This window comes from Dasypus novemcinctus, chromosome 23 (genome assembly GCF_030445035.2).
Source record: "Dasypus novemcinctus isolate mDasNov1 chromosome 23, mDasNov1.1.hap2, whole genome shotgun sequence".
Lineage (NCBI taxonomy): Eukaryota > Metazoa > Chordata > Mammalia > Cingulata > Dasypodidae > Dasypus > Dasypus novemcinctus.
In genome coordinates this window covers 6,616,462-6,746,212 of record NC_080695.1, presented here as the reverse complement: position 1 = coordinate 6,746,212, position 129,751 = coordinate 6,616,462, and the positions used below count along the sequence as shown (strand labels likewise).

Sequence of the window (129,751 nt, the reverse complement as noted above, 5' to 3'; positions counted from 1 at the left end):
GCAGATTGAGGTGACTTCTGACATAGTTTTTCTTGTTATGAAGCTACTTTTTGTTATTAAAATCAATTCAGTTTCTGTTTAATAATGACTTACTGGAATTAAGCATTCAAACATTTTGGTTTAAACATTCCTTCGACAATCTTCTTGTAACTATCCATAACCACACAGACAATAGTTGCTTCATCTCAAGACAAATTCACCTTCATAAAACACATTCCCTTACGTAATGCAGCCTTCTGCAATACCCCCTACAACTTGCCAAATGCATTCAGGTTTTATCCTACATGCTTCCACCCTGATTTTATGAAAACCAGCTATCTTATCTTAGGAAAAAACACATTCTTTTAAACAAACTTATCAAATTTACATCAGCACTCCTATAAACCTTTTATGCCTTTTTAAAAAAATTTATTTGTCTTTATTTTTTTTAATGTTACATTCAAAAATATGAGGTCCCCATATACCCCCTCACCCCCCTCCTCTCATAACAACAACCTCCTCCGTCATCATAGGACATTCATTGCACTTGGTAAATACATCTCTGAGCACTGCTGCACCACATGGTCGATGGTCCACATTATAGTTTACACTCTCCCCCAGACCACCCAGTGGGCCATGGCAGGACATACAGTGTCCAGGAACTGTCCCTGCAGTACCACCTGGGACAACTCCAAGTCCTGAAAATGCCCCCACATCATATCTCTTCTTCCTTCTCCCTACCCTCAGCAGCTACCATGGCCACTTTCTCCATTTCAATGCTACATTTACTTCTATTACTAATCACATTAGTTCCAGAATAGCATATCAGTAGGTCCACTCTAATCCATATTCTACTCCTCCATCCTGTGGACCCTGGGATGGTTATGTCTGCTCCACCTCTGCATCGAGAGGGTGCTTAGATTCCACTTAGATGATGGATGGAATTCTCCTGTTCACAGTTGTAGGCACTCTTGGCTCCCTGGTGTGGTGGTTTACCTTCTTTACCTCCCTGTTAGCTGGCTGGGGTAAGTTCAATAAACCAGAGGATAGGAGTTGCAAGTCTGTTGAAGCTCAGGGCCTGGCTATCACTTAGACAGTCAGAGATTCAGGTCCCCTGGGTATACACTAAACCCCAGTGCCAACCACAGGTCCAGTAAAAGTGACAGGAGAGGCTTGTGAACAAAGACCACATCTGAGTCCAACTCCATCACATTCAAGAACACAAACTCCAAAGTAGGGCCAACTGACATGGCACTGAACTCCATCTGCCATGACCATAGAACCTGTGGGTCTCTGTAGCCCTCAGAAGAACCAATACCTGGGCTTGTATCTACTTTAGCTATCTCTGGGACTCTACTGAGGTGTATGTAAGGGCAACCCCTCTGATGACCTCCCAGGTCTTTTTTGGAGACTCATAGCCATATAAACTCATTTGTCCTTTCCATTTCCCCCTGTTATTCAAGGTCAAAAAGCATTTTCAACTCCTGATATTACATGTAGGCTGATGTTCTGCTGGTCTGAGTTGACCCTTTTATTCAAGGTCAATCTCCAGCCACATCATCAGCTGGTGGTTGGTAGTAATCCCTCGGTGCCAGGGAGGCTCATGCCCTGGAGTCATGTCCCATGCTGGGGGGAAGGCAATGCATTTACATGCTGAGTTTGGCTTCGAGACTGGCCACATTTGAGCAACTTGGAGGCTCCCAGGAGGTAACTCTTAGGCACCCTGCAGCTCTAGGCCTTGTTCTTATTTCAGATGCACAGGCTTACAAGCATAGTCATTAGTATCAAGGGCTCATTGTTGGACCATCCTTCCTTATTGGTCTTAGCCATTGCACTCAGGGAATTGTTGCTGTTCCATTAGGGAATGCAACAGAGCTTCCCCAGTGATATCGACCAGACTCAGACTCTGAATAAAGTTCCAATTGAGAGCTTTATTAGCCGCGCGGCAACTGCCTCTCCTATGCAAAGGGGAGAGCAGCCCCGAGTCGCGAGGGGAGTTTGCTTATATAGGCTTTTAGGTTCAGGGCAGGGGGCAATAGCTCAGCAAGCAAGCATGTACAGAAGCAGATGTTTGCGGTTAATCAAGCGCTGGGAATTCTATCAGGAGATAAGTGGTTGGGGAGTTTTTGTTATTTATAAGGGTCTGAGTCAGGTTGGTCTAGGGGCTGAGGACACTTTCTACAGGAGGCCTTGAGATAAGGTTTTACAGTTGAGCAAGCTCCTTACAGAAGCGAGATATCTGCGGTTAGGGGGCTGTGGAATTTTCCTCTCGGGTGGGGGTGGTCACAGGCTCCTGCTTCTCCGCACCCCAGCCGTCATTCCCAACTGTAACCACTATGAAAACATCCAAACATTTTTATGCACCCGCACACATGCCCTGGAGAACTCCCCCCAACCATGCGCCCCCCCATCAATAACACCCCACACCAGTATTCCTCCCCTGCCACCACTGAACCCCTCGGTGGTCCAAAACCTCCCTGATAATGAAGCCCAATATGCTGCCAGGTTCCATTAATAGTAAAATGGAATATAGTGATGGGTTTAAAGGTTAGATATAGAATACATAGTAATTAGAAAAATAAATTGGGTATAAACAAATTAAAAAATTAAAAAGCTTTGTTTTTGATGTTTTGCCTTCCATCACTGCAATAAGTGTTGCCTTGTATGTATATTGGCAAGGCAACTTCTTCCATCTCTTCCTCAGTATCTACGTCCTTTCTTTTTCTTTTCCTAATTATTAAGGTTGTCTTCACAAAAGTTTTAGACAACAGTAATTCATATACACAATATACCGTACTCCCACATATCAACATCAGACACTTTGTCCCTTCCCCAGCAATAACTTTTTAACATGTTCATACTATATTTACTGCAACTGAGGTACAGATATTGAGACAATATCTTTCAAACAAGGTTACACTTGGATTTACATTGTGGTTTATATTTTAGTCTATACGATTTTCTAAATTTTTAGTTATCTTATGTTTTACATTATGATTTACATTTTAGCCTATAGGCCCCTATACATTTTTGGTATAATTTAACATGTCCTATATCCATCCTTGCATGATCTTGTGGAACACTTCCCTTGCCCCACAGTTTCACTGATTCCATCTATTCAATACCTCTTTCCCCCTCCCCTCAGGGCCCACAGTGACAATCACTCGTCATTGCTTGAAGGGCCATGTTCAGAGATACTTGCAACAATGTTGAGGGCTTGACATGCTCAACTGCTGTAATGCATTGGGAGCCACGATTTCTCTCGAGAGATACAATTCCCTCTATTTGATGGCATCAGCCCTCCCCAGGATGTGGGTATACCTTCACTCTCATTGTATGGGTCTCCACCCAATGATATAACCCACTATGGCAAAATGAGCACTCACACACTCCCTAGAAGCCTGTCCTGCATCAGATTCTCCCCTTTAAGCATCTTAAACAGGTAACCTTCCTTATTACATTTTTGAAAAAGATTTCTCAATATTATACTCTCAACCACATACCTAACAATCTCCTATGTTTTTCCACTCTCCCCCCAATTTCTTGGGCCATATTACCCATCTTCCCATCCCTATATGCCTTTTTATATCTACTTAAGTCTCATATCCCTCATTCTGTTCTGTGAAAAAATAATAAACTATTCTTCTTAATTTAGGCATTTCAAAATTTCCATACTTTATTTAATATAAGTTCCTTTTTTTTTATTTTTCAGTCATTTGAATAGAGCTCTTTTAAGAATTTTCATTGTCAATTTAATATTACCACCCAGAAGTATTAAAATATACACTGAACAAACAGAGAAACACAAAAAGAATTATGAAAACAAAGTTGGCACAGAGCCAATCTTCATGTGCCCCATAGTTTGGCCAGAATCCATCAGGCAATCATTTCCTTTCCCTTGGTCCTATGATTATTGGTCCAATATTCCAACATCCTCCCTAATGGACTATCTGGAGGCATGTCCCGGGGAACCCAACAGGTACCCCCTTTCCTCTTTTCCTGGTCGCCCGCCCCTATTCCCCACTCTGCGTCTTGTCTGGGTTTCTTTCTCTCAAACCTTTTGGCTTCGCCCGTCCCTGGCCCTTTCCCTTGCGGGAGAAGGAAACACGAATGGAGACCCCGCACTCGCCGCGTGCAGTATGTGCACGTCTCTCGCTCACACAACCGACCCCAGACTCATCAGAGCTTCCCACCACCAGGCAGTGCTTAGTCCCCTTTCCTTACCTTGGCCGTGCACAGGGTTTCCTGGTCACTGAGAGGCACGCTTCCCTTCCCCTTTTCTGTGCACGATCAGCAGGTCCAAGCGTCTGGTCTCGGGTCCTTCCAGCTGTCAAAGGCAGGCCCCAGCGGCGGAGGCCAAGACCGCTCAATCGGCGGGGCGCGCCTGCCCCTCGTCCGCCCTGGGGGTCCCCCTCGGGAGCTTTGGGTCCGGGACGAGCCCTCAAGATTGTTAGAAAGAAAGTTGCACCTATAAGGAAACAAAAGCTCACCTGATTGTGGAGGAGAAAAGAATTTTATTAACCATCTTGCAAGAACGGGCGCTCGACCTGGATGAAATGGCAGGCACGCCAAACAAGAAAAGTGATATTTATACCCCAAACCTAACATGCAGGTCCCTCCCCTGCTCCCCACTGATTGGATACTTCAGAGGTCACAGCCTATCTGAGAGCTCTAACTAACTTTTCTGGTTTCCCTCGGATTCCCTGCTCCCACCTTCCCTACCTCCCCTCCCCGCGCTGGGCGGGCTCAGGGCTGCTTTCACTCCTCCACCCGCCCGAGCATTCGCCATTGGCTCTCCCTGCTCTGGCCCCGCCCCCAGCACTCCCCATTGGCTCTCTCTGCTCTAGCCCCACCTCCATCACTCACCATTGGCTCTCCCTGCTCTGGCCCCGCCCCCAGCACTCACCATTGACTCTACCTGCTCTAGCCCCACCTCCAGCACTCACCATTGGCTCTCTCTGCTCTAGCCCCACCTCCATCACTCACCATTGGCTCTCCCTGCTCTGGCTCCGCCCCCCAGCACTCGCCATTGACTCTCCCCACTCTAGCCCCGCCCCCAGCACTCACCATTGGCTCTCCCCACTCTAGCCCCACCTCCATCACTCACCATTGGCTCTCCCTGCTCTGGCCCCGCCCCCAGCACGCACCATTGGCTCTCCCTGCTCTAGCCCCGCCCCCAGCAGTCAACAATGGCCCCCCTCATTTCCGCGCCGCTTTTCAAATTCTTGGCGCCAAAGCCGCTGGATCCGCTCCCCCCTCCTCTACAGCAGGCCGGCTGCGGCTGCCCTTGTGAAAATTAAGCTTGACCCTGTCCCACAAGCGGAAGTTCCTGATAGCGCAGGCGCGGGCGGCCGGAAGAACCCGCTGGGAGGACACCTGCCCTCCGGGCTGCCCGGGAAGAGGGGCGCGCTGGCCCGGGGCGCAGGGGCTGCGGCCCACACGGCGGGACCGGCTCACGCTCGCCTGTGGTGCGGCGCGGGCTGGAGACGACGCCGCGCCTCCCGATGGCGACGGGGACGAGGGCTGAGCGCGGAACTGCGCGCTGTCCGGCCTCTCTCTGCCCATCCCGCCGTCCCCCCACGCGCCCTCGCCCTGCGTGTCCAGGCCCCGTGGCCTCGGTGGTCGGGCCCAGGGACGGCTCCGTCCCTCGCTGGCCCCGAGGAGGCCAGCACGGCCGCCCAGCACCCTGCCGCTCCCGGCGCCCGAGCCCCGCCGCCAGCGCCCGGCGCGCCCGCGTCTTCACCGCTGAGAATCTAGCAGGCCCGGCCCGCTCCCCCGCGGAGGCGCCCCCTGCTGCTGCGCACACGCGGGGGCCGCTCCGTCGGCGTGGCTGCCTCTCGTTGCAACTCTCTCTCTGTCTGCCTCTCGTTGGCCGGCCGGGGCTGCCTGCGTGTCCTAAGCGCAGCGCCTCGTCGGCCTCGAACGCTGCGAACAGCTCCCGCTGCCGCCTGCGCGTCAGGGTGCTGGGGCGCCCTCCACTGAGCAGACACGTTTTGTTTGGACGGAATCAGATCCTCCCCTATTTTGCCATATGGTTTGTGCTTTTAAACAAGTGCTTCCTCACTGCAGAAACAGAGTCCCCCTTATTATCTTCTTTTGATGTCATAGTGTTCTTTTTTATTTATCTGGAATCTAGTCTTATTTCTTTAAAACTTCATCAAGAAAATAGGACACAATATCAGTAGTAGTTAATTCTGGATAGTGAAAGGTAGATGCATATTCATGGTACTTTTCTGTGGCTTAAAATATCTAAAATTTGGGAGACTTCCAGGAAGATGGCAGACTAGAAAGATTCAGGACTCTCTTCTCCGGAAAAGTAGCTGGAGGACAGGCTGAAAGAGCCTGGAAAAGGGTTTTCCAGGGCTTAGGACCCCAGGCGAAGGCTGGACACGGCCGGGGCAGGGAGGGACAAGGCGGGATCCTGAGCCAGAACTGAGCTGAGACCCGCGGCTGCTGGGCCCTCCCCCACCAGGGCCATTTAGAGCCCTCAGGCCTCTGGGCAGCGGCTGCAGACAGCGGGCCCAGGGACCCTCCAGGAAAGGGGAGCGAGGCCCCGCCGAGGCGGGCTCAGCTCCTGGCGCTCAGATCTGGCCGGCTTGTCCGGGGGCCCCTCTGGGCCGGGGCCGCACGGCGTCTGCCTTGGAGCTGCGAGGGCTAGAGCTGTGCGACTCCATCTCCTCCCCTCCCCACAGGGACCGACTGTGCAGGACTCAGGGGAGGGGCAGGGAGGGGCTGCCGGGAGCTGGAGCGCTGCCTCGGGGAGGGTCTGCACCGCAGGCCCCTCGCCTGCAGGCAGGAAGCCCCAGCACGTGGTCCCGCGGGGGCAGCAAACACTGTAACCAGCACCAGCGGCGCTGCCGGAGGCCGCCACCTGCTGGCGGACCCAGGAAGTGAATGCGGGAAAACGTAAAAATAAGTAGGAGGCTTTTTATGTCCTTTATAGCCTCCCCCTCCAAAGGCCTAGGAAGTGACTCTACAACCAATTACCGGGTCCAATGCCCGGTTTTGAGCAACTGGCAGGACAGTCCTAACAATCTAGGACAAGCAAAAAATCAAAGAGCAGAGTTAACACACAATCTCCTGCCACTAAATCCCTACAAAAGAGAAAGAAATTGAGCATCAGAGTAAACCACATCCTGATTAGATGCCTAGACATTAGCAAAAAAAGTACAAGCCATACTGTTGGAAACTGAGGCACAGTGGCCTCTCAAGGAGAGACGTGCTGTCTCCATGGCTACCCTTGCACTCTAAGGAATGTGGTAATTAAGAGTTCCTGGCAAACAGGAGGAAGCTGTGAAAGGCTGAAAGAAAAGATGAGCAGATAACATTTGTGTAGTAAATAGAACACATAAACCTTAAGATTTTTTTAATTCCTTAGACTATGAGTAATGTTGATGGTTAACTGCATGCTGCTTCTACCCACGTGGACTGGGGTATGTATAGAGCCCCTTGTGAACAATAAAGTTGTCTGAGGAGTCATTACTCGCAGACCCCCTGATCCCAGCTCTCTCATTCTTTCTCTTTGTTTCCTTCTCCCTTTTCTCTTTCTTTCATTCCCGATACTCTTCGGATCCAAATCTCCAACATCTGGTGCCCAATGTGGGGCCCGAAGAAGGTAGTGAGTCTTCCAAATCAGTATCAGGAACCGTGGAAAAGACCTTGTCGAGGGTCATGTGACGTCCAAAGCAGAGTGACTTGAGTCTTGTTTTAAGTAAGTAACATTTTCCGCCAAGTCATCAGGGTAATGGGTAATCAAACTGGACTTGTGGAAGAATATTCTCAAGTGTTAAAAACCTTATCGAAAGCTAGTGGGGTGCCTGTAAAAAGTTGTGAGTTAAAAGAACTGTTTGCTTTAATACAAAAGCATTGTGGTTGGTTTCAGCCTCGGGGACGTAATGTCTTAAATTTAAAACAGTGGAAATGTGTAACAAAGGCTTTATGAAGAGCATAGCAGAAAGGGGAATCCATTCCTTTATCAGCGAGGACTTTGTGCCAGCAAATTGCTGCTTCCTTAGATCCTTCACAATCAGATGAAGATGAGGAAGAAGAAATTATTCTATTTTCAAAACCCATAGACAAAAAGAAAATGGAGGGCCATTTGAAAGAACTAAATTCTGAACCAAAAGATGGCGGAGAATCTCCTGGCTTTATGCCTAATCCCAGTACTAATCCTTTTATAGATAAAAAGACAACTGTCTGCTCTAATGGAATAATCCAATCTCCATAGATCTCATCCAGGTGCTTATCCTAGCTTATATCCAGTCCAACCTTCTGTGCCTGATGAGCTGCGGCTTATGGCTGCCCCGACCTCAGCCCCTGGAATTTTTTCAGATACGGCAGACACTATACCCTGTGTTAAAAAGACAGTTGTTTCCAACCCCACTCCTCAAACACCCTTGATGCGCTGTTTATTGCAAGGATCTCAACAAGGGGATCTGGAGGCCGTGCAATTTTTATCAGCTTTTCCAGTTATATCACAACCAACTCCATCAGATGCTAATAATCCTCAGGGAGGTGCTGAGTTCCATCATGAACCAATACCTTTTAAGCTATTGAAAGATTTAAAACAGGCTTGCATGCAGTATGGGGATAATTTTCCATATACGTTCGGCTTAGTTCAGGGCATGGCTGAGGCAGATAGACCGATTCCTTGGGACTGGGAAATGTTAGCCCGCACTGTTCTTAGCCCTGCTGAATTTCTGCAATTTAAAACTTGGTGGACCGATGAGGCTAATATGACTGCACGGCGAACTGCTAGTCAAGACCCTCCGGTGCCTATATCGGCAGAACATCTATTGGGAAGAGGAGCTTGGGCAAGAGTGGGCAGACAAATCCAGTGTGATGATGTAGCAATAGTTCAAGTTAGAATGTCCTGCTTAGCAGCTTGGAGAAAAATTTCAGCCCCTGGGAAACCTGTACAATCCTTTGCTAAAGTTATACAAGGAGTAAATGAGCCATATGTAGAGTTTGTAGCTAGGTTATCAGATAATATTTAAAAAACTATAGAAATTCCGGATGCTAGAGACTTGATTTTATTAACTCTTGCATTCAATCAAGCAAATAGTGAATGCAAAAAACTATTAGACCCGCTAAGGCAGCGGGAGGGTCAATACAAGACTATATAAAGGCTTGCCAGGACATGGGTTCCACCACCAACCAGATGGCAATATTAGCTGCGACAATAAGGGGTAATCAAAGACCCCAGACTAAAAGAGGAAGTTGTTTTAAATGTGGGAAATCTGGTCATTTTCAAAGGGATTGCAGAGCAAATTTTGCTCAGCCACAAAATAATGGGGGAGGAAAAACCCCCTCTAAACTGTGCCCTCTATGTCAAGTGGGCCTTCATTGGGCTAATGAATGTAAATTAGATAAATGGTGCTCCATTTCACCATGGGGAAACTGCTTTGTAGGCCTAGCTCAAGGCCCTCAGACAAACAATATGAGCCTACAGGAAAGATACCCCGTCAGCAATGGCCAGCAGCAGGCACCCCAGTTTCTGAATTAAGGGCAGCTACTCGAGGGAGCGCTGCTGTTGGTTTACCTTCTACAGAAACTAAACTTATTACTCCTGCTATGGTATGCAAACTATATTTAAGAAGGGAAGGAAATATATAATTTTATCCTTCCTTTTGATCATAGACCATTATGTATTGGAAAAGGTCCCCCTTGCATGCAAACAAAAAATTGGACTATGGTTACCATGAAAAATAATGGTACAAAATTATTAATAACTTTGTTTCCTTCATATAATTCTTTGGTAACTAAAAAGCAAAATTATAATTGTCCACCCCAAAAACTTGAAAAGAAAAAGGGATGGCAGGAATGCCATATAGAAAGAAGATATGTTGTTTTTAATGATTCCTATGGAATAGTGTGGGAAAGTGCTCCTATGGAGACCCAAAAAAATATAATGGCCAATTTATATGGTATGGACTTAACAACAAGGGTCAATGAGTTAGTAATATGCAATATCCTTTTTCAGAACCTCTATTCTTGGGTGAACAAGTGGTATATACTAACAATTTTACTATTTGGAAATGTAAAGGAAAATGGTTACCAACCCCTTGAATTAATGACACCTATGGTCTTAATATACATAAAAACTTGTGGAAAGTATTTCTTGGAATTGCCCCTGCTTATGAATGGATTGGTAATTACAGTCAAACAGGTCAATAGCTACAATTATATCAAATTTATCAATTGAAAGCATGTGTCAGGGATCCTTTCATATTCATTACTGGAAAAGTAACCATAAAAGATAAGGCCTTGTTTTATAAGAATGGTGCCTTGTACACATGTCTGTCAGAACGTGTGTTGCAGGATGGAGACACCATCACAATAGCCAAAAAATGACGAGGTATATGGATTCCTGTCCAAATGAACCAAATATGGCAGGTCATGACCTGAAAGTCAGCTATTGCTCCATATGGCACAAGAAATCATGAAATGGACAAAAAGATTTGTTGGACTCCTAATAATTAGTATAATGGGACTAATTGGAATCATCACAGCTGCTGCAACCACTGCTGTCGCTTTGCATGAGGCTGTTCAGACTCAACAATAAGTGCATGATTGGCATAAAATGCTAGTGATTTGTGGCATAGCCAAGAGCACACTGATGAACAGTTAAATAATTGGGTTAATGATTTAGAATTGGCTGTTTCGCATATTGGAGATCAATTGTATAATTTAAATTTGTTAAGGGGGTTGAAATGTGATTGGAATGAAAGCAACTTTTGTATTACTCCTCCTGCCTATAATTCATCTGATATAGAATGGGGAAAAATTAATAATCATTTGCTAGGCCATCAAAGTAATATCTCTCTGGAAATAATGGAATTACAAAGAAAAATATTAGAAATGTCTCAAAATCAAATTCATGTAGCCAATTATAAGGATATTTTCTCTGATATGATTTCACATATTACAAAAATTTAACCCAGTTAATTGGTGGAAATGACAGCATTTCCTATCAGCTTTAGGAATAGGGCTAATCATATTTGTTCTGTTGCTCATGATTCTTGTCTGTGCCGGACAGTGCTTTCAAAGAAAATTGCAAAGCTAAACAGTCATGGGACATGCAAACAATCTGGTGCTAGCAAAAGCACTTCCATAATTTCCCCAAGTCGAAGAGCTCAGCCAGTAGTCAATGACGGGTAAGACTCTCAGAGGAGGGCAACCTAAGACAGGCATAGTCACCTCGACAAAAACAAAAAGGGGGAGATGTTGGAAACTGAGGCACAGTGGCCTCTCAAGGAGAGATGTGCTGTTTCCATGGCTACCCTTGCAATCTAAGGAATGTGGTAATTAAGAGTTCTGGGCAAACAGAAGGAAGCTGTGAAAGGCTGAAAGAAAAGATGAGCAGATAACATTTGTGTAGTAAATAGAACACTTAAACTTTGTACCTTGAGATAAGATTTTTTTAACTCCTTAGACTATGAGTAATGTTGATGGTGAACTGCACATTGCTGCTTCTACCCCCGTGGACTGGGGTATGTATAGAGCCCCTTGTGAACAATAAAGTTGTCTGAGGAGTCATTATTCGCAGACCCCCTGATCCCAGCTCTCTCATTCTTTCTCTTTGTTTCCTTCTCCCTTTTGTCTTTCTTTTATTCCCGATACTCTTTGGGTCCAAATCTCCAACACCATACTAAGAAAATAGAAGACATGGCCCCAAAAAGGGAATATTATTGTTGGAGAAAAACAGTGCTCACTGGGACATGGAGACTGACATGACCACAGGCAGAGAATTTATTGGGATGCTCTCCCAGTGGAGAGGGTCTGAAGAACAGACCTCAGCCCCCCCCCCCACCATGGTGGGGGTCGGAAGAGAGACTTCAGCCCACTCCTGGAATGGGGGGTTTGAATTTATGCAGAACTTTCCTGGGTGGGGAATGACAGTTGGTGGGAGGGGGTGAGGGTCTGAGTGAGGTGCAGGGACCACCTAGAGGTGAAACTTTCCCTGACAGTGACTGGAAGATAGGGGGTTAGGGAGTTATGGTTTCTTGGAATGCTGCAGGAGCAGAGGTTTCTTTGCTCTGTAGGGATTAAAGGGTTTCTTTATCTCCCTCTGATAAGCAGGTAGGGAGGGTCTCCATTCCCTTTACTCCATCTCTACGTGGTTTCTTTATTTAACTTGCAGGGAGGTGCCTGCCCTTGGACACATAGGCTTATGGGGGATGGGGCTAGCTCTCCCCAGTGCACACCAGGGGGAACTGAGCTACAGCGTGTTAATAACTGCAAACCTCTAACATTCCTACCTTTTGTTTATGTATATATATATATTGGGCGACCTGGGCATTGGGGTATACGGTACTGGGCAGGATGGGAGGGTGAGGGGATTTGGGGCGTTGGCTCCATTCTGGCTACTTCCTGATGTCAAGGGGTGGAGAAAAGAAGTTCCCTTCCATCCTGTGCAGTGGGCTGTGGCTTCAGGTCCCGCAGGCAGGGGTTGATTTTTTCACGCAGCAGAAAGATGCCGTTTACATCTTCCTGGGTTGCTGGTTGTGTGATTCAGTATGTGAATCGGACAAGAAGGTGATCTTGGGTGACATCTTGGATGGCTGTCTGGATAAACTGAGTCATTGAATGGAAGATGCGTGGACCTGCTGATAGAAGGAGAACAACAGTTATAATTGTGGTAAGAATAGGAATTTTTAGGAAATTTAGGGTGAGCTGTGAGGTTATCATTTCCAGGAGTCTGAGGAGAAGGAATAATAAGATTATACAGTCAGCATTAAACAATGGTATTAATGATTGACAGTGAAATTATATGGGTGGAGGGCTTGGCTCAGTGGTTAGGGCGTCCGTCTACCACATGGGAGGTCCACGGTTCAAACCCCGGGCCTCCTTGACCCATGTGGAGCTGGCCCACATGCAGTGCTGATGTGCACAAGGAGTGCTGTGCCACGCAGGGGTGTCCCCTGCATAGGGGAGCCCCACGCACAAGGAGTGCGCCCCATAAGGAGAGCCGCCCACTGTGAAAGAAAGTGCAGCCTGCCCAGGAATGGTGCTGCACACACGGAGAGCTGACACAACAAGATGACGCAACAAAAAGAAACACAGATTCCTGTGCCATTGACAACAACAGAAGCAGACAAAGAAGACGCAACAAATAGACACAGAGAACAGACAACTGGGGTTGGGGGGGAAGAGGAGAGAAATAAATAAAAAAAAATCTTTTAAAAAAATTATATGATTTGATGGGTTTATATACATAGAGTTTTTGCTGGAGTAAGAGACTTTAGATTATTAACTTGTGGTTTCATAACAGTATTTCAGAGTGTGTATTTATGGATTTAAGATTTCCAACCAGCAGAGCTGCATAGCCAGTTACCATGATTAAAATGACCACATTTTTTCCCCAGTTTATATAGTTTGAAGGATAGGCAACAATAAAGTATTTTTACTTCCCTTTTTGGGCCTGGAGCCGCTGGCACTTTAATTTGTAATTTAGACTTAGTCCATTCCTGTAAGGATTCAGTTACAAGGTTCCATGAGTTCCGTTGCCCTGTCTGCAGCACTGAAAGCACACCTTGACCCTTCTGAGAGAGGGAGGGGACGGATGTCATCCACTGGCCATCGTGCTGCTGGAGTCTGTGCTCGGCCAGCATGTTTCACCCAGTGGGGTGGCGGTCACAGTCACTGGGTGAGCACGACGGGCACTCGTGGATGTTCCTGAGCTGCTGGCGAGGGACAGGCAGTTGGAACTGCTGCCCTAGGCACTGCCAGGTCTGCATCCACGGTATTTGCTTTTTGGTGGAGCCACTCTGCAGGTGTTTGGCACGGCTCTGGGTCTCCAGGAGAGCATTGGCCTTAAGTCCCAAGAGGTGTTAGAGGAGGGGCAGGGACACGGTGGACAGTTTCCTGTCCTGCCGGCAGGTTCCAGGTGCTCTTCCACAGATTTCTCTCCTCCGCAGAGGGCAGCTCACAGCAGTTCATTGTTCTAGTCTTGCACTTTGTTTTCTTCTCGCAATTGTGACTAAAACTCAAGTGGTGTTTGGAAGTTGCCTCTGCCCCAAGTCCCACCCACCGTTAGTACTGGTCCTGGCGGCCTCCGATGCACAGGGCAGGGTAAGCCGCCCCGACTGCTGGAGCCTGGGTTCTTGTTTTAAAGGCAGCCTGTGGCGGGGGGCTCTCATTTCCATGCACAACTTTTTCTGATTAACACATATAACGGTTTTAATATCTGAACGAAATGAGGGATGAAAGGCTTTCAGTATCCCAATAATCTGAGAAAACATTATACTTCAGTTACAACAGAGGGTACAGTGTTTTGTTTTACTCAACTGAACACCATTTAAGAAAGTGATAGACAGTCGGGACTTTGTAGCCTGACCCAGTTGTTTACCTAGTTCAGGCTCTTGCAATCAACCAGTTGTTTTATTTTAGGACAAAATTATTATCTTTTTTCTTAACAATAAAACACATTTTATACACCCTACTTATATAAATTACTAAATGATTTCGGAAACTGTTTCGAAGCAAATTTTTTAGAACATTTAATTGTCATGATTACATTAATTAGCAGGTATTTTATTTTAGCAGTGCAGAAGAAACTACTTTTCTCATTATTTTATGAAAACTTAAGATTTCCAATGGAATTAAAATTATTTTTGCCTTATTACCACTGTTATATGCAGACTGAGGTGGCTTTTAATCATCAATTCAGTTTCTGTTTAATAATGATTTTTGTTATTAGCTATTTGAATATTTCAGTTTAAGCAATGCTTTTACAAACTTTTTATAACTATTCATAACCGCATATAGTTACTACATTTCAAGACAAACTCTGCTTTCTCAAAACACATTCTCTTACTCAATGCTACCACAATACCTTCTACAACTTGCCATAAGCATTCAAGTTTTGTTTTACATACTTCCATTCTGATTTTACAAAAACCAGCCATTTTATCTTAGGACAAAACACACTTTCTTGAACAAACTTATCGAATTTCAATCAGCACTCCTACAAACTTTTCACTTCTTTGAGTATTTTACATTTTATTCCATGAAAAAAATTAAACTTCATTTTAATTTAGACAAGAATCATCTTTTAGGAAGAGATTTGTAGCAATTTTATCAGTTAAGACTTATAATTTTCATCCCTCATATCTATTTATTAATATAAGCACTTGTTTAATTTTTGGCCATTTGAATAGAGTTCTTTTAGGAATTATATTACCATCCAGAGGTATGAAAAAATATACTGCCAGTGAGCAAACAGACAAACACAAAAAGTTACGGCACGTAGACAGAAACATAAAGTCCACTAATCTGACTCATAATTCTTACTCCTTTTGTATGGCTATTTTACTGCCTTTAAGATTTTTTTGAATCAGTGCTGCTTGTAATATGCAACTTTGTTTTTGGAAACACTTTTACTAGTAATCAGCAACAGTTAGGACAAGCACAGTTAAACTTTAACAGTTTAGAGAGAGAGATTTAGCACATATATTTGGATTACTGCCTTTTAGGAATATACTTAGACTTAGGCATCAGCTGAAAGCTTACTTGTGAGAGGTGAGCAATCATAGGTTAAGAAGGTCATTGGGGCAGCTGGGGATTGGTGAGGTGAGAGGGGTCAGAGGAATGGGTCTGAGAAGGTGTTGGATTTGGGGGAGATCAGATTGAAGGGCATGTGCCTTCTGCCCCAGCCACTTCCTGGAGAGGGAGGCAGGAGCTGGGGCAGGAGCTGGAGAGGGGGGAGCTGGGCTGGAGAGTGGATGGTGGGTGGGGAGAGGGAGCAGGCTCACAGGGAGATGGGGGGACACTGGGGAGGATGGCGTAAGTTGCGGTGCTGATGAGGCATCGGCAGTGGAGGAGGGACGTGATCAGAGAGATCTGCGTGGGAAGAAGGGCTTTTTGTGCACGGAGGGCAAGGAGGGGCGGGGAGCAGGGGCGAGCTCCTCTCCAGTGCCTGTATGGGGAGGGGAGGGAGCTGGGCAGAAGGTGGTGAGGAGTAGAGGGGGAGAAGGGGGGCCAGAGGACGAGGGGGGGGGGTGGACGTGATGTCCGAGGAGTACATGGAGGAGGTGCAGGGGGGTATGATCAGCTGGACCAAAGTCTAGGTTTTTGGGGGATATAGGGGGCAGAAAAGAGGAAGAAGAAAGCTTTTAAAGAGTTTTTTGGTGTAAAAGAAGAACAGGAGTGACAGGCAGGGGCGGGTGCAAAGACGGGAGAAAGGCCTGCGTGTGAGGAATCTCGCGTGTCTGCCGCTGGTCTGGATAAAGTTCTTTAAGTCTTGGAGAACTTAGGAATTAAAAGTGTGTTGGTTTTCACTGTCTAATTGGTATTGTGGACACACAGAGTTTAAATAGAAAATGAATTTTAGGTCTAATGTTTCCTTCCGAGCACAGGGTTTTAAGATTGTGGAGGAGACAGCCCAGAGGCACAGTTTTGGGGGGCCGAAATTGAATCCCCCATTTCAGGTGGCTGGGATGAGACTAAGGATCTCTGGGATGTGGGAGATTCTGAGTGAGAGACCGGCGTCCCCAAACCTGTCAGATATCTCCAAGGAAATGGGAAACCGCACTTGGAGCCAGACGTCTCCGGAGCGAAGGGGCTTCTTTCCACAAGGACTGACCTGGCGCTAGGTTTTCCTAGTGGATTGTCCTGGACAATGGAAAAGGAGAGAGAGAGACAGCAGGATCCTCCGGTGTCCTCACCAGCCGAGATTCCACGCCCGGTGTTGGGTGGGCGCTCAGGCCTGGCAGAGCGGAGGCTCCTCACTAGTCAGTCTCAACACAACCCCAGTCCCGGGTTTCAGCACCAAATGTTGGAGAAAATCGGCGCTCACTGGGACATGGAGACCGGTATTCTCACAGCAGAGAAAGAATTTATTGAGAAGCTCTCCCAGTGAAGGGGGCCTGAAGGACAGACTTAACCTCCCCACACCACCATGGTGGGGGTCTGAAGAGAGACTTCAGCCCACTCCTGGACGGGGGGGATCTGAATTTATACAGAACTTTCCTAGGCAGAGAAATGATAGTTGGTGGGAGGGGTTGAGGGTCTGAGTGAGGTGTAGGGGCCACTGGGAAGCCCTAGAGGAGATTTTCCTTGACAGTGACTGGAAGATAGCGGGTTAGGGAGTTACGGTTTCTTGGATGTTTCTTTGGATTAAAGGGTTTCTTTATCTCCCTCTGATATGCAGGTATGGAAGGTTTCCATCTTCTGGTTTTTTTTTTTTTTTTTAAGGTGAGGGGTTTAAAGTTCCCATTCTTTTTTTTTTTTAAAGATTTATTTATTTATTTAATTCCCCCTCTCCCCTGGTTGTCTGTTCTCTGTGTCTATTTGCTGCGTCTTGTTTCTTTGTCCGCTTCTGTTGTCAGTGGCACGGGAAGTGTGGGCGGCGCCATTCCTGGGCAGGCTGCACTTTCTTTTGCGCTGGGTGGCTCTCCTTACAGGCACGCTCCTTGCGTGTGGGGCTCCCCTACACAGGGGCTACCCCTGCGTGGCAGGGCACTCCTTGTGCGCATCAGCACTGCACATGGGCCAGCTGCACACGGGTCAAGGAGGCCCAGGGTTTGAACCGCGGACCTCCCGTGTGGTAGACGGACGCCCTAACCACTGGGCCAAGTCCATTTCCCTCCATCTCCTGTTACTCCCACCTCTATGTGGTTTCTTTGTTTAACCTGTGGGGAAGTGCCATGCCCTTAGACACATAGGCTTGTGGGGGAGGGGGTTAGCCTTTCCCCACAGCATATCAGGGGAAACTGAGCTACAGCTTGTTAATTATTGCGAAACTCTAACAATTATCAAAGCCCTGGAAAAGATAGAATTTGAGATTTTGAGAATTCTGAGAATTCTCAAATTCAGAGAGAACTAATCAGCAGGATGTGCACAAATTTCCAAAATCAAATTAATGAGTTGAAAGACAATATGGTTAAAGAGATAAATGACAGCAAGGAGACATTGAGGGAAGCGGATGCGGCTCAAGCAATTGGGCTCCCATCCACCCTAGAGGAGGAGGTCCAGGGTTCAACATCCAGGACCTCCCGCTGAAGGCGAGCTGGCCTGTGTGGTGAGCTGGCCCACACGGAGTGCCAGCCTGCGCAGGGCGTGGCCCCATGCAGAAGTGCCGCCCTACGCAGGAGTGTTGGCCAGTGCGGAGAGCTGACACAGCAAGATGATGCAACAAAAAGAGACAGAGGAGAGACAATAAGAGAGGCAACAGACCAGGGAACCAATGTGGCACAGGAGAATGATCACTTCTCTCCCACTCTGGAAGGTCCCAGGATCAGTTCCCAGAGATGCCTAATAAGAATACAAGCAGACACAGAAGGACACACAGTAAATGGATACAGAACAGACAATGGAGAGAGGGGGGAGAAATAAATAAATAAATATTTTTAAAAAATTGAGCAAGCACAGAGAAGAATTGGAAATCCTGAACAGAAAATGGACAGAGCTCATGGGAATGAAAGACACAATAAGTGAGATAAAAAACACATTAGAGGGAAACGGACTTGGCCTAGTGGTTAGGGCATCCATCTACCACACGGGAGGTCCGCGGTTCAAACCCTGGGCCTCCATGACCCTTGTGGATCTGGCCAATACGCAGTGCTGACGCGCACAAGGGGTGCCGTGCCACGCAGGGGTGTCCCCCGTGTAGGGGAGCCCCACGCGCAAGGAGTGCGCCCCGTAAGGAGAGCCGCCCAGCGCGAAAGAAAGTGCAGCCTGCCCAGGAATGGCGCCGCACACACGGAGAGCTGAGAGAACAAGATCACGCAACAAAAAGAACCACAGATTCTCCTGCTGCTGACAACAACAGAAGCAGACAAAGAAACAAGAACAGCAAATAGACACAGAGAACAGACAACCGGGGTGGGCGGTGGATGGAGGAGAGAGAAATAAATAAATAAATAAATCTTTAAAAAAAACAATAACACATTAGAGGCATACAACAGCAGACTCAAAATTACAGAAGAATCAAGAAGACAGAACAGCTAAAAGTGAAGAGAGAAAAGAAAAATTTGAGCAGGGGCTCAGAGAGTTGAGTGAGAACATGAAATGAGAAGAAGAGAATGGAAAGCGGGCAGAAAAAGTGTTTGAGAAACAACAGCTCAAAATATCACAACTATCACAAAAGAAATAAACTTACATGTCCAAAAAGCACACTGTACCCCAATCAGAACAAATCCAAATATATCTATTCCAAGATACACACTTCTCAGAATGTCACTGATAAAAGAAAATTCTCAGAGCAACAAGGCAGAAGCAAACCATCAAGGACAAGGGATGTCCAGTTAAGACTTAGGGCAAGTTTCTCTTCAGAAACCATGGAGGTGAGAAGACAAACAAATAGGATACTGAAAAATAAAAACTGCCAGCCGAGAATTCCTTATCCAGCAAAATTGTCCTTCAAACATGAATTTGAGTATAAAATATTCACAAACAGAAACTAAGAGTTTGCAAAGAAGAATGCACCTTTGCAGGAAATATTAAAGGAAGCCTTAGAACTTGAAGAAAAAGACAGGAGAGAGCGGCTTGGAGGAGAGTATAGAAGAAAGAATAGGAGAAGAGATGGCCAAAAGAGTAAAAAGACAGACAAAAAATTTGATATGACATGTGAAAATCAAAGAATAAAATGGTGGTAGTAAATAGTGCATTTACAATAATATAGTGAAGGGATTAAACTCCCCAGTCAAAAGATACAGGTTGACAGAATGGAAAACAAACAAACAAACATGAGCCATCCATATGCTGCTTACAAAAAACTCACCTTATGGAAACGGACTTTGGCCCAGTGGTTAGGGCGTCCGTCTACCATATGGGAGGTCCGCGGTTCAAACCCCGGGCCTCCTTGACCCGTGTGGAGCTGGCCATGCGCAGTGCTGATGCGCGCAAGGAGTGCCGTGCCACGCAGGGGTGTCCCCCGCGTAGGGGAGCCCCACGCGCAAGGAGTGCGCCCCTGAGGAAAGCCGCCCAGCATGAAAAGAAAGAGCAGCCTGCCCAGGAATGGCGCCGCACACACTTCCCGAGCCGCTGACGACAACAGAAGCGGACAAAGAAACAAGACGCAGCAAATAGACACCAAGAACAGACAACCAAGGGAGGGGGGAATTAAATAAATAAATAAATCTTTAAAAAAAAAAAAAAAAACTCACCTTAGACCCAGGGACACAAACCGTCTGGAAGTGAAAGACTGTAAAAAGATACTCCATGCAAATAGTAACCAAAAAAGAGCAGGCATAGCTATATTAATATCAGAAAAAAACAGACTTTAAATGCAAAAAAGTGATAGAGATACAGAAAGCCATAATATATAATAAAAGGGAATATCCACCAGGAAGAAAAAACAGTCATAAACATCTGTGCACCTAACCAGGGTGCCCCAAAATACATGAGACAAACTCTGGGAAAACTGAAGGGAGAAATAGACAGCTCTACAATAATCTTTGGAGACTTCAACACCCCACTCACATCATTAGATAGAACAACTAGACAGAAGATCAACAAGGAAACAGAGAATTTGAACAATATGATAAATGAGTTAGACCTAACAGACATATACAGAACGCTGCATCCAAACTCAGTGGGACCAATCCCAAAGCAAGCAGAAGGAAAGAAATAATAAAGATTAGGGCAGATACAAATGAAATAGAGAACAACAACAACAAAAATAGAGCAAATCAACAAAACCAAAAGCTGTTCTTCGAGAAGCTCAATAAAATTGAGAAACCCCTAGGTAGACTCACAAATTTAAAAAGAGAGAAGATGCAAATAATTACAATCAGAAATGAAAGGGGGAAGTTACAACTGACCCCACAGAAATAAAAAGAATCATAAGAGGATATTATGAGAAACTGTATGCCAACAAACTAGACAACCTAGAAGAAATGGACAAATTCCTCAAAATACACAAACAACCCACACTGACCCTATGAGGAACCCAAGAACTTAACAAACCAACACAGTTAAAGAGCTTGAATCATCAAAACTCTCCTAGCAAAGAAAAGTCCAGGACCAGACGGCTTCACAAGTGAATTCTACCAAGCATTTCAAAAATAATTAAAACCAATCCTGATTAAACTCTTCCAAAAAATTGAGGAGGGAAAATTAAACAACACATTTTATGAAGCCAACATCAGACTAACACCAAAGCCAGGTAAAGATACTACAAGAAAAGAAAATTACAGACCAATCTTTCTAATGAACATAAATGCAAAAATTCTCAACAAAAACTACTTGCAAATTGAATGCAACAGCATATCAAAAGACTTTTATATCATGACCAAGTGGGATTTATTTGTGGTATGCAAAGCTGGCTCAACATAAGAAAATCAATATAATACACCACACATTAAGAAACTAAAAGAAAAAAAAACACATAATCATCTCAATTGATGGAGAAAAGGCACTGGGCAAATTCCAGCATCCTTTTTGGATAAAAATACTTCAAAAGAGAGGAATAGAAGGAAAATTCCTCAATATAATAAAAGACATATATGAAAAACCCATAGCCAATGACATACTCAATGGGGAAAGGCTGAAAGCTTTCCCTCTAAGATCAGGAACAAGAGAAGGATGCCCACTGTCACCATTGTTATTCAATATTGTACTAGAAGTTCTAGCTAGGGCAATTAGACAAGAAAAAGAAATCAAAGGCATCCAAATAGGAAGAGAGGAAGTAAAACTCTCACTGTTTGCAGGTGACATGATCCTGTACTTAGAAAATCCTCAAGTGTCCATGACAAAGCTACTTGAGCTAATAAACGAGTTCAGCAAAGAGGCAGGATACAAGATGACCACGCAGAAATCAGTAACGTTTTTGTACACTTGTACTGAACAATCTTAGGAGGAAATCAGGGGAGAAATTCCATTTTCAATAGCAACAAAAAGACTCAAATACCTAGGAAGTAATTTAACAAAAGAAGTAGAGGACCTATATGCAGAAAACAACGCTAAAAGAAATTTCAAAAGACCTAAACAAATGGAAAGAGGTTCCGTGTTGATGGACTGGAGGACTAAATAACATGATGATGTCAGTCTTACCCAAACTGATTTATAGTTACAATGCAATACCAATCAAAATCCCAACAGCTTACTTTACAGAATTAGGAAAGGCAATTACCAAATTCATTTGGAAGGGAAAGTCCACCTTAATAGTCAAAAGCATTCTAAAAAAGAAGAGCAACATGGGAGGAATTTCATTACCTGACCTTGAAACATATTACAAAGCTACAATGGTCAAAACAGCATGGTACTGGCCTAAAGATAGACACATTGATCAGTGGAATAGAATTGAGAACCCAGAAATAAACCCTTGCCTCTATAGTCAACTGGTTTTTGAAAACTTACAAAGTTAATGTTAACAGTCAAAATGGTCTCTTCAAAATGGTGCTGGGAGAACCAGATCTCTATAACCAAAAGAATGAAAGAGGACCCCTATCTCACTTCCTATGCAAGAATTAACTCAAAATGGATCAAAGGCCTAAATATAAAAGCCAGGACCATGAAACCACTAGAAGAAATATAGGAAAACATCAAGACCTTCCTTGGAGTAGGTGGTGGTTTCTTAGACCTTACACCCAAAGCAACAAAAGAAAAAATAAATAAATGGGACCGCCTCAAAATTAAAACACTTTTGCACCTCACAGGACTTTGTGGTGAAAAAAAAGGGTGAAAATGCAGCCAACTCAATAGGAGAAAACACTTGGAAATCACATTTCTGATAAGGGTTTAATTTCCAGGGTATATAAAGAGATGTCACAACTCAACAATAAAAAGGTAAACAACCCAATTTAAAGATGGGCAAAAGACTTGAGTAGACATTTGTCCAAAAAAGATACAAATGGGGAAAAAAAAAGAGGAAATCCTCAACATCATTAATGATCAGGGAAATGCAAATCAAAAGTACAATGAGATGTCAATTTCACACCTATCAGAATGGCCACTATTAACAGACAGAGAACTACAAGTGCTGGAGAGGCTGTGGAGAGATAGGAACGCTTCTTCACTGCTGGTGGGAATGCAGAATGTGCAGCCACTGGGGAGGACTGTCTGGCAGCCCCTAAAGAAGCTGAACGTAGACTTGCCTCATGGCCCTGCAATACCCCTACTGGGTGTACACCCAGGAGAACTAGGAGCAGCGACACTAACAGACACCTGCACCGACACTCACGGCAGCATTATTCGTGACTGCCAAAAGCTGGAAACAACCCAGGTGCCCATCACTCGATGACTGCATAAGCAGACTGTGGTCTATTCATACAAAGGAATATCATGCAGATCAAAGAAGAAATGAAGTCGTAAAGCACATGACAACGTGGATGAAACGGAGGACATTATGTTGAGCGAAGCAAGCCAGACACAAAAGGGCAAATACTGTATGATTGCGTTACTATGAACCAAATACACTGTGTAACAGATTGTATGATTTAAAAAATTATATAAATCCAGAACATTTAACTGAGAAGCGTATGTTTATTCAACTGTCTTTTTATCTTTTAATTATTATTTATATTTTCAATTAGTAAATGTACAAAGTTTAAAAAAAGATATTTGAGAATACTGAAATATATGAATACATCTCATTCTGAAAAAATAAATAAAATAAAAAACAATCAAGTATTATAATTTATTGACCTGTTCCCACCTCTTTAACATTACGATAATACTACGATAACAGAGAAATGGACTTGGCCCAGTGGTTAGGGCGTCCGTCTACCACATGGGAGGTCCGCGATTCAAACCCCGGGCCTCCTTGACCCGTGTGGAGCTGGCCCACGCGCAGTGCTGATGCACACAAGGAGTGCCGTGCCACGCAGGGGTGTCCCCCCCTTAGGGGAGCCCCACGCGCAAGGAGTGCGCCCTGTGAGGAGAGCCGCCTAGCGTGAAAGAAAGTGCAGCCTGCCCAGGAATGGCGCCGCCCACACTTCCCATGCCACTTACAACAGAAGCGGGCAAAGAAACAAGACGCAGCGAATAGACACAGAGAACAGACAACCGGGGGAGGGAGGTGGGGGAATTAAATAAAAAAAAAAAAAGAATTAGTTAAAAAAAAATACCATGATAACAGACACACACTTAACATTTCTTACTTACGTTTTTTTGAATATCTCTGCTTAGTCCTGACAGACCCTAAATGGAGTTGCTGGGCTGGAGGCACATGCATTTAAAAAAAGGCAGGGTAGAATAAAAAAAGAAAAAGAGGAAACAAGGGTACCGCACAGCTCCATTTTCTGTTAAATGTGGGTTTTGCCTTTCTTTCCTGAAACGGTCCTCCAGGAAGAGGAGAGTGAGCACCCAGCCACGCTCCGCGCTCTGCTGGTGCAGGCCTGCACCCAGCCCGGCCCAGGACGCTAGGCCCACGTCCTGCGCTGCGGTGGCAGGTGCAGGCTCGCCCTGCGCTCGGTGCCTTCACACGGGCAGGTCGGCCCGCCAAGCACTTCCCAACAATGGTGCTGCCGAGGCAGAGCGCTCCCGTTTTCCCTTTGCTCAGAGCTAGCATTTCCAACCATTATTGTTCTACAGATCCAAGACTGAGCAACAGACAAGAAGGGCTACGCTGAACCCCGGCTGGATCCACCTTGTGGCTCTTTTTTTTAAAAAGATTTATTTTTTATTTACTTTTTCCCCTTTCCCCCCAGTTGTCTGCTCTCTGTGTCCATTCACTGTGTGTTCTTCTGTGTCCACTTGCATTCTTGTCAGCGGCACCAGAAATGTGTGTCTTTTTTTGTTGCATCATCTTGCTGCATCAGCCTTCTGTGTGCAGCGCCACTGCGGGGCAGGCTGAGGGCACACTCCTTGCGCGAGGGGCTCCACTAGGCGGGGGACACCCCTGCGTGGCAGGGCACTCCTTGAGCGCATCAGCACTGCATGTGGGCCAGCTCCACATGGGCCAGGAGGCCCTGGGTTTGAACCCTGGACTTCCCATGTGATAGGCAGACGCTCTATCTGATGAGTCAAATCTGCTTCCCGACCCTGTGGCTCTTAAGGGGAGTCAACCCTCTGGCATGGACGGTCCTAGAGCACGTGTGTCCCAGATCTCCAGAGCGAGGGAACTCAGTCTTCTGAGTGTGTCCCCCCAAAGTGGCTTTCACAAGTGGTTTAACGCAAAATGACCGGAACCTGAGGCCTAAAGCAGCTCATCTCGTAAGCAAAGTCCCCTCGAACCGCATTTCACAACGTGAAAACCCAGCACCAGGAAAGTGGTCACGGAAGAGACTGAACGGAAAGGACTGAGTGCGGGCAGCCCGTGCCCAGATGGGAGGTCCCCCCAAGCTGCTTCACTGCAGAGACTCACTTCCAGGCACAGTACCGCTCCAGCAACCTGCTCCTCCTTCCCCGGGAAGGCGCATGCACCTGTGCCCCGAGGAGTCGAGCAGCACACCGGCCGGCAGGGAACGCACTGCTCGGGCCCCTCCTGCCGCGCTGAGCCGCCACTGGGCAGGCAGAGGGACCAGGGCAGCGCGCCATTATCTGGAGCACTGTGGTCGTGGGCGGGGAGGGGAACGGGGAAGGCCTCTCCCTTTTTGGTGAGGGTCCTCGGTAACTGTTTGCTGATGCATGGTTGATTGTTAAAGGCGATCCTTGCCTCAGTGGATTTTTAACAAGCAGCTTTACTGCATGACACCTGTACATCCTAGAATTCACCCATTTCGAGCCTACAAGCTCACACGGCTCAGTCGGCCCATACATCTGCATTTGCCACCACCACGATTTCACCACCCAAACAAGTCCCCTTGGGCCTGTTTGTGGCTGGTCCCCATTCCGACATCTGGCCCCTGACCATCCCTGCTGTCCCGACAGTTTTCTCTTTCTAGAAACTTCCTCCAAATGGGTTCCTTTCCCGCAGCACGATGCCCCGAGATGTCTCCTCGCTGCAGGGTGGCTGGCACTCGCTCCTCCCCCTGCCGACGCTCTCCGCGGGGACGGGCCACGCCGTTCACCCACTTGTAGGCCGACAGGCGTGGGCGTCTGCACTTGGGCCAATGACTGTCCACAGGTAAACCTTGTAGGGACACAGGATCCACGGGGTGTGCATCCAGGCCTGGAGGAGCCAGCCACATGGAAGATGTTTACCATTTTAAGAGGCTGCCAGACTTTTCCCAAGTGGCTGTGCCATTCTGCTTTCTACCAGCGATGGGCGAGGGTTCTAGTTTCTCCACATGCACATTCCTTCCAGATTTACTTTTTGATTTATGAAACAGAACACCAGGTCAGTGTGTTTCTTGCCTATTTATCACATAGTTTAAAGAAGTTAAATGCAGTCTGGCAGCAATGGTAAACAACCAGAAGGTGCCCTGAGGTCCACAGCAATTATTAACTTAAGTCCAGAGTCCAAAACCAGCACGTCAGGCCCCAGGAAGCTCAGCAACGACCTAGGAGTCCTTCCTCTGAACCTAACTGCAGGACTGAAGCGAGCAAAATGCACCGAGAAAGACAACTGAAAGGGCAAAGCTGGCCAAGAGCAGAAAGAAAGCAACATCAGCAATTCAGCCTTACGAAACTGCAACTATAAGGCTGATCTGACCTCAAGCGAAAAGATGAGATGCAAGCATTTGTAGACATAATCGAAACAAAATTAAATATGACGGCAAGAGAGAATTGTTGAAAACCGAAGGCGCAGGTGAGGAAGAATTCTAACCTATCCAATGTTACATGGAGGGGGCACCATTCGTACAGGGTGGGTGAGGGAGGCTGTAGGAGCAGCTGGTGCCAACGTTCACCAAGTTAGGAGGGGGGAGCCCCGTCCAGTATGGGGGTTCAGGAGCACTGGCTGCTGAGGGACAGCTCAGGCCCCAGCGCCAGCCCAGCTCCAAAGCCCACACAGTGGGTGCAGTGGGGCTCCCGGAGAGCTGAAGTCTTCCAGGGATGTCAGTTTCTCAGCAATCGAAAGGAACAAGAGAATTCTAATTCACATTTTCAACTTTCTGTGGGAGTCCTAGATTGGACATTAAGAAACCACAAATTATTTTCTCCACTACTGATAACTTTCTCTCTTCTCCTTATTTAAAAAAGAAAGTTAAAATAAAAACCGGGCAGACAAGGGAGCGGTTGTAGCTCAGTGGCTGAGCGCCCGCTTACACATACAAGGTACGGGGTTCAAGCCCCGGGACCTCCTAAACAAACAAACAAAACAACCCAGCAGACGGGTCAGGCCAATGCACCCCGTGCCGAGAAGGAACTGTGTTTTTTTGTGTTTTTTTGGTCTTTATTTTTTTTAATGTTACATTAAAAAAAATGAGGTCCCCATATATCCCCCCACTGCCGTCACCCCACTCCTCCCACATCAACAACCTCTCTCATCATCGTGGCACTTTCATTGCATTTGGTGAATACACTTTGGAGCACTGCTGCACCACATGGATAGTGGTTTACGTTGTAGTTTACACTGTCCCCCAGTCCACCCAGTGGGCCATGGCAGGACATACAATGTCCAGCATCTGTCCCTGCAGTACCATCCAGGACAATTCCAAGTCCTGAAAATGCCCCCACTTCACATCTCTTCTTCCCTCTCCCTGCCCTCAGCAGCTACCGTGGCCACTTTCTCCACATCAATGCTACAATTTCTTCCATCACTAATCACAATAGTTCCAGAGTAGAATAGCAGCAAGTCCACTCTAATCCACACTCTCTTCCTCCATCCTGTGGACCCTGGGATGGTGATGTCCACTCCCCCTCTATATCAAGAGGGGGCTTAGGTTCCACATGGATGATAGATGCAGTTCTCCTGCTTGAGCATCCTGCTGCCTGTTTAGGGTCACACGATTTACCTGTATTTTCCACCTCATTTTTATCATTACCAAGCAGTTGCCTTCTCATCCTAGAGCAATCTCCCCGAAGCTGAGTTGCGACTTTGAGACAGGCCCGTGACTGCGTGTCTGGAGCAGCTTCGTCAGCTGTAATCGAGAGCGTGTGCTTGGTTTGGGGGCTCATGGTGAGCGCAGGGTCTTCAGGAAAGCTTGGGGGACAGGCAGCGAGCAGCCTCAGGCACCGCAGGGAGGGCCGAGCCGCTGCTTCCAAGAGGCCTGGTCTTGAAAGGAGGCTGAGCGCCTTCCCGCCCGGGACTCTGCTTGGTGGAGCACAGCTCTCCAAAGATCCAAAAGCTGGTGCTTTGAGAAGACCAACAAACTTGAGAAACCCCCAGCTAGACCAACAATGAAAAAAAGTGAGAAGATGCAAATAATTACAATCAGAAACGAAAGGGGGCGGGGAGTTACAACTGACCCCACAGAGAAAACGAATCATAAGAAGATATTATGAGTATGGACCACATAGTAAGCACAAATGTTACCTTGTTTGAAAACTATAGTTTCGGAATCTGTACATCAGTTTCAGGAAATATGATATGAATAAGTTAAAAGATTATTGCTGTGGAAGGGAAAAGGTTTTATGGTGGATCTGGGGAAATACTGTATATTGTATATATGAATTTTGGTGATCTAAGACTCTTCTGAAGCTGACATTATGTTGGGATTCACTTTACGGGAAGTTTTGGATCACAGAGTGGTTCAACAATGGCAGCGGAGCAATACTGATATGGGATGTTATTGACAGGATATATATGGTTGACAGGGAGTTATACAGGGCATATGCCCAGGGAATATGGTAATGTCTATATATACTCATAGTGGAAACAATTAAAAACAACAGCTGGGGGGGTACTGGGCTCCTGGCCGGGGGGTCACTGTTGTGGGCCCTGGGAGAGCAGCGGCAATCCTCCAGGTGCAACGGCAAGAACCAGGAAGGAAGGAGGGCCCAACAGTGGACTCTTGATACTAATGGCTACACTTTTGAGCCTATGCACCTGCAATAAGAACAAGGCCTAGAGTAGCATTGTGCCTGGGGGTTTCCTCCTGACAGCCTTCATGTTACTCAAATGTGACCACTCTCACAGCCAAACTCAGCGTGTAGATGTGATGCATTCCCCCCAGCGTGGGACACGACACCCGGGGATGAGCCTCCCTGGCACCGAGGGATCACTACCACATACCAGCTGAAGAAGCAACTAGAAAATGACCTTGAATTAAAGATTCAATGCGGAACAGCAGAATATACCTATCTACATATAATAACATGACTTCGGGAAGCGGTTTGACCTAATGTAAGGGGGAAATGGAAAGGAGAAATGAGATTATAAGGCTGTGAGTCTCTAAAAAAGAGTCTGGAGGTTGTCAGAAGGAATACCCCTATGTACAACTGAACAGAGTCTAAGAGACAGATAAGGTAGATACAACCCCAGGTATTGGTTCTTTTGAGGGATAAAGAGACCCACGGGTTCTATGGTCATGGCAGAAGGGGTTCACTGCCATGACAGATGGCCCTTCTTTGGAGCTGGTGTTTCTGCGTGATGAAATTGGACTCAGAGGGGATCTCTTTTCACAAGACTTGCATGCTACTTTATTGGAATTGTAGTTGGTGCTGGGTTTAAGATATATGTAGGGGATTTGAATCTCTGGACTGATAATATGACACCCAGGCCCAGAGCCTCAACAGACTTCAGCTCCTACACTTTGACTTATTGGACTTACTCCACTCAGCTAACATGGAGTTGAAGAAGGTCAACCACCACAACATGGAGCCTAGAGTGTCTACAACTAGAAGCGGGAAGAGTGCATCCAGTACCCATGTGGAATCTAAGCCCTCACTTGACATAGGTGTGCAATGGACACAACCAATCCAATGTCCACAGAGAAAATGTGGAATGGGTGTGGGAACGGTAGCCATGGGGGCTGCTGGGTGTGGGGAACGGGAGGAAGAGATGAGATGTGGAGGCGTTTTCGGGACGTGGAGTTGTCCTGGATAGTGCTTCACGGACAATTATGGGACACTGTAGATCCCCCCAGGGCCCACTGGATGGAACGTGAGAGAGTCTGGGCTATGATGTGGACCATTGACTATGGGGTGCAGTGATGCTCAGAGATGAACTTACCAGGTGCAATGGATGTATCACGATGATGGGAGAGAGTGTTGCTGTGGGGGGAGTGGGGGGCGGGGGCGGTGGGGTTGAATGGGACCTCATATATATTTTTTAATGTAATTAAAAAAATAATAATAATAATAATAAATAAATATTAAAAAATTTTAAAAAAAAGAAGATATTATGAGAAACTATATGCTAACAGACTAGACAACCTGGATGAAATGGACAGATCCCTACACTGACACTACAAGAAATACAAGAGCTTAACAAACCAACACAGTTAAAGGGCTAGAAACATCATCTGAAATCCCCCAGTGCTGTGAACCAGCTCAGCACAGGTGTGCTCGAAGGGAAGGTGCTGCAGAACTTACAGGAACAAGCGACAGAGAGAAGAAACAAAGAGGGACCGAGGACGGAACCCGGGGCTCACAGCTTCGGGAACTGCGAGCCTCCACCCTAGTTTCTGCATCATATTTATTGGGAATACTTAGCAATTGTTTGCTCTCTGAACTGCAACATCATCTACAATAACAGGGAACAACTGCAACGTCTACAATAGAACAGGTCTAACATTTACAATAAGGAACAGGTCGTACAAAGTTGAAATACAATCTAAACTCTCTTTCCCACATTTCCCCCTTTTTGTTTTTGCACATAGGGGTGACACAAAAACTACACATATTCCAACAAGAGTTCTACTAGATAAAATGCTTTTCTAATACTTTACAACATCTAGCTCACAGCCAGCATCCAATACCAGAATCTTAATTAAAAATAACAAGTGAAAAGTGTAGACCCGTAAGGCACTGGTTCACTGATTAACAAAGCTTCCTGCATGGTATTTTCACTTTTAGGTTTGAACAATACTCATTAAATTTTTTCTCAATACATTCGGTCCCAGGATTGTTCAAAGTTAAAACATGAGATTTACATATATATTCAACAAGTACATTTATATATCACTTACATTTCATCAAATCACTTAAATACTCAATATGTTACATTATTAAAGTTCTGATTAGTATTCAAGCATTTTATACATAATCCATAACTACCGTAGATGATTACAACAAACAATAAGACTTCCAACTAGCAGATATTTAATGAATAGACTTTCATTTCTCCTGGGCTTAAATTCCCAGCTGGCAAGGCTATGTAGGCCAGTACTCGATATTAGTGCTGGCCACATCCAATTCACTAAGTCATTACAAACTCCATTAACATGGGAAAACATTGTATTTATCAATTACAGCGGAGAATATAGTTTTGTCTTACCCAAACATTTAAGAATTTGTTTGAGCAACAGGGACCTTGCAGCCTGTCCCAATTGTTTGCCTTTCCAGGTCCTTAAAATGCCATTGTCTCTGATGATTTTTAGTGGGGTCACTGCCTCAGGTTTCTTCTATGCAGATCCATTTCCATCAGGCCAGGGCAGAAAGCCTTGAAAAACTACAAAAGTCCATTGCTGACCTTTTCACAAAGTTTTTGTACTTTTCATATTCACTCAGGCTTGTTTTACCTTCACAAAACACGTTATCTCACTGAAGGCTACCAAAGTACTTTTACAACTTGCTACATACTAGTTCTGTCCCACATATGTCCATTTCTGATTTTATAAAACTAACCGTTTTATTTTAAGACAAAATACACCTTATTAAATTTCAGTTAGCATTCCCACCAACTTTTTACCTTTTTCAATATTCGCTTAACGTTTACATCTTTCATTTTACCCTATGAAGAAAAATAAACTATTCATCTCAATTTAAGCAAGAACTATTTTTTACGAAGAAACTTATAGTAATGCTATTAATGAAGACTTACAACTATAGAGATCTCATTAACATTTTAAACTTAGGTAATAAAATAAGTGCTTATTTAATTTTTTGGCCATTTGAATAGAGCTCTTTCAGAAACATTTATTTATCAAATTGTATCACCATCTGGAGGTATCAAAATGTCTTTTTTCTTTTTTCCTTCCTTTTTTTCTTTCTTCTTTTTCTATCTCTTTTTTTTCCTTCCTTTCTCTCTGTCTTCCTTTCTCCTTTTTCTTTCTTTCTTCTTCCTTTCTTCCTTTTCTTCCTTTTTCTTTCTTTTTTCCTTCCTTTTCCTCTTTCTAGCTCTTTCTTTTTTCCTTCCTTTTTCTCTTTCTCTTTCTTTTTGAACACACACACTGAAACAATTACAACACACACACTAACAATGAATTAACAAACACAAAAGCAGTTCCAAATCTATTAATCTAGAATTTCTTCATTGCTTCCTTTTATAATTCAGAATTTCTTTTCCAGTTTTCCTCCTCTCAATTTCTCAATCTCTTTCTGTCCCCACTCCTTACTTGCTTTATGATGCCATGCTTGAACAAGGTCTGTAGTTTAGATACTTTGATGTAAAGCCATTCTAGTCTTCGGAATGAGACCCAGCCATGCAGTTTCTAGCGTCTGTCTCTCCATCCGCATGATCGGAGGTTCTGGGTACCCCAGGAACTTCGTTGTCTCTTGGTGTTCACGGCATGGCTTTATCCGAGGAGCTGGTATCCACACAGGATGTTCTCCAACTCCTGAGGAAATACAGTTAAGCCCTTGAGGACTCTGAAAGCTTTCCAAACCACCTGGGGCTCTGCACCGTTACACCAACTTCAGTTTCACTCGAGGCGATCCTACTTCCCTTCAAGCCCCACGTTGGGGGCCAGTTGCTGAGAACCAGCTCAGCTTTAGGTGTGCTCGAAGGGAAGGTGCTGCAGAACTACAGAAATAAGCAACAGAGAGAAACTCGAGAGAGGAACCGAGGAGGGAACCCGGGGCTCACAGCTTCGGGAACTGCGAGCCTCGCCCCAGTTTCCCCATCATGTTTGTTAGGAACTACCTGGCAGCTGTTTGCGCTCTGAACTGCAACATCATCTACAATTCTAGGGAACAACTGCAACGTCTACAATAGAACAGGTTTAACATATACAATAAGGAACAGGTCATACAAAGTTCAAATATAATCTAAACTCTTTTTCCCACATCCCAGCAAAGAAATGTCCAGGACGAGATAGTTTCACAGGTGAATTCTACTAAGCATTTCAAAAATAATTAACAACAATCCTTTTAAACTCTTCAAAAAAACTGAAGAGGAGGGAAAATTACACAACACATTTTATGAAGCCAACATCAGATTAATACCAATGCCAGATAAAGACATTACAAGAAAAGAAAATTACAGACCAATCTCTTTAATGAACATAGATGCAAAAATTCTCAACAAAATACTTGCAAATCAAATCCAACAGTATATCAAAAGACTTATACATCATGATCAAGTGGGATTTATTCTTAGTCTGCTGGCTTGTTCAACATGAAATAAATCAATGTAATATACCACATTAACACATTGAAGGAAGGAAAAATATCACACACTCATCTCAATCGATGCAGAAAAGGCATTCAACAAAATTCAGCATCCTTTTTTTTTTTTTTGATAAAAACACTTCAAAAGAGAGGAATAGAAGGAAAATTCCTCAATATAATAAAAGACATATATGAAAAACCCACAGCCAATGTCATATTCAATGGGGAAAGGGTGAAAGCTTTCTAAGATTGGGAACAAGAGAAGGATGCCCACTGTCACCATTGTTATTCAATATTGTACTACAAGTTCTAGCTAGGGCAATTAGACAAGAAAAAAAGTTAAAGGCATCCATATAGGAAGAGAGGAAGTAAAACTCTCACTGTTTGTGGATGGCATGATCCTGTTCTTAGAAAATCCTGAACTATTCATGACAAAGCTACTTGAGCTAATAAATGAGTTAAGCGGAGTGGCAGGATACAAGATCAACATGCAAAAATCAGTAATGTTTTTGTACATTAGACCTGAACAATCTGAGGAGGAAACTGGGGAAAATTCCATTTTCAATAAGAACCAAAAGACTCAAACACCTAGGAATTAATTTAACCAAAGAAGTACAGGACCTATATGCAGAAAACTACAAAACAATGACAAAAGGAATTTTAAAAGACCTAAACAAATGGAAAGACGTTCCGTGTTCATGGATTGGAATAATAAATATCGTGAAGATGTCAATCTTACCCAAACTGATTTATAGATGCAATGCAATACCAATCAAAATTCCAACAGCTTACTTTACAGAATTAGGAAAGGCAATTACCAAATTCATTTGGAAGGGAAAGTCCACCTGAATAGCCAATAGCATTCTAGAAAAGAAAAGCAACATGGGAGGAATTTCATTACCTGATCTTGAAACATATTACAAAGCTACAATGTTCAAAACAGCATGGTACTGGCATAAAGACAGACACATTGATCATTGGAATAGAATTGAGAATCCAGAAATAAACTCTCACCTCTACAGTCAACTGATTTTTGACAAACCTACCAAGTTAATGTTAACAGTCAAAATGGTCTCTTCAACACATGGTGCTGGGAGAACTGGATCTCTATAAGCAAAGAAATGAAAGAGGACCCCTATCTCACTCCCTATACAAGAATTAACTCAAAATGGATCAAAGACCTAAATATAGAAACCAGTACCATAAAGCTGCTAGAAGAAAATGTAGGGAAACATCTTCAAGACCTTGTAGTAGGTGGTGGTTTTTTGGGCTTTACACCCAAAGTACACGCAACAAAAGAAAAATGGATAAAGGGGACCTCCTCAAAATTAACACCTTTGCACCTCCCAGGACTTTGTCAAGAGGGTGAAAAGGCAGCCGGCTCAATGGGAGAAAATATTTGGAAGTCATATTTCCAATAAGAGTTTAATGTCCAGGATATATAAAGCAATGTTATAACTCAACAATAAAAAGACAAATGACCCAATTAAAAAATGGGCAAAAGACTTGATTAGACATTTGCCCAAAAAACAAATACAAATGGAAAAAAAACATGAAGAAATACTCAATATCACCAATAATTAGGGAAATGCAAATCAAAACTACAATGAGATATCATTTCACACCTATCAGAATGGCCACTATTAAAAAGACAGAGAACTAACTACAAGTGCTGCAGAGCCGTGGAGAGACAGGAACACTTACACATCACTGGTGGGAATGCAGAATGGTGCAGCCACTGGGGAGGACTGTCTGGAGTCCCTAAAGAAGCTGAATGTAGACTTGCCACGTGGCCCTGCAATACCACTGCTGGGTATACACCCAGAAGAACTGAGAGCAGTGACACCAACAGACACCTGCACACCGATATTCATAGCAGCATTATTCATGACTGCCAAAAGTTAGAAACAACCCAGGTGTCCATCAACTAATGAATGGATAAACTGCGGTATATTCACACGATGAAGAATTATGCAGATATAAGAAGAAATGAAGTCATAAAGCACAGACAACACGGATGCACATGGAGGACATTATGTTGAGCAAAGCAAGCCAGATACAAAAAGACAAATACTTGCATTACTATGAACCAGATATATTGTGTAACATACTGTATGATTCAAAAATTTTTGTATGTATCCAGTACACTTGTTTTTATCCAACTGTTTTCTTTATAGTTTTTAATTGCTTACATTTCCAAATATTAAATGTACAAAATAAAGTTAAAAAAAAAACCCTCGGGGGGGGGAGAGGGGGGGGTGGGGGGGGTGGGGTTGAATGGGACCTCACATATATATTTTTAATGTAATATTATTACAAAGTCAATAAAAAAAAAAAAAAACCCTCCCCCAAAGTACTTCAAATTTGAGTTCACTGTATGAATTAGAGATAAAATAAGATATGTATAATCCCCTTTCTTGTAAGTAACCATTAGCAACATTTTTCTGGGCCTTTGATACGCGTGTGTAATCAAGCATGGAGTCCCGTGGCGCCTTCTCCTTCACTTACCGTCTTTTCACTTTCTGAGCACAGGTCGGGCCCCGTCTCTGCTTCCTGGACCCTGGACACTGTTTCGGCTGCCAGCAGGAGTGCAGGTGTTTATTTTTTGGGTAGTGCCGTCTCCAGTCCTAGAATTTAGGGTGCCACGTTCTTGGTCAGGTTCATGTTTGCGCTCACCCCACACTGACCAGCTGTCGGGTCAGAAGAATTCTTTTCTTTTTCATTGAGAAAATAAATCCACAGGAATCCTGCTTTCTGGAACAGTGAATGAGATTGACTGATGATGCCTGGAAAGTTCTTTCCTGAGTTGCCCATTGGCTCCCTCCCTTTGGGGCTCCACTCGACTGACCCCGTGGTGGTGCTGCCTGCTAGGCCACCTCATTTACGTTTGCAGTCCACGCCCGCTCTGGCCACATGCGTGACCTGCTGCTCTCTTCTCCCACTAGTGGACTGCGCAGTGCCGGGCACACAGCAGGCCCCAGCAAAGAGACGTTGCTGCGATGCGATCCCGATAAAGAGGAGAATGTGGATCAAGCACCCGAGAGGTTTCCCAGCAAGCAGCAGGCTGGAGTCCGCTGGAAGCTCAGGGTTGCGGGTGCGTGGCCCTGTGGAGCGTGTGGGGCTCCTGAATGCGGGGGCCTGCGGAGAGAGGGAGAGGGAAGGGAACTTTCCAGGGCCCAGCCAAGGAGGAGCCAGCGGGCTGTGGTGGGAAAGGCCGAGTGCGGTGGACCGGGTCCCGTGGGCGCAGGGGAGCTGGCCGAGGTGCTGCACTGAAGGGCCTGGAGTAGCTGAGGAGAGTGGCTGGACGTGGCTCAAACCGGCTCACTGGTACAGACCTGTTGAAGCCAGTTCAGACGACCTGATCTCGGTAGGAACCGGGCGAACCCACGAAGTAGGTAAGCGCTAGTTAGGTGGGATGAAATTCCTGTGGGAAGGAACTCCAGGCACCTACCCCGCCCCTCAGTCTGCACCCAGGGCTGCCATCCCCCAACCCCACCCTCCTTCCCCAGGGCTGTTTACACCCCCACCCCCCCATCCCACCCCCAGGCAGAAGAGACCGGGGAGCTGTGGGCTGGGGTGGGGACAGCTTGTCGGGCTCCCAGCTTGTGTTTTGCGCCTTGCTTGCTGCTTCCTCTTTTGCCTCAGATCTTTTAAACCTCATTTCTCTGGTTTGGTTTTGCTTTGGTTTGGGGTTTTGTCAGGCACATTTTCATCCTCCCCCTTTCCTTTCCCCTTGGCTAGAGATCAAAATGGGGAGCCCTCAGAGGTTTCTGGTAACCTCTGTGGGCCCTGGGCGGCGGTGGCTTCTCCAGAATTGCTAGCTGGGGTGGGAACAGGTGGGGTCTTGCGTCATTGAGGACTTAGCAGTGAGAGAGCCGGTGGGCGTCTGCAGGGCACCCCACCATCCAGGGTGGAAGGCTGGGGCTTCCGCTCTGCCCCACGGCTGCCTGCTCACCCCTGCTGGGGCCTTATTGGCAGGGAGCCCCAGGGAGCCCCCAGCCCCATTGGAGACTCGTTTCTCCTCTTGGCAGATGGCACGTGCTTCGGCCCCTCCGGTTGGTGGCTGCTGGTGAGCTTTCTGTTGTGTGGCTGTTCTTGGCCATGTTATAATTTCTAGGGTAAGAAGCTGATTCTGTGACCTGAAGACAGCGCCCAGTCTTTACCACGAAGTCTCCACTAACACTTGAAGTGCTGTCCAGCAGAAATAGAGCATGAGCCACATTAAAAAGTCAAAAACTGATGGAATTCATTTAACAGTAAACTTTAACTAGTATATTCAAATATTATTTAACATGTAGTCAATTCTTTTTTTTGTACTAAGGACTTCCGATTTGGGTAGGTTTCTTACACTTGCCCCAATCTCAGTTTGAACCAGCTGCATTTCAAAGACTCCTACCCCGTTGGGCCCTGCCGGCCAGAACCTCTCAAGTCCCAGCAACCGCTGAAAAAGCAGCAGCCTTCCCTCCTCCCTTCCTTGCCACTTCTGTTAGACACCTAACCCTTCTTACGAGAAGCAGCTGTAAAATGGACACCAAGGCTGACACAGGCCTGGCCCTGCGAGAGCTTACAAGCTCAGGGAACCCAAAAGGATGGATGTAAGCCCCTGTAGATGCCTGGGGGCTAACACTGAGTCAACACCTTGCCAGAACTATTAATAAGTACACTCCTCAGCCAAATGACACGTGCAGCCTTTCTCTTTTTCCCAAGGGTTGAGGCCCTTGTGCTGAGGAGGCCGCGTGGCGTGCGGGAGGAGCAGGAGCTCGTGTGGAGGCGGCTGGACGCGGTGCTGTCAGCTCCCGCTCCCGGGCGGGACCTTCCACCGCCTGAGGCCCGCGTCCTCTCGAGAGAGGCGAACGAGGGCCTCCTCACCCACGCCCCAGAGAGTCGTAAAACCCAGAGGAGACGGGCAGGGGCAGGGCTGGGGCCGGGGAGCCGCCTCGGGCGCGTCCCGCTGTTCCCCGGGGTGCAGGCCTGCCGGGCCCTCCCGCGGCGGAGTCGAGGCCCGGCGCGCGGGCGAGGCCCGGCCGCAGGCTCCCGGGGCAGCGGGTGGATCGCCGACCTGGGGGCGCAGGGCAGACCCAGGGGGCTTGGGGGTGTCCTGAGGGCAGGGGGCGCCCGGGGGGCCGCGGGGGAGGAGCCGTGCAGGAGCCTCGTGAGCCCGGGGGGCAGCGCGCGGGGCCCCGCGAGCACGAGGCGCGGGCGGCCCGGCCGGCGCGCCCCTCACGAGGCCCGGGACCCCTCAGGCCCCCGGCTCCGCCCTCCGCCCTCCGCCCTCCGCCCTCCGCCCTCCGCCCTCCGCCCTCCGCCCTCCGCCCTCCGCCCTCCGCCGGCTCCGAGCGCGCGATTGGCCGAGCCACAGGTAGGACACGTCGCCATTGGCCAAGAGGCTTAAGGTGTCGCTCTCCGGAGTGGTCGGAAGCCACGTTGGTCCCGCCCCCGGCCTCCGACCCGGCGCGCGATTGGCTGGCGCCGGCACGGTCATCTCTGCGGGCCGGGCCTGGAGGCGCCGGGAGGCCTCGGGTGGCGGCGGCGGCGGCGCGAGAGCAGGTGAGCCTCGGCCCCGGCCGGCCTCGGGCTGCGGCGTTCGGCCAGGCGGGCCCTTCGCGGCGGGCGGCGGGCGGCGGGCCGCGGGCCAGGGGAAGCGAGGGGGAGGCGGCGGCGGGCGGGGCTCCGGGGCTTCCAACGGCCGCCGCCCCCGGCCCGCAGCCCGCGCGCTCCAGGGCGGCCCGGGCCGGGTCCCCCGACCCGGTGGTACGACGGGTCCCGCGCCCCTGCGGGTGGCGTGTAGTGCCCTGTGCAGGGGTGCGTTTGGCTCCTGCAGACCCTCAGCATGCTCTCCCCTTCCCCGCCCCTGCCTGGAGGAGGCCGGGCGGACCCTCCTCGGACCCCTGGGGGCCCTGGCCGCCGCAGAGGTTCCCCGCGTTCCCTCGCTCTGCGCGGCTGCCTTCAAAATTTTATCTGCCCTGAATCGCTTTCACGTACTCGGGTACGCTGGAGTATCTCCTTCCTAATCGCAAACCCCCAGTTGGGTTCGCGGTGACTTTACCTGTTTGCGCTTAGTTCTGGAGCGTGCAAATGGGCGTGCCGGTGCAAAGGAAGGCAGTGCGCGCACACCCTTCAGGGGCCCCATCCGTATTTTATAGCGCTCACTCGGTAAGGTGGGGGGGTGGTGTGCCGTGCACGTTGCAGGTTCCATTCACGGCCTTTTTTTGGTGTTCAGGGCACCAGAAGAAGCATTTCCCTGACCTGGTCCTGGCTACTTTCATCCTTTTTCGGGTGGCGGAGTGGTTCCCGGAGAGCTCCCGTGGAGGGGTCCTGGGGCAGGTGTGCGTTCAGCGGTGCTGATACTGCAGGGTCTCGCTGGTTCAGGCCTGATTCACAGGATCAGGATGACCGCCGAGTCGAGCTTTGCTTTCCTGATGCTCAGCTACGCAGGGTGGGGTCTGCAGCCTGCCTCAGGGGTGGCCCTTGGCTTAAAATGGGGGGGGGGGGGGGGGGGGTTGGCCTGACCCTACACATTCTTAGCCTAGAGAACGGAAGAATACCGCTTTTGACTCCACCTATTCCAGCGCATGTAGGCAGCTTAGTTTGTGCAGCCTCTCAGCTGGCTTTACTCTTTCCCTAAACGCAACTCGTTGATAGAGATGCTCCTTGAAGTTGTGTGCTGGGGTCGGGGAAACTAATCTTAGTGAAGCTCAGATACTGTTCTGCTTCATCCTTAATCTGCCTCAGAAGTGTGGGGTCTTAGCTTCTGTGCTACGCATATAAAGTTATAAACAGTGTCTGGCACATAATAAATATTCAACAGATAATAGCCTTGCTATTATTTTATTTCAGTTCCTCCAGGCATATGGAAAGTGAGATTTGGGATATTTGCATACCTGAAAACATCTTTTTATTCTCTCCTCACAATTAGTGATTTGCCTGACTAGAAAATTCAGTTCAGAAACTGTCCATAATTTTGAAAGCATTGCTGTTGTCTTCTCAACTCTCAGGATTGTTCTTGAAGTGCTCTGCTGCTCTGACCTCATCCTCTGTATAACTTCTAGTTTTACTCACTGAGCCTTCAGTGTTGAGAAACATCATGTACTTGGGTCTGTTTTCATCCATTTTGTTGGATACTTGATATTCATGATTTTTGGTTGTGATTTTCTGAAATTATTTCTTTGACAACTTCCTCAGTTTTTTTCTGCATGTTTTGGAAACACTATTATTTGGAAGCTGGAATTCTTGAACCAGTTTTCTGATTCTCTTTCTTTCCCCCATTTTCCATCTTTGTCTTTTTGCTCCACTTTCTAGGAGAGTTCCTCAATCTTTTCTTTCAACTCACCCATTTAGTATTTGACTTTGGTGTCATATTTTAAATTTTTCAGAGCTCCATTTTCTGCTTTTTAAAATTTTAGAAATAGCAGCATATTCTTATTTCCTAAACGCAGTGTCTTCTCACTCTCCTGCCTTGTTTGGCCTCAGTCTCTCCCCAGATGTTGGGTGTCCGGTGGCTGCACACCAGACTCCGTTGGCAATTCAGTGCACATTCCGTGGTCTCATCACCAGAGGGCGATCGGACTGGTTGGATTTCCTTGAGGAACACCCAGTGTTGTCTTTTGTCAGGCCTTTTTATGAGGCTTTTAGAGTCCCAGAGAAAAGCTTTCCAATCTCCTGTCTTATCCTAGGAGGTGAGAAGACTGAGTTGTGGCCTTCGAGAATTAGTAAGGAAGCGCCCGGTCCTCCCTGAGGACTGCGTGGAGCTTCGCTGTGCCTTTACTCTCTCCTCTGCTGCAGCCTTCAGCCTAGGTCTGGGAGGGCAAGGGACTGGTCCAGGTGGCTGAGTGCTTCCTTTTTGTGTGTGTGGTAAAATACGTAAAAGTTACCATCTGAAAGTGTACAAATGGGGTGGCGTTTCACACTTTCACAGTGTTGTGCCACCATCGTCACTATCTAGTTTCAGACCTTTATCATCATCCCCAGCACACTCCCCATTCTCCTCCGTCCCTAGCCCATGGTGACCCCCGATTTGTTTTCTTTCTCTGTGGGTTTGACTGCCCTGGATATTTTCATAGCCTTTTGTGTCTGACGGCTTTGACTTGGCGTAATGCTTTCAAGGTTCCTCCCATGTTGTAGGATGTACCTGAACTTCATTCCTTTTTATAGCTGAAAAAGGATTCCATTATATGGATGGACCACATTTGTTTATCCATTGGTATGTGGATGGACTTTGGATCGATTCCATTTGGCAGTTGTGAATAGTGCTGCCATGAACATTGATGTACAAGTTTTTGTTGGAACACCTGTTTTCAACTCCCTGGGCAATATACCTAGGAATGGAATTGTGGGTCATGAGATAGTTGTGCATTTAACTTATGAAGGAACTGCTAGAGAGCTTCCCACCGCAGCTGAACCATTTTACCTTCCCACCAGCAGTGCACAGGGCTCTGATTTCTCCATGTCTTCTCCAACGCTTGCTCTTTTCCTGTTTCTTATTATGGCCATCCTCCTGGGTGTGAAGTGGTGTTTTCCTGTAGCTTTAATTTGTTTCCATCATGACTAGTGATCTTGAGCATCTTTTTGTGTACGTGTTGGCCATTTGTAAATCTTTGGAAAAATGTCTGTTTCAAGTCCTTTGCCCTTTTTTAAGTTGGATCGCTTGTCTTTTTGTTGTTGAGTTGTAGATGTTCTTTATGTATCCTGGATACCAGGTCCTTATCTGATAGATGATTTGCTGTCTTCCTCCATTCTGTGGGTTGTTTCTTCATGCTCTTGCTCTCTTGATAGTGTCCTTTGCACAAATATCAGAGCCGGGCATTGAACCTGGGACCTCTTATATGGGAAACCGGTGCTCAACCACTGAGCCATATCGGCTTCCCTGAGTTGGTTTTTGTTTGTTTGCTTGCTTATTGTTGGTTTTTGTTTTTAGGAGGCACCAGAAACTGAACCCAGGTCCTCCCATGTGGGAGGTGGGAGCTCAACCATTTGAGCCACATCTGCTCCCTGAAAAAACACTTTTAATTTAATTGGATTAATTGTAATTATTTCAGTTTATATTGTCTTTTGTTGCTTGTGCTTTTGGTGTCTTATCTAAGAAACCATTGCCAAATCCAAGGTCATGAAGTTTTCCCTTATGTTTTCTTTTTGTCAAGAGTTTTGCAGTTTTAGCTCTTAAATTGAATTCTTTGATCCACTTGAATTAATTTTTGTATGTGGTATGAGGTACGGGTCCAACTTCATTCTTTTGCATGTGGCTATCCAGTTGTCCCAGCACCGTTAGTTGAAAAAAAGCTCTTCTTCCTCCATCAAGGATCTTGGCATCCTTTTTAAAAATCGGTTGGCCGAAATATTTGGGTTTATTTCTGGACTTCAGTTCTGTTTCCTATTTCATTGACCTCTACCTCCATGTCTGTCCTTATGCTAGTACCACTTTGTGTTTTTTTTTCTTTTTATATCAATTTTATTGAAATGTATTTATAAACCATACAACCCATCTAAAATGTACCACCATTAGCATGAGTTTTGAAGGTGGGAAGTGTGAATCGTCCAGGGTTTTTCTTTTTCAAGATGGCTTTGGCTATTCAGGGTCTCTTGCAATTCCATATTAATCTTAGGTGCAGCTTCTCTGTATCTGCAAAAAGGTCTTTGGGATTTTGATAGGGAATGCATTGAATCTCTAAATTTCTTTGGGTAGTACTGACATCTTAACAATATAAGTCTTCATTCCATGAGCACGGGATGTCTTTCCATTTATTTAGGTCTTCTTTAATTTCTTTCAGCAATGTTTCATAGTTTTCCTTGAACAAGTGTTTCACCTCTTTGGTTAAATTCGTTCCTAAGTAGTTATTCTTTTTTTTTTTTAAAGGGAAAACAATATGTTTATTAAGAGGCATGAAAATGCTAAAACTCATTTATAAATAAATGTAGTATAGCTTACCCAGAGGACAAAATAGCTAAAAGTTCATGAATAAATAGGATTTTATATTTGAAATTATTTGACATTTGGTCTCCACAGAGCCTTTTACAACTATAGGAAAAGCTGTTACCAATAATTATATGGGGGAGACATTTTTCAAGAAGTTTCTTTAAAAATGAACCATGCATTAACAATACAAACATGAGCACATTCTCTCACGGACCACAACAAATGTACAATACCAGTACCTAGTGCCAGCGGTAGGGGGTTGTATCAGTCAGCCAGAGGGGTGCCGATGCAAAGTACCAGAACTCTGTTGGCTTTTATAAAGGGTATTTATTTGGGGTAGACGCTTAACAGTCACAAGGCCCAAAGAGTACAGCTGAGGGTACCGTAATAGGTACTTTCTCACCCAAAGTCTCTTGCCACCTATTGAAGGAAGATGGCGGACATGATGAGTGGCTCAGCCTCCCTCTCCCTCATAAGGCTCCGTGGGTCCAGCTTCTTCCCATCTCAGCTGTAGTCTGGCACGGGGCTCATCCTTCTTCCTGGGGCTTGTTTCTTTCTGGGCTCAGCTGCTCTGGTCTCTTCATAAGGTCAGCTGTAAACTGTTGGGCAAATGGCTCAACTCTTCCCCCCGGGCTCCAGTGTCAAACCAAGTTCTCTCCTCTGCTGTATTGTTTTCTCTGTGCGTGTCCACCCACCAAGGGGCAGGGACTCAACATCCTACTGAAGTGGTCGAATCAAAGCCCTAATCTTAACATAGTTTAATCAAAGACATCTCAGCTGAATCTAATAGTCAAAGGGAGTCATGCCAGAGAAACAGACCAAGTTTACAGACATAATCGAATACCTTTTTTGGAATTCATAAATAATGTTAAACTGCCACAGGGGTGTATGGAAAAAATATACCAAGCTTAAGCCGTGGACACAGTCAATGGTTATTAATAGTCTGATGGTATTCTTTCATAATCTGTAACAAATTTCCATAACAATGTAAGGTTTTGGTGGAGGGGTGATGTATGGGAATTCTGCACATTATGCATGATTATTTTGTAAACTCAGAACTTCTCCAATAAAAAATTAAGGAAGAGGATTTAATTCAGTGGTTGAGTACCTGCTTCCCATGTTTTGAGGGCCTGGTACCTCATAGAAATAATAAAAAATAAAAATGAGGAAGTGGACGTGACTCAGCTGATAGAGCGTCCGCCTCCATATGGAGGGTCCAGGGTTCGATCCCCAGGCCCTCCTGACCCGTATGGTGAGCTGGCCCACACGCAGGGCTGCCGTGCACAAGGAGTGCCATGCCACGCAGGGGTGCCCCCGCGTGGGGGTGCCCTACGTGCAAGGAGTGCGCCCCACAAGGAGAGCCACCCCATGTGAAAAAAGCGTAGCCCGCGCAGGAGTGGTGCTGCACACACGGAGAGCTGACGGAGCGAGATGATGTAACAAGAAGAGATGCAGTTTCCCGGTGCCACTGAGGGTGCAAGCGGGCACAGAAGAACACACAGCGAGTTGATACACAGAGCAGACAACGGGGAGTGGGGGGTGGGGGAGGACGGGGAGAGAAATAAATCTTTAAAAAAACAAAAAAGAACCACTGCAAATAAATTCAGATTGCAAGGGATAAGGTGAGACCTGGGGTTTATCTTCAGAAAAGTAGAAAAGAAAAATCCCAAACATTCATTCATTAACAAATGAAACATTTATTCATTAACAAATGAAAAAGCAAACTACATTTTGATCAATGAAAAACAATACAAATGGTTATTGTAAAACATTTTTTTCAGGTGATTTAAGGTTTATTAAATGTGAAAGCTTATTTAAGTGACTGAATCCTCAAAGGCATGTTCATGTCAATTCTAACTTAATTCTTCTAATAAAGGAAAAGTATACTATAAATAATCCCAAAATTATTACTGCATTCACAATCATCATTCACTTTTAGCCTGATATTCTTTTTTTAAACTTTTTATTTTTTTAATTATCTTTTTTTAAAGTTAATCACAAAACGTTACATTAAAAAGCATAAGAGGTTCCCATATACCTCACTCCCCCATAAAACATTCTTAACCAGTGAATGCAGTAATTACATGTATAAATGTTCTTTCATTCATATTTCCTGTTAAAAATAACGTTAGAACTCGACCTGTTTGGATACTGCTGCTTTTGATGTAACAACAATGACCCCAAAAACCATGTCAACAGGAGGCAAGTGACACTTAAAATACTGTATTCTTTTTTGTCTGTAAATGATTTTTCAGAGTCTGTATTTTTTATCTGCAAGAACCCAAGGAGTATCTCATGATGGCTGTTCAAGTTCTTTCTATAAAATAACTTTCGATATTACAGAAACATTCTAATCACAGGTTTAGCTTAGAAGGTAATTGGGTAGATTCAGTTTTCTCTGGAGAGGAAGGTTAATTCCTTAACAGGATAAGCTTGCTCTTCCGGAGACTCTGAGCAGTCTTGGCGTTCACCAAAGAACTACCCAGTACGTGGAAGAGACTTAACCCGTGTTTCCACGATAGCAGTGCAGGCCTAGGGGCCGTCGCTGTGGGTGCGGCTTCCTTCAAAAAGCTCTCTCATTCTGCCTGGAGTCTCAGGCTTGAATAAAAATTACTTTATCTGTTTTACTTTGGACTTCAGTTTTATCCTTTCTAGATGGAATCCTTCATTAGGTCCTGAATTCCTAAGGGGAAGAGCTATATAATGCATTTTTTATATAAATGCCATGAAAAACATCAAAATATGGCACAGGAAATTATAAAAATAGGATTAAAAAACATTCTTTTTGATGCTCTTGCAAATGGAATCTTAATTTCCTTTTTTGAGTTGTTGCTAGTGCATAGAAATGTAACAGATTTCTGTGGATTGATCTTGTGCCCTGCAGCTCTGCTGAATTCGTTCATTAGCTCTAGTGGATTTTCTGGTGGATTCTTTAGGGTTGTCTGGTATAAGATCATGTCATCTCTGAAGAGAGATCATTTCGCTTTTCCTGGAAGTAAACTTTCTCTTGCTAGAACTTCCGTTAGTGTTGAATAGCAGAAGTAAAGACATCCCGATCTTGTTCCTGATGTCAAGAGGAAAAGCTCTTAGTCTTTCACCATTGAATGCGATGTTAGTTGCGGCTTTTTCATATTTGCCTTTTATCATGCTAAGGTGTTTCCTTCTCTTCCTAGTTGGTGTAGTGTTTTTATCGTGAAAGGATGTTGGGTTTGGCAGCTGCTTTTTCTGCATCTCTTGAGATGAGTGTGTGGTTTGGCAAACTGCTTCTTAAACAGACTTTGAGCACAGATCCCCCTGCATTTAGCTCCATCCTCCACCCTCATTTCCACAGGGAGAAAAGTTCCATGAAGTTCCTGATGAACACTGGATTATTTCTCCACATTCCCCATCATGAACTCATGATTCAGCTTTTTCTGGTCTGCTAATTCCGTTTTCATTCATCCATTTACTTGGTAGCTTCCAAAATTTTCTTGCTATTGTCTTTTCTTCCATTCTCTTTCTTCTCATGGATATATGCCTTTTAAAAAATCTGCCCCCCCCCCTTTTAAGGAGGTGCTTGGGATTGAACCTAGGACCTCATACCTGAGAAGCATTCAACCACTGAGCTACATTTGCTCCCCAGTGAAAGCTGGTTTTTTCTTTTGTTTGTTTTGTTTTGTTTTAAAGAGGTACTGGAGATCAAACCCGGGGCTCGTACATGAGAGGCAGGTGCTCAACCACTGAGCTACATCTGCTTTCTGTCTTTTAAAGTGGAAGCTAACATTGATGCTGAACGCACCTTTTTTAACTGGAAATTCTGCAGTGACCTCTTTTAAAAGAATGATGGTCCTTAATGGTATGTGTTTCAGCTCAGAAGCATGAATTTATGATGATCAAATGATTAGCCAGTTCTATAGTGTTTCCAGAACTTGAAAATAAAGTCAGTTTGGGTTCACTTACAATAAATGCCAGGCAGCGTTTTTTCGGTAGTAGTAGAAGTGGTGCTGGGGTGAACCGTCCTTCAGGGCTGTGACTGCTGCCCTGACCTAAGTATGTCAGTGTGAGTGAGGCAGGAGACCACGGAAGTGCAGTGCACAGCATGAGCCCAGCTGACCGTTCAGGATGGGCAGAAGAGAACCCAGGGAGCAGGGTTTCCCACGTGTGGGCTCAGCAGGGTGGCGCCACGCCGGCCCTGCTGTCACTTGGCACCTGCGGCTCCTCGGGTCGGCGTGCTCATGGCTCCCGCAGGAGGGGCAGTATTGCCTGACGGGCTGACGAACGCTCATCTTCTTCCCCTTGCACCCTAAATTTGGAACTCCTTCCTCTCTGGACTGCTTTCCCTGCAAGTAGAAGAGACCCGACCTGCGTTTGAAATAGTTGACGTTCCTTGGGTCAAAACAAACTAGCAGCTGGTTGGGTGAACGATAAGGAACCTGCTGCTCTGCTTTTCATGGTGACTTAGATCCGGCTTTATAATTGACTCCTGCGTTAAGTCGTCCTGTATCTTCCTTAGTTGCAGTTCTAATTATGTCTGTAATTAAGCATGCTTGTTAAATTGAGACCTTGCGGTTCATTTTGTGGAATAGGGCAGAGTGAGTGTGTCATGGATTGGGAATCTTAGTTTAGGAGATGAGGGCTACCTGAATTTGTGAGAATAAAACAACAGGTAGCCTCCATCAGTAGTGCAAAAGCTGTCCGGACCCCACGGGGAGCGAGAGGCCCTCCCCAGGGCTCTGCCTGCTTTGAAAACAAAGCAGTGCTTTGTCTGTTTGCTTTGTTTTGTTCTTAGTCATTCTGTTGAAACTTATTTTTAATCAGTATTTTTGGAGGATGTGAGCTACATCTAGAATATGAAAAACAGTTCAATTGATTGATTTCTCTACTTGCTGTTTATGCTATAAACCTTTTTTTCAAACTTGTAAGTAGTCACCTTTAGCCTGCTACTTCCCATTTAGGAGGACAAAGCATTATAAGGGGAGTGTAAATAAATTGTATGTATTAACTTTACAAATAAATGTAATTGCTGATCTTAATTATTCCCAGTTAGGAAATGAAACAGCACTGACAACTGTTCTGATTAGGTGAGAAATAATAAGAAGTGCTTTGAATACATTTTGAGAAAGAATAGAGACACCCAAAGACATGTGACCTTATTGCTTTTGTAAATTCTTGTTTCATTTTGGGCATGATTTTTCCAAGTGTGCAGGGATTGGTGAGGGAATCCAAGAGTATTTTTAGCTTCACGCCCAAACAAGCAAGGTGCAGAGAAATTAGTCCTCCCTCTTTTATAGGAGTATGCACAATGTTCCTTTGTTCTCCAGGTGGGTTTTAGTTCCTAAGAAGCATAACGCATAGCTCCTGCCCTCAGTTCAGGGTCTCATTGGAGAGAATGACTCATTTGCAAGTAATAATTACAACCTGTGTTCGGTGAGGACTACCCGGGGCCCTCACATTGGCGCCTGACTCAGCAGGGGAGGCAGGAGGGTCCCAGTGCCCTTCTCAGAGCTGTACCTCAGAGTTTGGGGTCGAGTAGACCAAGGGGTGAGGATGGGGGTGGGCTCGCTTTTGGTTGAGGCAGTTTAGTAGAAAAGTTGGTTTTTGCATCATCTGAATCACCACAAATACAGCCTCTGCAGAAGTTGCAGTGGTTGACCAGCAAACACTGACCTTCCAGGGTGGGGTTGTTGGAGCGGTGCACGAGGAGCGGCGGCCGCCTTCTGCTCGCCGTCTGGTTTCTCTCTGCACTTGGTAGCACGTCCTAAGAAAAGATTGGGACCTGATTTTTTTAAAGGACCATTGGAGTTTTCTTTGGTTTGTGCCGTTGGCTTGAAGTGCTGTCAAAACCCCATCTGCCCTGTAATTTTTGAGATTTTTCCAGTTATGTTTTCTAGATTATTACTAGATTAGTATAGATGTTTTAAATGGTAAAGACAAGTTATATGTACTGGTAAGATTAAAATCCAGGTTTTGACCAAAGCATTCAAAAATAAAAACTGTACTTTAATTTTCCTCTTTCCCATGTAATGTAAATATTACATTAGGTAATATAAGCCCTTGGTGGAATCTAAGGAAAAACCTGGTGTAACTTAAGGAGAATCTTAACACTTATTTTAAAGAAACCCTGGGAAGTTTTCTCTCTAAGGTGTGCACATTTGTGAGTTTGAAACCAAAGTTTGACCCCAAACCTCTGCCTCTGCCCAGGAGCACTGGTTTGTTTGCTTCTTTGGCACCAACAGAAACCAGATCGAAAGGGAAATCACTGTCTTTCTGACAGCCTGGGGGTGACAGTGCTTTCTTATTTTTTTATAATTGGTTTTTTAAGAGGTACTGGGGATTGATCCCGGGACCTCATACCTGGGAAGCAGTGCCCGCCCCTTGAGCTGCAGCACTCCCAGCAGTGCTTGCTTTCTCCACCTGGAGGTGACGCTCCCAGCGCACCACACTTAAGGGGTGCTCTGCGGTGGGGAAGGGTCTTCCTGTGACGTCCCGGGCAGCGCTCACGAGGGAGGCTGTGCTCCCCGAGGGAGGCTGTGCTCCCGGAGCGGCAGGCTGTGCTCCCCGAGCGGCAGGCTCCTCCTGGGCCTCCCCTTGAGCTCCGCCTCAAGTCAGTGGAGTGGACCTGCCCCCCCCCCCCCCCCCCCGCGGGCAGCTGCGGGCCTTGCTCCAGCTCCTGCGCTGAGCTGGTGTGAAGTCACCCAAGGCACTCCGGCTGCCGGGAGGGACAGGAAAAGCAGGACATTTGTCTGCAAAGCGTTGAAAATTATAGCTTCTTTCCAGCTGTTTTGGTGTCTTTGGAATGTCTCAGTCTGTTTTTTACTGAGCACTTGCATCCTCTCTGGAGTATGGATGCAGATCTATCTTGGCTGGGCACTGTGCCTCCAGGGGGCAGGACGCTGGCAGGAGCCGTGTTCCCTGATGTGCCTTGGTCAGCGGAGACACCAGTGGGGGCGAGAGCAGCGTTCCAGAAAGGCCGAGGACTAGCGTGCGCGTCCCTGAGTGCCGTAGAACCAGTGTCCTCGTGGTGTCAGAGCCGCATGTGCCTCGTGGGCCTCCGGGCTGCTGGGCTGGGCCCACGCTGCACTTGAGCCGCTGGCCCGAGTCTCAGCAGCCTTGTGTCTTTATTTGGGGCAGGGGTGAGGAAATCTTCTAACCTCAGGGATTGCTAACCCAGAAGAAATACAAAAAATAAAACATAGGCTGTACAGCTTTATCCTTCAGAATACTTACATCTGACATTTGCGTATTTTGTCACCTGCCAGGCACTGCTTTCCAAGCACCATTTCATATGATCCACTTGAAAACTTTATTGTGCTTTATTTCACCCTATGATTTTATTTAACACATTTTATAGAGGGAACATGTTGAAATGTTCTAAATCCAGGCCATGGTCTATTAAAGGAGAAAGAGGAAGGAGGAAAGGAGGGAAGAAGGGGCACGGACAGGGTGGCATGGTGGCGGGGGACCAAGCAAAACGTCTCAGCCAGAAGGTGCAAGCTGCTCGGTGGCCCCAAGGGCTGGGGGCGTTCGCCAAGCCGCCTTGCGGAGGCTTCTTGTGAGAGGCTGTCTCGGCCTCGAGGCTCTGCGGGTGTGAGCACAGCCCTCAGGGGGCTCCGGGGAGTGGCCAGAGCAGCACGGCCTGAGGACCCGGGCTGAGGAGGCTGGCAGGGCCAGGTGGGCCAGGCACCCTGACTCCTCACTTAGAAGTTTTAGGAAACAGAAAAGATGGTAGATCTTAGGCTTCGAAGCATTTCAAGGGAGAACATAACCTTAAAAGTTTACATGCTGTAAAGACAAAATTGTAACAACAGTAGGAAAAATGAAAGGCATGCAGTCGACGGTCACCTCTCACGTCTGCGTAGGAGTCCCCTGGCCCGCCGCCTCCTCCCCGGGAGCCTGCCTGGCCTTCCTGTCCTGGCCGGTGTCGGGCCATGGCCCCTCACGGCCCCTGCGTCTCGTCCAGCAAGCGTTGTGCCAGCTGGGTTTTGGCGTTGTCCCTGTAGGATCTGTTTTAAGTGTGGTACCGCTGTCGCTCCCCTTGTGCCTGGGGCTGGCGGGCAGGACCTGCTTGTGATTGGTTGACTTTCTTCTCAGAGCCAGGGGTTCTGTTTTTCACACAGTTACGGCACAGGGCCGACAGTGTGGCTTGAGGAAGTGGGCACAGCTTTGTCGTGTCTCCTTGATGGGAGAGCAGTTGGAGCCGCATGCCCATACAGCGCTGGTCCAGTGCCCTGCTGGAGCCCGAGAACTCCTTTGGTGGTAGAAATATGAGGACATGTTTCTGAAATAAAAGGAACACAAAGCCGGTTCTTGCCTATGTCCTCATTACCAGACTCTGGTAGCAGAGCCAAGCAGCCTTTAAGTTCCTAAGCCTCTGCTGATGCTAATGGTTGAACAGTAGGTTGAGATTATTTACCAGAGACTTAACAGCTTTAATTTAGGGTTTTATGGTGGCAAATAATGTGGCGATAGTCTGATATTAAGGTGCAGAATGACTTTGGAAATGAAGTTAGGAAGTTTGGTTTTTTCAGTGAGTAAGTAACAGGGGACCCCAAAATTAGTCAGATATGGCTAGGAAAGCGCAAGAAGGGGATTCTTACCGTCCTTCCAGCGTTTTATGGCTGCTTGGTAAGTGATCGCTCAACCACCAGTGCAGCTGGAGCCCGGGCGGCCCCCACGGAGGCCCACAGGGCAGAGCGGCCCTTCTCCGCTGCCCTCCGCTTGGCTCTGCTCACATCTGGGTCACGGTGTTGGTTGCCGTGGACAGCAGGGAAATCGAGGCAATTTAACAGTCATTAAACCACATGCAGATCGCATAGACAAAGTTACTTTTGTTTGCAAAAGGAAGTGTAAATCTACGTTAACTCAGAACGCAGACAGGCTGGAGTTACACCTGCTGGACGTGCGCTCCAGGTAGGCTGGGGAGTTAGGTGTTCTTGAAACGATGGAAAAGTATTGGAATGTTTTTTTTTTTAATGTAAGAGTTCTGTGTGGTTTGTTGAAATTAGTAGGTATGGTAAGTTTTCATATATAAACAATAGTCTATTTCTGTAGGTAGTTTATTTTTAAAAGAATATTTGGATTCTTTCTGTTAAAAAATATGGTGTGAATTGAAGTACTCTAGGTTTAGTTTATATAGCTCATTTATACATAAGTATTTTGCCCCGATGTCCTTTATTTTTAGTTTTATATCCCTTAGATTTTTCAACAACTGCTTATGATTCATGTCACTACTATGAGGACTTTTTTTTTAAAATTTGGGGTGTGTGTGTGAATATTTTTAGCCAGGGGAGAGTTTGAGTCAGTCCAAAGAAATCTCGATGTCAGCCTGAAAAACAATATATACAACATTTTTTAATTAAAAAGAAAACAGTGTTTTCTTTTGGGAAAAAGGAAGAGTTGTCGGCGTTTTAAGCTTGTCTATCCTGATTCTTTAAGCTTGTTTTCTGATTCTGAGATGCTCGTGCGCACTGTACTACCTGGCCAAGTCTTACAATGCTTGCTGACCTCAGGCTCAGGAGTCATACCATTTTGGTTAATAACAACAAAAACTTACCTCAGAAAAATGAGAACACATTACCATCTAAAGGAATTTTAGAATGAATTTTGAATAGAGTTCTGAGTTACTTTCAGTGTGTGTTTCTGAAAGTGCCCAGTTTGAACAGTTCTGAGTTGTGACATCCGTGCTGGGGTTGCTCCTGCTGCTTCTGCTTTGGAGTGTTACTTTAGAGGAGAAGTGCTGGTGGATTTCTACCTGAGCGAGCTGCACTCCTTACCCGTCCGCAGAGCGCCTGGCCCTGGCTTGGCTGCCAAGCTTTGACCCGTGGCGTCTCGGTCTTCGCACGTCCCTGACACAGGCTGACGAGAGCAGAGGGGCATCTCTGTGTTTGCTAAATTCCTTTTTTCTCCACCTTCTGCAGTATGCTCTGAGGTCGCGGACATGGACTTTTCTCGGCTCCACCTGTACACCCCACCCCAGTGTGTGCCAGAGAACACTGGCTACACGTACGCACTCAGGTGAGTGTGCATGGGCGTGCGCGTTTGTGATCGACACACCCGCCACTTTAAGGCCACCGAACCCAGTGGAACTCGAGAGCACTTGTAACCGGGCTTGGCTTTTAAAAGCGAAGGAATCTGTAGACCTGGGTTGTTCCGTGACTGCTAACTGCCGCCCACAGCTGGCAATGGCGGGTTCTTCCTGAGCAGGGCGCCCAGCCCTGTGCCCCGAGCCCTGTTCGCTGGGGCTCCCCCGATGAGTCATCCTGGACCTGCTGCTTCAGGCCCCACCCGCAGCGGCTGTGATTTCAGCCGCAGCCTGTGCTCACGGCTGGAGTTTCCATTGATAGTAATGGGCTGGTGTTGTAAAGTTAACAGAAATAACCTGGAATATGATTTGCCTTTTGAGAGGAGGAATTTTGAGGATGCCCAGGATTTAACTTTTGTCAGGTGCTGAGTTCTTTGTTTTTATTCATATTCTGAAATACTGAAGCTTGCAGCTTGAAGTTTGAGTTTGAAAATTTGCTGATTTACACTTTACATTTGTCATTTATCAAATGGACTGGATGACTGAAGTGAAACAGAAGTCTCATAAAATTACGGGTTAATGCCAAAAGAAAATATGCTGTTAGATTAGCTGTGATTTGATCAGTGGTTAGGAAGATGTTGTGCTCCTTGGCCGGTTGTGTGAGGCACACACGGGAAGTGCCCCTGTAATTTTTCCCTAATGGGTTATCTTCTACAGGGTAAAAATGTAATCGAAACCTTAAGTAAATTGAAAGCTGTTTTAAGAAAAACACTTTTTGACATTGTTTGTCAAATCTAACATTACTGTTTTTATTCATGTCTAGATAATGTCACACTTTGCGCAGTGGCGCACTCTTTGTTGAGTGCTGTTAATGTTTTAGTATGAAATGAGTGGGACAACTCGAGTAAAACTGTTCCTTCATCTGTATTGAGCCTAAGAACAGTTATTCTTGGTAATTTATTTTTAGCTTGTATAACCTATTTTGAAAATAATTTTAACAGGATGCCTATGTCTAGATCTCTACATTGGGAAAGCAACACTGCTAATTACAGTAAAATCACACCCTTCCAGAGTTAGCTGTGTGGGTAGATGTGAACTGTGAGGCAGGGCGCGGGCGGGGCCGGGGTCGGCAAGGTTTTCTGAGCTGTGTTGGGAGTTTCCAAGTCTGAAGGTACGGGCAGAAGTGACCCGAGAAGGGTTAAGCAAGGGGCGAGGTAACCGGGTTTGTACAAAGTTCTGCAGTGTGGAGGCCAGCTGGGACCCTGTTTGGGGGACTGCTGAACGTACGAAGTGCGAGTAGCCTGGGGAATGTGGGGAGGAGGTGACAGCGGTAGGAATGGGGTTCAGGAGGCAGTGGAGGGGCCCTGCTCATGGTCGGGTGGGGGGAGCTTCAGGAGACGGGGTGGCACGCACGTCTTGGCTTGGGCAGCAGGAGGACGCAGAAGGCAAAGAGGGTTGAGAGAGGGTGCTTCAGAAGAGGAGACCGCGTGGAGAAGCGAGGTGTGGGCTGAGGTTAGAAATCTGTCACCCACTTGTGCCTGCTGGGGCATAGGGAGAAGAGAGCCCAGAATTAGGAATGGCAGAGCTGACGAAGAGAACGGAAAGGCCCAGAGACGGGAAACTATGAGGGTCCTTGCTCAGGAGGGCGCCCCTAGAGGAAGTCTGGCCTGGATGGGTGGCAGGTATCTGGGCTCTGGGGCAGCTTCAGCCCGGGGCATCCCCTGGGGGTTGCAGCTCGGCTCTGCGCCCTCCGGCAGCAGGCGTGGGGGCAGCTTGCAGGAGGGCCTGGCGTGGCCCTCTTCTCCTGTCCTCGCTCTGCTCCTCACCGCCTCAGCTGGTCTTTGAAAGTTCTCTTTGCCTCCCGGCTCTGTAGAAGCCTGGTTCTCCCCTGGGGTCTTTGCTTCCCCTGCACCCTCTCCCCAGAGCCCTCGGGGTGCCCTTGCATCTCACCGAGCCCCCACCTCCTCCTCGTGGCTGCTGTCCCTCCTGGGCCATGCCTTGTGTCCGCAGCCCTGCAGCCCCTGGCCGGCTCCTGTCAGGACCACTCCTATCCTCACACTTACCATTTCAGTAAACACACAAGCACTTTCCAGCACCCTGCTCATTCTATTTGCTCAATTCTAAAAAACTTTCTGTTATGGAAGATGTCAGATAAAGTGAGAATTTAGAGAATAGTTGTAAGCCCCTGTTACCCTATTATCTGGCTTCAGATTCCAACACGGGCTTCTGGGACTCTCCCCTCCCCACTGGGTTGTTTTGAAGCAGAAATCTCAAATATTGTGTCATTTCTTCAGTAAGTATCTGTCTGTCTCTGAAAGATGTTTTAAATACAGCTAACCGAAATACCAGTAGCACCTTGTATTAGGGTTCTCTAGAGAAACAGAATCAATAGGAGATACAAAGTAAATACTGTAAGATTTTCTAAAATTCCCTCATGTGATCGTGGGGATGCACAAGTCCAGATTCTGCAGGGAGGCTCCCATGAAGGTCCTTGATGAGTTCCCAGGAGATGCTGGCTGTCCTAAACTGAGCTGGAAAATTCTCTCTGAATGCTGAAATCCCTTCCCCTTTTATGGCATTCGACTGATGGCATAAAACATCACTCATTGCTTGATGGCACTCTCCTTGGTTGATTATAGATGTAATCAGCCATCTCTGCAGTCAACTCACTGGTGATTAAAGTCCACAGAATGTCGTTGTATTGCATTTAGCCCAGTGCTTCCTTGACCAGACAACTGGGCACCATTAGCTGGCCAAGTTGACATGTTAGCCTAACCATCCCATACCTTAAAAAAAAACAAAACTAAAGTGATTCCTTAATAAATCAGATATTTAGCCAATGTTCCTATTTCCCAGATGCTCAATATTTTTTTTTCCAGTGGATTTTTAAAAAGATTTATTTATTTATTTATCCCCCTACCTCCACCCCACCCCCGCAGCGTGTCTGTTCTCTGTGTCCATTTTACTGTGTGTTCTTTGTCCACTCCTATTTTGTCAGCGGCTTGGGAATCTGTGTCTCTCTTTTTTTTTTTTAAAAAAAGATTTATTTCTCAATCCGCCCCTCCCTCATTGTCTATTCTCTTTGTCTATTTGCTGTGTCTTCTTTGTTTCTGTTGTTGTCAGCGGCACGGGAATCTGTGTTTCTTTTTGCTGTGTCATCTTGTTGTGTCATTTCTCTGCGTGTGCGGCGCCATTCCTGGGCAGGCTGCACTTTTTTCCAATCTGGGCGGCTCTCCTTACGGGGCACACTCCTTGCGCGTGGGGCTCCCCTACGCGGGGACACCCCTGCATGGCGCGGCACTCCCTGTGCGCATCAGCACTGTGCGTGGGCCAGCTCCACACGGGTCAGGAGGCCCGGGGTTTGAACCGTGGACCTCCCGTGTGGTAGGCGGACGCCCTAACCACTGGGCCAAGTCCGCTTCCCCTCCAGTGGGTTTTTAAAAATCAACCCAGGCAGGGCCCACACATTACATTTGGGGGACTTGTCTCAGGTCTCAGTCTGAATGTCCTGTAAGTTGGTAGTTAGATGTGGAAGTTTGTCCAGTGTCAGTTTTCTTGGGCTTTATGTTTATTTGTATGACTATGTCATAGACAGTACTTCCAGTTATATAATAGCAGGCGGTTTTCCTCCTTTTGGAGTTTTAGGGTCAGCGCTACAGTTTGATGCATTCTGACGTCCTGTCAGCTTTTCACCCCGCAGATGTGGCAGGCAGTGGTGGCCGCTGCCTGGTCTCTCTTAATCGGGGGGAGCTCTTCCGAGAGGCCCTTCAACAGACGCCCTCAGCTGCATGCTCAAACTCTAGAGGCGGAGTGGGCTGGGCTAGAAAGCATCTGGTTGGGAGGTGAATTTTGCCAAAAGAAATGTGGGGAAAATGGCTGTTGGGTGAGCACACTATGCCGTCTGCCATAGAGGCCAAGAGGAGAGAGAGTTTAGGGAAAAAGGGAGGAAATCTGCCGAATCCAGTGTTGCTGGAAGGTCAAGACCAGGCCGGACATGTCCACTGGACTGAGCCCCACAGAGGTCCACGGCCCCCTAGCAAGGCAGCTGGAGTCCGTGGTGGGAGCAGGAGTCGGGGTGCCATGGAGCAGGAGTCGGGGTGCGGTGGGCTGAGGGCCAGGCTTTTGGTGACGATGTGGAGGCAGTGAGTGCAGCAGCTTTTCCAGCAAGTCTGGCTGATAAGGCCAGGGAAAGGGGCCTGACTGGGAGGGGCCATTTTCTTTTGTTCCCGGGGGGAGCGGGAGGGTGTGGAGAGAGAGGTGGGAGGTATGAAAGAGAAGCAGCCGCTGACAGCGGAGGCTTCAGGAGAGTGGGGCGCAGTGCAGGACACACTCCGGCTTCAGGCTTGCTCTTCCCTGGGCAGGAATGAAGGTGATGGAGGCGTGGATGTGGGCGAGACTGTAGGCCAGTGTTGGGGAGTTGAGGCAGTTCTCTGAAGGTTTTGAATTTTTCCTGGAGGAAAGCAGCAGAGCCGTGCAGCCTAGAGAGCAGGAGGTGGAGGAGGAGAGGGTGGGGTTGGCAGAGGGGGCGAGAACTGTGAAGTGCCTCCCGAGGGCCAGGGGAAAGGTGGGCACCACCCAGGTCGCCAGGCGTGGCGAGGACGGGGGGTGGGATACCAGTTCCCTGGCTTCCTGGAGGGTCAGGTGGGCTGCGTATGGCCCAGCCGCTGGGCCTGAGGCTGGTGGTCCGGGCGGTTGAATCTCGGACAGGAAAGGCGTGAAACTGCTGGCCTGGAATCCGTGAGGCGGAAGAGCCACCCGCGAGAGGCCTGGAGTGAGGGCGGCGGCATCGGAGTCCCAGTGCGGTTTGAGCCGTTTGAGCCGAGTGTTCCCGGCACGGCCGCTGGGACTCGGGGGCTGAGGGGGCTGTTCGGAGCCTGGGGGCTGCCGGCCCTCAGCACGGCCGAAGCGCCTGGCCTCTGGCCCCTTCCTGCGGGCTCTGGCTGCTTTGCCACGTCCCCCCAGGACCTTTGAGCTGCGCAGCGATGAGCGCCCACCTCAGCCCTGTCTGGGTGGTGGTCCCGCTGCGTGTTGCACCTGCAGACCACTGCCTGCTGTCCTGTCTGGCACCTCCTTGTACCCTGCCCGGGGGAGGACTTGGCCCTTGATGTCCCTGCTGGGATGCTGGGTGTTGGTTGGATCCGGGTTAGATATGTGCTGATTTCTTCCCGCCTTAGGCATGGAGGGGGCACTTGGGCTGCAGTGCACGGAAGCCATGCCCCGTCGGAGTTGGCAGAGCCCTCTGCAGTCAGCCTGTCCGTCGGAGCAGGGGCTGGCACCAGACAGGAGACTGGCCTGAGTCCTGTGGTCAGTTCCTGGTGGAACTAGGACGAGAAATTGAGGACGTTGAGCCCAGCTGGCCCTGTCAGTCCCTTCACCCTCCCCCTTTGCTGCTCGCCCTCCTCCCCACCACATCACCACGACATGAAAGCGCCCTCCACCCCTTCCAGCCCCAGAGTTAGCCACTGTTGTTAGTTGTTGTCCGGGAAGAGAACCTTCCAGATCTTTTCTAAGCTTTTACATATGTAGGTGTAATAAGAATATGTGGTTTTGCTTTGCAGTTTGTTTTAACCTAAGTAGGATGAGACTAGAATATTTTTCCCTTTTGATAGTCTACCTTGGAGGTCTGTCTGTGAAGGTGTACATAGATCATTATGTTTTAAGTTATGTGATGCATTAGAAGCATATCACAGTTATTTTTAACTTCTTAATGGTTTGACTGACCATCGTCTGTTGTCTTAGATCTGATAAGTTTGTGAAGAATATGATGCTGAGGATATCTTTGCTATGTGAAAAACAAGGTGCAGTGGTCTGAAGCCCGTCCAGTTTTCTGAGCTGCCCTGGTCACTGCTGGTCTGAATCCTGAGCCCAGGCCTCTCCCCACCGCGGGCCGTGCCTCCACAGTGTCTGCTATCCCTCGGGGTGCACGGTGCCCCTGCACCAGGCCCTCGGCTCTGTTTCCAGCCACCACCTCAGCTTCCCACCTGCTGCCCCACCCCCAGGTGCCCCAGCATGCCAGCTGCTCTGCTTGTGCCCTGCCTGCGCGCCTGCCTCGTGCACCACCTCTTGTCAACCCAGGGGCATGCTCAGCTGTTGCTCTCTCTCCAGCCCCTTGACACCTGCCTCCCCATAAGGCAGAACCAGTAATCCCCTCCTCTCTTTTGGGGCTTGGCACTTACTTTTCTTGAAATACTCACATTACACTGGTTTTTCTCTTTCCTCCTAGATTATGAGTTCATTTCCATCTGTGCATGTGGATTCTTCACTGGTGGGCACCATGTAATTGATGTCCAGATCGGAAGCTCTTGAGTGGGGAGGGTTGCTGTGCTGCTAGAATTCTGCTGAGGCAGCCGAGCCTGCCTGGTGATGAGGAGATGCCTCTGGTTTGGAAATCGTGCTAGCAAGACCAAAGGAGTTGAGATAATTACACAGAACTTTATTGGAAGTGTCTTTTCTTTGTCACAAATTCCAAGTGCTTGTTTTCTACTTCATGGAGAATTAAGACACAAAATAGCCTGGATAGTTGAGTCGCTGTGGTTTTTCCTTTTTTTCCGTACACTGATTCAGATCCTGGGGCATTGGTTGCCTTTCACAGGCTCTGCCCTAGTCGTTGCCTTTTCAGGGCTGGTGACCACTAGGAAATTGTGTCCTGGTTTACTTAGTGCTGGTGGGGTTCCCTGTGGGTGGGTCCTCAGGAATTTAGCCTGTCCTAAAGCGCTTCTTACTTGGGTAAACTCTAGGTTTAATTCCCAGGTATCTGGAAATTTATTATTTTGCAAATACATATGAAGTGCAGATGGCTAGAGCAGACTGAGCGCGCCTCGGTTCTCACTGCTCTGTGCACCGCTTGCTTCTGCTGCTTGTGAACTCGGCGTGCGGCTCCCAGGAGTGAGGCGAGCTGCCTCTGCCCATGGTTGTTTGGGGTGTTTGAGAAGCGGCACGGGGAACATTCTCTTTGATGAGCTCTTTTTCCTTCTAGTTCAAGCTATTCTTCAGATGCTCTGGATTTTGAGACTGAGCACAGATTGGATCCCGTGTTTGATTCTCCAAGAATGTCTCGCCGTAGCTTGCGCCTGGTGTCCACGACATACACCGCTGAGGGTGGCCAGGCCGCAGACTCTCGCTCCAGTGCCCACAGCGCGGCTGCCTCCCAGGACCAGGCATCCAGGTGCACACTGCTTTGCTTGTTTTCCTGTAACCCGTGTGAGGACGTGTGTGCTTGTACCTGCAGTCACAGCTTTGGGCATTGGCCCTGGTGTGCGCGGAGCGTTCAGCACTGGCGCTCTGCACAGTGTGGGTGTCAGGTTCTCTTTCTTGTGCTCTCAAACTAGAGAGAGAGACAGCTGACAGCTCACCGCACACAGCTCTGTGCCCAGCTCCAGCGTTCACAGCTAGACGCACTGGGAAATGACCTTCAGCTGTCCTGCCAAGTGTTGGCGCCAGGGGAAGTCTCTGCAAAGCCACCACATGGGACTGCAGATGAAGTCTGCGTTGTCGGCAGTTTTCGTCTGTTTATTAGAATGTGCATGTCAGTGGGACACACAGTCTCGATGTTTCCATGTATGTGTGATTGTCATGTTTATTTGATCTCTGAACCCTTTGTGTACTTTATTTTTTTATTTTTTTAAAGATTTATTTATTTATTTAATTTCCCCCCTCCCCTGGTTGTCTGTTCTTGGTGTCTATTTGCTGCGTCTTGTTTCTTTGTCCGCTTCTGTTGTCGTCAGCGGCACGGGAAGTGTGGGCGGTGCCATTCCTGGGCAGGCTGCTCTTTCTTTTCACGCTGGGTGGCTCTCCTCACGGGCGCACTCCTTGCGCGTGGGGCTCCCCCACGCGGGGGACACCCTTGCGTGGCACGGCACTCCTTGCGCGCATGAGCGCTGCGCATGGCCAGCTCCACACGGATCAAGGAGGCCCGGGGTTTGAACCGCGGACCTCCCATATGGTAGACGGACGCCCTAACCACTGGGCCAAAGTCTGTTTCCCCCTTTGTGTACTTTATTACCACTTCTGTCCCCAAAAAGGAACAAAAATGTGGAAGGATCTTGGTGCTATTTAAAGAATAAAAGTAGCAACTTTACTTTAGGTTGCTCCCTTAAGAATGCATTTCTTTCCCTCAAGAATGGGAGTGGGCAGCTAGTAAGGATGGTTTGTCTTGGTGACTGAGGGCTTCCTGTTGATTCAGACACAGAGAACTCCTCAGAACCGCCCGCTGTAACATGGGACGAGAGAAGCCCTGCTTTCCCGTCACCTAGTGCTGTTCTGGCCAAATGGAAGTCTTGCTCACACGGTCACTTCCTCCACATTGTTTTGTGTGGTTGCCGCCTGCCTGTCTAGCCCACAGCTGATGCCCTCGCAGGGGTGAGCGTCCTGTTGTGTTTGCCTCTGTGTCTCCAGTGAGACGTCGATTTATAACGTGTGGCACTGTGATGCAGGCGTCAGTCACGGCCTGCACGTGCCGGGCTCAGTGCAGTCCATCCTCACGGACTGGGAGGGAGTATGGGAAGTGTGTATGCTGCTCTTTTTAACAGTACTTTACTTTTAGGTCAGTTCTTAACCACTTTTGGGTCATGGGGCCCAAAATATTCAGAAATAGTCTTTGGATTGTACAATTTTAGGGAGAGTTTATAGTCCCCAATCCTTTTTTAGATTTTTAGATGTTTCACTACAGCAGAGGAGACATGAGAAAATGCTCTGCTTTAAAAATGTTCTTTATCTTGTTAGTAAAATCTAATTCTGTATTTACTAGAAAAATTTTATAAATTTGCTTCTTACTCTTTTCATTTTAGAGCAGCAAAACAGCGCAGAAGTGCAAGCAAACCGGCTTTTAATATAAACCACGTGTCTAGGAAAGTGGCATCTTCAGGTGTCAGCCAGAATAGCAGCCGCAGTCTTCAGGATGCAGCGTCTCTGCGCCCGCCCGTGCTGGATGAGTCTCTGATTCGTGAGCAGACCAAAGTAGACCATTTCTGGGGTGAGTTCATGTGAGAAGAGAACAGCAGCTTCAGAGTACCTGTACTGAGATTAAGGACCTCCAGGTGGGAGGTGGCTCAGCTGATTCTGGGAAGGACCAAGCAGCCCTTCTGCCTTTTATGGCTGGGCGAGTGCCAGGGTGGGTGCCAGGGCGGCTTGCGGCCCTTCTCCATGCCTGCGAGCAGGAGAGCAGGGAAGTGGCTCCAGTTGGTTATGCTAATGGGCAGTTCATTACCTGGGCGTCTGGGTGAACATTTAGTAATCAGGTAGGAATGTGGTCATCCTTCTTCTAGCTGCATTACTTTCATAGGACGTATTTCAACGAAAGTCCGTGTAAAAATTCACCAGTACAATTTCAAGTTCTGGAAAGCTTTAAGCACCAGGGCAGGCAGACCAGCTGTTTTCATTTTGAGTCATGAGAAGCATGCTGGAGGTGTGGGTGCCGGAAATGATGTGGTCTGAGAGTCGCCAGGTTGAGGGCAGCAGCAGCGTGCTGTGTCCTCACTGCTGAAGATGCGTGCTGTCGCAGCGCTGCGCAAAGGAGGCGTGGAGGCAGCTGCTGGCACGGGCCCAGTCGTGCTCTCCTCGGCCCTTCTGAGGCAGATTATTTAGATTAGTTCTGGCACTTTGAGAAGCTTTGGCATTTGTGTTTGTTCTATCTTGCTCAACTAGTGAAAGTAATTACCAAACAACAGGTGAAGTGTTTGCTGCTAATTAGGAGGGTGCCTCCTTGTATAGGAGTAATGAGAAAATGGACTTTCATCTATTTCATTTTCCTTCTTTCACCTGCCTCTCTAGGTAAAAGAGTGTACGTGTGTGTATAGGTATATGTAGATGCTTTCCTCAAAGACATGCTTTCACTTTGAATCCAAAAGTGTTGGCCTGGGCTGGAGAAATTTCCATTACTTCTAGGCATTTTAGGAAATAAATCTTGACCAATGCCATAATGCTGATTTACTAACAGTTGTAACTGTTACGTTTTTCTGACGGTTTGCTCTGTTTTGATAAGTTGAACTCAACAACACAAATGTGTGTGTTTTTTTTTTAGGTCTTGATGATGATAGTGATCTTAAAGGTAATTATTTTAGTCCTTTTTCTTCCCCCAACTCTTCAGAATGTCAGTCTTAGTGGCTGTCTGCAGACTGATTAACCAGTTCTTCTACTCTTTGGAAACATTAGGTGGTGGCCAGGCTGTCATGCAGGGGAATGGAGAGCGTGCCTCGGGCGCAGCAGAGATGGCCACGCGCAACGGCTACACGTGCGACGCCTGCAGCCTGCTCTCTGAGCGCAGGAGGGTCTTCCAGGCACACTTGCCCACCCACGGATTGTCCTCAAGGGTTTATTCTGGGGACAGGGCTGAGAAACGTAAGTTGCACTCTTTTAAAAGTTAGAAAAGATTTACTATCCAAATGCTTCCTTTTCTTTTTATAAACTTGGTTTACGGGTCTTCGTGTCAGCACCATTTCTATCAGGCACTCGAACTCAGAATTAACCTTTAAATGATTAAGGACACTAAAAGCTGTCTTTGTTCTGACTTGCTCCTGTAAACTTTGACTTTGGGCGAGCAAAAGAAAACCTTCAGTTCAGTGGCTCTCGCAGTGCTGCAAGCTGTGCAGCCGCCTTCAGATGGGCCCCTGTCTCACAGCAGCACGGGTGCTCTGGGGCTTGACAGGGCGGTGGCCTGCCTGCCGTCCAGTGTGAGAGGCCCGAGCACGTCTTCTGTGCCGGTGAGGGGAGAGGAGGACCCTGAGGGCAGGTCTTGGACGGGGCACGCGTATCCTGGTTTTGCTTGTGGTGATGGCAGCCGTTTGCTGAGAGCCCGTGAGGAGACGTCCCTGCCTCGCTCCCAGGGAGGCCCGATTCAGCTTGCACGAGGTGCTCGGGAGGCCTGTGGGTGTTAGAAGCTCGGTGCTGCCTGAACCTTCCCAGGCGGGCTTGGGGGCTTCTTTGCAGGCCCCTACGCCCTGCTCTGAGGACCAGCAGGCTCTGGGCCTGGACAGTGGTGGGTTGAGCACTGCAGGGCACTGGTGCCCTTTCCAGGCTCCGCTTCGTGGCTACCAAGCTGTCCCTGACTACCTGGCTTCCCCTCAGCAAGGTCTGGTAGCCAGCAAGGAGGGCTGTGGCCCTGGGATGTGGCCTGTGCGTGGCGCAGGTTGCACCCTTCTCATGCTGTCGGCCTTGTCCAAGCCGTGGTCTACTCGGGACACAGGACGATGTGGCCTAGGCCGGCCTCCTGCCACATCTGCCTCGTGTGCCTAGTGTGCGGCGAGTGGTCTTCAAATGACTGGATTTGCTGTGGTGATGGGCAGAGCAGGACTAAGAACTGTTTCCCTTTTAGTGTCTTATCCTTGGAGCTTAAAGCTTCTGAATTTGCTGCTGTGTTATTGACATTCTTAACTATTAAGTTAAAAAGTAGAAAAGCAAAACAGAGGAGAGAGAGTTGGTAGAAAAAAATGTTACGTGAAGGTCCTTTATTGTTTTCTGGATTGCGTCTTGCACCTTCGTGGGTATCGATGCCGCGTCGCTGAGCCCTGCCCTGTGCTGATGCTCCCGCTCAGCCACCCAGCGGCCCTGAGCGCCTGCTTTTGTCCCCGGTTTGCAGAAGAGCACTCCGAGGCTTAGCTTGTTTATGACGCTTGCCGGGAAGTGGGGGACTTGGAAGGAAGCCCCGGGGGTCGGGCCCTGGCCTCCGCTGAGGTTGGCCCTCCGGGGACTGTCCGGCTGTCGCGGCTTCGCTGGAAGCTCTAGCTGGGTTGACGTGCCTTTTTCTTAGTGTGAGAGCAACAGTAACTTGGCCTAATAACGGTGCTCCCAAATGAGCGAGTGTCCGTAGAAGTCCTCGCACTCCTTCCTGGTACCTACCTGGTGAAGGCACGTTGCTCGCTTGCTGCTCTCAGCTTGGCAATGTGGGTGGGTGCCCTGACTCCCTCACACGCGCCTGTGCTCACTCGCCTCTGAGGAGAAACCTGTCACGTCTTTATTTGCTCTGGCATTTGATTCTTATGACCTCCCTTACTATTTCAGACTAAAACAGTGATTTGAAGAACCAACACTAATTTATTATTTGGAACAAAAATATTATTTTTCTAATAAAAGAGTAAAATACGTTTGTTAAAGAACATTTGAAAATTACAGAGATGCACCAGGAAGGACATTACAGTCACCAAGACAAGCACGCGCGGTGCCTGGGTCTGCCCTTGCCTGGCTGTGCGGCCGGTGGCAGGCCCTGCCACCCGAGCTGTGGTGCGGCCGCGCCTGACTGACTCCCTCACCCCCGACACTCCTTTCCTTCCTGGATCCTCCTCGTGGTAAACGTCTTTCAACGGTCCAGGGAATAAAGCCTGTGTCTGCTCTCTGCCCGCCTTCCAGTGTCCCTTCTAGAGGCCCCTGCTGGCAGCGGGTGCCGGGCGCCCTGCGTTCCTCCTGGAGCTGAGTCACACTCGGGAGGTGAGCCCAGCCGTCGCAGTGTGCAGCGCCGGGCAGCCGCCGCCGAAGTCTTCTGCCTCCCCGCACCCGTGGGAGTGTGCAGTTCTGCTTTCATCTTTACTTAAACGTTGTTAACATTTATGTGGCTTCTGGTATTATATTTGTGGTTGTTTCACTTTATTTAATTGGTTTTTTGAAGAACCTCCAGGCTTTTCGCATTGGCATGCTGTTAAGAACTTTTTTTCGGTGTCTTTCCTTGCATATATGATTTCATGTCCACATCTTTCTCTGGGATGATAAACTAGGAGTAAAAGTAATGTGCTGGGGAGCAAGTGTGGCTCAGCCACCTGGCTGAGCACCTGCTTCCCACATGGGAGGTTCTGGGTTTTGGTGCCTCCTAACCACAAAAAAAACGAGTAAATGATACAACCAGGTCAGGGAGCCGATGTGGCTCAGCAGTTGAGCACTGGCTTCCTACTACGAGGTTCCAGGTCCAATCCCCAGCCCCGGGACCACAGAAAAATTTATTTTTCCCTAGCAACTGTGACTTGTATAATATTACCCTACACATTTAGGTTAACAGGAAAACTATCTTGTATCTTCTGAAGCTGCGGGCACTGTTTAAAAGCCCAGGGCTGCCTGTGCAGTTGCCCGCTAAAGGGACATTTAGATTGTTCCCGTTTCCCCCTGCCACGAGCGCGGTAGCAGAGGCTGGGTCTGTCTCCAGGCTGGGCGGGCAGGGTGCTGGGCGAAGTTCACGGAAGGAGTGGCTCTTGGTGGTCCTAGGTGTTGTAGCTGTTAGAGTGAATTACCTCTGATCTGATGTCTTGGAGAAGATTGCCCTGAGCGGTCCTTGGTGCTGCGGCCTCCGTGGAGCTGTTCTAACCATCAGCATTTCCGCAGGGACGGGCTCTCCTGCCTGCTGGTCATCCTTCTGGCAGGGCCGAGGCATCGTCCCTCTGCCCTTTTCCATGTTGCTTCAAGTTTGTCTGATATTAATAATTCGGCTATCTGAATTTTCAGGGGAAATAATGTTGGCTTTGTGGGAAGAAATAACATGTATCCACGGTTCTCCAATAGGCGGTGCATCTTTCTACGTGAATAGGATTTTGTGGCTGGCCAAGTGCACGTCGTCATCGTTTTCATCATTCTTAGTTCAACTTGTCCAAGTGGTTTTAATGAAGCTCAGTTATGAATCAGAAAATAAATTGAAAAGTTATGAATCAAAAGATTGTGAATCAAAGAGCTATAAGTCAAAAAGCTATGAATCAAAAGGTATTTAAATATTTTTTTCCCTCCTTTTCCACCCAACAACGCTTTCAGGGCGGAGAAAGCATTGGTATTTCTCGCGTGGCGCGCGCTTCCTCTTGCCCTCTTTCAGCTGGCTGTCCTGGCTGGCGGTGGCTTTGGATCTTTTTATTAAGGGAGCTTATGACGGTTTTAACGTGTTCTGTATGTGGTTCAGTTTTCTGAAAGTTGGTCAATGTTTAAACATTTTTAAGTCATTTTTTAAAACTAAAGGTTAATATATACTCAACTTTTGATGCTTATTTTTAAAGCAAAAACAGTTTACTTGAATGGTATTTAGAATCATAGTTCAAAAGTTTCTAAAAGGCCGGTCTGTGTACTGTGTAGGCCAGGTGGGCTTTAAAACGGTGTTGCAGCGCCAAAGGCCTGTGGCCGGGAGGGGCGTGCTGGCCTGTGCTCCTGCAGTGCACTTCTGGTGTCCAGAAGCAGGCGAGCGCAGCATGGGCGCACTTCTCAGCCTCTTTTGCGTGCATTGCAGCTCATTCCATGCACTGTGGGAGAAGGAATCTGGGAGAGACCCTCGGAGAGGACGGCCACCTCCTTGTGAGCGGGGAGCCGCGTTGTGAGTATGGCTTTTGCTCTGCCGGTGAATTATAGCTTAGTGGCTAACCTGCTTGAGTACCATGGGCCTCAGTAATCAAGATGTGCTGCAGAGACCCTACAGAAGAGCAGCTAATAGCAACCAGATGGCATTGGCTTTGTATTTTGCATGATTGTATCATTTTTTTCCATACTGCTCTTATTGTGCATAGTTCAAATTGACAAGGTTTTCCTGTTTGTCAAATTAACTGCTTGTTACCACAACCAACAGGTGATGACGGTAAAGGGAAGAAACTGCTTGAATCACATACAGCCACCCACTTGCAGTCTTCAAGGTCAAAAAGGGTTGCAAGGACCATTTGGCACATCTTTTCTTATGCAGGTTGCACTTTTTTTGTTTTGTTTTTTATCGTATTATTTCACAAATGCTTATTCCTCCTTGTTTTAGTTTTTATTTGGAATTCAAGCTTCTAAAGTCCTGCTCATTAGAAACTGACAGGAACAATATTAACACTTGTTTAAAATACTCTTAAAAGCATCTTTGTAAATTTATGTAGTACAAATTAAATGTATGAAAAGCAGCTTTACGACATGACATGAAAAGTTAGAAAGACAGGAGCCAGTATGGCTCAGTGGTTGAGTGTTGGCTTCCCACGTACGAGGCTACAGGTTCAGTCTCCAGCCTTGAACCTAAGGCAGACATGGCGCCGAGGCCGCACCGTCCCCTGGGGCACCGCGTGCAGCCGAGGCCGTGCACCGTCCTCTGGGGTGCTGCTCCTGAGCACTGCCGTGTGCGCGGCCTGGAGCATTGTCGCGTTAGTGGTTACTGTCTGTGTCCTGAGAGTTCAGAAGATAGGGCTTTATATTTTAAAAAGTAGATGTTTTCTAGTTTATACCTGCAAATTTCTTGGTAAAGGGGGTGTCTTTTTTTATAGACATCTTCCTTGGTTTAAGCTGAGCTTCAAAAATAAAAGTATCCCTTGGAAGCAGAGCCGATGTAGCTCAGTGGCTGAGTGCCTGCCTCCCATGTACAGGTCCTGGGTTCAATCTCAGGTACCACCTAAAAAAAATAAAGTAAGTGTCCCTTAACTGTTTGAATATAAAACAATTGATTTAAAAATCTTCTTGAACTGTATTTCTCCATTAGCCATATTGGAACTTTTTTCATAGTTTTAAGGCCAACACACAAATGTTGAATTAATATGAGTATATAGCTTTCAGCAGTTACTCTTCAAAAATGAAACAAAATTGACTTCATAGGCAGTTTTCTACCTTAAATAATGTGTGATGCTTGATATAAATTGTTTATTGTGTCTTACTCTGCCATCAAGTGGTATACCATTTATCATTTCAAAATAATTTACGTTTTGGTCTTTCTGTGAAAATTATCTCAGGGTGTTAACTGCTGGTACTACGGGACTTTAATTTACTTTAAAATGTTGCATCATCTTTCCAGTATAAATTCTGCTAGTACCAACTGCCAATATTTGTAGGGTAGCTTCCAACCAGCCCTTCCTCTTCTTGTATTTTACAAAGGGATATCTGCATTTTATGTTTTACGTACTGCAAGCAGATGTGAATGAAAACTATCATGCTGATATCAGTGAGCATCTTTCTTGTAATAGTTTTTTTTTCCTCTTCCTTGAGGAAAAGAGACTGACTGACTAACATGAGTGAACTTTGGTAAATTTGATAGCAGTAGGAGTTTCTTGTGCTGTGAGTGGGGAGGACCTGTTTTCTGAGTGTGCCCCTCTTGTACACATCCTGTCTACTACAGGTTGCTTTTTGATGCAGACACTGCCAAGGACTGGCGCTGCAGGACGGCGTGTGTCCGCATCGGTGTTGTCGTGGCTCTCCTGGGCCGTGGCTGCTCCAGGTGGTTATTGGCTCCCCGTGTCGGCGCTCTCCGGGGCTCTGGGCAGTCACATTCTGACGCACAGCTCACTAACCAAGCCAGCATTCCACTCTAGGTCCACACGCGCTGGGCCTTTGTGACCTGTCTCAGATGTTCCTTGTTACCCAGAGATGCTAACATGCTCTGTCTGTGGTTGCATGGGCAGGCTTTGTTTCTCTCGTGTAGTCCTTGGCTTTGCGTAAGTCTAGCTGCTTGATTTTAATGTAATTGAGAATGCATGGATTTGGCATTTCCTCTTTTATATCTTGTTCTACATGTTTTTCACTTTTTCTTTTGCTTTGCGGCTTGTGTTCCTGAGGTGAGGACTAATTAACATCTGTAGAGAGCATTCCCCTAACTTCATCTTAATACACTTTTAAAACGTCTTAGTGAATTTCCTTGTCCTTCTGTCTTGGCCTTCCCAGAAATGGCCCATTTTAGAAGTTCAGCTTTCCCAAGAGCATTTCCTTAGAATGTTTGGTACTTTCTCTTCTAGGGAAGGCAGTCTCTGCAGTGTTTTGGTGGCTGGGGACTGGATGGTACCAGCTGGCTGCTTTGATTTCCTGGCTGAATGTGTTCCTTCTTACAAGGTAAAGACCAATGTGTCATGTCTTCTTTGTGCAGTGAGGAATTGTGTGCTGGTTGTAGGATGCCACTCAATTTACTGGTTTACGATGTAGTTATAGTTTCGTGCTGTTTTGTAGTTTGATAGTAATCTTATATTTGAATACCCCTTTGTATGTTACAAAGTGCTGTCATATTCTTAACTAGTTTTCATTCTTAAAGACAGAAATGTGCAGAGTAAGCGACCTGTTTCAGGTTACACAGCGGGAAAGGGGTGTGGTTAGGCCTCCAAGGTCATTTCCAAGGCACCAGGCTACCTCTGTGGGGCAGAGATGACCAGGAGGGGCTGTTCAGCTGCCTCCGGGGGCTCTTTGGTAGCACACGGCGCGCACTTAGGGGCGGCCGGCGCCCCGCGCCTATAGGAAGGTACTCCTGTAGGTAGGGACAGGGCTGACTGCAGCTCTCATGTTGCGGATGCCCTTTTTGAAATGGGAGGGGGGCATACAGAACAGTGAACCCTCCCTTTTACTTTCCCCAAGTTAAATGTTTTCATTTTTATTCCTAGGTGCCTTCGAAATATTTGCAAGTTTTTATTCTTGCTCATTGCGCTATTACTTTTACTAGGTAAGTAAAAATATCCTGAATTGCTTTATGTGATACATGTATCCATGAAAATAATTGGAGCCTTCAGGTACATTTTCTGAGAAAAAGCGTGGGCATGCCTGTAGAGTCGTCCTTTCTCTTCCGTAGGTGCAGGCCTGTCGTGGTGGGGCCAGGGCGGCTCCCTCTCCTTCTTGCCGGTGTTAAACTGGACAGACACGTTCAGGACACAGAGGGCGGCGGGCCTCAGGGACGCCCCCCGGCCTGGCACTTCCCACCTGGACCAGCCTCTGGAGGTAACCAGGAAAAACTCTCTTATAGGCGCTGCCGAGGTTTTGTCTTCCTAGTAAATTTACATACTACTGGTGGATAGTTTAGTGGGGGTCCCTGGTCTGAAAAATATTTTAAATACTTTAAATCAGCAAGTCTTATAGCCCCTTAAAGATTCCATAGTGATTCAAATAATGCATATTTAAGGTAATCTCATTCAGTTATTTTTCACTTTTCAAAAAAGCTATGATAGTATTCATTACTTTGGAAAATATAGAAAGTGCAACAAATTGAATAAAAAGCACCAGTCAGGGTGGTGACTAACAGGGAACAGTGCATGTTTTCCTTTCGGGAGTTTGTGTCACTGTCGTTGAGGTCTTACTGTGCTTGAGCCTATCTGACTGCTGGTTTAACTCCCCCTGGCCCCGCCCTGGGGCTTCTCACCATCTCAGGGTGACGGTGAGGCTCCCCCCTGGCGTCGAATGAGTGAGGTGGAAAGGCAGGTGGCCTCTTTGTCTGGAAGGTGTCACAGCCACGATGAGAAGTTCAGAGACCTGGCAGCCTCCCTCCAGCGCCTGCAAGCACGAGTCGACCAAATGGACGGCGAGAGCAAGGGGGTGCAGTCATTGGTGGACCGTGCGGTGGGGCAGCGTCTCCAGGAGATGGATGCCAGCGGGCTGCTGGGCGCCAAGGTGACCTCAGGTGTCCTCAGGGCCCAGCGGGAGCGCGCGACCGTGTGGAGGGCAGGCTCTCGGGTCTCCCTTGCTGGGAGCAGGGTGGGCGGGGGGGGCATGGCAGGTGGGATTCGGGGACTGGGGTGCCTGGTGGGCACCGGGAGGGGTCTGAGGTATGCTGCGGCAGTAGGGAAGGGGTGGCAGCTGGGAATGGAGAGGGCTGTGGAACGCTCACAAGATCACGGTATCTGCTTACACCCTGTTCTCTGAGTTGGGTCTGGCCTGTATTTTAATTTTTGTAAATGCTCTGAACATAATTCAACAAGAGCTCTGTCTGCCCTTTTATGGCACTGTCAGCATTGATTTGACAAGTTCAAATACGTGGTCTGAAACTACCTCAAGGTTCCCTGTGGAGCTGCATGCCCATACATAAATGTCTCATTTATTTGGTATTTTTGAAGAAAAAATTGTTAGCTTTTTCCCTCAAAACTGATGTTTGTTTCTTAAGTTCTACAGTGATTTAACTTAACTATTTTAGATTGAAACCTTCAAGTATGCCACGAGTCCTTGTCTCCCTGGTGTGGGTCTCCCTGGAGTTCTCACACGTGCGCAGAGCCAGCTCTTGCTAGCTGAGGGCCATAGGCCGTGACCTTGACCCTTCTGTCCCCATCACCAGCATCTCAGCGGCTTCCCTGGGGGTTGGGTTCTTCCCTCCAGACCTCTGCCCCTGGAGCGGGAGGGCACCTTGGAGACTCCAGGCTGGTGAGCCTTTGAAGGGGCCCCGTTGCACCTCCCGGGACCTTCCTAGCCCTGGGCCTGGAACCATCCCCTCCTCCAGCCCGCCGCACTGGTTCTCCCGGTGGTCCTGGTTCTGGTTCTCCCCGCCCTGCCCTTTGGCCCCAGGTGGAACGTCACCTGCCCCTGCAGCGTTGCCTTGCTCCAGTTCTGTGTCCCACCATCTTATACTTCCTAATTCCTCTAAAATCAGAACAGCATTCACCACTCTTGACAGTTATTGTTTAATTCCCGACCCACTCACCCCTGTTAGGTACCAAAATCAGTATTTACCGAATGGAAGAAAAAGTGACATTATGCACATCAGCTGTTGCTCCGATGTCCTGTGCTGCCGGCACCTGGGGCTTCTGAGGGACAGAGAGGCCCTGCCTTCCCTGCCGGCCCTGCCTTGGAGCGGGTGCCTGCTCGAAGGACCCTGAGGGCTCGGTGGGCTCCTCTGGCAGTGCATGTCCCTTCTTGTCAGGTGTCCTGCTTCTTGGGCCCTGAGAAGTGGGGTCCTTGTGCTGGTGCAGACCGCGTCTGAAGCAAGAGTTAATAGGCTTCAGGGGGCACTCCTCAGGGGCGTGGCGCGCCTGGTGCCTGGAGCCGTGCAGCTTGGGCCGGCGAGGGCTTTTGTGCACTGTTAGGTTCTCAGCCTTGGGAAGCACTTCATCAGCTGGGGAACAGTGGCATAACTTTTGCTTTCTGGCATGTAAAGTAATGAGTGATATGTTTTCTTTCTGTGACAGTTGCTTGGTTTCTCAGCCATGAAGTAGAGATGGTTTCGTAAGAACCAGTTCATATGGTTTGTTACGATCATTCTCTTTCTATTGGCTTTTTAACAGCTTTGTGAATGGAAAGGGGAAATAAAAGGATAAATCTGACTTTCCTGTTTCTTTGCCCATGTGGCAAAACAGTGGGAGAGCTGAAACAAGTCCTTTTCAAAAATCCTGAGCTAACTATAACTAGTTCAGGTTATTTGCCCTCCCTTGTAAAGAAAACTGTTGTTTTAAAAATAACACAAATCAATTTATCTAGTGTGCTATAAACTAAATTCTCAGCAGCCTGGGCACATTTAAAAATTAGATTCCAGATAGATGGATTGATTGATATAAGAAATGTGGCAAAATGTTAAAATTGGTGGATCTAGGTATCTGGGAGAGGCTGTGTTAGAGGTCCCCATGTGGCTTTTGTTTATTCTTAACAGCTGTCATGAATGTTTGAAATTCTTTCAAAATAATAAGTTTAAGAAGAAAATGTGGATTTCAGTACAGAGGCAGCCCGTTCTTCTCACACAGCCTTCCAACGTTTACCTGTGCACAGGTACACTCATGATGGTAACCTGAAAGCATAACAGGATCCCCAGAGCCCGTTGGAGGCAGCCATGTGCTTGTGTCCAGTGTCCTCATTACCTGGCATCTGGCCAGCGCATCTTCCCCTGTGCCACTGTCACGTGGTGATTTAAATGTAAATTAAAATGAGATCCATCTGCAAGCTCCAGTCAAACGCTCAGACATGAGTGTGGGCTGCGCGGGTCCCCTGGGCTGCGCGGGTCCCCTGGGCTGCGCGGGTCCCCTGGGCTGAGCGGGTCCCGTGGGCTGAGCGGGTCCCCTGGGCTGAGCGGGTCCCCTGGGCTGAGCGGGTCCCCTGGGCTGAGCGGGTCCCGTGGGCCGAGCGGGTCCCCTGGGCCGAGCGGGTCCCGTGGGCCGAGCGGGTCCCCTGGGCCGAGCGGGTCCCGTGGGCCGAGCGGGTCCCCTGGGCCGAGCGGGTCCCCTGGGCCGCGCGGGTCCCCTGGGCCGCGCGGGTCCCCTGGGCCGCGCGGGTCCCCTGGGCCGAGCGGGTCCCCTGGGCCGCGCGGGTCCCCTGGGCCGCGCGGGTCCCCTGGGCCGAGCGGGTCCCCTGGGCCGAGCGGGTCCCCTGGGCCGAGCGGGTCCCCTGGGCCGCGCGGGTCCCGTGGGCCGAGCGGGTCCCCTGGGCCGAGCGGGTCCCCTGGGCCGCGCGGGTCCCCTGGGCCGCGCGGGTCCCCTGGGCCGCGCGGGTCCCCTGGGCCGCGCGGGTCCCCTGGGCCGCGCGGGTCCCGTGGGCCGCGCGGGTCCCGTGGGCCGCGCGGGTCCCGTGGGCCGCGCGGGTCCCCTGGGCCGAGCGGGTCCCCTGGGCCGAGCGGGTCCCCTGGGCTGAGCGGGTCCCCTGGGCTGAGCGGGTCCCCTGGGCTGAGCGGGTCCCGTGGGCCGCGCGGGTCCCCTGGGCCGCGCGGGTCCCCTGGGCTGCGCGGGTCCCGTGGGCTGCGCGGGTCCCGTGGGCCGAGCGGGTCCCCTGGGCCGCGCGGGTCCCCTGGGCCGCGCGGGTCCCGTGGGCCGCGCGGGTCCCCTGGGCTGAGCGGGTCCCCTGGGCTGAGCGGGTCCCGTGGGCTGCGCAGGTCCCCTGGGCTGAGCGGGTCCCCTGGGCTGCGCGGGTCCCGTGGGCTGAGCGGGTCCCCTGGGCTGCGCAGGTCCCCTGGGCTGAGCGGCTCCCCTGGGCTGCGCAGGTCCCGTGGGCTGAGCAGGTCCCCTGGGCTGTGTGCCCATGGACGTGCCCTCTTTTGGTAGAAGGCGCCCACAGCTGTGTCTGTGCTGTCTTCCCCTCGCTCACGCTCCAGCGCCTCTTTGCTCTTGGCCCTCATCCCTGGCTCAGTTTGTCTTCTCCGTAATCTTTTTTCCCCACGTGTTCTTTTAGAAACCATTTTATTGTGTTTTAAAATGGGATGGGGTATGAGTTATGTCAGACTGTTTTGTTCCTGACTGGACCTGAGCTGCTGGTGCACAGCGCCTGCCTTGGCCATTGTGTTTTCTGCTTGTTGTTGCCCTTGGACTGTGTAATTGGCGGTGACTTTTCTTTACCTGCCTAAGGAATGTTTCTGATAATCTTTCTGTGCTTTTATCTTTTAAGAACTCCTGCAGAAATTGATTGGGGGAAAAAACACTTTGTCCTTTCCTTATGTGATGCTTTCATTGAGTACTTCTCTCATCTCATCCAACCAGAAAAGTAACTTGTCTAGTCAATTACTTATAAATTACTTTAATCCCTTGATGAAAATTCTGTTCTGAATGATATTATCAAGTTTGCTGGGTAAATAGTCCAATTGATTTATTCCTAATTTATATGTCGTATATAGGTCATATATGTCAAATGACTGTGAAATAACTGAGGGGAAAGTAAATGTACAGTATAGCTTTACCCGTGGTTATTTTATGTTAAATCATTATGTACAGGGGGTGCTTAATGAGTATTTGTTGAATAAGTAGCAGTGTGCTTTTTCCAAAAGTAGGGAGGACTTTCAGGTAATTACAGTTCTCCGTTAATGATCTGTGTGACTAGAAAAGCTGTGTGTGACTTGCCTCAGGTTTAAAGTCTCAGGTGTTGAAGGTGAGTTGACGGCAACGGCGACCTGGCCAGCAGCCTCCAGCTTCCCATGTTCTGTGCAGAACTACTTGTTCTAACTTGCAAGGGTTTTGTTTGTTTGTTGCCTAACTTTTATACCATTTGTTCATTTGCTTTTCTTTTTAAGACTGACTTTATGATGTCCCATCAAGAACATGAATCACGAATCTCGAAATTGGAAGATATTCTTGGAAAACTGACAGAAAAATCTGAGGTACTCTTTCTTGACCTTATATTTGCAGGCCCCCACAAGGAGGTTTTTTTTTTTTTTTTTTCCAATATTTATTTCTCCCTACCCCCTCATTGTTCACAGTTGCGGTGTCTGTCAGTCTTCCTTGTTTTGTTAGGAGGCACCAGGAACCTGGGACCTCTGACGTGTGAGGGAGCTAATTGCTTGAGCCACCTCCATTCCCTGCTTTGTTGTATCTCTCATTATGTTTTTCCTCCTGTGTCTCTTGTCGCATCAGCTTGCCATGCCTGCCCATTGCCCCAGTTCACTGTCTTCTTTAGGAGGAACCAGGAACCTCTGCTTCCTGCTTCTGTCGTGTCTCTCATTATGTTTTTCTTCTTGTGCCTCTTGTTGCATTATCTTATTGTGTCAGCTTGCTGCACCTGCCCATTGTGCCAGCTCGCTGTCTTCTTTTTTTTTTTTTTAAGATTTTATTTTTATTTATTTAATTCCCCTCCCCTCCCCCGGTTGTCTGTCTTCTGTGTCTTTTTGCTGCGTCTTGTTTCTTTGTCCGCTTCTGTTGTCTTCAGCGGCACGGGAAGTGTGGGCGGCGCCATTCCTCGGCAGGCTGCTCTCTCCTTCGCGCTGGGCGGCTCTCCTTACAGGTGCACTCCTTGCGCGTGGGGCTCCCCTACGCAGGGGACACCCCTGTGTAGCACGGCACTCCTTGCGCGCATCAGCACTGCGCATGGGCCAGCTCCACACAGGTCAAGGAGGCCCGGGGCTTGAACCGCAGGCCTCCCATGTGGTAGATGGACGCCCTAACCACTGGGCCAAAGTCCGTTTCCCTCGCTGTCTTCTTTAGGAGGCACCAGGAGTGGAACCATGGACCTCCCATGTGGTAGGCGGGAGCTCAATCGCTTGAGCCACATCCGCTTCCCTGTTGTCTTTTAAATAAAGGGAAAACCAATTTTAGGTAGTGCTTTAGGATTTTTCACCTTCTTCCTAGAGTGGGTTTTTTTAGGGTGTTGGGCATTGTCTGTTTTGAAGTATCCCATTTTCCTTGTCTGTCACTTTATGGCCGAGCTCCTTCCCGGCCACTGGGCGTGTGTGGCCCAGCTGCAGCAGGTTGGTGCCCCCGTGGACAGTCGCTGTACCAGAAGGGTTCGGGAACGTGGTGACGGCCTGACATTGCCCCCAGCAGGCGGTCTTTGTGGGAGGGGCAGGGAAAGGGCAGCAGGAATCGCAGGGAGGCCAGCTTAGGGGTCGGCGTTCAAGCGGGGGCCCGGAGCAGGGCCTGGGCGATGACCTGTGGTGTGCTGCTCAGGCAGGCACGGGGGGAGGCCGACCGGGGTGGCGGGGGGCTGCGAGGGCTGCCCTGCTGGGCAGTGGTCTCTGGCCACCAGCCCAGGACCCTGGCAGCCGGCCCAGGCTTAACCCAGGAGAGGAGCCCAGGGAAACGGGGCTTAGTAGAGACCTCTGACGCCCAGGGACACACGCCCGGAGGTGGACCAACCAGGTTCCAGAGGGCGTGGCTCTTAGGGAAATAAAGGTGGGCTCTTCTGCAGGCAGCGCTGGCTGCTGGATTGGAGGTTGGTGAAGCCAGTGGCGGCGGCCGGGCTGGGAGGCTTTTTCCCCCACCTGTGGGCCCCGAGCCGTGAGGCGTGGGCGGCGTGGGTTGAGGCTCCTTGGCTCTCCAGCGCTTTGCAGAGCCTGGCGTCTTGGAGAGTTGTGCCTGGTGGGACTGGGGTTAGATGTGCCCCCAGTGCTGTGTCCTTGGCAGTGTCAGAATCAGGCCCCTCAGCTCTGGAGCGTGAACTGAAGGGGTGCTCGGAGCACTCGGCAGGAGGTTAGCAGAGGCGAATGCGGGACTCCGTCTCCTCCCACGGTCGCAGCGTTCCCCTTGGGACCCTGCAGAGCTGGCAGGCGTGCTCCCAGCAGAGGCCACCCTTCCCCGTGCAGTGTTGTCACCCTGCAGTCTTCACTCAGACTATTCAGAAGTCGGGCCTTTAGGTGTAGTTTGGTCATTTCCTTTTTTAACCTTCCACCTCTAAAGGCATTCCCCAGAGCAGAGGCGCTGTCGGGTTTCTTGGCCTGTGTGCCGGCTGCAGGAGCCTGTTCACTTTGAAAATTCGTCAGCTTTATTCTGGTTTCTGTACTCCCTGAGTATGTGTTATGTCTTTTAAAAGTTTAGTGGACAAGAATAAAAATGTTCCACACTAATGCAAAGTGTCAACAATGGAAAGAGCACACGGGAACACTGTAATTTTCACATGATTTTTCTGTAAACCTACAACTTCTCTAATTAAAAAAAGAACATTCCCCACCTGCCAGCCAACAGGCAGCTCTGGACTTCGAATTAAGAAAAAAATAATCCTGGATAATCAAGTGTGTGGTTTTATGAAATGTTACTTTATAATTTGTTTAAGTAGATTGTTTCTTATGCTTTTTAGGTCATCCAGAAGGAATTCGAACAGACTAAGTTAAGAACAACAAGGTAGGGTAATTTCAAACTTGCTTAGCTTTTCGTATTCACCTGGAGTTGCAGTAGTAATTAGAGAGGGGTCTCGAGGGAGCTGGGGTTTGCAGGTGGGCCCTCCCCGGGTGTTCTCTCTAGGACACCCCTGTTGGCTGCCCTAGAAAGGAGGTGGCAGGGGGGCTCCTCCCCAACCAGGGGCGCCCCCCGGGAGCCTGGGCCTCAGCTGGCTCAGCTGGCGTCCGCAGGGGCCTGAGTTAGTGCGTAGGGCATGGGCAGGAGCGCTGTTCTGAGCGGCCCGCTCATCCTCGCGCTCTGCGCCAAGCTCGCCTGGGGCTGGCTGTGCCTCTGCCGTGCCGTCCTGGCGGGGCCTTCCCACCCGGCCTGAGCTTCTTGCACAGGGGCCTCCTGGAGCTGCACGTCTTGCACGCCGTGGTTTCCTCCACACACCCCCGCATTCACCTTTAGCTCAGCTTGGGAGGGCTGTGCCCCAGCTTACTAGAGGATAATCTGTCTTCCTGTCTTTCATTCCTGTGCATTTTAATAGACTGTCTATCATGACTTGAGATGCTGTAAAGACCGAGGTGTTAGGGCACATTTTACTTTCCTTTCACAGCCTTCACTTCCATGAAAGTAGTGGTATGCTAATAGGTAGATCCTAAAATGTTTATCCTAGGGTGTATTGTTTTGAGATTAGAATTATCAGTATATTAACAACCATACCTACCTATGAACCAATACAGATAAAGTATGATGATGTTTTATAATATAGTATAACTCAAATAAAGACAGAATTATAACAGCAAACCCTGAAGCCATACATTTACCTTTGCAGTTGTGCCTTACATGATCATGAAAAATTGAGATTCAGCTTTATAATGATTGCTCATAAATATTGTCTGACCTCTGAAGTCTTGTGTTATTAAGGAGATAGATACCGTTTTTAAATATTATGTAGTTTTCAGAGAGGTCTTTGACCTGCCATTGAAAGATAACGCTTTTAATAGCATTTTGGAAGAATCCTTGTGTGGGTGTACATTTGTGTGTGTGTGTGTGTATAAATTGATGTGGCAGATTTTGATTTGAAACTGGCATTACACTTAAAGATTAATGTGGTAGAAGTCAGTGTCTTTACAATGTTGACGCATCCGGGTATGCAGCTGGTCTCTCCCAGGTATCTCTAGGGAGTGGGCTCAGCTCCGCCTTGGGGGCTCGTGGTCAGGCTGGCTTCTTCCCTCCGCTGCCCCTCCCGCTTGGTTTTCCAGTGGAGTCGTGGACGACCAGCACCTCCTCGCCGTAGTCAAGCATCTTCAGCTAGAGCTGGACCATCTGAAGTCAGAACTGTCAAGTTGGCAAAATTTGAAGACCAACTGTGAGAAGGTAGATACGATACATGAAAAAGTAAGTTTTCTCATTTTAAAATTTTGTTTTATAGTAGAAAATTAAAGGGAACTTGAGATGATGACTTATTTCAGGTTAATTTTTACTTAACCATTTTAAAAATTATATTTGAATTTATTTCAAAATAACAAATTCAACTCTTCTCGAATTCTCCCCACTCCAGTAACATAACAAACTAACCCTTAGCTGTGCACCTTTCCAGATTTCTTTATGGAGATACAAACATGTACTGACATGCATTTAGAGGTGAGGGGAGGTTGATGGGGTATGTTTTTCCACCAGAGTGGGGTTATATTGTCCTCTATAGCTTTCTTTTTCTCATGTCATGATGTATTGTTGCCATTCCATCAGGTCCATAGATCCTTACCTAAAAGAGGAAGTTACAGACCTTTGCTGCATAAATTTTGTTTTTTTTAAAAAGACATTTGAATGGCAAAAGTCGCTGTAAGCCAGACAATAGATGTGGAAAATTTGCAAATTTTGTTAACGCACAAAGAGCTCCAAAAATCGATAGGAGGAAAAGCAAGAGAAATGGGGTAGAGCGTGTGAGCAGGCGTCTCTGGCTTGGTGGGAGCGGGCAGCCCAGAGCGCAGCGCAGCCGCCACCCAGGCCCGAGGTGGCGGGATTGAGTGCATCAGAGCAGGCTGCGGCCGCTGCGGCCTTTCTGGAAGAAAATCCCATGCTCTTAATCAATCGAAAATACACATATTCTTTGAAGCTAGCAGTCACATTCTTGGGAATAAAAGTATCAGTACAGAGGCTACGAGAAAAAGATGTTTAATGCTGTAAAGGTAGTATTGGGTTGGGGGTGGAGCGGGGCGCTGGAAATAGCCAGGATACCTAAATAGCAGGATGTCCGTACATCGAATAGTGTGTGCTGTGTAAAAGAAGTTCACTCTATGTGTTTTTACAGAATGCCATACCTTTTTTTGTGCTACTGCTCCTTTTTTTACTCCCCAAGACCCAAATTGCATCTGTGCTATGTTCTTCTATTCCTAATGTCTTCACGGTATTCCAACATTTTTTATTTAATCAAACTTTAATATGAAGAAAAGAAAGCATGCTACATTACATTACAGACTTTGAGATGCTGTGTATACTCCTGAGGTGTGTCAGGAGTTAAAATGATGTAATGAAAATGGTAAATTCATGCTCTGTTCATTAACGATTTTACTAGGTTGATGCCCAAGTCAGAGAAACTGTCAGACTCCTGTTTTCTGACGATCATCAGCAAGGCAGCTCTCTTGAATGGCTGCTGCAGAAGTTTTCTTCTCAATTCGTCAGCAAGGATGACTTGCACGTTTTGTTACGAGAGTTAGAACTGCAGATACTGAAGAACATCTCCCACCACATCTCTGTGACAAAACAGATGCCTACTTCTGAGGCAGTGGTGTCTGCCGTGAGCGGGGCAGGGGTCTCTGGAATATCGGAGGCGGTGAGTGGGCAATGTGGTTGCCCCAGCGACCTCACGACAAAGCCCGTGTGCTTGGACTTCTTATTCTAACATTGGTCTCGGGTTGTGGGTGGGCTTGAGTAAGGAGATACAAAAACCCCTGCTGGTGTCTGGCAGTGGCAAGGCGGTTGCCCTGTAAGCTCTCGCTGCCATCGTTGTTGGACTGCTTCTCGGCAGTTCCTTAAACCATGGGGTCTGCTTGTCCCAAAGACCCCTGACTGAAATTACATAGTTTCCCAGTGGTACAGTGTCCCATTACAGGCCTTCACATTTGCAGGCTGCAGTGGGTTTCCTGGCTCAGAGGTTTATTGTGACTATGCCTGAGTCCTGGTGAAAGGCCCTGGCACCCCGCCCTCCCCGTGTGGTGGCCGAGCAGTTGGGGTACATGGCTGCGTTTGGAGTGGGTGATACATCACCACCATGCCTGCCTGTCCCCCAGTTACAGTCACCTGAAGATGTGTTCTTAAATGGCTGGTCTACATTCATGTCATTAAAACACAAATCTCTTCTCTCCTGTTCTGGCTTCGGTCTCCATTTGGATGCTGGTCACTGTCCAGCAAGCACTTGTTCTTGTAAACAATGCTTTGAAGCTGTATTCCCAGGACAGGATTGGGATGGTGGACTTTGCTCTGGAGTCTGGCGGTAAGTAAATAGATATTTGAATTGCTAAAATGAAATGGTTACCTGTTCACAGAGTTGTAAGTGTCTGCCCCAGTCCAACAGTAAGGAATTTATTATAACTTTTTAAAAGTATTATTCTAGACAGGTTCTCCAGTGTTTTTTACTTCTCCTGCGTTGCTTTTTGGGTACAGTTAGATTTTCCCTTAGAAGAGCATATGATATATTCTTCCCACCTCTGAGATGACCCCCTCTTCCCACGTCTGTTTGCAGTGTTTTTGCTTCTTGTCTGCTCGTGGTTTTTCTTGTTGTTTGTTTTTTCTTTAGGAGGCACCGGGAACTGAACCCGGGATCTCCCCTGTGGAAGGCTCAACTGCTTGAGCCACATCCTCTCCCCGATTTTGGAGTGTTCTTAAGCTAACACGAGCTCATCGTGGGTATAAGTCCACATGATTGTGAACTTATGCAAAACCCCAATTTGGGGAATTTCAGCAGCTGTTTGGTTCTTGTAGCTGTATCAGGGTTTACAACCATAACAATACCGGTTGATTATTTATTTATGATCTTGTGTGTTGTGCAGTTTCTTTGTTTTAATATAGAAATCCAAAAGAAAATTCGACACTAGCGCAGCATTTCTCAAACTGTGTGACATGGAGCACTAGTCTTTGCTGAGAGGTGAACACGTGTTTGCTGTTCGATGTGTTTAGTTTAAGTACCTGCTGGGATGTGGTAGGGATATGTCAGTGACCCAGGCACGTTCCTGCCTCCCAGGTAAACAGAAAAGCAGGTGTGTGCCACTTAGAGCCGTCCTCAGCATTGAGGAGAGACGGAGTGAAATGGGGCAGGGGCTGTTCTGGTTCCTCAGTGAAGTAAAGGGGATCTGACCGGTGAGGGCGAGCGCTGCTCCTGTAGGTGCACGGTCCCCGCCCAGGCCTCCTCAGGTCAGAGGTGCAGTTAGGAGGGACACTCAGCCTGCACGCGCGTCACGTAGCCCTCGGATCGGCCAGGGCAAGCCCCGCGTGGGGAAGGACGTGGACAAGCGCGCTGGCGAGATAAATGGGGCTCCACGTGACCTCAGGGGAGGCTTTGCCACCGTGTCTGCTGCAGGAAGTCTTGGTTTGAGAATTTCTGGATTTAAGGATTGACGGTGAGGGTGTGGACCAGCACCCCCTCTTGAGAGGGGGAGGCCTGTGCCGCCCTGCCAGAGGGAGGACGCAGAGCCCTCGGTCTGCGCAGCACCCTGAAAGCCCCGTCTCTGTCCCTGTCAGGACCAGAGCGGCTGGGCCCGAGCCCAGGATCAAGCTTTGTGGGGACTCTGACCTTGTGGAACGTGAGGACTCTGCTTACGTCACAGCTCCCGGAGTCCTCTAAACGTGACGAGTCAGCAAGCCACTAACTGTTTTCAGTGTGTGACTGTTTTAGACTGTTAAGTGATTTTAGTTACATGTTTTTGAAGTTCAGTGATTTCTGAAGAAATCATTTCCAATTCAGAAGCATTTCAGAGGCAAATGACATTTTAAGCATATAGTTTGGGCTGGTCATTATCATCTTTTCTTAGAATAATAAATTCTTACAGATTTATATTTCATTGACTTACAATTCTTATTATCTTGATGAGGCTGAACTGAAGATTCTGTTACTAAGCAAAGCGTTTACTGGCTCTGTACGTTTAAAAAAAGTGAGCTACTGTATTTAAGGTGATGATCTTTTTTTAGAATGTTAGTAGGATATTTATGAACGATAATTCACTGGTTCCGAAATTCAGGTGTTTTGATCAGCTGTGTCAAAATTATCTTGTTGTCTTGTTTAAAAATAGAAATAACCTCCCTGTCAGTCTCCTTCCCCCATTATTTAATGAGGGCCCTGGAATCTGCATTTTTACAGGTGTGCTAAGTGCCAGGTTTGGAACCATTGCTCTTAGACTACAAATTTTCCAGAAGGTATTTTTATTTCTAATATGCGTTTGTTTTTGCTGCTTCCCACGCCAACTGTGTTTTTGGCCTGCTTTGGCACCATCATCCTATTTGCCATCTCCTATTGAGCAAACTGGACTTTTTTTTTTTTTTTTTTGCAAACTGAACTTTAAAAGAAACTTTTAATTATTATTGAGATGTAATTCATATGACAAACTTTACCACTGATGTATGTAGCTCAGTGGTCTTGTCACGAGCACCTCCAAGTAAGACCAGGACTGGCCTGCCTATCTTGATTTAATGGGCCTCTACACTCAGCTGCAGGCAACACTGATCCACATGGAATTCTTTATTTGAAGCAGATCCACCCAGAGCAGCTGACATGGTTGGAGGAAAGGGCCATTAGTGTGCTTTATTTTTGGTGGCCATGGGGAGGCAGCATTTGAAGAATTTTTCATTTCAGTTGGTACAAATATTGCTTATTACCCTAAAGCAATTGCAAATTATTAACACTGAATTTTAAAAAGAAAAATTGATAATAGGTCTGATCTTAAAATGGAGGCTCTTCATACAAGTTAAAAACTTGAGAACTTCTAAAACACTTCAAATAAATCTGAGATATAGATAATTATTGCATTCAAGATGGTAAATCAGATACTGAAACAAATTTAAACTTTGCTTTAAGGTGGTAGTATCTTGAGTACTCGCTGTTCTGAAACTTACGAAACCAAAACGGCGCTGATCAGCCTGTTTGGAATCCCACTGTGGTACTTCTCACAGTCTCCTCGCGTCGTGATCCAGGTGCGTGGATTGTCTGTAACTTAAGCCTGCACTTGTTTTGCATGTGCTTCCTGCTTCTGCCACAGCGTTCTGGGGCCCTTGTCTCAATCGGGTCATGTATTAGGGCATCGGTATGATATCTGCACAGCAGAGTGTGCAGGTCGTGAGTGTGCAGCTCACGGCATCTCGTAGAGGGAGCCCAGCTTGGGAGCTGGCGCCGAGAGCCAGCACTTACGCGTCACCTTCAAGTCACCGGTGGTCCCAGCCTTACAGACTCCAGACAGGAGAAGAGGACGCTGGCATCTCCTTGACTCCGGACTGCCGAGGATTTACAGGAAAGGACAGTCACAGACCAGCGTCCCTCAGGGCACAGAATACTTCAACAAAACCGGTGATGCTCAGTCCCAAGTGCAGCTCCCTCCAGGAATATAAATTGTCACATTAGCAGAATAAAGGGGGGAAAGCCATGTGATTGTTTCAGGGGTGCAAAAAAGCATTTTACAGATTGATTGGACAAGTCCCATTCATGATAAAAACTCTCAGCAAATTAGAAATGAGGAGAACTTAGTCTGATAAAGACCGTCTGTGGACTTCTTATCAAAAGACCCCGTTAAGGTGATGCTCACAGTAAATAAACTCAGCAGAGGACTGGACCCTGGAACATACAAAGAAGTCCTGCAAGCCATTAAGAATGGGATTTGAGCGGGCACTTCACAGAAGGTGGCTGTCCAGCCAGCCAGAAAGTATGTGGGATGGTACCCACCCTCTATAGCTATGAGAAGCACAAATGAAAACCCCAACATCACGACGCTAAACACCGGCAAGGGTGCGGCTCAGCTGGAATCCCAGCAGCACCTTGGAGAGTGGGACTGGTGCCAGCACCTGCAGGTCCCACCCGAGCGACGCACCCCAGCCTGTGCCCAGCCCTGGGCTGCTGGGCCGACTCCCACATCTTCACAGAGTCCTTGGGATAGCCCCAAATGGAAGGAATGGAAACGTCTCTCCTGGTCAGGGAGCCTGACGCGGCAGTGTGTCCTGCTGCAGGGCCGTTGTCGAGGGACGGCGGGAGGCTCTGGCTCTTGCAGTGTTCGTGCCGTGAACTGCAAGGGGCTCTCTCTGATGGGCTGTGGCCAGCAGGGCCCTCCAGACACCTCGCACCCTGCCTGCCTGCCCCAAAGCCTGAGCCGTTTCTCCAGGGAGCCCTGCTTGCCTTCAAGGCTGGGGGTGGTCCTTGAAACTACACCTTGTCTTGGCAGAGTTCATTGCTAAGTAGCTCTTCAGTAGACACGGAGAGCCAGTGTGAATGTTTAGAAAGAGAAAAACAAGTGATGAGTTCATAGTCATGCAAGTGAAAGGTCACAGAATTTCTGCTTCTTTAAAATTTATTCTTGTGTTGTCTTTGTTCTTACATGTTGAATGTCTTAATTCTTAAGGTCAATAATATGTAACTTATTTGCTCTATGTGTATATAAGATGTAGCTTAGGCTAATAATACTAATACTAATTAATTACTAATTAATGCTAATCAATAAAACTTCTGAATGAAATTTAAGATTTATATTCCTTTTCATTTTTAGAATTTTTCCTGTTAGGGATATATATTCAAATTACATACTCAAAATGCTGCATTTAAAGTCACTTAATGGAATTCTCTGTGATTATGCCACCAACTTGATATATAGCAAGAGTCACTGGTTTCCATTTTCTGTTTTTAGGGATTAGTTTTTTCCTTAAAAATTCTGTTTTTAATTATATAAAATATTTACATGGTTCTAAAGTCCAGATAAAGCAAGGCACATTCAGAGCCTCCTTGTCAGCCCGCGTGTGTATTTGGTTTACTCTTTGTACAGTTATGGATTGACTGCTGCTCAGCTCCACACACCACCCCTCCCCCCACCTACTCTGTAAAATGCACCTGGCCCTGTAAATATTTTCCTTGCTAACTAGCCTGATGCTAAGCTTTGCCAGTGAAGGGTGCTCAGAAGACACTGCAGGTCTTGCACGTGGCCCCAGTGCACTCACAGTACAGGGCCCGGGGCCTGCAGCCTTCCTTGACCCCCGTTTGAGCTTGCTGACCCTTGGGGTGGGGGCCATTACGGCAGGAAGGTCTAAGTGGAAGCCCCTGGAACTCCCACTCCCTTCCAAGACAGTGAACAGAAGCAGTGCTGTCTCCTGCGGGAACGGCAGAGTTCAGTGCCGCCTTTAAGGGCTTGAGAGAAGCAGGCACATCCCTGCTTGGCTCTCACCAGTTCCGCTTGTGTAGAAGCCAGGAGGATTCTGGGAGAATGGCGATTGCCATCTGTGCACCTCATGGGGGTGGCCCCAGCGGTGGCGGTTAGTATGCAGCCAGCTCGCAAGGACACCAGGAGCAGGATGCGTCTACCTCGCAGCGTTGCTGTGGTCTGCGTCCCCCCTCCTGCCCTCCGCTGTAGCATAGCTCATGGAGGGCTCGACGTTCTGAACGTTGTACAGACCACCGTGCTGGTCCAGCGTCGTCACCATCATGCACCAACAGCGTCGTCACCATCATGCACCAACCTGGCGACCAGGAGAGCTAGCCTGTCAGGTTCCTCGGCCACCCGAGCGGGAGTGTGGGAAGCAGGCCCCCTTCTGTCAGGAGCAGCACTGTTTTTGGACTTCAGAAGTTTAATATAAAGAACTATAAACCGTAATGGGGTCGGAGAAAGACACAGTTTGCTCCTAGGAAGTAAAGGGCATTTTTAAAGAATACAGGAAGAGCAGCGGATGAAGCAGCTGCCAGCCCTGGAGCCGAGGGGCAGCCGCCAAGAGGAGCCTCTCCCCCGCCAGGGCGAGGTCCAGCCCTTTTGTTGCCACCGCTGCCGTGGCTCACTGACTCAGCTTCCTGAGGTGCCCGCTGGGTCCCCCCATGGGGAGCTGATCCACAGAAGGGCTCTGCTGCAGAAAGACACGCGAGGGAGCGCCCCGGGGGCCGCGGGCTGCTGGCAGGAGGAGTGGGGGCGGCAGCAGCCTTGCAAGTACGCCTGAGTAGAGGAGGAGTATCGAAAGGGCCCCGGTCCATTTTCACAGAGCAGGCAGAAAGGATGAGTTGGGAACAAAGAGGCAGTAAGTTGGTAACTGGCATAAAGGATAACCAGAGAGACCAGCTTGTTTCAGTTTTTTCTTTATAAAAACATGTACGGGAAGCAGCTGTGGCTCAATCGTCTGGGCTCCCATCTACCATATGGGAGGCCCTGGGTTCGCATTCCAGGGCCTCCTCGTGAAGGCAGGCTGGCGCGCGCCCGCAGAGAGCTGATGGCCCGCTCCCTGGTGCATCCCTGGTGCAGAAAGATGACGCAACAAAGGGAAACAAGCAGACACAGAAGAACGTGCAGCAAATGGACACAGAGCAGACAGCAAGCTAGCAACAAGGGGGGGGGATAAATAAATCTTTTGAAAAAACTGAAACAAAACGTGTATACTTTTATTATAACACTATGCTCTCCACCCGTTTCACTAAAGGTAGCACACCTGCACCTGCTTTCCTCACGTTAGCGTTCCGGCCACGGCTGCATGGCAGGAGGCTGCACATCCAGCTCCTGCCCCTGCTGGATGCTGGTCTTCTTGGAATAAGCACCGTATGTGCGTGATTTCACATTCCTGCCAGGGCTTCTTTGATAGACCCGGGACTGCTAGGTCAAGGGTTAATGTGTCGGCAGTTAGGCCGTATATTGTCAAATTCTGCCTCCCTGGTGCTCGGCCATTTTGACCAGCATTTTACGAGAGTTTGTTTCTCTGAAGCATCCACAAGATTTTACCAAACTTGTGAATTGTCAGTCTAATTAATGAGAAGTGGTGATTTACTGTTTTTTTTTTTTCATTCTTTAACTCTTTATAGTTTTCTCATGCTTTTAAAATTTATTTCATTTTTCCCCCCTTTTTTAAATGAAGCTTTGTATTATGTTATATTGAAAATAGAGTGGGGAAACGGACTTTGGCCCAGTGGTTAGGGCGTCCATCTACCACATGGGAGGCCCGCGGTTCAAACCCCGGGCCTCCTTGACCCGTGTGGAGCTGGCCCATGCGCGGTGCTGATGCGCGCAAGGAGTGCCGTGCCACGCAGGGGTGTCCCCCCCGTAGGGGAGCCCCACGCGCAAGGAGTGCACCCATAAGGAGAGCCGCCCAGCGCGAAGGAGGGAGCACCCTGCCCAGGAATGGTACCGCCCACACTTCCCGTGCCGCTGACGACAACAGAAGCGGACAAAGAAACAAGAAACAAGACGCAGCAAAAAGACACAGAAAACAGACAACTGGGGGAGGGGAGGGGAATTAAATAAATAAAAATAAATCTTTAAAAAAAAAAAAAGAAAATAGAGTGGATTCCCATATGCCCCACCCCCTCCCCCTCCCCCACTTTCCCCCATTAGCAACATCTTTCATTAGTGCAATACATTTGTTAAAATTGATGAACACATATTGAAGCATTGTACTAACCATGGTCTGCAGTTTACATTATGGTTCAGTTTGCACCACACTATTTTGTAGTTTTCCCTATTATTAGCATTTTGCGTTAATGTAGTAACTTTGGTACAATACATGAAACAATAGCATTATAATTATGCTATTAATTTTAGTGCACTGTTTACATTGTGTTGTACAGTGTTATGGGTTTGTGTGTGTGGGCGGGTAACATGTATGCAACCTAAATTTTCCCTTTTTTATAATTTTGAATGTATATTTCAGTGGTGTTAATGACATATGCAAAGTTGTGCCTTCATCCCCATCATCTTTTGCCAAACCTTTTCCATCACCCCTAACAGGAAGCCTATAGCAGTAAAACATGAACTCCCCGTCCCCTCCCCGACCTGGCTCCTGGTAACGTGTATTCTAGTTTCCGACTTCATGAGTTTGCTTATTCTGCTTATTTCATGTAAGTGAGGTGATAAGGTTTGGTCCCTTTGTCTGGCTTATTTCAGTCAACATGATAGTTTCAAAGTTCTCCATGTTGTAGCAATTTCATTCCTTTCACAGCTGAATAGTACTCCATTGCATGTATACACCACATTTTTGTTTATTCATTCATCGGTTAATGGATGCTTGGGTTGCTTCTGTCTTTTGGCAGCTGTGAATAACGCTGCCATGAACATCAGTGTGCAAATACCTGTCCAAGTTCCTACTTTTCATTTCTTTTGGGTATATTTCTAGAAGTGGGATTGCCAGGTCATGTGGTCACCTTACACTTAACTTTCTGAAGAATAACTGAACTGTTTTCCACAGTGGCCATTTCACATTCCCACCAACAATGTATATATGTTCTAGTTTCTCCTCATCTCTCCAACACTTGCTATTTTTCATTTTTAAAATAGTAGCCATCCTAGTGGATGTGAGATGGTCTCTCATTGTAGTCCAACTCTTAAGTTTTAATATGTTACTTTTTCCCTAGCCTGACATATATCCAGGTAACTGCTGGGCATTTAAAGGCTCCCAGGGGTACCTGGTGGTGAGGCTGTCGATGACCATCTATCCACGCAGCTTCACGGTGGAGCACATACCAAAGACACTCTCCCCAACGGGCAACATCACCAGCGCACCCAAGGATTTTGCGGTCTTCGTGAGTATCTTTGCTTAAGTTGCGGTATTAAAACACAGTTCTTTTTCTTCTTATCCCTTTCTGGGAATTTCACAAAGATTTGAGAATATTTACTGGGTATTTTTTTTTCAGGTTTATACTTGTCCTCTAGCACCTGATAAGGAGATGAACGGTGTAGGCAAGCATCCCAACACTTGACCCAGAGAGTTAATGCATCAGTCTACTGATCCACACCCAGTTCATATGAGAGTTTATTGCTCTTGTTTATTCAGCATAAAGGATGTTCTGACAACTGTTGTCAAAGCAGCTGAATGATGAAAAAATAAATTTTGTTTTCAGATTTGTAGAACTGACAAAAAAGAATAAAGAAATTGGGGGGAAAAACAACCACACCCATAATCCCAGCACCCAGAGAAAGCCAGAATTAATCTTGTGTATATTTTTTATTTCTCTTAAAAATAAAGTTGAGACACTACTGTTCATATAATTTTGTTTCCCACTTTTAAAAAACAAATTTTTACCATAAGCCTCTTTCCAAAGCATTTAAACATTTTATGCCCATCTTTAATTGCCTTACCAATTCTCCTGAGGTTGAAAGTTTAAATTTCCCGTTTTTCAGTATGAGTGTAACATCTTTTTGTCATCAGTTATTTCCTTAAGATTAGATATTTGATGTGGAATTACTGGTACAGAGGGTGTAAGCATTTTTAAGGCCATTGCAATATTCACTGTGCCATATAACTAGCATTTCCACTAGCAGCATGGGAAAAGTGCTGTTTATCTCATGATGCCCTTTCTAAGAACTGAGCTCTTTCTCAATCTTGCTGATTTGATAGGTGAAAATTAGTATCGTAATTTAATCTGCATTTTTATGCATTTCACATGCATAGTTCCTTTTTTGTCGATTCTATTCTTGTCCATGTAATTTTTGTAATTCTTAGTTTCCATATGCCTGTTTGAGCTCTTCAGTATGTAAATATTAATCATGTGTTACTCTGTTACAGATCTATTTCCTATTGTCGCTCTTGACTTTATATTTAGTCACCTCTACTCGACCTGGGATGCATTCCAAGGCACTTTTCATACTTAGAAAGTCCTTTCTCATCATGAAACAGATAGTCACATATTCACCTATATTTCCTACTAGTTTTTTAATACTTTCATTTTGTGTGTGTGTTTAGTTCTTCCACTCAGGAGGTCCGAGTGGGTATGACGTGGGATTAAGGCTCAGCTCCTTCGTTCAGCTTCCCCAGTGCCCAGCAGGTGGAGCTGGCAAGGCAACCACGGATGGCATGCTGCTCAGGGCGCCTCTCTGCTGTTAGCTGGACGTCCTGCAGCCTCAGTTTCCGTCATCTATATGAGAGTAGCAATAGCTACTGTTGTGAGGGCAGTGGTGAGGGTCAAATGAAGTCATCACTTCACTCCAGAGAAGGACGTGTGCACTGTCAGGTGACCATCCTGACGTGTAATGCACAGTTACACGCTGGCACAGGATAGTCACTCCAGAGGAGTGGAAGCAATCCCATCTCGCTCAATGTTATTTTTCCATTATTTCATGAGTTTCTGGTCTTGGTTTCAGGGATTAGAGAATGAATATCAAGAAGAAGGGCTGCTCCTGGGACAGTTCACGTATGACCAGGATGGGGAGTCGCTCCAGATGTTCCACGCACTGGTGAGCCCGAGCCCCCAGCCCTCCGTGTCAGGGCCTGCCTGCACCAGAGCAGGAGGAGCAACCTTTGAAAATAATTGATCTGAGCTTTTCGCCTTTTTGTCCTGATAAGCCTCTTTTAGTATATATTTTTACTACATGTAAATGTGTTGTGTATTGCAACTCTAAATCTGTGACCAATAATGTCTTCATAGAAGTTACCTGAACTTTGTGTCCTGTGATAGATGACTTAGCTTATATTGAAAATGTTCACTCTATCGTGGCTGCTTATCAAACAGCATAGTTGGTGAACTGACTGGGCTTGGGTTATTACCATGAAATAAATTATTCCTTTTTCCCCTTTGATTTCAGAAAAGACCTGAAAAAGCTTTCCAAATAGTGGAACTTCGGATTTCTTCTAACTGGGGACATCCTGAATACACATGCCTGTATCGGTTCAGAGTTCACGGGGAACCCATCAAGTAGAGATGCTGCTCGCCGCTGCTGTACATTTCTGTAAATACCAGGATGGCCGAGACACTGGATCCTTCGTGGACAGGGGCAAGGTGATGGGACAGGATGAAGTTTCCCCTTGAATAAATGTTTTTAGACTGCAGCAGGCAGATACCAAGATTTACATGGCAAATGGTCTTGGCCCAGTGTGCCCTTGAGGCAACTTTATATTTTAATCTATGTTGGGGGAAAAATGCATGTTTGATTCTTTGGTTCACGAAGATCCACTGGCAGCAGCTGATCCCTGGGGAATTTCATTTGAATGTATGGTTATCTAAGACACTTTGTTTGGGGGATTTGTTTTTGAACCTAAAGCTCTTTATATTTGTATTTTCTTGACGTTTTCAGGAACAAAAAGCAAATGAAGTTAAAAGGTTTGAAGTGTTTTTGAAGCTTTGATATTTAGCCTTTTCACTGAACCTTTTAAAGGACTTTTGGGGGCAGATATTTTCATCTGTTAAATCCAATAAACATTTCTTTCAGGGAAAAACAGTGTCACCAAATTTCAGAGTTCTAAACTCCTTTCCTTCAGGGTGGGATTTTTCCTTTATTTCAGCACCAGTAGTTATTTACATCATCAGGTGGGGAAATAAGTAAAATTTGTTTTTTCTGCTTAGTTTGCCCTTCTGCAAAAGATTTTCAAAGTAAGGACTTTGAAAGGTGTGCTAACATCTGTTCAAGAAAAGGGGGTTTTTCGTTTTCTCTGGGTTGAGGGGTGTCAGGTTCTAAAGGCGGTGGTCTAACCCGACACACGGTGTTAACAGCTTCTGGGGGCTCCACCGTGCCAGTCCCACGGTGGTTGCTGAGTTGTTACTTCAGAGTATGGACGGGAGCTAAGAAACCTAATCTTCTGGATTTTCTCCAGGTTTTATTTTGAATTTTGCTACAAAGAAAACACTAACTCTGCTCTGAATCTTTCAGAGGCTCTGTGTTTTTATTCTACTGGTAGTTATCAAAAGGTTATGTCCAGTGTGGCAGAGTCATGAAACCATCCCATTTCAGGATTATCATTTTTCTCAAAGCAGCATTTTTTTCTGGCTCTAATTGGGATTTGCCTTTTATGATGACTGCTGGCTACTCACTTGATTCTTCTGACTCATTTTGGCTATGATGACTATTTAATATTTAGACTGTTTTACTAAGCAGACTTTATAAATGTGGTATCTGTGAGGCACTTAAGTGTTAACAGATATTTTACCTTAAAAATTATTTAAGTTTTATTGGGTTGAGACCGTTTTTTGGAGTACCGTAAAATTTTTTTTTTCCAGAAAAAGATAAAATGATGGTGCTGACAGGTTTTCTGAAGAGTTTTATGTATATTGCACAATAGTCCTCAAATATAAAAAAAAAACTCCATGAAAGAGCCCTTTTTTTTTCACTCTCCTCAGAATTGGAACTAATGCCTATGCAGTTGAGCTGGATAAAGTATGTACAGATATTTCATATATTACTGGTTAAATATATAAATCAAAATTTCCTATATAAAACTAAATTTGGGAGTTGGGGTGGAAATATTTTGAATATTTATTTTTAAAGATGCAAGATAGGACTTTGTGCAATGTATTTTTGTAAATGCTTTTCGAAATATTTGTCTTTGGTAGTGTTTTCTTTTGCTGCCACCAAATTGATAAGATGCTATTGAGATGTTTAAATAAAGAGTTTTAATTTTTAAAAGTGCATGTGATATTTCAAATGAATAATAAACTATTTCCTTTCTCAATTTGTTTTGTTTCTGCCCACAGGGATGGGGGAAGAGGGATGACTAAATCTCATTATAACTACTTTTGTATAAATAACTAAATTGCATAAATTTTGCTACACAGTAAATATTTTTTGGTATGTATTGAGCATTGCAACTATTCAACTCTGATGTAGCACAAAAGCAGCCATAGACAATGCCTAAACCATTGGGTGTAGCTGTGTTCCAATAAAACCTTATTTACAAAAATAGGCAGCTGGCCAGATTTGGCCTCTTGGGCTGTGGTTTGCCAAATCCTGGCATATACTGTAATTATACAGGATTTCTGAGCATCTACCATAGATCAAGCACCTTAGATTCTCAAAAGAGTAAGAAAGCCTGCGTTCAGAGCCTGTTCTGCAGGGGAGCTCTTAGGTTAAAGCATGTGGAAGCACTGTTTTTGTAGGATACTAGCAATTTCATGTGGTACAATCTAATAAACATGAAATAACCATAGAAGGAGAGATACTAACTTTGAGAACCTACCCACACACTGAGGATACCCTCTCTGCCTGCGGCTGTTAGGTAAAGCTGAGGTAAAGCACAGAGGGGGTTGGTAGGGGTTGGCAGACTTTCTCTGTAGGAAAGATATTTTTGATTCTGTGGGACATAGATTTCTGTTGCAACCACTCAGGAAATTTTCACACGTCACAGAATAATCTTTTGGTCTAATTTGAACCGTTTAATAATGTAAAACTCAGTTTTTCTCATGGTCCAGGAAGCAGGCCAGCTCTGGCCCTCAGGCTGCTGACTGCATTGTGCCTCTGTCTGATACAGGACTTAGTCCTCTTAACGATTTTTTGAGACAGTTACCAGCCCCATCTGACTGAGGAACTCAGCTTAGAAAAGGGAAGTAACTTGTTCTAGGTCACACACCTTGTCCCGTAGCTGAGGGGTGAACCTATACTCATTTTGGAGTAAGATAGTCTGGGTTTAAATAGTGTAAGGAATTTGCTTCGTCTCAAACTGGGTTTAAATAGTGTAAAGAATTTGCCTTGTCTCAAAGCATGTTTCCTGACTGGTTTTACTTTCTTCTTACTCCAATACTCCCCCTTTGGGCCTAATCTCCCTGCCCCGAGTCCAGCCCACCCTCCTTGAGGAAGTCTCAGTGTGGGAGTGGTGTGGGGAACATGGAAGAGTCCTTAGGCTCAGACAGGTGGGAAAACAAGCCCTAGTTTTATTAGAGTCGTATAAAGGCAATGGTGCATTCTTGAGGGAACGCACCTGTAAACTGGGAGACTCCACCTCAGGAGGTGAGTGTAGGATAAATCTAATGACAATGTGTGCTCAAAGGAGCCACACAACTATTCTCTGCTGCTCTTGTCGCAATCTCAAAATCATAATCCTCTGGGAATGAAGTAACTGGACAACATCATTCTCCACACAGAGACTTTTGAGAATGGAGAGTCCCTCTCCCCAGACCCCCAAATTACAATGGGCATACCACTGGAGACTTGACACTTTCCTTCCGCCCCACGTGGTCCTGTTGCCAGATGTCTTGGCCATGCAGACAACTCTAGTGGATGATGGAACAGTTCCTGACCTTGCCAAGAAATACACTTAACTGTCACTAAAAAAACAACACATGTTCGGTAACATGACTTGTTAAAGAGAGTGGATTTGGAACAAGAGTAGATTTAGAACAGCTATGATTTGATTCCCTCAGGATCAGCCAGGCAAAGTTGAGACAAACTACAAAATAAGCTAGTGCTGTTTGCATGACAGATCTTCTGTAATCCCAAGGCAGATGTAGAACCATTCACACAAAGAAAGGTTTTATAAATCACCTCTAGCTATTCCCAGTCAGAAATTAACAGAAACTGAAGGAAGGAAAAACAAAACGTGGATGGCTCTGAAAAGAGCCTTTAGGGTTGGGTGGAAAGACGCTTACTCAGCACGTCCACTTGGAGCTGGTGTCCTTGGTGACGGCCTTGGTGCCCGCGGACACGCGTGCTTGGCCAGCTGCCCGGATCGCCCTGGATGTGATGGTCCAGCGCTTGTGACTCGCCAGGCGCTCGAAGCCGAAGGCGCTCGTGATGCCCCGGCCTGGGCCTCGCCGCGTGGCGCACCTGCTGCGGCAGGCACCCAGCAGCTCTCCTGCGGCTGCGCTTTCTTGGCGCGCTGCTTCGGGGCGGGGGGCTGATTTGGCTGGCTCAGGCGTCCAAGCAGGAAAGAGCACCACTTTGAGACAGAAAAACAGAATGTCCGGACTGCGTTCTGTAAGAGCCACCAACTGTGCGCGGTCCTGCCTCCACTCAAAGTTCAAAACAAGTCCTAAGAGTCCACGGAGCCTTCAAACCAATTTGTTTTAAAACTACCGCTAAAGCTGAATCCCATTTCTGTTGCCTAATCGGCTCTGTAAACGCTTTATTAATACTCTGATTTCAGTTTCCCCGCACTGTTGGAGCCGAGCACCGGCCGAAGCTCGGAAGGGACTACGGTTCACAGCACGGGTAACATGAGCAATAGCTGTAATGGAAACACGGCGGAGTTTTTGTTGCCAAGTCAGGCTCTTCTCGGCCGCTCCAAACCCGGCCCTGCCCGTTGGGGCGCGCGCGGCCGCGCCAGGCGCCGAGGCAGCGTCACCTCCGGGAGCAGCCTCCGCCCGCCCTCCCAGGGCAGGGCCCGCGCCTGGGCCGCTGCGGCGCGCCGGCCGGGAGGCCAGGGGAGGCCGGCCCCGGCACTGCCCGCGGCCCCGCGGCTGCCTCTCAGCGCGGGCCGGGACCGCGAGCCTCGGGCTCCCCTCCCGCGGCCCCGCCACGTGCCGCGGCGATTGTGGCGTGAGCGCCCCGCCCCGCGCCGGCGCGGCCGAGGCCGCGGGGCCCACCGCCTCCCAGGGTCACGTGGGCCGGCCCGGGTCACGTGGGCCGCCGTGTCCCGCGGTCACGTGGGCCGCCCTGCGAGCCACCGTAGCGCCGGCCCCGCGGGACGGAAGCCGGGAAGCGCCGCCGAGCGCCCGCGACAGCTCCGCGCTAGCTCGAGCCGGGCCATGGCGGCGGCGGCGGCGATGGCCGAGCAGGAGAACGCCCGGAACGGCGCCCGGAACCGGGGCGGCGTCCAGCGGGTGGAGGGCAAGCTGCGCGCCAGCGTCGAGAAGGGCGACTACTACGAAGCCCACCAGATGTACCGGACCCTCTTCTTCAGGTAGCCGGGCCGCCGCCTGCCTTTCCGCCTCGTCGGCCGGGCCTGCGGCCCGCCCCCGCGCGCCTCCCATTGGCCGCGCCCCGCTCGTCCCGCGCTCCCATTGGCCCGCTCTGCTGCCGGTCCCGGGGTCGAGGCGGAGAGAGTGGCCCGTGGGGCCACCGGCCGAGGGGCTCCGGGTCCGGGGCTCGGTGGGGTCTCCGGCCGATCCGAAGGGCTCCTGGCCGGGGTCGGGCTCCAGCCGGCCGAGGGGCTCCGGGGCTCGGTGGGTCTCCGGCCGATCCGACGGGCTCTGGGCTGGGGTCGGTCTCCAGCCGACCAAGGGCCTCCGGGTCGGGGTCTGCCTCCCCCCCCCCCCCCCGCCTGACCCAGCCCTCCCGTCCGAAGCCCCCCGAATCTCCCGGATCCCCCAGAACGCGGGCATTCCTGGGCAGGGCCTGCGTCTACACCGCGGCCCCGTTGGGTTCAAAATCTTCACGCCTAGTCGCAGTTTTCCTTCGATCTAGTTGTGAAGATTTAGAATGGTTTTCCTTTTTGTGGTCTTGTCCCCGCGCACTTCTATTTTACGGTATTTCGGTGCTAAACCAGCTGCGATTTAAAACCGACTTTCGTCATCCCTGCGCTGCCGGCACAGTGGCCCCTGGCTGCTTGCGGCTTCTGACCCGCAGCGCAGCGAGGCCCGGTGAGCTGAGCTGTGAACCACGCGCCGAATTCCAAGACAATACGAAAAAACAATGTAAAATACGTCGTTAGTAATTTTTAAAATATCCGGTTACATGTTGAAATACTGTTTTGGATATATTGGATCAAATAATTTTTTAAATGTTTCTACAACATTTAGAAGTACTGTGTGGCTTTTATTATATTTCTTTGATAATGCCTGGTGTTACATTTTGCTGTGATACAGCTACTGCTATAATTTTAAAAATGTTTTTAGAAGTGTAAGACATTCCTGTAAAGCAGGGGTTCTTAACCTGTTTTGTTCCACAGACCCCTTTGCCAGTCAGGTAAAACCACAGACCCCTTGCTAAGTTTGCACTGTACTGTGTGTTACTTAAGAAATGCATCACACCTGCCCCAACTGACCCCCACGAGAATAATGTCTCTCTGAATTTCAGTTCAAGCTCATGGGCCCCTGGTTAAGAACCCTGCTGTAAATGACTGTCTTACGTTCATTTATTGTATGCATTGTCTACATCCGTTGTCTGTTCTGTTGTCCTTTAGGTTTCAAACCATAAGACCATTCCTGGAAATGTTTTAAAGATATTTTTAGAGGATTTACTCTTTCCCATGGAGCACCTTTTATTTCTGAAAGGTACAGAATAGTGAATGTTTTGGTGTAATATATTTAAGGGCAGTAGAGTCTGGTCTTGACACAGTTCTACCAAGTTTCAAAATTTTTCTTTAAATGGTAAGTTGAGTCAATATTTTGAGAACTCTGGATCTGCTTTCTGCTTCAGTTGTAGCTTACTAATTTAATTCAGTCTTTTCTGCCCCTGGGCATTTGCCCAGACTGTCATAGGCAGGGGGTGGCTTGATCCACATAGTGGTGAAAGGGGACATAGCCTAATTGAAGTTTCTGAAATGACCAGTCCCCAAACCAGCCAGGTAATGGATACTCTACCCTTTCTTCAAGGTTTTGAACCAGTCCTATATTCACTGCTGCCTTTGGGATTTCGTTGTGAGGTTAGTGTTCAGGTATCCAGTCCTTGCACCTGAGACCTGGATGCAGTGTTGGGAAGGTGCTCACAGGAGGCCGTGAGTGGGCTGGAATCCATCCGGGCCCCACCACCCCAGCGTTGGGTGGCTTTCTGCAGAAGGCATGGCTTTGGAGTCAGATGGACCTGGAGTCAAGCTCCACCACTTTCCTGTAACCTGTTTAACCTCTCGGAGCCCTGGCTTCCTCGCTGGTAATTTGGAACACTTGTACCTCGGCAGGAGTCGTGATGTGGCCCTTTTGGGGATGCAGTTGACTAAGCTGTGGCTGCCACTCACTGGATAAATTGGAGCCATCCCTGTCCTTCTAAGATAGAATTCCCTGTTCCCAGATCCATGATTCCCACCCCAAGATTAGAACACTTTTGGAGAAGTGAATTTCACCATTATTATATATTTTAAGTGTGTTTCTGTATATATATATATATATATATATATATATATATACACACACACACACTTGCATTCAAGTATTTAAATAAAATGTATAATTTGATGAGTTTTCACGTGTTTACCCATGAAATCATTACCACAGTCTAGATATTGAATATATCCATCACCCCCTCCCAAAGTTTCCTACGCCTCTTTTTTATTTTAAAGATTTATTTTTATGTGTTTCTCTCCCTTTCCCCCCTCAGTTGTCTGCTCTGTGTCCATTTGCTTTGCGTTCTTCTGTGACTGCTTGTATCCTTATCAGCAGCACCGGGAATCTGTGTTTCTTTTTGTTGCATCATCTTGTGTCAGCTCTCAGTGTGTGCGGTGCCATTCGTGGGCAGGCTGCACTTTCTTCTGCGCTGGCCGGCTCTCCTTATGGGGCGCACTCCTTGTTCGTCAGGTTCCCCTACGTGGGGGACACCCCTGTGTGGCAGGGCACTCCTTGTGTGCGCCAGCCAACTCCACACGGGTTAAGGAGGCCCGGGGTTTGAACCGCAGACCTCCCATGTGGTAGATGGACACCCTATCCATTGGGCCAAGTCTGCTTCCCTCCTATGCCTCTTGATAATCCTTTTCTCCCCTACCCCATCCTGCTCCAGGCAACCACTGATCTCTTTTCTGTCACTACAGATTTGCGTTTTCTAGAACTTTATATAAATGGAATCATACACTAGGTACTCTTTCATCTGACATCTTGAATTCACTCAATATAATTATTCTGACGTTCATCCATGTACGTACCTATAGTACATTTTTATTGCTAAGTGGTATTCTACTGCGTGGACATGCAAATTTGTTCATTTACTTGCTGGTCACTTAAAACGTAGTCTCCAGTGATTTCTAGTGGAGGAGAGAGAAGGGGTTGCTTGTCAGGTGTATTTGTTCTGCACGAGGTTGGGAAGGGATTACCTCTTCACCTGGTCAAGTTGGAGACCTGAGCATTTGTCTCAGAGATGGCACAGCAGCCCCAGGACTTCTCTCCACCAGAACAAGAGGAGCCTGTGTCCCAGCTGTGGGGTGCCAGTCCCACCCAAGTCCGTGAGTCTCCATGGCTTTGCTGACCACTTCAGAAGCAGCTGGAGAGCTCCAGGGGCCCCAGGACACCCCCTCCTCGCCTTGGGGGGCCACGGTGTTTGCCGGTTTGCAGATGGGTTTTTACAAACTTGGTCTGGGCCCAGGAGGCCTGTTCCCCAGGGCCCGTGGGGGCTTGCTCACGAGCAGCCCGGCCAGCCTGTCTCCCCACAGCGCTGGGAGCACAGAGCTGGGCCGTAGAGGGAGACTCTTTCAACTGAACGAGGGCCTGCCAGCCCGTTTATTCTTTCTGTAACTTACTGTTGCTTATTTTGACCTACAACCTTATTTTTCCTCTTAATAAATGTAAAGAAATTTTATGAAAGAAAAACTTAAAATAATGTGTACTCTGCCCACCACAACCCAGTGCCTTGGAGGAACTTTTTCCTTAAAGGAACTTTTGCAATCCAGGCAGGTGCCATGGCAGTTCAGGCCTTGCCCTCTGAGGAAATCTTTCTGGAACAAGATGTTCTGAATCCTCTTTAGCCTTGGAACATGAGGGTTAAAGGCAGGCATGGGCTGGGACCGTGCGTTTAGCCTGACAGCCCACGTGCAGGTTTTAGGTCCCGTCGGGTTGTGCTCTTGGCTTTAGGCACAGTCTCTGATGTATTTTCAGTATTTCCCCTTCGTTCCCGGTTCCCGCACAGGTGAGTACACAGTGAACAGCTTAGCCCAGGGTCGCCTGCGGTGGAGGCTCGCCGCTCTGGACGCGCCTTGGCAGTTCTTTCTCTGTTTGACGTCCACTCCCCTTTTAATCACTGGCATCGATATTTCCATTTCTGTGTTCTACTTTTTTTATTTGAACACTTATGAAAGAAGTTGTTGATGTGGGGGGAGTGGGGGTGTGGGGAGGGGGGTATATGGCAACCTCTTACATTTTTTAATGTAACATTTTTTTTGTGTGATTTATGTATTTTTAAAAAAAGGTAATAAATTTTAAAAAAGCTTATGCACATGACAAAAAAAAGATAAAGTAAAATAAGAGCAAAAGAAGGTAGAATAGTTGCACAGACACTTTGTGGATAAAGACACTGCTGCTGTCATCACAAGCTGCTGGCAGCCCCCTCTTAGAATGCCCTTCGTCTGTGGACGCACGAGACCTGATTTCCATGTATAAAAAGTGTGTTGGCGTTTTTATGCCGTGTCCAAAAAGGTGTGTCAGGCTGTGGGGAACAGGACAGTGTGGAAGAGGCTTGGTGGGCACTGGCTGCTGCTTTTCTCTCCCTCTAGACCCAGACCAAGCCCCACTTTTCACTCTCACCTAGAGAGTGAATTTCCTTCCAGCTCCCAACATTCTTTTTTGGAAAAAGGAGCACATTCATTTTTCAGAGTTGCCTTTTGTGTTTTGTATTTTACTGGCTTCCTTGATCTGGCAGTGGGCAGTTTCAGCTCTCTAAGGAAAGGTGGTGGAAAGTGCTAATACTGTGTCTGTGCACATAGTAGAATTTTGGGCCCCCCATCCCTCCCTCCCCTCCATTGTGGGGACTCAGCTGTCTGGGCTTGGAGGGTCGTCGGAGTGGGGCAGAGAGGCTTCCTGTGAATGGTGAGCATTCACTGAGAAAGCAGGAAGGCAAGTTCTCTTATCCCAGGTCTTTCAGGGAATTGTCTGTTCCTTAGAATAGAAGAGTCTCATTCTCTTTGTAGTGTTATGCTACAAAGAAACAGTCAGAAACAGGTTGAGTATGACCACCATGGAGAAACGCCTACAGCTCTTTATGTGTCCGTGCGGATGGCAGGTGAAGCTGCACACTTCTGAGCCCTGGCGTTGCCAAAGTACCTTGTGGCCATGTTAGACTGGAAGTCATTTGGGGTGGTCTTCGAATATTTGCAGGGCCTCTGCCAGATCCTGTAGGGGCTCGGTGGTGGTATGGTGTGAACATGTGCTGTATTCTAGAATGGCATGATGAGTAGGGTGACTGGCCGTGAAATTAATTGCTGTCATGGTATTAACTTGGTGTAGGAACAGGCCGCACTCAGAGGCTCTGGTCTCTGTGTGTGAGCATGTGGGTGCATGAGCGTGTCTTTCTGAGAGTGTGTGTGAGCAGGTGTGTCTGCGTGTGGGTCTCTGAGTATGTGTGCGGGTGTCTGAGTGTGTGTGCATGCACAGGTGTGTGAGTGGGACTGTGTATCTGTGTGTGGCCAGCCTCAGGTGGTGCTGACAAGACACTCTTAGTGTGTATCTTCACCTCCTGGCTCCACCACATGAACTGTGTGTATCACATGGTGTCCTCTGCTGGGCAGCTTGTGGGCCACACTGACAAGGGTCCTTGGGTACTGGCTGGGTGTAGGGTATTGCCAGGGAGCTGGTGGGGTCTGACTTGATGCCTTTTGAAGAGAAGATCTCTGTGGCTACCTGGATGGCAGCTGCCTGCCTTGCTCCCAGCCCAGCCCTACCGCTACAGCCCTGTGCCCCTAATGGCTAAGGTGCCATCTCAGGCACGTAATGGTGCCCAGTTGTCTGGTCAAGCAAACACTGGGCTAATCATGATACAAGAGCCCTTGATGGACTTCAGTGGTCAGTGAGTTTATCACATAGGTGTCTGGTTACATCCATGATCAACTGAGGAGACTGCCGTCATCAGTGAGTCATGCCTCATCCAATCAGCTGAAGGCCTTAAAAGGGGAAGTGACTTCAGCATTTGGAGAGAAAATTTCCAGCTCTATCTCAAACAGCCAGCATCTTCTGGGAACACATGAGGACCTTCATCGGAGGCCCTGGTTTGCAGCCTGCCCTGTGGAATTTAGACTTGTGCATCCCCCCACAGTCAAATGGGACAAGTTTATAAAATCTCTTACTATTTACAGATATCTCTTGTCAGTTCTGTTTCTAGAGAAGTGTGGGGTGATTCCTGAGAAACAGAATCTTAAAAATGGGATTTCTGAATTGGTTCTGTGATTTTTGCTGTTGGCTTTCTACTCTGATTAGACTCAAGGACTCTAATGACTCCAGTAATCCAGAGGCCACTGGCAGGCCATGGCATGAGCTGGCCATAGAGATACACAAGATATCACCACTGGTATGACTACTTCCATGCTTGTAAGAGGCAAGGATCTGGGTGAGAGTGTTCTCAACACTTAACAGAGTTTGGTGCAGTTAAAATTATGGTGTTGGCTGACTGTTCCTAAATACACTGGATACAGTTAGAAAAGACAGGGATGAGCTGACATGCTTGTAAGAGGCAAGGATCTGGGTGAGAGTGTTCTCAACACTTAACAGAGTTTGGTGCAGTTAAAATTATGGTGTTGGCTGACTGTTCCTAAATACACTGGATACAGTTAGAAAAGAAAGGGATGAGCTGAAGGCTTCGGACTTGCACCTTAAGCACTGCATGAAGGATGTGAAAGTTTTTGTTTGTGCTTTGAAGGAAAATTGAGACCTTTGAAAACCAGACCCAGAGTCTCATTGTGTGAGTAGCAGCGTCGCAACAGAAACTAAAATCTCAACTTTGCAGGGGGTCTCCTGTTACAGTGAGGGCATTGATTGGAAAGGAGGGGAACCCTGAGGATTAGGACGAAAACATCTGGGATGATGATATCAGTGGGGACGTCAGAACCCCAAATCCTGCTGAGTCTTTGCCAGATGAACCTGCAGTGGTCTGCACTGAGGAGACCATACACTGTCACGCTTGCACCCCCAGCCTCCAGCTGCCCCTGGAGTGCAGACCTCTTCCCTGCCCTGAGGAAGCCATCACAGGTGCCACTGGCACAGCTCTTCCTCTCTGTGTCACCTCTGCTGCTTAGTTAATAATTTTCATTACTTTGATTTGTTTTAAACTTGGCTTTGTCCAAGAGAATTTTGGTTGGGAGGCATAGATTTGATTGGCTGGTTATATATATATGTTTTTCTGGTAATAGTTAAGATAAATGCATACTGATGAATTAATGCATTCTGGGCCCCTAAAGCCTGAGACCCACCCCCGTGGCCTCTGCCTTCCTCGGGCACCCTTGGAGCTGCGGCTGTCCCAGCAGGATGCTGGCAGTGTCAGTAGGAAGTGGTTTCTGGCAGGGCCTGTGTGCTGTGCGGAGCAGCTCAGCCCTAATCACCATGTTCACTGCAAAGCAGACACTTACATCCTCTTTTTGTATCAATACCTGTTGAGATTCTGGCTGCCTGGGCTTCTGTCTAGTGTCGTTTGAGAAGCTGCCTTCCCTCAGCTTCCTGCAGTTTGGCAGAGGAGATGAGGGTGCAGCATGTGCGGGACCTGGGGAGGTGCCACATGCACCTGCTGTCCCTCCACACACTGCAGGAGCTGACAGTGGAGCCTGCCATTAAGGGGAGGCTTTGGGGATGCAGGGCCCCAGCTGACCCAGGAAAAGGGGAGCCCAGCAGGAGGGAAGGAAGTGGGTGCACCCAGACTTGTTGCTGCCCTCTGGTACCGGTGAGTGTGGGTGCAGCATCCTTAGGGCCCCTTGCAGGTGGATGCTGCAGGTCCCCCCACCCTTTCATGCAGGCACCTCCACAAGGCAAGACCACGCTCCTGGTCTGTCCCTGGTCCCTTCTGCTGAGAACCAGTCTGCTTGGGGGGGGTGGGGAGGGGGGCACTGCCTGGCTCCATACCTGTTGGCCAAACAGTGCCCTCACGTGGTACAGCACCCGCCCCGCTGAGCACTAGAGCAGCGATGGGCCCCGTCAGCTCGCTCAGGGCCAGTGTGCACAAAGGCGCTGGGTCCTGCGATGCACCAGGGCAGTGGGAGGGACTCTCCACTGTGCCTCTGGGGCCCCGAGTGGACCTTGCCGTGGCACTCGCACACCTCGGGGGGCGTTCCCGTTCTCAGTAGAGGGTGTGTGTGCAGGTGCCAGCTTCCGTGAAGCGTGCACGTGCCCTTGAGAACTTTATCTTTTGCACGTAGTCTCCAAAACCAGGTTCACTGTGGTGAGTGTCAGGACGGGAGGTCGTCTGGCTCTGGGCAGGTCCGCGAGTACCTGCACCTGGGCGCCTGCTCACCTTCTCTCTGCACCCCAGGTACATGTCGCAAGGCAAGCCCTCTGAAGCCCGCGAGCTCATGTACTCAGGAGCGCTGCTGTTCTTCAGTCACGGCCAGGTATGCACACTGCTTCCTCCTGTCCAGCCAGCCACAGGCATGCTGAGCCGTGGCTACGTCTGCCACGAGGCAGAGGTGCTGTCCTCAGGGGTGGCGCCTTGCTCCTGTGTGGGCCCCCTTTTAGGGACAGGCACATTCAGGCTGCACTGCTGTGTGACATCGGGGCTTGGGGTGGACCTAGTGCCAGTCTCTTTGCAAGCCCCCACCTGGGGACCTGAGCACGCTGCCCCATTCCCTTGCTGTTTCTGAGAACCTGCTGGAACTGCCCCAACTGTGGCTGTCATTGGTTTGCCTGTGTTTGTAGCAGAACAGCGCCGCAGACTTGTCCATGCTGGTGTTGGAGTCGTTGGAGAAGGCAGAAGTTGACGTGGCCGACGAGCTGTTAGGTGAGGCTCTCTCCCCGGGCGCGCCCTCCAGGCCTTCCGCCTGCACCTCCTCCTGCAGCTGGAGTGCTGGGGCTGGGCCTGCCTTGTTCAGAGCAGAGGCGGTGCTGGCCCAGGCATGCCAGCTCGTGGGGCCTTGAAGGTGGGTGACTGGGCAGTGCCCCCAGCCTGTGAGCCGCCTGTCCTGCTGGCCCAGTCCGTTGACTTGTCTGCAGCTTCACTGGGTCACAGTCCCTGCTGGCTGGTGAGGTAGGCTGCCGATTTGTCCCTGATCTTGGCCGGTGGCTGGGCTGGTGCAGTTGGCAGGCAGCTGGAGGACCTTTCTGCAGCTGCCCCCAAGGAAGACCTGAGATGGCCCTCCTGGTCCCTGCACACACCCAGAGACTCGGGCAAAGAGAGGAGAGGAAGGAGGCTGTGCTCTAGACGCTCTAGACTGCGAGCCTGGAGCGCCGCTTCCCAGCGCCCTCCTGGACTTCCTTGCCTCCGAGGTGCAGCTCACCAGAGCCCAGTGCCCACCAGGCCTGAGCAGGCGCAGGGGCGCCCGTCCTCCTCAGGCCTGGGCCAGCACGTGCCGGCCCTGCGGCAGAGGGTCGACTGAGGACACCTACACTGCACGCAGGCTGAGGGAGCACGGGCATGTCAGGGACGCGGGGCACGCCGGGGATGCGGGGCACTCTGGGGACGTGGGGCACACCGGGGACGCGGGGCACGCCGGGGATGCAGAGCACGCCGGGGACACGGGCATGCCGGGGGCGTGGGGCACTCCAAGGACACGGGGCATGCTGGGGATGTGGAGCACACCAGGGACGCGGGGCACGCCGGGAACATGGGGCACGTCGGGGACTTGGGACACACCAGGGATGCGGGGCACGCCGGAGATGCGGAGCATGCCGGAGACGTGGAGCACGCTGGGGACGCGGGGCACGCCAGGAACATGGGACACACCAGGGATGCGGGGCACGCCGGAGATGCAGAGCATGCCAGGAACATGGGGCACGCCGGGGACGCGGGGCACGCCGGGGACCGGGCATACCATGGACACATGGGCACGCTGGGGACAAACATGGGGTGCTCTAGACACGTGGGCATGATGCCACTTCCCAGCTGTCTTTCAAAGTTAAATTTTCGCTGTTTTTAATAATTTTTTTTGGATGAGCCTTTCAAAGACCTCTACTGCTCTTTGAGTAAGGGTCTGTGTTTGTGCTGTTTCTAGAAAACCTGGCGAAACTCTTTAGTTTGATGGACCCCAATTCTCCCGAGCGTGTGGCCTTTGTGTCTCGAGCCCTGAAGTGGTCCAGCAGAGGGTCAGGGAAGCTGGGCCACCCCCGGCTGCACCAGCTCCTGGCCCTCACCCTGTGGAAAGGTGAGCTGTGGAAAGGGGCCGCCAGGTGGGTGCAGGGAGTGCAGGGGGCTGCCAGGGGGGGTGCGGGGCTGCCAGGCTGGTGCTCAGGGGCCTCCAGGTAGGGTGTGGGGGCTGCCAGGTGAGGTGTGGGGCCCACCAGGCAGGTGCATGGGCCATCAGGAGAGATCATGGGGACTGCCAGGTAGGTGCACGGGGGCCGCCATTTGGGGTGCAGGGGCCGTTAGGCAGGTGCACATGCTGTCAGGAGGGATCATGGGGGCTGCCAGGCTGGTGCACAGGTCACCAGGTGGGGCCCTAGAGCTCCTGAGACCAGGAGCATGGAGTCCCACTGGACCCTTGGAGTAGTTGGCCCAAGAGTGGCACAGGAGCACCAGATCCTAGAGGGTCTGGGACTGGCCAGAGGGCAGGACCCCATGCACTTGGCTGCCATGTTTCCCCCCCATGGTGCCATCTGCTTCGCCCCCCTGGTCAGTTGACATCCTCAGCCGAGGTGGTATGAGGGGAGGCATTGTCTCTAGTGAGATGGGCGTGCTTGCTCTTGGAAGGAGAGCTGCCTCTGGGTTATATGAAGCCCCTCCAGGTCCTCCTTGCACCCTCTTGCTGTCTGCCCCAGGTCCTCTGGAACACCGCCCCCCCCTCCCCCCCACTGGGGTTCTGGTGGAACTGAGCTTGCTCTCCTCACACCGTGACCTTTACTGATTGAGCGTGGGGTGGGGCTCAGTCAATGAGGTGATGGGCCATGTGTGTTGTTTACTCTGGCTAGTGCACTTGGCTTAGGGCCAGGAAAAGGTCCTCAAACATTTGCTGTTCCTGCCAGCAGGCTTCTAGAAAATCCTTTCTCGAGGAGTCCACGTGGTCTGTGGTTCTGTCACTGTAAGAGCAGCTCAGTCACGGAGTTACACACAGCCTTGCCAGGCTCCCGTGCCCCTGCGTGCCGTCCCTGAGCTCACTGAGCTCCCCCTTGGGGAGGCAGGTGCACTGGGGAGCTTTGTGGCTGGACAGTGGCAGCAGAGGAGGCAGAGCTCGCTAGCCAGGACATGGGGACCTGGAAGGTATGGGCTCAAGGACGTTCCTCAGGAGATCAGGCCAAGTTGCTCGGGGCACCGGGATCCAGGCAGCGGCTCCTCGTGGAGCAGCTGTGCTCTGACAAGTGATGTGACAAGTGGTGGAGCTTCGTGTTGGCCACAAGTTGTAACCCTGAAGTCCCTCTGTTCCCCTTCCCTCCGCTCATCCCCTCGGCAAACAGACGCAGCCCCGGCCAGCCCCTGGTGCCTGGGCCTCAGGAGGGACTGGCTGCTCCCAGAGGGCTGAGCTGGGCTCCTGCCAGCCCTCCTCGCGCAGCTCTGCCTGCTTGAACTGCTGTGCGCCTTGTCCGCCTCCCTCTGACGGCAGGAGACTGGAGTTCTCTGAACCCGAGGCACCTTACCCCTTAGTCTCAGGGGGCTGAGAATGGGAACCACTCGTGAGATCCAAGCAGGGTTCAGAGACTGGAAAGATGGGAAGGCCAGGGAAGCTCCGCAGAGCCCTCTGGCTGACTCGTCCTCAGCTCCTCTTCCAGAAAAGACCGAGACTTGCCGAGAGCAACCTGAAGCCATGTCTCTGACTGCCGGGATCACGCCCCCCTCAGGCGCCTTCGTGTCCTGAAGAATTCTGCTCGAGCGCCTCCTTCTCGGGCTCCCTCCCTGCCGCCCTTCCAGCAGGTCCCTGCCGCTCCATGTGCTCCCTGTCTTTCCTTAAAGGCTCTTGCTGCCACTGCGGCTGATGGGTTGACTCACTCGTCCACCCTCTGTCCTGCCCCAGAGTGCCTGTCTCCACTGTGCGCTGTTCCTGAGGAGTGGGACGCTGCCCGTGAACGGCCATGGCCCATGGGCGTGAGTGAGTGGCAGGTGTCGATGGAAGGTAGAATGTGGTGCAGCTCCAAGGTGACGCGGCGGGGCAGCCTTCCCCTTTTAGGAGTTAGTTTGGTGCCTGGCGCTTTGAACACGAGACGTTGGCAGGCGTTTCTGTGTTGGATGGATGAGCGCTGTCTGCACGGGGTCTCCAGCTGGCTCAAGGAGCGGCTGGAGGGCCGTGCCTGGTGGGCCCAGCGTGCAGGGCCTCAGCCTTCGGTAGGTGCAGTGCCCTTGGCATAACGTGTGCCCGTGTCTGAATCTCTTTTCTCTTGTAGAGCAGAACTATTGCGAGTCTCGGTACCACTTCCTGCACTCTGCCGACGGAGAAGGCTGCGCCAACATGCTGGTGGAGTACTCCACCGCCAGGGGCTTCCGCAGCGAGGTCGACATGTTCGTGGCCCAGGCGGTCCTCCAGTAGGTGTTCCTGTGGACTTGTGGCATCCTTAACGCCACGCGGGTCCCTGCTGCAGGCTCGGAGCAGCCACTCAGCTGACCCAGGCGTTCTGGAGGCGGAGCTCGGGGTTTTGCAGCAGGCCGCGGGAGCTGACGCAGTGCTGGGGGGGAGACAGACGCCTCCTGCTCCCAGCATCCTGCGCCACTGGAATGCTCCAGCACTTTTTTCGGTCTGAATTGAGCACTAAAAGGAGTACACTGTAAGATTCTGTATTTTTCGTAGCTTTTTTCTTGGTCAGGGCAACGTGTCTTTTGTAGGAAACATGTTTAATGAACTTTAAGTTGTCTTGAAGTATGCAGTGAGCATCCTTGCAGAGGCTGCTTATGCTCCCCACTTTGCAGGTGCTGTTAGGCTCGTGAACATTTTATCTCCCCAATGGGGTGGTGCCCTGCAGTCGTCTGGGGCCGGCTTGTTCACCTCTGGTGGAACCTGCTCTCCCATCCCCTGTTCCAGCCGTGGCTTCTTTGTCCTTTTCACTTTCCTTTCAGGCACGTGGCATTTCACGTGCAGGGCAGAGCCCTTCTCATGCTCAGCCTCTTCCTCGCGGGGGTCAGCCTGCCTCAACTCCTGAGCTCTCTGTGGTTTGCAAACTTTAGCCTTTCCTCCTTTCTGATTAAAAATTTCACACCTGATCAGGTTTCTTTCTTTCCAGAAGCAACCGTGGTTTGGCAGTCTGGATGTGGAATCTGAAGCAGGGCCTTGTGGCAGAATGCAGTCCTTTACTGTAAAGCTCCAGATCTCTGCCGCAGAGCTGTTTGCTGCTCAGTCTCTGGCTTTAAAAATGAAAAATAACTGGGGAGCCCATGTGGTCCTGTGGTTGAGCACCGGCTTCCCACATACAAGGTCCTGGGTTCAATCCCCAGCCCAACCCCAGCCCCGGTACCTAAAAGAAAGAGAGAAAGAAAAAGGAAAATTATTTAAAATCTGCAACTCACTGACCCTGTTCAGACATTTCCCTGGGCTGAACTTGGGCTGCTTCTACATCATTACATCTACTGACCTTTCTCTGTGCCTTGGGGGCGGGGGTATCTGGAGGACAGCTGTGGGCGCATGCCTGGGCTCTCCACATCGGGACCTGCTGTTCTTCTGCAGGCACCTGCCTGAGAGGTGGAAGCAGGTGTGCAGGGAAAGTGGAGGTGTTGGCTACATGGATGAGGCAGAGGGGCTGCCGTGTATTGACTTGGACGGCAGGTGGCTCAGGCCCACCTGGCTCTGCTGGGAGTTGTGGAAGCTCCCTGGGCTGCTGTGCAGGTGGAGCCCCTCGCCCAGGCACTGGCCTGCAGCTGTGGGCCTCTGTGCTGGCCCCAGATCCCTGATGCGCCTGCTGTGCCGTGGGAGCCAAGCTGCTGCCTTCGTGTTTCCACTTAGGAGGCGTTCTCCTTTCCAGGTTTCTCTGTTTGAAAAACAAAAACAGCGCGTCGGTGGTGTTCACGACGTACACACAGAAACACCCATCCATCGAGGACGGGCCTCCTTTCGTGCAGCCTCTGCTTAATTTCATCTGGTTCCTGCTGTTGGCTGTGGAGGGGTAAATTTTATTTGCGTGTGTGTGGTTTTCCTAGTTGGGTTTATTTTGTTTAATTAGAGGCAAAATTGTCTTCACCGTTTTCTTTTGTTTCAGAGGCAAGCTGACCGTATTTACTGTGCTGTGTGAGCAGTACCAGCCGTCCCTCAGGAGAGACCCCATGTACAGCGAGGTGAGCACGGCGCAGGGTCGCCTTGGGCTCTCTGGGGCGGAACGGCAGGGCCTGGAGCCGGGGGCAGGTGGGGGGTGCGGGGGCTGAGCGCGCCGCGGGACCAGTGACGCTGCCCTTGCTTCCCTAGTACCTCGACAGGATAGGACAGCTCTTCTTCGGCGTGCCGCCCAAGCAGACTTCTTCCTACGGAGGCCTGCTAGGTAAGCCCGGGGCAGGGGGCTCCAGGGCCGGGGTTGTGCAGGGGAGGACGCAGCCCCCACCGGCTGGAGGCGCCTGGCTCCTGGCAGCGCTCCTGCCTCCCTGGCTCAGCCCGGCCTCTGCTGCCGTCGCTCATCACTGTCCCCAGGGCGAGGGACAGCCTGGTCACCCCTCGCCTGGACACGGCGTTGAGGTCAGGCTCCTGAGCCTGCCCTCCGAGCCTCAGCCCTACCCAGGTCCCGTGGTTCTGTCGGCCCCCGGGGGCCCGGCCCCAGCGCCGTCCCACCCCCTGGGCTGGTCTCCAGCCGCGCCACCCTGGGTTCACTTGCCTTCTCTTGGGTTCTGTTCTCAAGACCAGCTTGTTCCTCACAAGGGCAGGAACCAGGACAGTCCTTGTTTAAAAGTGGTCTTTTTTTCTTTATTTTCAGATGTATTAAATTTTGTTTTCTAAATAGGAATCATTCAAAGTTCAAAAAAGTTGCCCTCCTGCCCTGCACCTCCCCACAGTCCTGGCCCTAGCCTGGCGGCGTGGATGTTTCTTTTGTTTCTCTGCTGCCACGTCACACTCACACAGAGCCCCCGTGCTCTGCACGAGTGGAGCCATGCTGGGCACGCTGTTCTGCTTCCCATTTTAAAAACTATTTATCGAAGTATATCACTCATACATGAATATACATAAGCAATAAGTATGAAGTAAAAGTTGTGAACTTGACAAAATAAACATGCATAACATCATGCAGGCTCCCATACGTCACCCTCACACGTCACCCTACCACCAGTACCTTGCATTGTTGTAAAACAGTTGTAACAAACTATGAAAGCATCTTCAAAGTATTACTAACTATAGTCCATATCTTACATGTGTATTTTTCCCCCAACCCACCCTTTTTTTTTGTGTTGTTCATAAACCATATAATTCATCTAAAGTGTGCAGTCAGTGGCATTTGGTGTAATCACTGAGTTGTGCGTTATCACTTAATACAAAAGCAACAACCAAAACTTAATCCAAAAAAAAACAACCAAAAAACCCACTGTCATCCTCATATATTAGTGCTCCTAATTACAAACCCTGTGATGTGCTTTCCATATTTCTATTCATTTCCAAACAACTTTTTGCCAATTCTGTACAGATTAAACCTCAGCTTTCCATTCTCTAGCACATTCTATTCTGTGTTGACTTACATCCTAGCTTAATTCCATGACTTTGCTCATAGTATTTAGTTCATAATAATGAAGTCATACAATATCCTTTTGTGTGTGGCTTGCTTCACCCAGCATAATGTCCTCCAGGTTCTTCTGTGTTGTCATATGATTTATGACTTCGTATATTCTTACAGCTCTGTAGTATTCCGTTGTTTGTTTACAACATTGTTTTTCCATTCATCGGTTGATGGACACCTGGGTTGTTCCCATCTTTTGGCAATTGTGAATAATGCTGCTGTGAACATCAGTATTCAGATGTCTGTTCGTGTCACTGCTCTCAGTTCTTCTGGGTATATGTCCAGTAGTGGTATCACCAGGTCACGTGGCAAGTCTATATTCAACTTCTTTAGGAGCTGCTGAACAGTCCTCTACAGAGGCTGTACCACTCTGCATTCCCACCAACAGTGAGTAAGTGTTCCTATCTCTCCACATCCTCTCCAACGCTTCAAGTTCTCTGTCTTTTTAATAGTGGCCATTCTGTTGGAATGAGGTGATATTGTAGCTTTGATTTGCATTTCCCTAACCGCTAGTGAAGCTGAATATTTTTTCATGTGTTTTTTCACCATTTGTATTTCTTCTTTGGACATCTGTCTATTCAAGTTTTTACCCATTTAAAAAAATTTTTTAATTTATTGAAGTCTATCATTCATACATAAACATATATAAACAATAAGTTTATAGTAACAGTTGTTACTGTAACAAAACAAACATGTATAACATCATACAGGACTCTCACACTTCACCCTACCCTCAGTACCTTGCATTGTTGTTAAACCTTTTAACTAATGATTGAAGAGCATTGTCAAAATATTACTACTAACCCAAGTATTTTCCCCCAACCTACCCTATTATTATTATTATCTTTATATCATTTATATATGAACATACATAATAAATGTATAGTAAAAGTTGTGAACCTACGAAGCAAACATGCATAACATCATACAGGGGTCCTATACATCAACTCTCCACCTCTTACTAGTAGTCATAGTCCTTATCTTACATTTGGTGTGTTTTTTTCCTAAACCCCCCATTATTTTTAAATATATTTTTTATGACAGAAGTTGTAACCTTATAAAACAATCATGCACATGTACAGAATTCCCAAACAACAACCCTCATTAACGCACCACACTGTGGTGGAACATTTGTTACAGATTATGAGATAATATATCGCAGATTAAGAGGTCCATAGCATACCTTTGGCACACGTTTTCCATATTCCCCCATTATCAACATAGTATATCTTTGACATAGATGCATGAATATTATATTATTACTGTTAACCACAGTCCCTAGGTCACTCCAGCTGTATTTTTCCCATGCTTCTCCACATTCCCACCATCCTGCAATAGTGTTGTACACTTGCACTTGCTAACAAAGGACACTCTTGAATCTGTACCATCAACCATAATTTTCATCCACCTCTGGGTTTACTGTGCTATTCAGTTCCTACATTATTCTCTAGCATTCTGTCATTTGGCATTTACATCCCTAGACTACCATTTTCAGCCACCTCCCCATTTATAAACTAGCTGTTACTCACTGTGTGTTACCATCCACTCTATACATTTCCACACTTTTACTGTAAAGCTAATTAAAACTTCTACATACATTAAACATCAGTAGTCCATCTCAGTCCTCCTCTTATCTCCTTTAAGAGTCTACCCAGGTCTTGAAGATATTTTCCTACAATTTATTCCAGAAGTTTTACAGTTCTTGCTTTTGTTTTTAGGTTTTTGATCCATTTTGAGTTAATTTTTGGATAAGATGTAAGATAGGGTTCCTCTTTCTTCAGCTACGGATATCTAGTTCTTTGAGCACCATTTGTTGAATGGACTTTCTGTCTGAGCTGTGTGGATTTGACAAGCTAGTCAGAAATCACTTGACCATACATGTGAGGGTCTGTTTCTGAACAATCAGTTTGGTTCCATTGGTCTATGTGTCTGTCTTTATGCCAGTACCACACTGTTCTTACCACTGTAGCTAGGTAATATGACTTAAAGTTTGGAGGTGAGGGTTTGCTTTTCTGTTTCATGATGTTTCTGGCTATTCAGGACCCCTTATCCTTCCAAATAAATTTGATAGTTGTGTTTTCAATTTTTAAAAAAATGCTGTTGGAGTTTTTATTGGGATTACATTGAATCTATATATCAATTTGAGTAGAATTGACATCTTAATAATATTTAATCTTCCAATCTGTGAGCATGGAATGTTTTTCCAGTTATTTAGGCTTTTAAAATTTCTTTTAACATTGAGTTGCAGTTTTCTGAATACAAGTGCTTTACATTGTTGGTTAAGTTTGTTTCCGACTCTTTGAGTTTTATCTGTCATATTTTATTTTCACCACTGTTTTGACACTTTTAGTTACTTTTATTGATCTAATCTTCATTTTTTAGACTGTCTTCCATGCCTCTCTCTCCTGTCTTTTCTTTTCAGGCACAGCCTTTAGTATTTCCTGAAAATCTGGTCTCTTGCTTAGAAATTCTCTCAGTTTCTGTTTATCTGTGAATATTCTAATCTCATCCTCATTTCTGAAAGACAGTCTTGCTGGATATAAGATTTTTGGCGGAATTTTTCCTTTGTAGTATCTTAAATATATCAGACCACTGTCTTCTTGCCTCTATGGTTTCTGGTGAGAAGTCTGCACTTAATCTTATTGAATATCCCTTATATGTTACGCACTGCTTTTCTCTTGCTGTTCTCTGTCTTTGGCATTTGACATTGTGATGAATATATGTCTCGGAGTTGGTCTGTTTGGATTTTTTTAAATGGGGGTACGTTGTGCTGCTTGGACAGGGATATCTGTGTCCTTCCAATAGGGTTGGGAATTTTTCTACCATTCTTTCTTCACATATTCCTTCTGTCCCTTTTCCCTTCTCTTCTCCTTCTGGGACACCCATGACATGTATGTTAGAATGTCTCTTACTGTCATTTAGTTCCCTGAGACCCTGTTCAATTTTTTTCATTCTTCATCCATTCTTTTATATGTTCACTTTCAGGGGTCATTTCTTCAAGCTCACTAATCCTTTCTTCTGCCTTTTCAAATCTGCTATTATATGATTTCAGTGTATTTTTAATGTCATTTATTGTGCCTTTCATTCCCGTAAGATCTGCTATTTTTCTATGTATGCTCTCAAATTCTTCTCTGTAATCATGCAGTGTCTTTTTAATATCCTTAATCTCTTTAGCCATCTCATTGAATTTGTTAAGATTTGTTTGAACATCTATGATTAGTTGTCTCAACTCTTTTATGTCATCTGGGGGCTTATCTTGTTACTTTAACTGGGCCATAGCTTTCTGTTTCTTGGTGTGGATTGTAAATTTTTTTGGTGTCTTTGCATCTGGCTTACTAGGGTATTTATTCTGGGTGCAGTTTCTTTCTTTAGTTTAGGGCATCTTGCCCTTTCTCCCTTGCTTGTTGCGCAGTGGGAGCCAAGCATGTAATTGGTGCTGTAAGCTGTGGAGGCTCAAGCTGCCCTCATTGCGCCAGGGACCAATGAACCTTCTTCAAACTTTCTCCTCTGCCAGGGGTAGGGATAGAGTCACAGCTGTGTGGAACAATCCAGGTCATACGGGCCTAGACTGTAGTTGCCCAGAGAGACTGATGAGGCTTCACGCCCCTTTCTCCCCTACCTGGGGCGGGGATGGAGCTGCAAGTGTGGCAGCAGTCTGTGCAGTGCAGGTTCAAGATAACCACAGTTGCCCTGGTAGACTTCTGCTTATTCAGTCTGTGCCAGTCAAATATACCTGCAGTTAACTGGATAGGCTGGTGCAGGGCTCGCCAGCCTACTCTCTGCCAGAGGTGGGGCTGAAGCTTAGGCTAGGGCTACAGGGTGATCTGCGTGAAAGAAACTGGTTCCTGCTGACACTGAGAGTTTCAGCCAGCCCGTCCTACCCTCAGGCTGGGGGCGGAGTCAAAATGGGAGCCGCTGGCCTCTCTCCAACCTGAACAGGTTCAAACTTTACCTCTTCTCAGGGTTATACTTTAGCCAGCTGAATTTACTGATCAGTGGCTGAAATCAGTGGCCAGCCATAATTTCCCCCCATTTTGGGGAAATGTACCTTCAAATTCCAGCCACAGAACAGCTCCTGAGTTGGCTTGCACCACCAGAGTAGGATAATCACCAGCCTCCGTGGTGTGGCCTGTATTTTCCCGGAGAGGCTGGCACAGGTTTCCCAGCTTCCTCCCTCCTGGAGGTAGGGCTGGGGCTTAGGCTAGAACTGCAATCTTATCTGGATGGAGGAAGCTGGTCCCTACCAGCACTGTGATTTTCAGTCTTCCCTGCATCCCCTCGTGCCAAGGGTGAAGTTAAAATGGCAGCTACTGGCCTCTTTCTGACTTGGACAGGTTAAATTTTAGCTGTTCTTAGGATTATAGTTTAGCCTGCTGAATTTACTCATCCATAGCCAAATTCAGAGCCCAACTGTCTCTTCCTCCCCCATATTTGGGCAGTGGACCTTCCAATTCCAGTCACAGAACAGCTCCTGAGGCGGCCAGGCACTGGCCTCAGTGGTGTGGAGTGCTCTACTTACGAATCTTCTCTGCAGATGGGCAGTCTCCTCCTTCCATTCTTTCAAGGATATTGTAGAATGCTCTTCTGGTCTCCCTAGCACAGTTTTTAAATCACAGTGTTGCCATTGTGATTCTTCTATTTTGCCCCTCCCTCTCTGGGCAGTGTCCAGCCTTCCTTTGGTGTCCTAAACCCTAGACGACTTTTTCCCAGGCCATTTCTGCCCTTCCTCCAGCAGTTCTGAGAGAAGAGAGTCCCATGGATCTCTATTCCACCTTCCCATTGCTTATTTTATTTGTATCTTCTCTTTTTTCCTTTGTCAGTCTAGCTGAGGGTTTATCAATTTCATTAATCTTCTCAAAGACTTTTGAGACTTTTGGTTTTGTTAATTTTCTGTAGTTTTTGGTTCTCAATTTAATTTATTTCTCCTCTAATCTTTATTCTTTCTTTCTTTCTGCTTGCTTTGAGATGGGTTTGCTGTCATTATATTTTCTGCAATTCAGTTTGATCTTTGATTTTAGCTCTTCTTTTTTTTTTTTAAAAGGTTCATTTATTTATCTCCTCTTCCCTCCCCCACCCCCCACCCTGGTTGTCTATTCTCTGTGTCTGTTTGCTGCGTCGTCTTCTTTGTCCACTTCTGTTGTTGTCAACGGCACGGGAATCTGTGTTTCTTTTGTTGCGTCATCTTGTATCAGCTCTCCGTGCATGCGGCACCATTCCTGGGCAGGCTGCACTTTCTTTTACGCTGGGCGGCTCTCCTTACGGGGCGCACTCCTCGCGCATGGGGCTCCCCTACCCAGGGGACACCCCTGTATGGCATGGCACTCTGCGCGCATCAGCTCTGCACATGGGCCAGCTCCACATGGGTCAAGGAGGCCTGGGGTTTGAACCGCGGACCTCCCATGTTGTAGGTGGATGCCCTAACCACTGGGCCAAGTCCACATCCCTCTTTCTATTTCGAAACAGGCATTTATGGCTATAAATTTCCTCTCAGCACTAGCTTCACTGTATACCATAAGTTTTGATTATTTATATTCTTGTTTTCATTCCTCTCAGGCTATCTACTCATTTCATTCCGAGTTTCTTCTTTGACACACTGATTGTTTAGGAGTGTAGTGTTTAGCTTCCAAATATTTGCAAATTTTCTACTTTTCTACTTATTATAGATTTCCATTTTCATTCCATTAGAGAATGTGCTTAGTATAATCTCAGTCTTCTCAAATTTATCGAGAACTATATTTTGGCTCAACATATGGTGTATCCTGGGGAAAGATCCATGAGCATTTGAGAAGAATGTATAATCCCGCTGATTTGGGGTGCAGTGTCTGTATACATCTATCAGGTCCAGCTTGTTTTTCATATTATTCATGTTCTCTGTTTCCTTATTGATCTTCTGTCTAGTTATTCTGTCTATTGATGAGTAGCGTATTGAAGTTTCCAACTATTTTAGAGACGTCTGTTACTTTCAGTTTTGCCAGTTTGCCCCATGTATTTTGGAGGCACCCTGGTTAGGTGCATAGATACTGATGACTGTTACTTCTTCCTGGTGTATTGGCCATTTTATTAATATATAATGGCCTTCTGCATCTCATTCCTTTTTCACATTTAAGGTCTGTTTTGTCTGACACCAGTAAAGCTACCCCTGCTCTCTTTTGGTTACTATTTGCATGAAGTACCTTTTATCACTTTCAGTCTGTTTGCATCCTTGGGTCTAAGGTGAGTTTCCTGCAGACAGTATATGGATCGCTCAAGTTTTCTTATCCATTCTGTCAGGCTTTGTCATTTGACTAGGGAGTTTAATCCATTAACATTCATTGTTATTATGAATGTTAATGTTAATGAAATGGTTAAAGGCATTGCTTCAATAATTTTATCCTTGGCTTTCATATGTCATATTTTATTTTTGTCCATCTTTTTACCTTTTTGGTTACCCTTTTCAGCTGGTCTTCTCTTCTGCACTCTCTCCAGACCTCTCTTTCATCTTGTCTTTTCTGGCTGCAGAACTACTTCAGTGTTTCCTACAGAGCCAGATTCTTGATTATGAGCTCTTATAGTTTCTGTTCATATGTGAAGTCATCTCTTCGCAGCACCGTTTGCAGGCTCTTCTGGCTCTTCCTGTCCGTCTGCATCCTGGCCCTTACTGGTGGGCATTTCTGTGGGTACCAGATACATTTCCTTTGAAAACAGTTCTTGGCTGTGGAACTGCTGGGCCCAGAGTCTGTTCATGGTAAAGAATTTTGCCCCATCTGCCGAAACGCCTCGGAAGTTGGCCTGGCAGGAAGCCAGGAGAGAGGCCCTGATGCCACCATGCGCCTTTCCTTGCAGGGAACCTCCTGAGCAGCCTCATGGGCTCCTCGGAGCAGGAGGAGGGCGAGGAGAGCCCGGACGACAGCAGCCCCATCGAGCTCGACTGAAGCCGCCCGCTCCGACCGCACGGAGACGCCCCGGGAACTGCAGGGCAGTTTCAGAACACTAGGCCTGCGGCCAGTTTCCAGCAAGAGGGGCTCTTCACCCAAGGCCGACGCGGCCGTCGTCCCCGTGTCTGGTCTGTTATTTATGTGAGAGTGGCCGAGGGCCGCCCGGCCTGCCTGTCGCTGTGCTGACCGGGACCTGGGATCGAGCGTGCCCCTGGCTCCCAGCGCGCCTCCCCGGTGTCCTCACTCAGATTGATGCCTAATAAAGCACAGGTCTTGCTGCGACAGCGCACTTGCCCGTCCTGGTTTCTGGTCTCCTTCGGGCAGGGTGAGGGGCACCACGACCTGTGCTGTCCGGTGAATGGGGAGGTGGCTCAGCTTCGCCTTTGGCACCTGGAGCCCGCGGGCAGGGGAGGCAAGACCTCAGACACGCCAACCAGGCTGGGCCCCTGCAGTCTTGCAGACGACCAATCTTGTTTGTTCATCTCGTTTTTGTTTTGGACAAACTGGATCACTCTGCAATCATGTTGCTGTCCCTTCAGGGTCCGCTGAGGGCAGCCGGCCCTGCCCAGCCACCCTGGGGTGGACGGAGCAGCGTGTGCCCAAGGCTTGTCCTGGCAGCTTCTTGTGTGGGCCGTCGATCTGGGGTCTGGTCCCTGTCCCACATGCACCCCACAGGGTCACCCCACTCTGAGCAGAGTGTGCCAAGGCCTGCTGCTTGCAAATACCACATTGCCACTTTTGAAATGTCATTTTTGGAAAAGGGATACTGTGGGACTTTACATTTCTTTCATAATGCAATATTTATATTTATTAGGTGATTGGTTCCTTTGACCTAACATTTTAGGTTTTAACCAAATAACCAGTCCAGGAACGAGCAAATCTGCCCTTCGTCACCGAGGCTCTACCAGATGTTACCAGTATAGTTACAAAAGGGGGAGACACTTTATTTTTTCACAGTTAAAATAAAGGTTGTAGATTAATACACAGTGATCATGCATGGGAAGAAGGGAAATATGCAATTTTATTTACTGTAAAAATGGAATTTAAAGGAAGGTTTTGTGTTAATTGTTGCGTTTAAATAAATACTTTATACTGGACTCATGGCACTTGAGCTTTTCTGAGTGAGCTCCTGGCTGGGCCGCATCTCCAGTGCAGACCCCAAGCTTGCTGACGTGGGGCCAGGGCTGAGGGGGAGTGCAGGGTTGGGGGTTCAGGGCTGGGGGTGCAGAGCTGGAGAGGAAGGGGGTGGTCTGGGCTGGGGGGGCAGGGCTGGGGGGCAGGGTTGAGGGGTTCAGGGCTGGGGGGCAGGGCTGGGGGAGTCAGCTGGGGGGCAGGGCTGGGGGGGGCACCGGGTGCCCAGACCCTGGCCCTCCTGCCTGCCTTGCCCCCTGGGGTCCCAGCACTCCCTGGCCCTCCTGTCCTTCTTGCCCCCCGGAGGCCCTTGTCACTCAGCCCAGACTGAGCCGAGGCCAGACCTTCCCTCCAGGCAGAGCGACTGGCAGGGGCTCGGGGCCCAGGAGAACTGCCCAGCTGGCCCCAATGTGCTGCACCCCATAAATTCCCCGTATGAGCTTGGGTCCAGCTGACGGTCACTATCACAACCCCTTTTAACTGCCGTCCTGACTCTCTGACCTGAGAGTGAAACCCCGCCTCTCCCTCCTTGTGGGGACACTGGCTCAGACCCCTCGTCCCTGCTGCACCCGTGGGCTGAGCCCACCGTGGATCTGCTCCCCGTGGGCATCCCTCAGGCCGGGCCGAGCTCGCCCTCCTGGGTCTCCTTCCCTGTCATGTCCCGTGGGGCCTCCAAGGGCGGGAGCCCTGGTCAAGCTCCCTGCCCGCGAGAGGGGCCCCGAGAACGTTCTGGAAGGTGACCGCAGGCCACCGCAGCTCCGCAGAGGCTGTCTGGGGCCAGGGGACCCCTCCTGGGACCACCCCCAGGGCTCGTCCTGCCCCAGCACCAGGCGTAGGTGGCCCCAGGGCCCAGACGAGCTAAGCGTGGAGGCCTCGTGGGGCGCGTGTGGGCCGTGGCCACCAGGCAGCCGCCCTTTGCCAGGGAGTGGGGGCGCAGATTCAGAGGCCTCCTGAGAAGACGGGGGGCAGCGAGACTCGGGGCGGAGCAGGACGCTGTGCTGAGGGTCTCAGGGCGACTGGGTGGGCCGGGGCTGCTGCAGAGTATTCAGAGCAGGTGGGTCGCTCAGCTGGCCGCCGGCACCGAGGGGTCCAGACGGAACCTGAGGCCCGCCTGGCCCCCACCCGCAGGTGCTGACCAGCCATGACCCCAGCCTCCGAGAGGGGCTGAGCCCGTGCCTGGAGGGTCCTGGGAGCGCCGGGCACGAGGGGGAGGGGGCCGGACTGGGCGCCGCGGGGCTCGTTTCTGCGACCCGTCGCTGTCCTCCTGGGGTGTGGAGGTTCACGGAGGGTCGTCCACGAGGGGCATCGCCCACGACCAGCAGGACCTGTGTGCGGGCCGGTGGGGCCAGGACTTCAAGTCCTGAGCCTGCGGGACTCAGAGGCGCCCTTCCCAGTGACGCCGCCAACGCCACGCTCGAGGCGGGAAGGGAGGCCCCAGGCCGCTGTCCACCACGACGACCCCGAGGAAGCCGGAGAAGAGGGTCCAGGGTCCGAGGGAGCGAGCGGGGGCGACCGCAGGGGACAGTGTGGTTTGGGGCGAGAGGAGTGGGGCCGAGAGGCAGAGGGAGGCAGCGGCCCCGCAGCCCTGCAGGGGGGAGAGGAAGGAGCCCCGGCCTGGGCCCCCAGGCCCTGCATGCCCCCGCCCTCTCGTCGCTGCCCCCCTCCTGTCGTCCCCCTCTCCTGTCGCCCCCCCTCCTGTCTCGCCGCCCTCCCGTCACCCCCGCCCCCTCCTGTCGCCCCCCTCTCCTGTCGCCCCCCCCGTCGCCCCGTCTCCTCTCGCCCCCCCTCCTGTCGCCCCCTCTCCTGTTGCCCCCCTCCTGTCACCCCCACCCTCTTGTCGCTCCCTCCTCTCCTGTCGCCCCCCTCCCATCACCCCCGCCCTCTCTCGTCGCTCCCCCCTTTCCTGTCTCCCCCTCCCATCGTCCCGCCCCCTCCTGTCCCCCCCCTCTCCTGTCGCCCCCCCATCGTCCCGCCCCCTCCTGTCGTCCCCCTCTCCTGTCGCCCCCGCCCTCTCGTCGCTCCCTCCTCTCCTGTCGCCCCCCTCCTGTCGCCCCCCCTCCTGTCGCCCCCCTCCTGTCGCCCCCCTCTCCTGTCGCCCCCTCTCCTGTCGCCCCCCCTCCTGTCGCCCCCCTCTCCTGTCGCCACTCCCTCCTGTCGCTCCCTCCTCTCCTGTCGCCCCCCTCTCCTGTCGCCCCCCTCTCCTGTCGCCCCCCCCTCCTGTCGCTCCCTCCTCTCCTGTCGCCCCCACTCCTGTCGCCCCCCTCTCCTGTCGCCCCCCTCCTGTCGCCCCCCCTCCTGTCGCCCCCCTCTCCTGTCGCCACTCCCTCCTGTCACCTGGGCGTGCGCAGCCGGTGGGGGCGGCTCGGGCTGAGGACGGCGCATCTGCACCGTGAGGGCCGGGTTGCTCCCCAGGTTCATGAGGTTGGGGCCGTGCGTGGGGGGCGGGGTGCGGCCAGGGGTGTGGGGAGTGGGGTGAAGGGCCGACACGTGGGGGCTCAGACCTTCCCCGGCTGCTCCTGACCCCGGGGCAGCAGCCAGTCGGGCCTGCAGTGCCTCCCCTCGAGCGGGTGGCCTTGAGCGCTTTGCCCTGGGCGTGACCCTGACCTGACCCTGACCTGACCCTGACCCTGACCCTGACCTGACCCTGACCTGACCTAACCCTGACCTGACCCTGACCCTGACCCTGACCTGACCCTGACCCTGACCTGACCCTGACCTGACCTGGCCCTGACCTGACCCTGACCTGACCTGGCCCTGACCTGACCCTGACCTGACCCTGACCCTGACCTGACCCTGACCTGACCTGGCCCTAACCACTCCCACAACCCAGCTTGAGCCGGCCTGCTCTGTGCGCGGCAGCCCTGCTGGCGTTTCTGGAGCCCACTGTGGCTTGGCTCCGAGGGTAGGGACTGGCAGGGACCGTCCTGCCACGACCCCAGAGGGCTCTGCCGAGGCCCTGTCTCTGAGATCAGGGGGTTTGCAGGGGTCGGGCTCGCCCCAGGGTGGGGGGAGGGAGAGCCCCCCAGCCTCCCTCTCCCCACATCAGTCACCATGCTCTCTCCAACCTCAACCCAAGGCTCCACGCCTCCTAACCCTAACCCTCACCCCGTGGAAAGCTGACGGTGGAGCCCAGGAGTGAGCAGGGGTCCTTGTCCCCAACAGTGCCACACGGCACCACTGGGACCCAGGCCCCTGTCGGCACCCTAGGGCTTGGACCTCAGGTCGGCTGGCACGGGTAGGGCATCACCAAACATTGTGCTTACTGAAAAAGCCAGCCACAACAGGCCAAATATTGTATGATATCTGTTATGTGAACTACTCAGAATTAGCAAATTCATAGAGACTGAAAGAAGGATAATTACCAGGGGGCGGGGCAGGGGCGATGGGGAGTTAATGGTAATTGGGTGTGGCTAGAAATAGTGGTGAAAGTTATGTAATATTATCAGTGCATTTAACATAACAGTATTTTCCACTTCAAGTGGTTTTTTTACGTATATTTTACCACAATTAGAAATGAAGGACCAGCCAATGGTGCTCAAGGGCTTGAGCGCTGGCATACCACATACAAGGTCCCAGGTTCAATCCCCAGCCCCAGTACCTAAAAAAAAGAAAAAAGAAAGAATATAAATAAATGAAAAAGTCAGCACAATAACCACATTAATAAAATGAAGGGGGAAAAAAACATGATCATCTCAATTGACAGGAAAAGCATTGGAAAATTCTAAAACATGTCCATGATAAAGAAATTCAGAAAGTAGGAGCAGAAGGGAGTTTCCTTAAACCGATAAAGGGAATTTAGGAACACCCTCAGTTGAAATTAAGGTAATTGAGGAAAAACAAAGATTTCTTCCTAAGGAGCAAGACAAGAATGTCTGTTTTCACTGCTCCTGTTCAACACTGTACCAGAAGTTCTAGACAGAGCAATTAGTCAACAAGAAAAGTAAAATGCATCCAAATTGTAAAGAGAAGTAAACTTATCTCTGTTCATACATAATATGATGTTAGATGAGGAAAATACTAAAGAATGCACAAAAACCTATCAGAATTAATAAATTCAGCAAAGTTACAGGATACAAGATCAACATCAAAAATCATTGGTACTTCTCAGAAAAACAGGAATAGAAGGAAACTTCCTCAACATGATAAATCACATATATGAAAAAACCCACTGCTAACATCACACTCAATGGTGAAAGACTGAAAGTTTTCCCTCTAAGATCAGGAACAAGACTAGGATGTCCTGTCACCACTTTAACCAACCTTGTACTAGAAATTCTTGATGGAGCAATTAGGCAAGAAATAAAAGGCAAGGCATCCATATTGGAAACAAAGAAGTGAAACTTTCACTATTTGCAGATGACATGATCTTATATGAAGAACGTTCAGAAAAATCTACAAATAAAGCTATTAGAGCAAATAAAAATTCAGCAAAGTGGTGGCGTACAAGATCCACATGCAAAAATCAGTAGCATTTCTATATGCTAGTAATGAGCACTCTGAGGAGGAAATCAAGAAAAATTCCATTTACAATAGCAACTAAAAGAATCAAATATCTAGGAATAAATTTAACCAAGGATGTAGAGATTTATACATGGAAAACTAAAAAACTTTGCCAAAAGTAATCAAAGAAGATAAATAATGGAAGGATATTCCATGTTAATGGCTTGGAAGACTAAATATTGATAAAATGTCAGTTCTACCCAAACGAATTTACAGATTCGAGGCAACCCCAATAAAAATTCCAACTGTCTTTTTTGTAGAAATGGAAAAGCTAATCATAAATTTATTTGGAAAGTTAAGGGACCCAAATAGTCAAAACCATCAAGGCAAAGAAGAAAAAGTTGGGGACTCACACTTCCTGACTTTAAAACTTTTTACAAACCTACCATGGTCAAAACAGCAAGCTATTGGCACAAGGATAGACATATAGCCCAATGGAATTGAACTGAGAATTCAGAAGTAGACCCTCACATCCATAGCCAGTTGATTTTTAACAAGGTGGCCAAATCCATTCAATTGGGAAAGAACAATCTCTTCAACAAATGGTGCTGGGAGAACTGGATATCCACATGTAAAAGAATAAAAGAGGATCATTATTTCAAACTATGTACAAAAATTAACTCAAAATGGATCAAAGACCTAAATTTAAGAACCAGGACTGTAAAACTCCTGGAAGAAAATGTACAGAAGCATCTTCAGGATCTTGTGTTGGGCAATGATTTCTTAGACTTTATACCCAAAGCACAAGCAACAAAAGAAAAGATAGGTAAATGGGGCCCCATCAAAATAAAAACTTTTGTGCCTAGAAGGACTTTATCACGAAAGTGAAAAGACAAGCTACTCGATGAGAGAAAATATTTGGAAACCACATATGTGATAAGGGTTCAATATCCAGAATAAATAAAGAAATCCAAATCAACAATAAAAAGACAAACCCAAATTAAAAATGGGTGAAAGACTTGAATAGACATTTCTCCAAAGAGGATATACAAATGGACAGAAAAAAGAGAGCACATGAATAGATGTTCAATAACATTAGCCATTAGGAAAATGAAAATAAAAACCACAATTAGATACCATTTCACACCCACTGCAATGGCTATTAAAAAAAACAACAGAAAATGACAAGTGTTAGAGAGGATGTGCAGAAACAGAAATGCTCATTCAGTGCTGATGGTGGGAATGGAAAATAGTGCAGCTGCTGTGGCAGGCAGTTTGGCAGTTCCTCAGAAAGTTAAAAATAGAATTACCATATGATGTGGGCAATCTCCCTTCTAGGAGAATTGAAAGCAGGGACTTGACAGATATTTGTACATCAATGTTCATAGTAGCATTATTCACAATTGCCAAAACATGGAAGCAACCCAAGGGTCCATCAATCAATGAGTGGATTAATAAAATGAAGTATATTTATGTAATGAAATATCATTCAGCCATAAAAAGGTATGAACTTTTGATACATGTGACAACATGGATGAATCTTGGAAACATCATGCTGAGTGAAACAACCCAGATGCAAAAAGACAAATATTGTATGAACTTTTTGACATGAAATAATTAGAATAAGCAAACTCTTAGAGTCAGAATGTAGAATACGGGTGATCAGGGGATGGGTTGAGGGCAGGGAAAGGGGAGTTAATGGTCAAATTGTACAGAGTTTCTCTTTGGAGTGATTGTAAAGTTTTGGTAATGGAGGGTGGTAATAGTCACACAACATGGTGAACAAAGAAAACAGTACTGAACTATCTATTTGAATATGGTTAAAAGGGGGAATTTCAGGTTGTATATCTATCACTAGAATAAAAAATTTTAAATTATGATATATAATTTTAAAATTAAACATAGACTTACCATATGACTCAGAAACTTTACTCCTAGATATCTGCTGAAGAGAAATGGAAACACGTTCCTACAAGAACTTGTACAGGCATGTTTATGGCAGTATTATTCAAAAATGACAAAAAGTGGAAACAATCCACATGTCCATCAGTGATGAATGGATAAATAAAATGTGGAATATCCAACAATGAATATTATTTGGCAGTAAGAAGAAATGAAGTGCTTACAGATGCTACAATATGGAAGAACCTGCTCATTGCATTATGCTAAGCTAAAGAAGCCACAAAAGAGACCAGGTATTGTACAAGTCTATGTATAAGAAATATCCAGAATAGGTGAATCCATAGGGACAGAAGGTGGATTAGTCCAGGGCTGGGGAGGTAGGGAAGGAATTGGGGTGGGGGAGAGTGACTGATAAAGAGTGCAAGGCTTCCTTTTGCGGTGAAAGTTGAACAACTCTCTGAATATACTAAACAGCATCGAATTTACTACTTTAAATGGGTGAATTGTATGGTATGTGAATTATATTTCAATAAAGCTGTTAATAAGGGAAAAATCCTTTTTATTTCTATGCAATAGTATGATGAAACCAAAAACAGAGATTAGGAAAAAAACTCTATTTACAATAATACTAAAGACAATAAAATACTTAGGAATAAATACATTCAAATTACATAAAAATTGTGAGGTATAAGCTTGTACACTGAAATCTAGAAGAAATTGCTGAAAAAAAGGGAAGACCTAAACGGGAAAAGCATCCTGCGTCCTTGCCTGGGAGGCCCATGCCCTCAGGTCCTGCCTCCCACCAGGAAACCGTTCTTCTACCCCAGTGGCACAGACCAGCTTTCCCTGTGGCATTTCTCCTCCCCAAGGACCAAAGAGGAAGAAGGAAGGCAGGGAAGGAGGCGGCGCCCGTTTAAACCTGCCTGGGCTGGAGAGGAGGGGTGCAGGGGCCACCCAGGGCTCTGGGTCTCTCGCAGCAGTGGGCAATGTGGGCACACACTGTGTCTGCCATTCTTTGGGGAAACCTTGCATTGATTTTCCCACGTGGGCTTTAAACTTGAGGGTTGGCCTGACTTGGGTGTCAGCTCAAGCTGGTCATGGTGACCTTTGCCTTCAAGGAGTCAGTGGTCACTGAGCAGCCATGTCCCCTCAGCTGGAGAGCAGTGCCTTAGCTCTTCTATTTGCTTTTTTAAAAAATAAAACTGTACATTTCTGATTTAAATGTACTGGATACACAATTTTTAAAAAAATCTTACAGTATGTTCCACGACATATTTGGTTCATAGTAATGGTCCATTTGTGTCTGGCTTGCTTCACTCAACGTAATGCCCTCCAGGTTCATCCATGTTGTCTATTCTTTATAACTTCATTTCTTCTTATAGCTGCATAATATTCCATCGTGTGAATAGACCACAGTTTGTTTATGCAATCTTTAATTGACGGACACCTGGGTTGTTTCCAATTTTTGGTAATCATTAGTAATACCACTATGAACATCGATGTGGAGTTGTCTGTTCACGTCACTGCTCTCAGTTCTTCTGGGATACACCCAGCAGTGGTATTGCAGGGTCATGTGGCAAGTCTCACCTCCATCTTCTTTAGGAACTGCCAAATAGTCCTCCACAGTGGCTGTACCATTCTACATTCCCACCTGCAGTGGATAAGTGTTCCTATCTCTCCACAGCCTCTCCAACACTGTTCTCTTTTTAATAGTGACCATTCTGATAAATGTGAAATTGACATCTCATTGTAGTTTTGATTTACATTTCCCTAATCATTAGTGATGTTAAGCATTTCTTCATGTGTGGTTTGTTTGTTTGTTTGTTTTTCCATTTGTATTTCTTCTTTGCACAAATGTCTATTCAAGTCTTTTGCCCATTTTTAATTGGGTAGTTTGTCTTTTTATTGTTGAGTTGTAACACCTCTTTATATATCCTGGATATTAAACCCTTGACTGACATGTGATTTCCAAATATTTTCTCCCATTAAGTGGCTGCCTTTTCACCTTTTTGACAAAGTCCTTTGAGGTGCAAAAGTGTTTAATTTTGAGGAGGTCCCCTTTATCTAGTTTTTCTTTTGTTGCATGTGCTTTGGGTGTAAGGTCCAAGTAATCACCACCTACCACAAGGTCTTGAAGATGTTTCCGTATGTTTTCTTCATATAGTTTTATGGTCCTGGCTTTTACATTTAGGTCTTTGATCCATTTTGAGTTGATTCTTGTATAGGGAGTGAGATAGGGGTCCTCTTTCACTCTTTTGGGTATAGAGATCCAGTTCCCCCAGCACCATTTGTGGAAGAGACTGTTTTGTCTCGTTAACCTTAGCTTGATAGGTTTGTCAAAAACCAGTTTTCTGTAGAGGTGAAGGTTTATTTCTGGGTTCTCAGTTCTGTTCCACTGATTGATTGTCTGTCTTTATGCCAGTACCATGCTGTTTTGACCACTGTAGCTTTGTAATATATTTCAAGGTCAGGCAGTGAAATTCCTCCCATGTCGCCCTACTTTTTTAGAATGCTTTTGGCTATTCAGGTGCACTTTCCCTTTCAAATGAATTTGGTAATCACCTTTTCTAATCCTGTAAAGTAAGGTGTTGGGATTTTGATTGGTATTGCATTTAATCTATAAATCAGTTTGGGTAAGACTGACATATTCATATTTATTTTTGCAATCCATGAACACGGAATGTCTTTCCATTTGTTTAGGTCTTTTAAAATTTCTTTTACCACTGTTTTCTGCATATAGGTCCTGTACTTCTTTGGTTAAATTAATTCCTAGGTATCTGAGTCTTTTTGTTGCTACTGAAAATGGAATTTCCCCTCTGATTTCCTCCTCAGATTGTTCAGTACAAGTGTACAAAAGCATTCCTGATTTTTGCATGTTGACTTTGTATTCTGCCACTTTGCTGAACTCATTTAATAGCTCAAATAGCTTTGTCGTGGATGCTTCAGGATTTTCTAACTACAGGATCA

At 48.1% G+C, this 129,751-nt stretch overlaps 2 protein-coding genes and 2 long non-coding RNA genes across 20 annotated transcripts; 3 read left to right on the top strand and 1 right to left on the bottom strand.

The window, feature by feature from the left end:
* Positions 1–26,182: 26,182 nt before the first annotated feature.
* Positions 26,183–37,461, top strand: LOC131275450 (uncharacterized). 2 transcript variants are annotated; one of them, XR_009182883.2, is made up of 3 exons: positions 26,183–26,554; positions 36,126–36,575; positions 37,212–37,461. It is a non-coding gene; the product is annotated as an uncharacterized lncRNA (long non-coding RNA). The 2 variants fall into 2 exon arrangements; XR_009182884.2 differs by having other exon boundaries at positions 26,186–26,554; positions 37,298–37,461.
* On the bottom strand, positions 31,891–36,135 carry LOC131275449 (uncharacterized). The gene is made up of 2 exons (XR_009182882.2): positions 35,689–36,135; positions 31,891–32,408 (listed from the first exon to the last, which is right to left on the bottom strand). It is a non-coding gene; the product is annotated as an uncharacterized lncRNA (long non-coding RNA).
* Positions 37,462–38,631: 1,170 nt separating the features above from the next.
* Positions 38,632–93,766, top strand: SUN1 (Sad1 and UNC84 domain containing 1). 14 transcript variants are annotated; one of them, XM_004451635.3, is made up of 23 exons: positions 38,632–38,727; positions 52,987–53,083; positions 60,067–60,255; positions 61,877–62,061; positions 63,109–63,135; positions 63,240–63,425; positions 66,567–66,761; positions 67,273–67,356; positions 67,606–67,716; positions 69,112–69,210; positions 69,725–69,818; positions 70,358–70,416; positions 70,543–70,688; positions 71,115–71,354; positions 75,655–75,741; positions 78,150–78,193; positions 79,438–79,573; positions 80,751–81,008; positions 81,584–81,668; positions 84,243–84,358; positions 89,739–89,906; positions 91,465–91,557; positions 91,906–93,766. In XM_004451635.3, exons 2-23 carry the CDS (start codon positions 53,007–53,009, stop codon positions 92,017–92,019), a joined length of 2,793 nt encoding a protein of 930 aa, XP_004451692.1. In that variant the 5' UTR covers positions 38,632–38,727; positions 52,987–53,006; the 3' UTR covers positions 92,020–93,766. The 14 variants fall into 14 exon arrangements, with proteins under 14 accessions (XP_004451692.1, XP_004451694.1, XP_004451695.1 ...); XM_004451637.3 differs by lacking the exon at positions 52,987–53,083; XM_004451638.3 differs by lacking the exon at positions 66,567–66,761.
* Positions 93,767–96,713: 2,947 nt separating this feature from the next.
* GET4 (guided entry of tail-anchored proteins factor 4) lies at positions 96,714–120,408 on the top strand. 3 transcript variants are annotated; one of them, XM_058285669.2, is made up of 9 exons: positions 96,714–96,928; positions 105,112–105,190; positions 105,495–105,576; positions 106,787–106,936; positions 109,104–109,242; positions 110,670–110,810; positions 110,904–110,979; positions 111,107–111,179; positions 119,220–120,408. In XM_058285669.2, the coding sequence occupies exons 1-9, from the start codon at positions 96,774–96,776 to the stop codon at positions 119,306–119,308; spliced, it is 984 nt and encodes a 327-aa protein (XP_058141652.1). In that variant the 5' UTR covers positions 96,714–96,773; the 3' UTR covers positions 119,309–120,408. The 3 variants fall into 3 exon arrangements, with proteins under 3 accessions (XP_058141652.1, XP_058141653.1, XP_058141655.1); XM_058285670.2 differs by lacking the exon at positions 96,714–96,928 and adding an exon at positions 97,047–97,190; XM_058285672.2 differs by lacking the exon at positions 96,714–96,928 and adding an exon at positions 98,150–98,240.
* The last annotated feature ends 9,343 nt before the right edge of the window (positions 120,409–129,751 follow it).

Coding starts and splice junctions, on each gene's coding strand:
- GET4 (XM_058285669.2), top strand. CDS start 96,774: ATGGCGGCGGCGGCGGCGATGGCCGAGCAGGAGAACGCCCGGAACGGC. Junction 105,191..105,494: donor TGTTCTTCAGTCACGGCCAG/GTATGCACACTG, acceptor CTGTGTTTGTAG/CAGAACAGCGCCGCAGACTT. Junction 110,980..111,106: donor GAGACCCCATGTACAGCGAG/GTGAGCACGGCG, acceptor TTGCTTCCCTAG/TACCTCGACAGGATAGGACA.
- SUN1 (XM_004451635.3), top strand. CDS start 53,007: ATGGACTTTTCTCGGCTCCACCTGTACACCCCACCCCAGTGTGTGCCA. Junction 53,084..60,066: donor GGCTACACGTACGCACTCAG/GTGAGTGTGCAT, acceptor TTTTCCTTCTAG/TTCAAGCTATTCTTCAGATG. Junction 78,194..79,437: donor ACTAAGTTAAGAACAACAAG/GTAGGGTAATTT, acceptor TTGGTTTTCCAG/TGGAGTCGTGGACGACCAGC.